We start from the raw sequence: 144,179 nt of genomic DNA, 5'->3' as shown, positions 1-144,179 counted from the left end.
GTTCGAATATCCACCAGGTCTGTATGGCTCAGCAGGCAGAAATGTACAGAGTTCGAATATCCACCAGGTCTGTATGGCTCAGCAGGCAGAATGTACAGAGTTCGAATATCCACCAGGTCTGTATGGCTCAGCAGGCAGAATGTACAGTGTTCGAATATCCACCAGGTCTGTATGGCTCAGCAGGCAGAATGTACAGTGTTCGAATATCCACCAGGTCTGTATGGCTCAGCAGGCAGAATGTACAGTGTTCGAATATCCACCAGGTCTGTATGGCTCAGCAGCCGCAGAATGTACAGTGTTCGAATATCCACCAGGTCTGTATGGCTCAGCAGGCAGAATGTACAGTGTTCGAATATCCACCAGGTCTGTATGGCTCAGCAGGCAGAATGTACAGTGTTCGAATATCCACCAGGTCTGTATGGCTCAGCAGGCAGAATGTACATTGTTCGAATATCCACCAGGTCTGTATGGCTCAGCAGGCAGAATGTACAGTGTTCGAATATCCACCAGGTCTGTATGGCTCAGCAGGCAGAATGTACAGTGTTCGAATATCCACCAGGTCTGTATGGCTCAGCAGGCAGAATGTACAGTGTTTGAATATCCACCAGGTCTGTATGGCTCAGCAGGCAGAATGTACAGTGTTCGAATATCCACCAGGTCTGTATGGCTCAGCAGGCAGAATGTACAGTGTTCGAATATCCACCAGGTCTGTATGGCTCAGCAGGCAGAATGTACATTGTTCGAATATCCACCAGGTCTGTATGGCTCAGCAGGCAGAATGTACAGTGTTCGAATATCCACCAGGTCTGTATGGCTCAGCAGGCAGAATGTACATTGTTCGAATATCCACCAGGTCTGTATGGCTCAGCAGGCAGAATGTACAGTGTTCGAATATCCACCAGGTCTGTATGGCTCAGCAGGCAGAATGTACAGTGTTCGAATATCCACCAGGTCTGTATGGCTCAGCAGGCAGAATGTACATTGTTCGAATATCCACCAGGTCTGTATGGCTCAGCAGGCAGAATGTACAGTGTTCGAATATCCACCAGGTCTGTATGGCTCAGCAGGCAGAATGTACAGTGTTCGAATATCCACCAGGTCTGTATGGCTCAGCAGGCAGAATGTACAGTGTTCGAATATCCACCAGGTCTGTATGGCTCAGCAGGCAGAATGTACAGTGTTCGAATATCCACCAGGTCTGTATGGCTCAGCAGGCAGAATGTACAGTGTTCGAATATCCACCAGGTCTGTATGGCTCAGCAGGCAGAATGTACAGTGTTCGAATATCCACCAGGTCTGTATGGCTCAGCAGGCAGAATGTACAGTATTCGAATATCCACCAGGTCTGTATGGCTCAGCAGGCAGAATGTACAGAGTTTCGAATATCCACCAGGTCTGTATGGCTCAGCAGGCAGAATGTACAGTGTTCGAATATCCACCAGGTCTGTATGGCTCAGCAGGCAGAATGTACAGTGTTCGAATATCCACCAGGTCTGTATGGCTCAGCAGGCAGAATGTACAGTGTTCGAATATCCACCAGGTCTGTATGGCTCAGCAGGCAGAATGTACAGTGTTTCGAATATCCACCAGGTCTGTATGGCTCAGCAGGCAGAATGTACAGTGTTCGAATATCCACCAGGTCTGTATGGCTCAGCAGGCAGAATGTACATTGTTCGAATATCCACCAGGTCTGTATGGCTCAGCAGGCAGAATGTAAGGTATTCGAATATCCACCAGGTCTGTATGGCTCAGCAGGCAGAATGTACAGAGTTCGAATATCCACCAGGTCTGTATGGCTCAGCAGGCAGAATGTACAGAGTTCGAATATCCACCAGGTCTGTATGGCTCAGCAGGCAGAATGTACAGTGTTCGAATATCCACCAGGTCTGTATGGCTCAGCAGGCAGAATGTACAGTGTTCGAATATCCACCAGGTCTGTATGGCTCAGCAGGCAGAATGTACATTGTTCGAATATCCACCAGGTCTGTATGGCTCAGCAGGCAGAATGTATGTACATTGTTCGAATACCCACCAGGTCTGTATCGCTCAGCAGGCAGAATGTACAGTGTTCGAATATCCACCAGGTCTGTATGGCTCAGCAGGCAGAATGTACAGTGTTCGAATATCCACCAGGTCTGTATGGCTCAGCAGGCAGAATGTACAGAGTTCGAATATCCACCAGGTCTGTATGGCTCAGCAGGCAGAATGTACAGAGTTCGAATATCCACCAGGTCTGTATGGCTCAGCAGGCAGAATGTACAGAGTTCGAATATCCACCAGGTCTGTATGGCTCAGCAGGCAGAATGTACAGTGTTCGAATATCCACCAGGTCTGTATGGCTCAGCAGGCAGAATGTACAGTGTTCGAATATCCACCAGGTCTGTATGGCTCAGCAGGCAGAATGTACAGTGTTCGAATATCCACCAGGTCTGTATGGCTCAGCAGGCAGAATGTACAGTGTTTGAATATCCACCAGGTCTGTATGGCTCAGCAGGCAGAATGTACATTGTTCGAATATCCACCAGGTCTGTATGGCTCAGCAGGCAGAATGTACAGTGTTCGAATATCCACCAGGTCTGTATGGCTCAGCAGGCAGAATGTACAGTGTTTCGAATATCCACCAGGTCTGTATGGCTCAGCAGGCAGAATGTACAGTGTTCGAATATCCACCAGGTCTGTATGGCTCAGCAGGCAGAATGTACAGTGTTTGAATATCCACCAGGTCTGTATGGCTCAGCAGGCAGAATGTACAGTGTTCGAATATCCACCAGGTCTGTATGGCTCAGCAGGCAGAATGTACAGTGTTCGAATATCCACCAGGTCTGTATGGCTCAGCAGGCAGAATGTACAGTGTTCGAATATCCACCAGGTCTGTATGGCTCAGCAGGCAGAATGTACAGTGTTCGAATATCCACCAGGTCTGTATGGCTCAGCAGGCAGAATGTACAGTGTTCGAATATCCACCAGGTCTGTATGGCTCAGCAGGCAGAATGTACATTGTTCGAATATCCACCAGGTCGAATATCCACCAGGTCTGTATGGCTCAGCAGGCAGAATGTACAGTGTTCGAATATCCACCAGGTCTGTATGGCTCAGCAGGCAGAATGTACAGTGTTCGAATATCCACCAGGTCTGTATGGCTCAGCAGGCAGAATGTACAGTGTTCGAATATCCACCAGGTCTGTATGGCTCAGCAGGCAGAATGTACAGTGTTCGAATATCCACCAGGTCTGTATGGCTCAGCAGGCAGAATGTACAGGTTTCGAATATCCACCAGGTCTGTATGGCTCAGCAGGCAGAATGTACAGTGTTCGAATATCCACCAGGTCTGTATGGCTCAGCAGGCAGAATGTACAGTGTTCGAATATCCACCAGGTCTGTATGGCTCAGCAGGCAGAATGTACAGTGTTCGAATATCCACCAGGTCTGTATGGCTCAGCAGGCAGAATGTACAGTGTTCGAATATCCACCAGGTCTGTATGGCTCAGCAGGCAGAATGTACAGTGTTCGAATATCCACCAGGTCTGTATGGCTCAGCAGGCAGAATGTACATTGTTCGAATATCCACCAGGTCTGTATGGCTCAGCAGGCAGAATGTACAGTTGTTCGAATATCCACCAGGTCTGTATGGCTCAGCAGGCAGAATGTAAGGTATTCGAATATCCACCAGGTCTGTATGGCTCAGCAGGCAGAATGTACATTGTTCGAATATCCACCAGGTCTGTATGTCTCAGCAGGCAGAATGTACATTGTTCGAATATCCACCAGGTCTGTATGGCTCAGCAGGCAGAATGTACATTGTTCGAATATCCACCAGGTCTGTATGGCTCAGCAGGCAGAATGTACAGTGTTCGAATATCCACCAGGTCTGTATGGCTCAGCAGGCAGAATGTACACAGTGTTCGAATATCCACCAGGTCTGTATGGCTCAGCAGGCAGAATGTACAGTGTTCGAATATCCACCAGGTCTGTATGGCTCAGCAGGCAGAATGTACAGTGTTCGAATATCCACCAGGTCTGTATGGCTCAGCAGGCAGAATGTACAGTGTTCGAATATCCACCAGGTCTGTATGGCTCAGCAGGCAGAATGTACAGTGTTCGAATATCCACCAGGTCTGTATGGCTCAGCAGGCAGAATGTACAGTGTTCGAATATCCACCAGGTCTGTATGGCTCAGCAGGCAGAATGTACAGTGTTCGAATATCCACCAGGTCTGTATGGCTCAGCAGGCAGAATGTACAGTGTTCGAATATCCACCAGGTCTGTATGGCTCAGCAGGCAGAATGTACAGTGTTCGAATATCCACCAGGTCTGTATGGCTCAGCAGGCAGAATGTACATTGTTCGAATATCCACCAGGTCTGTATGGCTCAGCAGGCAGAATGTAAGGTATTCGAATATCCACCAGGTCTGTATGGCTCAGCAGGCAGAATGTACATTGTTCGAATATCCACCAGGTCTGTATGGCTCAGCAGGCAGAATGTACATTGTTCGAATATCCACCAGGTCTGTATGGCTCAGCAGGCAGAATGTACATTGTTCGAATATCCACCAGGTCTGTATGGCTCAGCAGGCAGAATGTACAGTGTTCGAATATCCACCAGGTCTGTATGGCTCAGCAGGCAGAATGTACATTGTTCGAATATCCACCAGGTCGAATATCCACCAGGTCTGTATGGCTCAGCAGGCAGAATGTACAGTGTTCGAATATCCACCAGGTCTGTATGGCTCAGCAGGCAGAATGTACATTGTTCGAATATCCACCAGGTCTGTATGGCTCAGCAGGCAGAATGTACAGTGTTCGAATATCCACCAGGTCTGTATGGCTCAGCAGGCAGAATGTACAGTGTTCGAATATCCACCAGGTCTGTATGGCTCAGCAGGCAGAATGTACATTGTTCGAATATCCACCAGGTCTGTATGGCTCAGCAGGCAGAATGTACAGTGTTCGAATATCCACCAGGTCTGTATGGCTCAGCAGGCAGAATGTACATGTTTCGAATATCCACCAGGTCTGTATGGCTCAGCAGGCAGAATGTACAGTGTTCGAATATCCACCAGGTCTGTATGGCTCAGCAGGCAGAATGTACAGTGTTCGAATATCCACCAGGTCTGTATGGCTCAGCAGGCAGAATGTACAGTGTTCGAATATCCACCAGGTCTGTATGGCTCAGCAGGCAGAATGTACAGTGTTCGAATATCCACCAGGTCTGTATGGCTCAGCAGGCAGAATGTACAGTGTTCGAATATCCACCAGGTCTGTATGGCTCAGCAGGCAGAATGTACAGTGTTCGAATATCCACCAGGTCTGTATGGCTCAGCAGGCAGAAGGTTACACAGTGTTCGAATATCCACTAGGTCTGTATGGCTCAGCAGGCAGAATGTACAGTGTTCGAATATCCACCAGGTCTGTATGGCTCAGCAGGCAGAATGTACAGTGTTCGAATATCCACCAGGTCTGTATGGCTCAGCAGGCAGAATGTACATTGTTCGAATATCCACCAGGTCTGTATGGCTCAGCAGGCAGAATGTACAGTGTTCGAATATCCACCAGGTCTGTATGGCTCAGCAGGCAGAATGTACAGTGTTCGAATATCCACCAGGTCTGTATGGCTCAGCAGGCAGAATGTACAGTGTTCGAATATCCACCAGGTCTGTATGGCTCAGCAGGCAGAATGTACAGTGTTCGAATATCCACCAGGTCTGTATGGCTCAGCAGGCAGAATGTACAGTTGTTCGAATATCCACCAGGTCTGTATGGCTCAGCAGGCAGAATGTACAGTGTTCGAATATCCACCAGGTCTGTATGGCTCAGCAGGCAGAATGTACATTGTTCGAATATCCACCAGGTCTGTATGGCTCAGCAGGCAGAATGTACATTGTTCGAATATCCACCAGGTCTGTATGGCTCAGCAGGCAGAATGTACAGTGTTCGAATATCCACCAGGTCTGTATGGCTCAGCAGGCAGAATGTACAGTGTTCGAATATCCACCAGGTCTGTATGGCTCAGCAGGCAGAATGTACAGTGTTCGAATATCCACCAGGTCTGTATGGCTCAGCAGGCACAATGTACAGTGTTCGAATATCCACCAGGTCTGTATGGCTCAGCAGGCAGAATGTACAGTGTTCGAATATCCACCAGGTCTGTATGGCTCAGCAGGCAGAATGTACAGTGTTCGAATATCCACCAGGTCTGTATGGCTCAGCAGGCAGAATGTACAGTGTTCGAATATCCACCAGGTCTGTATGGCTCAGCAGGCAGAATGTACATTGTTCGAATATCCACCAGGTCTGTATGGCTCAGCAGGCAGAATGTACAGTGTTCGAATATCCACCAGGTCTGTATGGCTCAGCAGGCAGAATGTACAGTGTTCGAATATCCACCAGGTCTGTATGGCTCAGCAGGCAGAATGTACAGTGTTCGAATATCCACCAGGTCTGTATGGCTCAGCAGGCAGAATGTACAGTGTTCGAATATCCACCAGGTCTGTATGGCTCAGCAGGCAGAATGTACAGTGTTCGAATATCCACCAGGTCTGTATGGCTCAGCAGGCAGAATGTACAGTGTTCGAATATCCACCAGGTCTGTATGGCTCAGCAGGCAGAATGTACAGTGTTCGAATATCCACCAGGTCTGTATGGCTCAGCAGGCAGAATGTACAGTGTTCGAATATCCACCAGGTCTGTATGGCTCAGCAGGCAGAATGTACAGTGTTCGAATATCCACCAGGTCTGTATGGCTCAGCAGGCAGAATGTACAGTGTTCGAATATCCACCAGGTCTGTATGGCTCAGCAGGCAGAATGTACAGTGTTCGAATATCCACCAGGTCTGTATGGCTCAGCAGGCAGAATGTACAGTGTTCGAATATCCACCAGGTCTGTATGGCTCAGCAGGCACAATGTACAGTGTTCGAATATCCACCAGGTCTGTATGGCTCAGCAGGCACAATGTACAGTGTTCGAATATCCACCAGGTCTGTATGGCTCAGCAGGCAGAATGTACAGTGTTCGAATATCCACCAGGTCTGTATGGCTCAGCAGGCAGAATGTACAGTGTTCGAATATCCACCAGGTCTGTATGGCTCAGCAGGCAGAATGTACAGTGTTCGAATATCCACCAGGTCTGTATGGCTCAGCAGGCAGAATGTACAGTGTTCGAATATCCACCAGGTCTGTATGGCTCAGCAGGCAGAATGTACAGTGTTCGAATATCCACCAGGTCTGTATGGCTCAGCAGGCAGAATGTACATTGTTCGAATATCCACCAGGTCTGTATGGCTCAGCAGGCAGAATGTATGTACATTGTTCGAATACCCACCAGGTCTGTATGGCTCAGCAGGCAGAATGTACAGTGTTCGAATATCCACCAGGTCTGTATGGCTCAGCAGGCAGAATGTACAGAGTTTGAATATCCACCAGGTCTGTATGGCTCAGCAGGCAGAATGTACAGTGTTCGAATATCCACCAGGTCTGTATGGCTCAGCAGGCAGAAGGTTACACAGTGTTCGAATATCCACTAGGTCTGTATGGCTCAGCAGGCAGAATGTACAGTGTTCGAATATCCACCAGGTCTGTATGGCTCAGCAGGCAGAATGTACAGTGTTCGAATATCCACCAGGTCTGTATGGCTCAGCAGGCACAATGTACAGTGTTCGAATATCCACCAGGTCTGTATGGCTCAGCAGGCAGAATGTACATTGTTCGAATATCCACCAGGTCTGTATGGCTCAGCAGGCAGAATGTATGTACATTGTTCGAATACCCACCAGGTCTGTATCGCTCAGCAGGCACAATGTACAGTGTTCGAATATCCACCAGGTCTGTATGGCTCAGCAGGCACAATGTACAGTGTTCGAATATCCACCAGGTCTGTATGGCTCAGCAGGCAGAATGTACAGTGTTCGAATATCCACCAGGTCTGTATGGCTCAGCAGGCAGAATGTACAGTGTTCGAATATCCACCAGGTCTGTATGGCTCAGCAGGCAGAATGTACAGTGTTCGAATATCCACCAGGTCTGTATGGCTCAGCAGGCAGAATGTATGTACATTGTTCGAATACCCACCAGGTCTGTATGGCTCAGCAGGCAGAATGTACAGTGTTCGAATATCCACCAGGTCTGTATGGCTCAGCAGGCAGAATGTACAGTGTTCGAATATCCACCAGGTCTGTATGGCTCAGCAGGCACAATGTACAGTGTTCGAATATCCACCAGGTCTGTATGGCTCAGCAGGCACAATGTACAGTGTTCGAATATCCACCAGGTCTGTATGGCTCAGCAGGCACAATGTACAGTGTTCGAATATCCACCAGGTCTGTATGGCTCAGCAGGCAGAATGTACATTGTTCGAATATCCACCAGGTCTGTATGGCTCAGCAGGCAGAATGTATGTACATTGTTCGAATACCCACCAGGTCTGTATCGCTCAGCAGGCAGAATGTACAGTATTCGAATATCCACCAGGTCTGTATGGCTCAGCAGGCAAAATGTACAGTGTTCGAATATCCACCAGGTCTGTATGGCTCAGCAGGCAGAATGTACAGTGTTCGAATATCCACCAGGTCTGTATGGCTCAGCAGGCAGAATGTACATTGTTCGAATATCCACCAGGTCTGTATGGCTCAGCAGGCAGAATGTACATTGTTCGAATATCCACCAGGTCTGTATGGCTCAGCAGGCAGAATGTACATTGTTCGAATATCCACCAGGTCTGTATGGCTCAGCAGGCAGAATGTACATTGTTCGAATATCCACCAGGTCTGTATGGCTCAGCAGGCAGAATGTACAGTGTTCGAATATCCACCAGGTCTGTATGGCTCAGCAGGCAGAATGTACAGTGTTCGAATATCCACCAGGTCTGTATGGCTCAACAGGCAGAATGTACAGTGTTCGAATATCCACCAGGTCTGTATGGCTCAGCAGGCAGAATGTACAGTGTTCGAATATCCACCAGGTCTGTATGGCTCAACAGGCAGAATGTACAGTGTTCGAATATCCACCAGGTCTGTATGGCTCAGCAGGCACAATGTACAGTGTTCGAATATCCACCAGGTCTGTATGGCTCAGCAGGCAGAATGTACAGTGTTCGAATATCCACCAGGTCTGTATGGCTCAGCAGGCAGAATGTACAGTGTTCGAATATCCACCAGGTCTGTATGGCTCAGCAGGCAGAATGTACAGTGTTCGAATATCCACCAGGTCTGTATGGCTCAGCAGGCAGAATGTACAGTGTTCGAATATCCACCAGGTCTGTATGGCTCAGCAGGCAGAATGTACAGTGTTCGAATATCCACCAGGTCTGTATGGCTCAGCAGGCAGAATGTACAGTGTTCGAATATCCACCAGGTCTGTATGGCTCAGCAGGCAGAATGTACAGTGTTCGAATATCCACCAGGTCTGTATGGCTCAGCAGGCACAATGTACAGTGTTCGAATATCCACCAGGTCTGTATTGCTCAGCAGGCACAATGTACAGTGTTCGAATATCCACCAGGTCTGTATGGCTCAGCAGGCACAATGTACAGTGTTCGAATATCCACCAGGTCTGTATGGCTCAGCAGGCAGAATGTACAGTGTTCGAATATCCACCAGGTCTGTATGGCTCAGCAGGCAGAATGTATGTACATTGTTCGAATACCCACCAGGTCTGTATCGCTCAGCAGGCAGAATGTAAGGTATTCGAATATCCACCAGGTCTGTATGGCTCAGCAGGCAGAATGTACAGTGTTCGAATATCCACCAGGTCTGTATGGCTCAGCAGGCAGAATGTATATTGTTCGAATATCCACCAGGTCTGTATGGCTCAGCAGGCAGAATGTACATTGTTCGAATATCCACCAGGTCTGTATGGCTCAGCAGGCAGAATGTATGTACATTGTTCGAATACCCACCAGGTCTGTATCGCTCAGCAGGCAGAATGTAAGGTATTCGAATATCCACCAGGTCTGTATGGCTCAGCAGGCAGAATGTACAGTGTTCGAATATCCACCAGGTCTGTATGGCTCAGCAGGCAGAATGTACAGTGTTCGAATATCCACCAGGTCTGTATGGCTCAGCAGGCAGAATGTACAGTGTTTGGATATCCACCAGGTAGGTCTGTATGGCTCAGTAGGCAGAATGTACAGTGTTCGAATATCCACCAGGTCTGTATGGCTCAGCAGGCAGAATGTACAGTGTTCGAATATCCACCAGGTTTCCTTATTGTTTGTATTTTGACAAGTAACATAAACTATATGAAAACAATGTCCATATACATTTTTTTTTATCTCTCACAATATAAAATGTAAGTATTTGTCATGTTGACCCTAGTAGAGAAAGATGTATATGCATAATGTTTGCACTTGGATATCTAACTGAATGTTTCATTGATACATAAATAGCATAATGATGTTGCCGTTTGATATGCGAACAATTGAAAAACTAGTAAACAATGGCATTTTACTTTGGACCTGTGAGATCAATAACGCGTCAAGTGATATGTAACTTGTACAGTGGTGTATTTTTAGCTCGAACGACATAGGTCGTGGCAGGCGGAAATTGAGCATACCTCTTTGAAGTTGAAATATTTTTAAACGCATTAACGCTGATATTTAATAAACAGATTGCCTGAGTCTGTACGATGGAGGAGAAAGGAATGATGGAGTTTACGTGATCAGGCCAGATGGACAAACTTCTGTGAATGCTTTCTGTGATATGTCAAATGGCGGATGGACAGTGTTTCAAAGCCACGCCAACGGTGATGTGGATTTGGCAACGGCCAGCTGGTCCGAAATGCTGGCTGGCCTTGGCAGTCCAACAGGTGACCACTGGCTCGGACTTACTTATATCCACCTATTAACTTGGAGAGACAGTCTGATCTATTTCGATCTGGTCCTGCTGAATGGTAGCCAAATCTATTTCCAATACTCTAATTTTAGTGTGGGGAACTCGAGTACCATGTTCAAAATGACTGTCGGGGAAGGATACCAGTCGAATGCATATTCATACGTAGAATATGAGGGATTTTATCAGCATGATTTAATGAAATTCACAGCTGTGGATAAAGATAACGATATGTACTATGCTAACTGCGCCTTGTCATATGGTCCATGGTGGCACCGCAATTGTGGTATCTTTGGTTCATTCAACGGCAACTTTCATGACATGAACTTCTGGAACGTGCCCGGGGAAGGTCGTGTATACGTGAAAAAAACAATGATTAAACTTCGTAGACGATAACATTGTATCTAACGTATCATTTTCTACAGCGTGTATGACTTAACATAAACTTCATAATAACATTTATTGAAAGTAATGTCATGTTAGAATAAGTTTATATGTTTTATTTGATCACATGTATTAAGGCTTTTCACCATTTGTGAAAAGACGTATTGTTTTCGTTAAGTTTCTTATTCTTATTAGGGCTTTTCACCATTTGTAAAAAGACCTATTGTTTTCGTTAAGTTTCTTATTCTTATTATTATTCTTCTACCTGATTTTGTGAACGCTCTATCAGTCTAACGGTAAGACGTAGGATAAAAATTATTTCAGCATGTTAAAATAATATATCTAATTACTTTTTGTTCTGAAATGGCAAAAACCTGGAACTGGACGTGTAGGACGTTGACTCAAAGTGCTACCAAGTTTGTTGACCGGGATATTTTTAGGTGAAAAGCCCGTCAAATTGTCCCGGTGACAATTTCTATTTTTTTTTTTTTTTTTTTTTTTTGGAGGGTGGTCAATTCATGTATTTTGTTCAAAAACAAACAATAAGTGTGCATAAGAAAATGAATAGTTATTGTAATTACTATAGCCGTCTTTTAAAAATAGAAATTGAATATAACCTTTCCTACCCCAAGACCGACAGACTTGAATTAATAGTATCCAATGTAAGTTGCTGTATCAATGAATCTGACCTACTTATTGACCTTTAATATATATATATATAAATAAAAAACTTGTTTTTGTCTACATACAGTACTTTTCACAACATGTTCATTTAGGGTCATATATTCAACTAAACATTATGTTGTGTCATCGATCAAAATCAGGTCAATGTGACCTATATTTTGAACATTGATCTACCTTAAAAATAAAGTTTCTTATATGCACTATTATCTACATCACTCGTTCGAAAATTTGTGTCATCATGGGCTTATGTGCCGTAATTTTCATACTGACAAATCAATAAAAGCGTTAAATAGATTATTTACATCTAAAGGTTATCGATAATTCGAGAATTACAATACTTACAAAGCCTTTTTTGGTTTTACAGATCAGAGTTCAAAAACAATTTAGGCAGTATTGTCAAACATCATTACATTCAAATGTAGTACAAATCAGTACATAGATCAGAGCATGTAGCCAAAGAGTGGTCTATAAGTGCAAGTTCACATTTTTTACAGAGTTATAAGTAATTGTAATGTGACTTCTGCAGATATACTTTCCAATCTTAACATACATAAAAGTATTAAAAATACGGCACATAAATTTTGTGTTGTATTTAATATTTATAAGGCACCGTGCAGGTTTTCTGTCCATGACTTTTACAGATCGGTGTAGACTATATTTCAACCTTATATATCCACCAAAATAGTATACTGTTGTTTTTATTCTACATTGTAAACCTGTGATCAGTAACTAGGATTGATTATTAAGCCGTGACCTAAAGTTGCGCTCTTTAAAGAAAACATAAATAAAAAAATAAAATAATATACCAAAACGAGAGGCCCATGGGCCTCAACTGTGTTATCTGACTATTGACACAATTAATCAATGTCTAAGTATACATTGGTGGGAAAAACTGGTATATTACAAAATATTGCAGTTGACTGAAAATACTTACCTTTTTGTCTAGAAGATAAGACATTGAAATTCTAAGACTCTAAAAATTCTTCTCTATCCGAAAAATATATTCTTATCGGCCTCAAAGTGCCCGATGTGATCATCGGGGCTTGCAACACTATCGGCAATGGGATGAAATTCATACCCTGCCGGGAATGGAGTCGAGGCAGGGTATGATTATTCGTTCTAGTTGGTATACCACTCGCCTAAAGACTCTTAGAATATCAAATTATTGAACTAGTTTGATAGATTTCATATCACTTAATCACTGATGTAAGATCCTCTATACCTTTTCCGCTAACATATCACCATAAATACCCTAGACAACTTTTCAGTATTCCTTAATTTAATCCAATATTTCAAAAATTTCAATTACCTGACTACTGTTCGTAATTCCTGATATATCATGTAATTGGTCGTACATGTTTTACTCCTAATAATCGTTTACAGAAACGCAAATGTGACTTTTCTATATGTGGCGCTTTATTAAAGCCCAACCATAATTCAAACTCCTAACAACATAAGTAACAAAAACATGTAGGCCCAAGTGCACTCGGTACACGTATGTATCAATTACATATATGTATCCCTGGTGTACATGGACACGTGCTATTGGATGAGAGTGTTGCACGGACTTCTCGTCCAGTCCCCTGCACAGTTCATATCACTCGCCCCATACCCCAAACCATTATCATATGTAACCATCAGAGTGAGCAGGTGTGCTCCATATATATAGCTCACCCTGGTAAGTCTGTCTCTTGTACAAATATGTATTGTTCGTGTTTTGTGTATTGACCGGTCTATCTCATTGTATAATAGTTCATGTCAGTGTGTTACGTCGTCTTTATGTCTGTTGTAGATTTTAGTGAAAATAAACATCATATTTATTAAAGAACAGAACTTGACTCGGTGTTGTCATTAGACTGAAAAACTTTATGTTTTACTCTGCTCAGTTTTCAGCTTGCAAACATTGTAAAAAAACAGTTTTCATTATCTTTATATCGTACAAAGTATTGTTGAATGCTCTATTCAAAAGTAATCGGTGGATAAAATGTCATATATATCCATGTAGATTATTGAAAAAATTAAATTGATTAATCAAATTAATGTCGATTCAACTATTATAGATATTGGTATCGGTAATACCCAATCAGCAATAGACGAAATAAATATACAAATGTGACATTGAATAAACGTCAAGGTCATTCGTTTGAACAAACATGGAATCTCATCACCTCAGCATATTGCAGTGCCTATATCATATCAGTATTGGTCTCTCTCGTCTGCAGCATACAAATTTGAAACAACGTTATCTTCATTTAAGGTCGTAAAACTAAAGTGTCAATCACAAGAACGCCTAATATAACGACCAAATTTGATATTATATATGCATGATGGGATCAAAGACTTCAAAGTTTGTTCATATAAATGACATTGACATTAATTCAATGTCACAGGATCAATCAGGCTGATTTTTTAACGTGTCGATAACTATACATCTCGTTCAGACGAATGACCTTGATCAAATCCAACCACCCTATTCTGATTCAAAAACGCTTAAATTTCCCGACTCGAAAATATACCAATTTACGGTATTATACTGATAGATATACTACTAAACATAAAGCGATTGATACCAACGCGTTTGTTACAGTGCGTTGTGTCAGACATGTACATTGAAATCCCAAGGGAATTTCTTAGAAATAACCACCAAGGCAGGCTTGATTTAATTAAAGATTTAATATAAAATATACAGAATTAGGTAAAGTAATAACTGTCTAATCATAGACTGGCTAATCAAATGTCATGTATAATTTAACAGTTTTCATTTTAAAGTGGTAGGCAACGTATTTTTTGTTACTTCTGCAGGTCTTTTGTGCTCTTAGGTTCATATTACTTCATATCTATCTATACGGGTAAAATAGAAAACACAAGAAAATAAATTGATATGTGTTATAATAGTCTTTTGCAAGATGCAGGGAATTGTTTATTTTTTTCTGAATAAGTATATTCCACGTATGAATGTTAATGTAAACCGACATGGCCATTGACAGCCACCACATATCAGCGACCTTATGAAACAATTACCCTACCTTAGTCATTATCAATATAGAATTCGTTAATCACGATTGAACTGTTAATCGATGAATCCTTCTTTAACTACTACCCGTACATTGCAACACTTTAAACAATAACTATTGTTTGAGAATGGTTCTAAAAGGATTTCGCATCCCCAGCAACATTGTTGCGGGTAGTCCGGAGCCTCCACTTTCTTCTCTAGACCATAAACCCAGAACCTCGTCTTCACATCATTCCATTCGTAATGTGCTTCCGTTACAGGTACTGCTCTCAACTGCTGTCTCTATGAAAAATACATTGTTTTCAGTCAGTACATTCAGTATTTCTATTCATATGAATTATTAGTTATGAAGATTGGAATAGCAAATATCGTTACTGCAAATATACACAAAAATAATAAAGTGGCATGTCACACGCCAAACCACCCAATAGCCTGTGAACATTGAAGAAATAATTCGAAGAAAGGAGTAATATTGAGAGAACACGATGAGATGGATCCCTACACGTATTGATAGAAGTAGTCAATATGATACGGTGTGGACAGAAATTCTAGAGGATCTGCCAAAAATACAAATGCATGAACATCTTAATAACGGTCACTACATTGTCAAAATTCCACGTAAACCAAAACATATACATATACTACATATATAGATCATTGGTAAAATTATATGTATTTGTAACCTTGTGTATTTGTATTCATTTGGTTTGGCGTTTCAAAACCTAACACCTGCACCGGTACTATCGATATTTATCAGCGATATTGATCCTACTTTTTCAGGGATATTGTCCCTTCTTAATTAGCGATATTGTCCCTACTTTATCAGTGAATTTGGCCCTATTTTATCAGCGGTAATGGCCCTACTGAATCAGCGATATTGGCCCTACTTTATCAGTGAATTTGGCCCTATTTTATCAGCGGTAACCTACTTAATCAGCGATATTGGCCCTACTTAATCGGCGATATTGGCCCTACTTTATCGGTGAGATTGGCCCTACGTTATCAGCGACATTGCTTATACGTTTAAATGTTCAGAACGTATTGAACGTAGTTTTGATCTCTCATTCACTAAGGTGTATATTTTACCTGCTGAAGTTGGCGTTCATTAGGGAAAGCTCCCTTATGCTGATTGACTAAACGGACTGAGTTATCGATGATCTCCGGAACTGGATAGGTAGTGATGGGCCAAACCTAGTAAAAACAATAGTTGTTTGATATTTATTTCGTCTGATATTGTTTACTCAATTAATGGATGCAAACGCAAATATTTCGATGGTTCGTTTAGTATTATAGCTTTTCTGTATCCGATAAAGTGGATTGAATAGTAACATATTTGTCCATTAACATTTTTGAATCGTCCTTATGAAAACATGTTCGTAATTCCATAATCATACACATTAATCCTATATGAAATACACGAATAAAAGAAAAACAAAAGAAATAAATATGGCGTCGAGTTATACCTCTCGAACGTCATTTTAATGACAGTCATATTTCGAATATCCTAGAATTAGTGTTTTGACTGTAGCTCAGTACAAACCCTGTCACACTGTCAGTACTGCAGACTGAAATATGTGATTTAGCTATAGCTCAGTAAAACCGCATCACACTGTCAGTACTGTAGACTGAAATCTGTGATTTAGCTATAGCTCAGTAAAACCGCATCACACTAAGATTGAGCAATATGTAAACTGGTACGACTGAAGTCCACGTTAAAAAATACACACACCTGTGGTAGAACCTGTTCGAAAATGATGTCCCCGGATACATGTCTAACCAAATCATATGGTCTACTTTATGATTAGTACTGCAATAAAATACAAATCAAACGGATTATATCGATACAGGAATTACATATTAGGAGTAACCAGTTATAGGGGTAATGTTTTCATTTTGCAGTAATTGTGGTATATGCGTAAAGAATTTGGCTTATAATCAAGGGATCATTTTCGTATACAATCTTTATCGATCTCTAAAATAAAAATGATGATTTGATGTTGCTCATGAGGGGGTCCACAGTGTGTAACCAGATTACATAAGATAGTAAAAATATCCACGGGAGTGAGCAATCGACCAAAAATGTAATTTCAATTCACATTGTACACAGGTCTTGGTTTACAGCAAGGATTGATAAGTTTTACAGTTTATACCGCTTGTACATTACATCTTTGCTTAAAATAAATAAATCACGTTAAGGCTAAACGAATATTTATTACCGTATCCGAGCTTAGTAGACTAGAGATGTTCATTCCTTGTAATAGATAATTCTTTACTCGTCATTGTAAATGCGTAAATTAAAACTCTACGTTTTCTTTATATTTTTTTAATACCACCTCCCCCAACTTATGTTCAGTTCACTTTAAACCATTTGGTTTAATTAATATATTCATATAACCATATCAAAATTATAATTGAATATATATATACATGTAATTGTAAATTATCATAGCCCCATATTAGAAATACACTACACAATAAAACAGCTCACTGCCGGTGATGACGTCAGCGTGAGCGGCCGATTCCTTCATCGCATGAGTCGATATGCTAGGTTTACACTATGTTCCCGGCGGCCACGGCAGCCCCGTTTCAGACCACCGTGGACAAAACGTGGTGACCGCGAGACAACGTGAGACAGCGTAGAAGGACGTGATAGACAAACGTAAGCGGTCGTGAATACCGTGAATGCAGTGCCATATTTTTAAAATGTCAAAAAATTTGCCACGGCAGTCACGGTACAGATGGTGAACGCCACAGGACGTAATAAAACGAGATTGATGTAACAAAACGTAACAGTGCGTACGAGGCCGTAACAAAACTTCCAGACGGTCCGTGGTGGAACGGCCAGCAAGCACGTTCCCCAGAATCTCACGGTGATTTCAAGTTTTGTGACTTTCTTTTGAGTTTTGCCCACGTTTTATCACGGTTGATGCAGATTGGCTGCACGTTTTGTGCCGTTTTGTCCAGGTTTGTCAAGGTTTTGACGGCAAGCCAAGGTGTAAGATAGCCGTTTCGATGCGTTCTGTCAAGGCACATCACGGCTTATAGCGGTTGAAAGCCCGGCGTGATACGGCGTGTTGCGTCTTATTACGGTCTTACGTTGCTAGCAATATATGATGGAGTATCATTGCCTGGCCTGGTACATATTTGCTACTTCATGGAGTTATTTGTATTAATAAATAGAAATAGTCATTATCAAACACATTTAAACCATCAAATTATACCAAAGCTATTATTGCAAAAGGCAGATTAAGTGAGAACCATTACAGAAAAAAATTATTTTTGTAGAAACACTTGGATATAATAATTATAATTTTGTAATCAAAATGTGTTTGAAATGACATTTTCGGCAATAAATATTGTTTCATTTGCTCAAAAAAGCCCGGCATAAGACTTTCATCTCTAGTAAGCCTTGGCGGACCGTAAAAAACGTAACGGAGCTTGATCAAAACGTCTAAAACGTAGCAGACCTCATAAGATCGTAACAGGCCTAGAGAGAACGTAGCGGTATCCTTCATAAACCGTGCTAAAGTCGTAGTGTACCTGTAACCTCCGGGAAGAGCACTTTCCCCTATATCCACGGTCCACCACGTAATCCGTTAAAAACCGTGGCAAAACTTCACAAGACCTAGCTGAACTTGAATACAGAGACAAAAATAGCCAAACTGCCACGGCACACCACGTTCCGGGCACACGGGGCTACCGTGGTAGCCGGAAACATTGCAAACCTAGCAATAGCGAGTCAACATGAGCGCGGTACTTGGAGAGCGGTATCGTTACCCAGGATGTGCAGGAAGCAATGCGATTTTTATGACCTCACAGCTGATTGTTGTCATAGGTTTGCTGTTTTCTTATTTTATGTAAACAACACTTTAATTTCAGCTACCGACAGTCCGAATGAGAACTAGAGATACAGTGATGGTCGATATCTTTTAATTAACATTATAATTGAAGCAAGGATTTATACACTTATAAAATTCTTGATTTGAAATCTTCTGATCCATGTTACATGTTTTAGTGAATAAAAGGATAACTCTTATTTATTAATTTCGAATTTATATCCGGGATTGTGCACTATATATATATATCGTCTCCATGTCCAACAAGTAACTTTTTCTGCTTTAACGTAAAAATCTTTATTTTGAAGGATTTGTGCAGCCAAAATTTATTTTTGATAATACGTCAGGCCCTTAGATGAATGAAAAATCAAGTCCCACCCAACGAATCGTCTAGGTTTTAGCGCTATCGGTTGGTTTTGGTCGTGATTTACGGGTAGTGTCGACTACGGTTCAGAGATAATGAGCTAGGTCACGTGGTCTTGTGATGTCAGAGTAGTCCGCGGCTACACAAGGTAAGCCTATAGTACTATACATGTATACAGCATATATATGTATACGTTAGATATATGGTTATTTTAGCTTTATGATGTAGATATTTTCAGTTTCAAAACATTCCATTTACATCATTTCAAACATTCAAACAAGCATTTATCGAACTTTAGATTAGATAATCAGTCCAATTTGATAGATATCAAAATGATGTTCGGATCAGTCTGGACTGAGATCTATTTAGCATATTATGTAAATTTCTGTGTAATAAAAACAGTATAATGTAACACTATATTTTTACGAGTAAAATCACAAAAATAAGAATGAATATATCTAGAATGCGTGTTTTTATTTCAAACTTCTGCCATAACAATGCAAACACGGTACAGTTTATAATTAAAATAAAATGTGGACGGTTGTCAGTTATGTTATATTGGAGTAACAGTACCGAACTAAACCAAAAATAATATGTATATCTATATTGTTGCCTTTGAAACTTTATCCATAACGTTTACTAAAAAGCAGAAATACATCAATGATATTTCTGATATATGTTTCTAAATTACAGTACACATGTATAGGTTTAGATTTAAATTCATAACTTCAAAATTATATCAAATCCTTAAAATAGTATATTCATTGTCGATCCATTTTTCTTTCATACCTACACGAGTAATACTGGCTGGTCTAGGGCAATACACTCATGTCGCCTAAGGCTGTATTGCATGGCTACCCATGCAATAAAGCCTCGTGACGTCACGGCGTCAACAAAATCTCTATTTCCTCGGTAAAATTTTAACATTTTTTTCACAAAATTGACTGGTTTTACTATAAAAGATGCAAGCAACGGAATTTGTGTTGAAAATATCACGTAATTTTTCATGTATGGAAATTAACTTCCAGTCGTGGATTTCTTCGAATTTATTTCAAAATGGCGGGATATTATAGTTGTAAAATTGCAGTAAAACGTCGTGGTATGAAAGAAAAATACTCTTTCATAAGTGGATATGAAAGAGTCTTATAGTATATCATACCGAGATTTAATAGTATGATATATGAACATTTATCGTATAATCCAAAAAGTAACCACATTTAGTGTTCAAATGAAAAATGAAATTACTTGTATACCGGCATTAAAAATAGATATAATATCTTGTACCATTTCAAAAATACACTTAGTGATATTTTCATAAGTGTATTTAGTGTGGTAATACTGAAACCCTTCTTGTATTACTATACATGTAGATTCGAAATGGTGAAAATACATGCTTAAAATTTTTACTAATACCTTAGAAATTACGGGTGATTTCTAAATGCCACGATTCCGTAATTACAGTTCTAGACTGGAATAATTTTTAAGGTTAAATCTTTAGTTGAAATAGTTCTTAGAACCATTTTTGTTTCTGAATAAGTCAATTTCCATTATTGTTTTACCTGTATATGTAATATATATTACTAGGTATGATCAGGGATATTTTATTTCCATTTGCTTTTACATTTTCAATTTAAAAATGGAGGTGACAATAAAAAAAAAACCTAGAGCATAGATGTACGGGGTTTCCATAAATCAAATCACAATCCAATTAACGGATGTCCTAACCTGATTGACAGTAAGACAATAGCAAATACCCGATATAGTCCACCGAATAGCAAATTGCCCGCGGCCAGGTAATCACGGGTGAGTTCGATGAATGGCGTTGTGTACAGGTAAACAACATCCTGGTCCAGGTATTACATAACCATCAAACCAAAGGCATGGCTAAGTATATATCTATATCGGAGTATCTACTCGTACATATGTATATCGATTAAAAATTAAAAGCGACCGCACGGTCTGAAAAAATAGTTTGTTTTGCTTCATATCTCAATATTTTGATCTTTTATAATATCAAAAATAAATTCTATCTACCACATGTTGAAACGTTTACGATATTGTAATAAATGTATCACAATTTATTCGGTTAGCAACACACAACACAATGTTTGTAATGATCAATCATCGGTGTGTATGTACGTCAATACTTATCAAGGATTTCTTAAATTGTTACGTAAAATTTCATTTTCCAATCACAAGCTTTGTAATTCACAATGTATCAAAGATACAGACTATAGGAAAATATTATTTAATTAAAGCTTATTCGTTGCTGAACTCCTCGACAAAAAAAACGAAACTTTTATTTCTGTGTTGATTTCTTTCATAATTACACGAAGATACCTGCTATTTAAGCATAAATTAGAGTATTTGAAACATCGAATTTCACTCTTTTAGTTATTTACATTCAAGCTTTTTCTGTGACAGTCGATGTAAGTGATAAGCCACGGACTATTATGACGTCACACGGTTTAGAGCTAGAAAATATGCATAATCGGGCGGTCAGAATTTTGGACCTCGATATCGACGGCTTACAGGTTATTCCGGTCGCGCGCGGCACGGAGTGGTTTCTACACGTGCCCACAAAGCCATTTCCAACAACTAAAATTATCATTTTTGACTGCACAAATCATTTAAGCATAATCAATATGTTCATACGTTTCCTTTTAAATATTTCAATACAGGACGATACATATAATGAAATGACTGTGCATACTCCATTTTTTCGTAGTTAGTTGTGTAACTTACGAAAATATAAATTGTGAAAATTACAACCTGTGAACAAATCCCAGTACATGGTAGTTCGCCGTGTGACCAAGACAATGGGGTCATACCTCTCGTTAGCACCGGGAAATACCTACCGTGATTGATTGATAGTCGTTCAAATAAGAAGTGAAATTGTTGAACCTGGAATATTAAGCACGACATGATGGACGATTAAAAATATCTTTACGTTACATATTGTTGTTGATCACTAAAATGTTTGATTTTTTATTATCATGATAATGTATAACAATTTAAAGATGCTCCACCGCCGACAGAGCATAAATGACATTCATCATTTGAACAATAATTGGTGTCTTATCTTGTATATATATGCCTAATTAACACAAAAATAACATAAAATAATTTATTTCGCCTGTGGTGCATGCGCAATCATTACTTCATTCCATATAAGATATAGTGCCACGGAATTTTTTCGGGATGCAATTAATTATTTTTCATTTTTTTTTTTAACTTTTAGTAAAATTAAAAGCTCAAACTTTTCAATGGTGGTAATGGTGTAAAGTAAGTAACTTTTGTAACTGAAGAAAAACACTAAATCGTCTGCTCCTTTTTTTTTTATAGTGAAAAAAATACCATTTGTCAGCGGTGGAGCATCTTTAAACAAGATAATTTAAATAAGTAAAGATAATCACATAAAACACACACAAATGCACCAATAAATATATGCATCTTTTTCATTGTAGTCCATACCAGAAATAAAAGAAATCGAAACAATTCTACAAAATATTACAGCCTCGATAATCTGGATAATGCGTATTACAATAACCGTTCTAAAGTTTGATCTCATATCGAAAACCAATGTACTAAAACTGACTGCACACATATATTTTGACAAAAGTCTACAGGTAAACGCCCGCGGCTATGATCTGGGACAGCCAGATGTGAAGCATTATTGCGAGAATTTTATTAATGAAAACAAAATTCCGTATATGAAGAACGCCAGATACAGATCCTGCTGACGGCGTCTGGACAATATTCTATATAACTGTCAACAGAAGTATCTTATGACAAGGATTTATTCGTCCTTGCTTCCGAGGACCAGTTAGCCGACCGGACACAGGTAAATCTGTCTATCACAGTGTCGTCTGTGGATGAGGCTTGCATACATTTAGCTTAAAATAATCTTCATTAGACAATGAGTATGAAACTCATATTGAGAAACCGATAAAGTTCCTTTTTCAAACAAGAATTCCTGGAAAAATATTGGTATAGCTATATAGCGGTCGTAAGCTAAATTAGAGACGATACACTATACATGTACGTACACAAGACCGGTTTTATGAATACGTAAGTCATAACAAATTAGTTATTGACCACGTACAATTTTATTAAGACCTGGCTTTAGTTTTAGACAGGTAAGTTTAGATAAGGTCGTCATAATTCGGACGGTCAAATATATTTAAGACTGAACATGGATAATAAATGATGTTTTTCGAAAATGGTGTAAAAATTCAAATTAGTAGAGAAACGTTAAGGCGCGGGTTAAGGGAATTATGCGTCCATTGAATTATTTGTCATACACATAGTTGTTCGTCTCGTCGAGATCTAGTAATAGAGTCTACACTTGGTCCTTCAATGTTTGACTCGGACTCGGTCTCTTCATTTGACCGTCACTATAATATTAGACTGATTATTAAATCCCGTTGCTGAAAATTATACATTCACTATAAAATTAACTTAAAGAATCATCAATTGTTTAGCGGCTATATCTCGTACGTATACATTTGAGGACCCGGTTGTAAACATTCTTTGACCTCACGCTATCGGGCCGGTGATTGACAGCTCAACTCCGCAGTAGCACACTAGGTGTGATGCCCCCTGTGGCTAGGTAGGACTGACGCGGGGTCCCCGCTCTGCGCAAGTTTGATTGACACTAAACTCTGAATTTAAAAGAACACGCTGAATATAATCGGACACGCCGAGTTTTCGGTCTTCACTCTGAATATAACCGAACATGCTGAGTTTAATCTAACACGCTGAATTTAATCGGACATTCTGAGTTTTCGGTCTTCACTCTGAATATAACCGAACATGCTGAGTTTAATCTGACACGCTGAATATAATCGGACATACTGAGTTTTCGGTCTTCACTCTGAATATAACCGAACATGCTGAGTTTAATCCGACACGCTGAATATAATCGGACATGCTGAGTTTTCGGTCTTCACTCTGAATATAACCGAACATGCGGAGTTTAATCTGACACACTGAATATAATCGGACATGCTGAGTTTTCGGCTTCACTCTGAATATAATCGAACATGCTGAGTTTAATCTAACACGCTGAATCACAGGGACCTGGCACGAAAATTTTTAACCAATAGTATACATATATATATTATAGTATCAAGGGTATGAACTCGGCGGTCGAGAAAAACGGACCTATTTTTTTAAAACCGTGATTATTTTAATAAATGGGTTCTATACAACATTGACAGATATCTTACCTTAAAGAGAAATAATTTATCTTTCCATTGAGTGCTTGATGAACAAAATTGGCCAAGTATTGACGAAGTTATGGCTTGATGAATCAGGAAATTTACGAAAAATATGCCAGGTAGACATTTCCCTGTCCGGTCGAAATGTCGTCTCGGCTCTAATGGGTACCTCAAAAACCAAGCCAAAATCACAAAATTTACGCTTGTGGTGGTAAACAGTATCCATAACTGTGTTCATCCATAATCTCCTTTGGAGGTGTCATGACCCGTACTTTGTAGAAACTCCATTTAAACATCGTGTAGCTCACTTACTTTAACCGTCACCGCCATGTTCATTTTTCTCTCGGAACGCTTCTCGACTTTACATAAAGTGACTACATTATGCAAATTATGTTATGTTGTGCTTGTCGGTAAACTCGAGAAGCGTTCCGAAAAACAAATTAACATGGCGGTCACGGTTAAAGTAAGTGAGCTACACGATGTTTAAATGGGGTTTCTACAAAGTACGGGTCATGACACCTCTAAAGGAGATTGTGGATGAACACAGTTATGGATACTGTTTACCACCACAAGCGTAGATTTTGTGATTTTGGCTTGGTTTTTGAGGTGCCCATTAGAGCCGAGACGACATTTCGACCGGACAGGGAAATGTCTACCTAGCATATTTTTCGTAAATTTCCCGATTCATCAAGCCATAACTTCGTCAATACTTGGCCAATTTTGTTCATCAAACACTCAATGGAAAGATAAAAATATTTCTCTCTAAGGTAAGATATCCGTCAATGTTGTGTAGAACCCATTTATTAAAATAATCACGGTTTTAAAAAAATAGGTTCGTTTTTCTCGACCGCCGAGTTCATACCCTTGATACTATAATATATATATATGTATACTGTTAGTTTAAAAAAGTCGTGCCAGGTCCCTGTGCGCTGAATATAATCTTCCAGTCTGAGTTTTCGGTCTTCACTCTGAATATAACCGAACATGCTGAGTTTAATCCGACACGCTGAATATAATCGGACATACTGAGTTTTCGGTCTTCACTCTGAATATAACCGAACATGCTGAGTTTAATCTGACACGCTGAGTTTAATAGTACACTCTTGAGTTTTCGGTCTTCACTCTGAATATAATGTAACACGCTGAGTTTTCGGTTACAATTCTGAATATAACCTGACCACACTGAATATAATCGTGACACGCTGAAAAACTCAGAGTTGTTGCTTAAAACTACCCAAAAACGAGGAAATTCAGAGTTTTATATTCACCAGTGTACGGTGGCCGAAAACGGACTGACAGAATTCTGTTACTATTAACACGTTTTCGTCAGCAAAATATGTACGTGCAAATTTTTTGTCAAAACCTATTGTTATAAACATGCTTTAGTAGCACGTTTTCGTCAACAAAATATGTACGTTCATATTTTACTGACGAAAATATGTTACTTATTAGCACAGTTCTGTCAGTCCGTTTTCGGCCATCGTAGTTATGGCTGCCATGACGCCATGTAAACAATACGTCGCACGCATATGTTCCCGCATAGAATCTTATACACACGAGTGCGGCTCTTAAAATCATCAATACAATGTACATTTTACCAGGGATTGAATAAAGACTACAGTATTGATTATTGCTATATTTGCCTATTATAAAAGAAAGGATTAATGATCAGACCTGTCAGGCACTTTTTAACTCAATACATATGTAGTGTAAAAGTGATATACATGTACATGTGAACAAGTATATGGATAATAAAGTTACCAAAATCAAAATAAATTATTTTATATTATTATTTGTGTTAATAAGATATATACATACACGTTTAAACACCAATTATTGTTCAAATGATGAGAATCGTTCACGCTCTACAAAATATAATGTTATTCTGAAATTTATCCCTAGTTACACGTTTTAAAAATGAATTTCTCCAAGACCCAGGTAATTTGGATTGGCAGTATGAAATATGATAATAATACGTTTAATTCTAATTTTAAATTAAATGTGGAACCACGCTCTTTAATCTATTAGGAATTGAATATGATATAGATCTTAACATATCGATAAATGTCAAATTTATTTCAAATTGTAAAAAAGGTGTTCAAAATATATATACTGTTCAAATTAAAAATGAAATTTTACTGAGTTCTCAAAATAAATAGAATCAAAATTTTGAAATTGATCGAGATTATTTGGGAAATATTTATATGTGTGGAAGGATTCCATTTACTCCAAACAGGTCCGAAGGATCACAAGCTCGCGCCAGGCGGTTTTCTCCACGAGATCACCGAGATCTGCGATCCAATGGGAATCAGCGTCGCCCAGATGAGAGTCAACAAGGCGTGAACGGTTGGAGTACGGCGACGGAAACGGAAGTGAACGTAATAGGCCTAACGACGACGAAAGATTTGACAGAGGTCACGCGCACGGTAACAATCGAAATGTAACATAGGACAACAGGGAGAGTGTGACAGTTGTAGATCTCTAACTGTCAAACTGTGTGAGCATAGTTTTCTGGACATTATATGCAAATACGATATCATCTGTTTATATGAGTGTTGGATAAAAAAGATGATGTGATATAATTGCCTGGCTATACAACTCATGTCGTTGAGAGAACATATGTAAAAGCCGGGAGAATTTTCATTTATTTCATAAGAATGGTTTAAAAGATTATTGTACGTAATATTATTGAAAATGTAACAGATAGCATTGTCGTTTTTCAATATATCAAGAGAGCTTTCGGTTAATAACAAAAATAAATACTTATTTATTAATTATTTCCCTCAGACTAATAGTAACTACTATGAAAAGCATGATATAGACCTTTTTGTGAAGCTGGAAGAAAGCATCTTTGCATACTCAGGTAGTGGCACTTGTAATATAATAGCCATTGGTGATTTTGATAGCCGAACTGGCGAAGTTGATGATTTTATTACAACTGATCGGATTAGCAATATAACTTGTAATTTTCTTTCTAATTTTGTTTAAAAAATACTTACTTGATAAATATATGAAAAAAAAAACGTAAAAGTATGGATAAGACTATCAATACGTTTGGCAGGCACTTGGTATCATTATGTAAAACGACTGGTTTACGTATTTTAAATGGTAGACATGCAGATGATGAGATGGAAAATGTTACGTGATATAATGCCAGGCGCTCAAGCGTTATCGATTATGTATTAATTCATGAATCATGTTTTGACATTGTTAAAGGTCACAAAGCCGGTATATTTAACACAGTCTCTGATCACTGTCCAGTTACTTTTTCGCTTGGCGTACATAAACGTATCGTATCGAAAGGATCGAGTGAGAATTCTAGAAAACGAAATTGCAAAAGGAATAGCGTGAATGTGAAATGGAAGAATGAACACAGAGAGAAAGCTAAGATTATGTTGGAGAGTAATATTGATAATTTAATAGATATTTGTGAAGTGAATGTTCTTAGTAATAATAATGTTGACGCGAGCGTAAATACTCTTGCAGATGAAATAAACAAGGTTATGATGCCGTTTTGTTCACATGTTAAGAAAGTTACAGGTAACAGTATCAACAGTACAGGTAATAGAAAAGATTATGATGATAAACCGTGGCTTGTTACACTGTAACCATTGTTAAAGATTATAGAGACTACAATAAAACTCTTTACATATTTAATAACTGTAAAAATGACGAAAAACGTCGCAGTCTGTCAAACAAGGAAAAAAATGTAAAAAAATAGTTGAATATAGACTTAAGATTACAAAAGTCATCAGGGTATTATTATTTCATAAGCACCTTAGAAAACGAAAAACCAACATCATACAAAGTGAACTGAATGAAGGAGATTTTTCAATCATTTCCAAAAGTTAGCCGAGAACAATCCTACCATACACATTGATATTAACGACTTTTTACAAGAATATGGTATGAGATTGTCCAATATAACATTTGAAGAGTTATACGTTAATATAACAGAGGCTGAAATAATTCAAGCAATTAAGAAGTTAAATAAAAATAAGGCATGCGGTCCTGATGGCTTGTTAAATGAATATATGATTAATTTTAAGAATATTTTTACAATATACTTACATCCGGGCATTTTCCTGACTTGCGGTCTAAAGGTGTTGTATCCGTCTTTAAAGTTATATGTGCCGTAATTGGTCGAAAATTTTGACATGCTATTTTTTCTTCAATTATCGATTTAAAACCATAAGTTTTAATGAATAAAGCTGTGACAATCATTCAAATGGACAGACAATTATATATAATGCCTTAAAAACGTTAGTTAGAACACATTGGTTATGCACTGTGAAATTCTTTTTTTATGCCTTATACATGTTTAGATGGAAATTTACCTTCAGAAATCACTTTACAATTACTAAGAATACTGTAAAAATGTGCAATGAAATGATGGACACCAAGATGGCTTCATGGTCTGACCGTATGTACTCATTTCATTACACTGAAGATGTTAATATAATGATTTTTGGCAGTACTGCCAAAAATCATTTTCAGTCCTTTTTGTACTTGTAAAATTAAAACCTATACAATGAAAGTATTGTAATTCTCAAAATGTTGGTAACATTTGGAGTTGAATAACATATTAAAAGCTCTTCTTGATTCGTGACTATGAAAAATACGGCACATATAACTTTAAGAAGGGAGGCCCAAATAATGTTAATTATTACAGAGGCATTACTCTGATAAGTTGTTTAGGAAAATTATTTAAAACAATTATTAATAATAAACTTATGGCATTTGATAAGAAACATAATAAAATCAATGATGCCCAATTTGGTTTTAGAAGTAATCATTCAGCAGTAGACGCTATATTTGACCTACAATCTTTAATTAATAGGAGTTTAAAAAACAAGAAAAAATTATATTGTTGCTCTATATTTTATTCGAAAGCATTTGATTTTATAAACCGGCAAAATTTATGGTTCAAGCTAATAACAGATGGGATCGATGGAAAGTTATTAATATGAATTAGGTCATTATTATACAGTTGTTTCATGCCTTTTCAGTCAACAGTCAAAACTCTTTCCCGAGGTGTTGGGACCAACCCGATGAACTGTTTCCCGAGGAAAATAGGAGTTTATAGGATTGGTCCCAAAAATTAGTTATACTCTTCCGAATCTAGTACTGTCTACCTGTATCTTTGTATTATATGATTCATTTGAATGTCATGTATTAATGTAAGTTTATCCAACTGATGAGTCATCAGACTCAAAGTTAATTAAACTTGAACTTACAAAAAAAAAACCATCCTTTTAATACTACTACTAGCTCCAAGCGGCAATAGCTGCAATTTCGAATAAATCACAGAAAAAGAACTACAAAAATATTTTTGTCAGAAATAGTAAATAAAACAACAATCTGAACAGTCTAAACAAGCATATTAAATTTGAATTTGAAAATTCACTGATTTTAATGATAAGAAGACCTTTTCTTGTTGAATGTTACTATTACAACAATATTTTTTTAAGTTACGCATTCGAAAACGATGTAGCTGTACGCATATGGACCATTTAAAAAATATGAGTCAGCCGGTCGTGGGGAGCGCCAGCTCAGACTCACTGGAACTAATCACACTAACCGGGCTACGCTATTCACGATCTGAAAACGCTTTATATAACACTCACAGACTCACCGGAACTAATCACACTAACCGGGCTACGCTATTCACGATCTGAAAACGCTTTATATAACACTCACATACTCACTGGAACTAATCACACTAACCGAGCTACGCTATTCACGATCTGAAAACGCTTTATATAACACTCACAGACTCACTGGAACTAATCACACTAACCGAGCTACGCTATTCACGATCTGAAAACGCTTTATATAACACTCACAGACTCACTGGAACTAATCATAGAAACCGGGCTACGCTATTCATGATATGAAAACGCTTTATATAACACTCACAGACTCACTGGAACTAATCACACTAACCGAGCTACGCTATTCACGATCTGAAAACGCTTTATATAACACTCACAGACTCACTTGAACTAATCATACAAACCGGGCTACGCTATTCACGATCTGAAAACGCTTTATATAACACTCACAGACTCACTGGAACTAATCATACAAACCGGGCTACGCTATTCACGATCTGAAAACGCTTTATATAACACTCACAGACTCACTGGAACTAATCACACTAACCGAGCTACACTATTCACGATCTGAAAACGCTTTATATAACACTCACAGACTCACTGGAACTAATCATACAAACCGGGCTACGCTATTCACGATATGAAAACGCTTTAAATAACACTCACAGACTCACTGGAACTAATCACACTGACCGAGCTACGCTATTCACGATCTGAAAACGCTTTATATAACACTCACAGACTCACTGGAACTAATCATACAAACCGGGCTACGCTATTCACGATCTGAAAACGCTTTATATAACACTCACAGACTCACTGGAACTAATCACACTAACCGAGCTACGCTATTCACGGTCTGAAAACGCTTTATATAACACTCACAGACTCACTGGAACTAATCACACTAACCGGGCTACGCTATTCACGATCTGAAAACGCTTTATATAACACTCACAGACTCACTGGAACTAATCATACATACCGGGCTACGCTATTCACGATCTGAAAACGCTTTATATAACACTCACAGACTCACTGGAACTAATCATACAAACCGGGCTACGCTATTCACGATCTGAAAACGCTTTATATAATACTCACAGACTCACTGGAACTAATCATACATACCGGGCTACGCTATTCACGATCTGAAAACGCTTTATATAACACTCACAGACCCACTGGAACTAATCATATAAACCGGGCTACGCCATTCACGATCTGAAAACGCTTTATATAACACTCACAGACTCACTGGAACTAATCACACTAACCGAGCTTCGCTATTCACGATCTGAAAACGCTTTATATAACACTCACAGATTCACTGGAACTAATCACACTAACCGAGCTACGCTATTCACGATCTGAAAACGCTTTATATAACACTCACAGACCCACTGGAGCTAATCACACTAACCGAGCTACGCTATTCACGATCTGAAAACGCATTATATAACACTCACAGACTCACTGGAACTAATCACACTAACCGAGCTACGCTATTCACGATCTGAAAACGCTTTATATAACACTCACAGACACAGACTCACTGGAACTAATCACACTAACCGAGCTACGCTATTCACGATCTGAAAACGCTTTATATAACACTCACAGACTCACTGGAACTAATCATACAAACCGGGCTACGCTATTCACGATCTGAAAACGCTTTATATAACACTTGTATACAATTGAGCAATATATCATTGCCCAAGATATTTAGATGTACATTGTCTGTGTCTAATAATCAATCTATAAATATTTTGTTTGATTTGTTTTTCAGAAGAAAGCTAACCTGTCAAGGTACAAGTCAATCTATATAAGATTTGGCTTCACATACATTTATTTAAATTATTACAAGTAGGATAAACATTAACAATACATTGAGTGATGGTAAGTTGCATGTAACAGTTTTATTTCCAGAGCCTAGGGTGCCGAAAGAACACATGACAGATATTACAGCATATGCAAAAGATATATCACACTATGACTGCACAAATGTCATTGTTGTATTTTAGGTTTTTTGGAGGGAAGGGTGCTGTTTATATGGTAAAAAACATTAATCTTCATGTATATTCTTTCTTTGTCTAATCCAAAATACAGTAACCACAAACTAAGGCACAAATCTGTTCATATGTTTCAATAATGACACATACATTGTATTTCTATTTCAAATTACAAGAGTCCTATATTTTAATAGACACCACATATGAAGGGTATACACGGCGCGTTAACTACATGTTGTTTGGAATTTAGGCGTGACATGATAGTGAATGTATCCAGTTCTTTAAAAAAAAACTTCGATCTGTACACACACACAAACATATATATAGATGTAAGATGTATACAAAGATCTGTATACAGTGTATATTTCTGGTACATATATGATGGTTTTAGTGAGAAAATGTCGGAATAACAACATTCATTACCGTGATAAGTGGATATATTACCACATGCTAATTCACCATGCTTTAATAATTCTCGAGGAAGATGGAAGACGTACTATCGGACTTACAAAGTCGAATGAACCCTCCACTGAAACTTTTACTATCGGCCACGCCCACTCAGAAAATGAACGAAAATGTCGAGAAACTGTCCAATATTTACGATAAAAACACGCACATATATGGAAATATGTAATTCAAATAACATTCGCAGCAACACAACAAAGAAACGTGTAACAAATCGGGAAAATTCGTTTCAAAGTTACTCAAAAATGTAGGTAGTTGTAAGCTGTTACTATATTACGTAACGAAAACCGGAAGTGTCTTTACTCCGATCAAGGGGAGGATAATTCTAAACTAAAATTTCAAGATGGGGGGATTGATGCGGATAGGTCTATAGGATTTCTAAGCAGACAGATGACGACATCTGGATTTGGTTTCCAAAATCTTGTTTTTTAGCTATTTCCATCTCAAGACATCGTAAAGACTAAAAAATATAAACAAAGGTATTTTCATAAACTATAACTATGACGATGTAAACAAAGTCAATATAAACCTAACGACTGATTGTCTGTATATGTACATTTGTATGTCTAAACACTTCTACTGCCTATGATACTACCATGAATTTCAATGATCCTCATTAACAATACACGAATCAAATATCGATATGTATAATAACAACAAACCACGTGTTTAGAATGTTACAATACGAGGCGAGTCATGATTATAATGATTTACCATGTAACATAAAATGAATGCTGAATGAAGAGTTAATATATCGAAAAAACAATGAAACCTTACATACAAATGTAGGTGGTACTTCTAAGGTAGCTTATTTCTTGTGTTTACACGAGCATATTTCTTACGTCAAATATGGCGGCCATACTGTTATGGCATGGCGAGTGGCGCAACCTGATGATTCAAGGGGAGTAAATCTAACGTCACTGTCTTAACCGTACACAGGTATTAGGTATCGTACCCAAATATTGATGTTTGAAATCCCCGTGTATTGCTATATAACTCGCCAGTGAAAGTATGTATGTCAGTCGACTCCTGAATTATTCATTAAACGTATCGAACCTACAATTCTGCGTTTTGAGTTCTACAGTACACAACACCGAAACTATGACCTACAATCAAGAATTACCTACAAGACTTACAATATTACAAACTAACACTTATATATAGAGTTGTATGTAGAACTATACATGTATACAACGACGAGGACGTGTCCATTTGTATTTTATTTATGTTATATTAATGATGATAATGATATCAAGTCATGAAGGTAGATGGTGTATTCCCATTTGGGAGGGTTTCTGATTCGAATGTAATCAGTCGTGATTAAACACATGTAACAAAGCCATTGCTGGTGTCTGCTTGCTTTATTACTCTAAATGCGCATGCTGAGGGAGCATGTCATATTTAAAGTATACCGAGGGAGCAATTATGAATTATTATAAAATGATACAAACACTACATCCCTCCTTTTCAAGAAAATAACTTTACCCTTCACAATTCTCATATTGGTTATGAACCATTAAACTTGAATACTGAAAACTTCAAAACTTATTTTTAAACAGTCTTTGAAAACAAACTGAAAATATAACACTGCTTTTAGCAACACAATATTAATATACGTGTAAACGTATAGAGTAAAATTAATTACTTTTAACCAAGATTATGTAATGGTCACTTCGAAGTCTTTGAACCTCGACGGAAGTCTTTTAGACCTCACTGTGCGCTCATAGGGTGCTGCACTATCTTCGCGAGCTGTTGCACAATCATCGCGAGGCGTTGCACGATCATCGCGAGGTGTTACACAGTCTTGACACGGTGTTGCGCGATTCTCGATTTCAACTGGAGCGCGTATCTCTGCGTTATATTCCGCATGAATATTGGGCTGCTCTTGAATCTCACCAACATCCTTCTCGCGCTCATGGTACCCTTTTACTTTTGTAATGTGTCTATGGTATTGTACATCATCGTTCCCGACAAATACCATGTTACCTGACCTGGTAACAACTTTATATGGTTCCTCTTCAGATGTTGGCGTTAGTTTATTTTGTCTCTCCTGCTTTAGAATGACAGTGTCTCCAGTGTTAACATCACTTCTAACTTTGGCATTTCGCGTTCTGTCCGTATATATTTTTCTTTTTCCTTTTTGTTCATTGTCGCGATCGCGTACATTAATATCTTCTCCTGGATACTCCTTTATTCCTGGTTAACGCGTCCTCAACTTGCGTTTGAATAACAGTTCAGCCGGACTAGCACCAGTAACAGAATGAGGTGTTGTTCTGTAACACATCAAATATTTGTCAATCTCCTCTCTCAAATCTCTTTTCTCTATCTGGGCTGTCCTTACTCTTTTTAGTAGAGACTGATTTTGCCTCTCTACCTCCTCATTAGCTTGAGGCCAAAGGGGCGTAACTCTTCTGTGCTCAATACCCTGTTCCGCCAGGTAATCAGCAAACGATCCACTGATAACTTGTGGTCCGTTGTCTGTAGTTATAGAGACTGGTAATCCATGTATCATGAATATTTGTTTCAAACTCCGGATGATCCTTTCCGTAGATGTCGTCCTCATGGTGTGGACCTCATAATATCGACTGTAATAGTCTACAACCACAAATAGATAATCTCCAGATGGGAGCGACATGAGATCTGCTGATACGCGTTGCCATGGGCCAGTAGGTAGTTCTGTTGGTTTCATTGGTTCAGGTACTTTAGGCATACAACTACCTGACATGCATGACATGTTTTACAAAATCTTTCCACATCTTTGTCTATTCCTGGCCACCATACCTTAGTACGGAGAAGTCGTTTCATACAAACTACACCAGGGTGTACCCCATGCGCGATCTCTATTATCTTATTAGACAGACTGGTTGGAATTAAAATCCTGGTGCCGCGCAATACGAGTTTTCCTATAACACACAGCTCATCTTTGATAGGTAGATTGTGTTTGTTCTCCAACTTGTGCCACTGAATATTTTCTGTATACATTTCCTCACGTCGATCAATTCCGGATCTACTGCAGACACTTCTTCTATTTCATGAGTAGTCATAGCTCTAGGTGTTGCAGTTTGGGCTACAAATCTCACATATTCATCATCAGCACCTGCTATGAAACTATCCTTAAGGCAACCAGAGTTGTCTTCCTTACCCTTGTCGCTCACCAGCCTTGACAATTTATCTGCTATGTTTTTGGACCCAGGTATGTACTTTACAGTGTAATGGTAGGGTGTAGCAGAATAAACACATTCCAGTGGTTTATGGTCAGTGTGTAGTTCAAATCCTGTACCATACAAGTACATTTGTAGCCGCTCACATGCCGAAACTATTCCGAGAGCTTCTCGTTCCGTCTGAGAATATTTACGTTCTGTGTTGGTCAAACTGTTACTGATGTAGCATATAACGCGATGCTCGCCATTCATTTCCTGCACAAGGACAGCGCCCAATTCGACAGGACTGGCATCAGTGACTAAGATAGTCTTGGCTTTTCGGTCAAAGTACCCCCAAGGTCTTGGTATTAGCTAATCTAGATTTCAACTCTCTAATCGTAGTTTCCTGTGCGCTTTCCCATACAAATGGTTCACTGTTCTTGGTGCGCCTGCTAAGTGGTTCAGCCACTATAGACATATCAGGGATGCACCTTCCCACATAGTTCACTAGTCCGCGGAAACTTCTTACCACGGCAGGACTGTTTGGCTGTTTAGTCTCAATCACTGCCCGGACCTTTTCCTCTTCCGGACCAATTCCTCTGGCTGATAACAAATGTCCCATGAACATCAACTCTGTCATACGGAACTCAAATTTGTTTCTATTCAAGGTCAAACCTTTTTCTTGAATTGTCTCGAGTAGACCCTCTAATATGGCATCATGTTCCTCGATTGTAGGAGCGTGTACAATTATATCATCGAAACACAAGTCTCTTATAGCGATAAAGACTTGGTGAGTAACAAATGTAGTGGTCGACCTGGACGCTTCACTAAATTCAAGTTGATGGAATGCCCACTTAATGTCCAACTTACTGAACTCTGTACTTTGGTTCAAATCATACCTTACCTCTTCTACTGTAGGTATAGGGTGTCGTTCCCTGACGATCGCCTCATTTGCTCTTCTCATATCAACATACAGACGAATATCAGACTGCCCTTTTGGAACAACCACGACTGGAGAAACCCAGGGAGTGGGGCCTTCAGCTTTCTCGATCACATCAAGTTTCTTAAGTTCCTCAAGTTTGGCTTCCAGTTTATCTCTTAGTGCAAACGGTATCCTCCGCATATTCTGTGCTACTGGTTTAACTGTCTCATCAATAGGAATGTCTAGTTGAAAAGATTGCAGTTTCAAAATACCACTGAAGCACGATTTGTACTTCTGTACAAGTTCTTCAGGCCCTAATTGTTGTATCGTGTTTACATACAACGTTTAAACGTCAATATCAAAGGTAAAGAAAAAAGGACTGATATTTTTTAAATTAGACGAGAATGATTGGTTTAACATTTACACTTCTCCTTTTAAATTTTTTTTAAATCCATTTAAAATACTCAAGACTACAGAGGTAATCTACAATTTAGAATCTTGAAACATATCTGCACTACAAACTCCTTTCTGTTCCAAGCTAAATTGCTAAACAATTTTTTTTCTGTAATCTGTATTACTCAGAAAGAGAATCTATTGTACCTTTGTTTTGAGAATGTGATCAAGTTCAAAACGTTCTCGAACGATTTGACATATTGGCTTTAGCTTAATGAAATAATTCTATGTTTGTATTGCATATTTTTATCTCTCATCTTCTTCTTTTTCCTCTTCTCTTTCTTCTGCTTCGTATCTGTGTTGTTTATGTGTGTTTGGTGAAAGTGGGTGTGAGTGTATGTATGTGTCTTTGGAGGGATTCCTTTTTGTATATAGCCTTGTCCTCTAAATATATACTTTATATGTATATTACTGTATAAATACAACTCTTTATATTTTATTCTTTCTCTTTTCTCAAGTATTTTTCAAGTTTTTTTTATATACATGTCTCCTATAGTCTTTTTCTATTTTGTTTTTTTATCTTAAACCCAGTATGATTGAGAGAGAGAAAGTCATAGTGAGTAAATTGAATAAGTAATTATTACAGAATTGAAAATGTTGGTGAGAAAATATGTATGTTTGCGCGCATGTAATTATTATACTTTGTATATCTATTTACTGTATTGATGAAATGACACTTTGGAAAAATAAAACAATTACAAAAACAAACTTAGTCGATGACACCTTTGTAATTTCTCGAAGTGACTACCGCATTGAGGAGATGTGGGATGCGATTCGAGATGATGTATGACATTTTTTTATTCATTGTATTGCAAACAATCTCCCCGAAGATTCTGTCCCCATTATACATTGTAGGTTCAAGTAACTTGGTGAGAAGATTGGGTTTCCCAAAAGATAGAGATGGCCTTTTTAGACCTCATGCCACGTGTTGATTCATGTTTCGACGACGCCAGACGCCGATCATTATTCATCGCCAGCATCAAAAGCAAGGGTTAATTGGAACAGGTATAATTCGACTTTAAACTAATCATAAAAGTGCTCAGCTATATCCCGACAATATTCATTTTCAAATAGTGATAATCATTCTGAATAAGTCTTAGATTTAGTTAAGGGTAAAATGAGCGACGTTCCTGATTAGGCAGGAAATGTAAATAGTGCCGATGACCTGGGTGAGGTTATTGAGGAAGATATAGACAGTCAACAGGTAGATCAGGTAAATACATGTAGGCCTACTTCACAGAGATCGTTAGCATTGGCAGCTTTAAAGGATAATAAGGTAACACATGTCCCATCATCCGTAAGAACGTTTATAAGGCGCACAGGGTAGTAAGTATGTCGTTCAGCTACATCCAAAAGAAACATGTCAATATCAATCATCCGGTACTTGTTATCACATTATAGCCGCTAAGTTAAGTATAGGAAATGACGAGGACGCAGGTAAGAGAAAAAAATCATATGACCCAACTTAGACGTAATGCTAGAAAGAAACGCGATAAGAAAGCAGGTAGAAAAAGACCGCGACCATGTGATATTGAGAAAGATGATATCGTTCCGGTGTAACGTTGAAAATGGACCTCCGTTTAAAATTGACCTCGGGCCATTTTTGAACGTTGAAAACTGACCCTGAATGCTGTTGAAAAATTGGACATGCCGTTGAATCTTGACAGCTTCGAGGGTAAATTCTCAGCAGCAGGTCTGTTGAAAAATAACCGTTGAAAAATGACCGTGGCATCTCAACGGATAGTCTGTTGAGAAATGAGCAAAAACATAATTCACCTCTTATACCTGCCACGTCCTTAAATGACACTGGCTGTTATTTAATATGACGTAAAAAAATCAAACCAAACTAATAATTTCATCCTTCAGGTGTCGCCCCACTAGTCAATATCTAATTGCATGTCTAAGTGAGTGGAATGCTCTAATTAGCGGATTGCAAGCAACGATTATGTTAGTCTTGAGAAATTGTAAGGAATGATTGTTTTTCTATATAAATTTTTTTCTTTGCTTTCTTACTAAATCTTGCTTTCTGATTGGCCCATACGTTTTTGCATACCAATACGAAAAAACAAATATGAGAATGGCGCGAAACCCCGACGTTATAGTGACGTCACAATCGAGACACTGACGTTACGTATTCATTATTAAAACACACTTCATTCTATCAAATAGATTACAAAATTAATTATAAGCATTGATGTCATTATTTTTTAATTTCAAGGGGCATGAAAGAAATTTGGTTTGCAAACCTTTGTGAGAATCCGCTACGTGAAATTAAAAAATAATTATATTAACTCATATTAAACACGATATCATTCGTAACGCATCGGCATATTCCGTACCTTCATAAGCGAGGTCAGCCGAATGACATGTCGGTGCTAAATAACATATCTGGAATTGTGACGAAAAATGGCAGGAGGACTTGGAATATTCTTATTTGTCATTTTATTGTTACATAATTCCCTCTTGGCATGAAAGCTGTGTCCATACACAGAATCAACAAACACTTCAAAATATGGAATATACAACAAAGTGTGTAACATCCTACAGGAATTGACATGGAAGTCAAGCAACGTTGTTTAACTACTGTCATGCAAAAAATTGCAACATGCCATATGTCGGACAAACCAGCACTCCGCTCAACACCAGGATCAATGGTCATCGCTGTTCCAAAACCAAACCAGACTACCCGGTGACTAGACATTTCAATTTGCTGAGTCATAAGGGACATTCAGGTGATCGCCATTGATCACTGTTCCACAAAGAGTGGCTCAAGGGAAAGGTTATGGATCCCCAAACTGCAGACCCAATACCTCCGAGGCATGATCGAGCGATACAGGTTCTATCTTTTTTATAACGGCCTGCATCAAACTGACCATAACCTTTCTTCAACATTATTCAGTTAATGTTGAGTTTTTACTATCGTCTGATTGACATCGGGATGCTGGTGTTGTGCTGCCCTTTGGTAGCCACGTCATGGAGTCAGGCCATCTAAGCTGACTTAGTGAACTTTTCTTGTAATGTAATTTTAATGTTGTGTATTGACAAAGGGGCAGCTCGCCTAAAAATTCGACAATAATCTGTCCACACATGATTATAAGGATCCAGTTTTATCTGGAAAACAACCGTTGTTAACACTTCCTTGAAACATATTTTATATAGTATATTTATATATATTCACAACTAATACCATTCTGACACCGTTGCAAGATTGTAAAGCTCTTCAACTCATAAAATCAGACAAAAGTTTTAGCTCTTCAGTACTTTCAATACTTTGATCTGTTATCCATATTATACGTGTATACTATTTATAAATACAAACTAAAGACTGGTTTCTTGAAAAGGATATTCGTGCATTCATATCTCAAGGCTGTTCAATCTTATCACAATGTTCTCTTCGTCTAGACCACCTTCTTTCTCTACTACAAAATAGTACAGAACTTTGTCGACTGAATGGCCGGAGAATGGCAAAGTTTACTAGCTTTAGTGTGACATCTGGTATCCTTCGCAACGGCGTGAGTAATGGCGGAGGATATGTTGGCCATATTCCCTTCCCACACTGATGATGATAGCTGTGAGATATCTCGAACGGCAAGAACCTGTTCAACAAATCGCTGAGTGCGTTAGATATCATAAGAATTTAACTAACTGTGATCAAAGGCAAATATGATAGGCTAAGGAAAGACTTAACTAAATATCTTGTTTTAGCTTTATATTCAACGGTAACGCGATCATTTGCCTAAATCGAGCAAATACAATTTAAACATACAAGGTAGGAATCATAATGGTGGTTACATTCTAAATATTGGAAAACGTATTCCCAAAACCAATGACATAATATCTATATAATGTCCCTTTAATTACCTGCGCAGACGACCAAGTGTGGATGATGCTATTTTCCTCCTCCATATACCGCACCACACTGGCTGATAACACTGCCGCCGCCAGTGACGAGGCTACTCGTAACGCTGCATGTTCATCAAAAAGTTTATCTGCCTCCGAATTTGAAGTTGATGTCTGTTCTTTACGACACTTGCTGATTTTTTCTGATATTTTCCTAACAGGAAGTGAAGTGGTCTTATTTGAATGATATGGAGATTTATCGACTTCTTTAGAATTATTACCGCCACTGTCACTGTAATTGACACTGTCGTTGTTGTTTTTTGGTTCCGTATGCTTCGTGTCCATATCCCATGTTACTTTAGAGGTCTGTATGAATAAAACATATTACTTGATACATATTATGTGATTTATACTAGTGCAATGACCCGAGTAAAAAGAATACAAATCTACCTTTCTCCAATAAGGGTCCCGCACTGAGATATGGATAATCTATAGCAACAAACAATATCCCCTTGTCTGTTCGTCCGTCTGATCATTACATTTTGGATGTTACTATGTACAGTTACATTGCAGTATTCCTCTCAACAATTGGTAGGCTGATTCCCAATGTCATCTGCTGTGTAGAATTGTGGGATAATTGGATTCCATGTGACTGTTAAGTGGCCATCTTTGATTATAATAATGAGAAAACAAGCGCTGTTGGAGAACAAAGCTCGCCTATTCAGAAGAAGTTGATGTTCAAGTATTTACTGTTTAAACATGGAAATATGACAAATCAACAGACTCAAAAAAACCTAAAGGGCCCCAAATTGGTTGTATTATCACGTTCAGCATCCATACACACGAGGAAAATAAAATCATAAACATTTATGATGACTTATGCTTAAACAATTGACAAAATAGAAACTTGCTCAAAAACTTTAACATGGAAATACAATGTATGACAAATTAACAGACTCAAAAAACCCCTAAAGGGCCCCAAATTGGTTGTATTATCACGTTCAGCATCCATACACATTAGGAAAATAAAATCATAAACATTTGATGACTTCAGCTTAAACAATTGACGAAACAGAAACTTGCTCAAAAACTTTAACGTGAAATGGGACGCCAACGTTGACACCGACGCCGACGCCGGCGTGACAACATTAGCTCCCCTATTCTTCGAATAGGCGAGCTAAAAATGAAAGTTATGTATGGAAAAAGTGAGGTATTATTCTCAACTTTGGTATGAGTTATAATTCCATTTAGACCTGCTTTGTAACCTTTCTTGTGATATATTGATTGATAATTGCTTTTGATCGGCCATCTTGGTTTTCAATGACGAGAAAAATGCTTTTAGCCAAGGCCCGGTCCCACTGGCGTTTAGGAAGATTTGCGAATGTATTGCGCACAAAATTGGCTGATATTCGCTGAACATACGCAATAAATCGTACTTGTATCTGTCGCCCAACATCCGCACACGTCCGCAATTATCCGCAATGGCATGTTTTTCCGTTCCCAGGATTTTTGAACTACACAAAATTTTGATTGCGGAAATCATTCGCATTATATACGCTATTCGTACGCAATGCATACTCAATACATGCTTACTATATGCGCTGTATATCCGCTGTTATTCGTTGATATCCGCAACTGACTAGGTTTTGCGGCTTTATAGCGAACTGGGACAGTATATAAAACGAATGTATAGCGTACCTATCACGTTGACATCGCGAATTAAAATAATTTGTAGCGAATGCATATTGAGTTCAGCGTTTGTATTGCGTCTGTTTTGCATTTGATTTGAGAATAATTTGCGAATGTATAACAAACGTGTTGTGTAAACCAAAACTACTGTATATATATGGCAAAAATCGACATATTTGTCTATTATTTCCTGTCCGTCAGGAAGTACAGGTGTAATAATGGGTTATCGGCAATAATAGAGAGGAGGTAGGATGAAAGTTGCAGCTTGCTTATCTTTGTTGCAGTTGTGTTGTTGTGATAAGCGATACCGAAAAGCCCGAGCGCGCTTCTTTTACCTCCGTAATTCAGATGCCCTACATGCGCAACAAAACCGTTCTTTTCGCTACATCTGCCCAATGCATTATTAATAGATTCGTAATATTTCCGTAACAATCGCAATACTTCCGATCATGTTTCCTCAATATATGCGTTATATATTCGTAATTGTTTGTTACGTATCTGCATTGTTGGATAATCTTACCGATTGTGCACCTCACGGGAGAGCGTCCGTTATCGTATTCGCTTGTATTCGTGAAATATCCGCATTTGTTCGTAATAAAGTCGCAGAATGTTATTAATATATCCGTAATTTATACTTGGAAAATTTGTTATTTAAAGCCAATTTTGTTGCGGATGACAACGAACGGCCAAAATTTATAAACTAAATTCATCCGTAATTAATCCGCTCTTCAGTGGGACCGGGCCTTAAGTGATTTTATGATAATATTGTTAAGTTTTCCACAACCAAACAAGCCGTTTACTGAAAGGGTAAAGGTCATGCGTTCAAAGACCAGTGTTAAATATTGCTGTTTCTGATGAACATTATCTGATTAGAATAAAACAAAATTGTTTCAGTTTGCATATTGATAGTAACTTGCTTGTGGTAGACTAAAATATCCTAATGAGTCATCAAGCTGGTCCCTTCTTTGTTTGTCATTTATTCTAGTTTTCCTGACCTTTTTACACTTATGAAAACCATACCTTCTGTTTTGCTTTTCGATGGTTTTTGTCACCACGAACGATTCCTGGAAGTGCGTTGGAGGCTAGCGGGTACAACATTTCCGGGGCCAATATCTGCAGCACGTCCTTCCGGTTTGTCATAAGAAACTCCAGCCAGGTCTCGAATGTTTTCACAGTACTGTTCACTTATATAAAAAATGGAAAGAAATGCTAATTATGTCGACTAAACATGATATGTTTTCGTTTCATATATGTATTAAGTTTTTTGGGGGGAGTTTAGAACATTTTGTTAAGAAGTTTTGAAAGATACGTACATCAACGCCATATCTTACAGAAATGTTAGTAGTTAGTATCATAATCTTAGTGCTTAGTTATATAATCTTAGTGCTTAGTTATACAAGAGGCCCAGAGGGCCTATATCGCTCACCTGAGTTTTTTTAGTAATGATCACAAATACTTTTACAATTAGAAATATTAGCAAAATTGACTCTAAAAATTGTTCAATTTTGGATTACAACCATATAATGATGCTATATATACCATACAAATATGCTATCCAATACATAGGTTCAGAGAGGAAGTACTTTATACGAAAATAGTAGCCTAATTGACCTTTTGGCCCCGTGTCTACTGCCCTGGGGGGGTCAGTCCTATCGTTTGTACAATTTCAAATCCCCACCTTATCAGGATGCTACCATTGCATCATTATGAGTGATCTCCCATGCTTTTTTGCAGAGAAGAAATCGTTTAAATGGTAACAGCCAAATTGATCCCTTTTGACCCTGCCCCTCAACCCCCGGGGGGTCAGTTCCATCATTTGTACGATTTGAATCCCCACCCTATAAGGATGCTACCGTTGCATTATGAGCCTAATCCCATTCTTAGTTGCAGAGAAGAAGTCATTTATATGGAAATAGCCAAATTGACCCCTTTTGACCCCGCCCTTCAAGCCCCAAGGGGTCAGCCTCATCATTTGTACAATTTTGAATCCCCATCCTATAAGGAAGCTACCATTGCATTATGGGTGCTATCCCATGTTTAATTTCAGAGAAGTCGTTTATATGGAAATAACCAAATTGACCCCTTTTGACCCCACCCCTCAGGCCCCCAGGGGTCAGCCTCATCATTTGTACAATTTTGAATCCCCACCCTATAACGATGCTACCATTGCATTTTGAGTGCTATCCCATGCTTAGTTTTAGAGAAGAAGTCGTATATCTGGAAATAGCCAAATTGACCCCTTTTGACCCCGCCCCACAGGCCCCCAGGGGATCAGCCCCATCATTTGTACAATTTTGAATCCCCATCCTATAAGGATGCTACCATTGCATTATGGGTGCTATTCCATGCCTAGTTTCAGAGAAGAAGTCGTTCATATGGAAATAGCCAAATTGACCCCTTTTGACCCCTACCCTCAGGTAGTAGCCCATAAGGATGCTTCCACTCAAATTTTGTTGAAATCCGAGCAGCGGTTATGGAGAAGAAGTCGATTGTTGACTGACTATGGACGACAGACACCGGACGACGAACGACGGACGCCGGACGCCGCAGTATCCCATAAGCTCACCTCGGTCCTTCAGACCAGGTGAGCTAATGATCTTAGTGGTTAATAATATAATCTTAGTGGTTAAATATATAATATTAGAGGTTAGCTAAATAATCTTAGTGGTAAGTTATATAATATTAGTGGTTAGTTATATAAACTTAGTGGTTAGTTATGTAATCTTAGTGGTTAGTTATATAATCTTAGTTGTTAGTTATATCATATAATCTTAGTGGTTAGTTATATAATCTTAGTGGTTAGTTATGTAATCTTAGTGATTAGTTATATTATCTTAGTTGTTAGTTATATAATCTTATTGGTTAGATATATAATCTTAGAGGTTAGTTATATAATCTTAGTGGTTAGTTATGTAATCTTAGTGATTAGTTATATTATCTTAGTTGTTAGTTATATAATCTTAGTGGTTAGATATATAATCTTAGTGGTTAGATATATATAATCTTAGTGGTTAGATATATAATCTTAGTAGGTAGTTACATAATCTTAGTGGTTAGATATATAATCTTAGTGGTTAGATATATAATCTTAGTGGTTATTTATATAATCTTAGTGGTTAGTTATATAATCTTATTGGTTAGATATATAATCTTAGTTGTTAATTATATATTCTTCGTGGTTATTTATATAATCTTAGTTGTTAGTTATATAATCTTAGTAGTTAGATAAATAATCTTAGTGGTTAGTTATATAATCTTAGTTGTTAGTAATATAATCTTTGGTAAATTTTGGAACGAAATTTTGGACGAAGATTCTAAAGTGAATTCTTAGAGTATGTGTCTAACTTTAAGCAAAGGTTGGCAAGGGCATGTGAATTGGCAAAAGAAAATTTGGCCGTTACTCAAACCAAAATGAAAACATGGTATGATAAAGATGCCCGTGCAAGAAGTTTTGATCCAGGTGACAAAATTTTGGCTCTATTACCGATACCGGGTCAGCCTTTGCAAGCTAGATATTTTGGACCTTACATTGTTGAGAAAAAGGTCGATGATGTTAACTACATTGTACAAACTCCAGGCAGGCGCAAGAGAACTCAATTATGTCATGTTAATATGCTTAAGACATATGTAGATAGAGAAGAAAGCAAGACCTCTCAACCTATTGCTTCTTTGGCCTCTGTACCATCACAAAGTGAAAGTACAGCTGATATTTGTAAATCAGACTTAAATGGCGGTGTACAAGATGTAGGTTTAGACTGTGGTGTTAAGTTACGGAACTCAGATGTGCTCGCGAACTTGGACAAAAAACTGTGTCATCTATCGGAAAAGGAACGCAATGAACTGAAAGATTTGATACTTGAGTCTAAGCATTTGTTTCTGGACACACCAGGCAAAACAGATGTCATCTATCACGACGTGGATGTGGGCGATGCGCAACCTGTCAAGCAACATCCTTACCGTGTCAATCCTTTGAAAGAAGAACATTTAAAGAAAGAAATTCAATACATGTTGGACAATGATATTATTGAACCAAGCAAAAGTGAATGGAGCTCTCCATGTGTTCTTGTGCCAAAGCCAGACAAGACATACCGGTTCTGTACTGAAAAGTAAACTATGTCAGTAAAACAGACTCTTATCCAATTCCAAGGATTGACTCGTGTATTAACAAAGTTGGCAAAGCCAAGTTTGTTAGCAAGTTTGACCTGTTGAAAGGTTATTGGCAGGTGCCCTTAACAGAAAGAGCTAAAGAAGTGTCGGCATTTGTAACTTCACAAGGTTTGTACCAGTACAAAGTTATGCCCTTTGGTATGAAGAATGCCCCGGCAACATTTCAACGTCTTCTTGACAACGTGATATCAGACCTGGAAGGCTGCGATGGATAAATTGATGACGTCATCAACTACCGCGACACGTGGGAGGACCATCTACGCGGGATTCGCAAATTCTTCGAGAGACTTACTACCATGAAATTGACTGTAAACTTGCTAAAATGTGAATTTTGTCATGCAACTGTTGAATTTGTAGGCCATGTTGTAGGACAGGGGCAGGTAAAACCTGTTCAGGCCAAAGTAGAAGCAATTATAGATTTTCCAACTCCTGGAAGCAAGAGAGAGCTGATGAGATTTCTTGTTATGGCTGGATACTACAGAAAATTTTGTCAAAATATCTCTGTTATAGCAGCTCCACTTACTGCTTTGTTAAAGAAAAATGTTAAATTTGTCTGGTCAGACGAATGTAAGTCTGCCTATGAGAAATTGAAAGCCATACTATCAAACTCACCAGTTCTAACTGCTCCAGATTTTAATAAACAGTTTAAACTGTTTGTTGATGCCAGCGATGTACGTGTTGGTGCTGTTTTGATGCAAGAAGGTACTGAATAAATTGACCATCCAATTTGTTACTTCTCGGGAAAATTTGACAAACACCAGAGAAATTATTCCACCATTGAGAAAGAATGTTTAGCATTGATTATGGCTTTGAACCAATTTGATGTGTATCTCTGCACTACAGTTGTGCCTGTGTTGGTCTTCACCGACCATGTCCCTTTGACATTCATTGGGAAAATGAAAAACAAAAATCAAAGAATTCTCAGGTTGAGTTTGATTTTGCAAGAGTACAATCTTGACATCAAACATATAGAAGGGAAAGACAAGAGTCTGGCTAATACTTTATCAAGGATTTAAACGTTTCTTGATACATGTATTTCAAGAAAGTTTCCTTTTCAAGAAAACTTTCTTTTCTTTAAGGAGGGGTGTGTTATGTATGACACTAAATACATGCATTTATTAGATAAGGGAGGTAACTCCTATAGCTATATTATCAATACATCCTATAAAGTTCATTAATCATTAATTTAGGTTATAGAACTTTTTAGGATATTACCATGTGCAAACATACATGTTTGTAAACATGTTGATTATGAGTAGGTATCTAGAATGATCTATTTCCAGAAAGTTCTGTGTGTTTATTTGTTTACTGTTTCTAGTTAGATATTTCTAGAAGTATAAGGTTCTCCAATATTTTTTGAATTAGGGTTTAGCTATATATACTCCAGCTGCCCAAGGTTAATCAGAACTGTAATGAGACCTGTAATTATACATATCAAGAGTTGTACAGCGTCATATAAGATTCTATTGGGAGAGCTATTGTGACTTTATCTGTGGATTGTTACAACGCTTTGTGTGGATTTATTCGTATTGCTTGGAACTTTGCAAATTATCTGTGGACATTAATTTTCCTCGTGAATTTGTGGGAATTATTAATTCGGAAACTGGAAGGATTAAGGATTATACCAGGACATTCGCATACAGACATGTAATACTTTAAAGTCTTGTATTACTCTTGTACCACCACCAAATACTTTAGATATTGTAAACTATCTCTGTATTATTTTGTATATAGTTAAATTGTGTTTTGAATTTAGCTGCTGGTTTCTCATTTCTGTTATTCTTGGTCGTAACACGGTCACGTGATATAACTCGGGCTTCCGACATTACCCGAAAGTTTTAAACAGTGTGTTGATCTGTAGCAGCTCTTTCAAAATGCACGAAATTTCATTTCCCCTATTACAATGGTATGTTGGTGCTTTTATGTATTTAAACCATCGTAGATATACATTCATATTCACACATCGTATATTTACAATAGTTTGGTAGAGTGAAAATTGCATGAAATATAACTAACATGTCGATATTCAAACGACGACATGCTTGGTATAATGTTGCCGACGGAAGATAGGTCGGCAAAATGACATTTAACACAAGAAGTGAAGGTCCATATACGTTTCCGTAGACAGAACATGCATACCACAGTATTATTATTCTGAAATGACATACGCAGATGGATTTATTGTAGTTCTTTTGCGTTAGTATTTAGAGACCATACAAAAGCAAAAGGGAAAATAGGAGATTATTCATGTCACTTCATTACCCAGCAGTGCATATCATTTACGAGATCCGATATAGAAAATAATATGAAATTCTTTCCCATTCCTATTTCCTTTTGATCTTTAGGCGACGACGTAACGTTGAATTTGTCACAATGCGTCAAGACATTACCTTTAAATGGGACGAGCCACCTTGACGACATCAATTCTGTGCGTAAAATCTGCTTGGAAACTAGCTGATCAATGGTAAATCGACGATCTGAAGTGGATCTCAGAAACACCTCGTCAAAATTAGGATCTCCCCGGAAGCTCAGGTAAACCTACAATATGATGGCAGACTGTGTGGATAAAGATAAAGAATAAAATGGATATTTCAACAAAACGCATAGTCCATATATTTTGTTTTTCAGTAGAAGAAACTTGAATTTTATATTGGAGTCAGCAAACGGATATGCTCAATTCAAGATTTATCCGGCTTAAACTTACGCCAAACTCTGTCATGCAAATGATGTAATTCCTTACTGTTTAGTTAATCTGATGAGGGTTTATGACATACCTCTGTACTAAGACCAGGGAAGCATTTAAAAAATCTTAGCAATTTCACCAAGGATGGCGCGACGGTCATCCACAATACTTGTGTCGCTGTCTTTAAGTCGGAGTACGAATCTGTCACCACGCGGACAGTGAAGTCCAGTTCATTTGTAATGGCCTGTATATGTATCTTCACCTTACCAACAAAGGAAATAAAGTTGACATTGTCATTGTGCTTCGTGATACGTTTGAGTCAACATTTCCGAAGTTCTCGTGGACGTTTATGCAAATGACTGGATCGTGCACCTATAACCATCTTTCTGTTATCTCGTTATTAAATGAAATAAACATTTTCTACCTGGTATTTGATTGCGACTACCTTTCTTTTGAACGTTATTTTCTATTACTTGTTTGTAACTACCTGGAGGTCCGTATACGTTTCTGTGATGGCTTGATCTCATTGGTGCTAAAGAAATACTTTTAAAGTGTTCTCGGTATTTTTTCTGTCTCTAGATACAAACTTTAAACATTGCAATATTTTTAAATTATTGTAAATCAATTTGAAAATTAAAATGATAACGATATTTCATTAAAACGCATTTGTCATCTCGTTCAAACGGTTTACGTATCTCTTTTTATCGCGTTAATTATCTCGTTATAACGCTTATCTATCTCGTTTTAAGGCGATTTTTTTTATTATTATAACGCGATATTTCCCTTGTTGTAACGCATTAATTGTCTGATTTTAACATGTTATAGGTCGAGCAATGATCTAATCTTTAAAAGTAACTATTTCAGATACCCGTGTATCATTTGTGTTACGGGGTGGTAAATAGTCTCTCTGGAATCTTAATTCTATTTTCTAGAAAGAAAGTCAGAAAGGGACAAGCTAAACTAGTGACCCATCATTGTATCAGACTCAAGCAAGTGAAATGTTTTAATGTCGGTGGACCCCTTACTCAAATCAAAACAACTTCACTTTTTGAAGTCTGAAGAACTAATTCTGAAAATCTATTACAAAATTATATCACCTAGAAACAGCATTCACATTCAATGCTAAAAACAGAGATAGCGACCCAGGGATCTTGATATCTGACACAATGACCTTCACCTAGCTGTGACCCACTAACACTAGATACATTGTAACCGGATTCGACTTAACAAAAGCATACACATCGAGTCATTATTGACCTTGGCACGTAAATTATATCATGGTAATATGACATATAGGAAGGCATTTCAATTGTAGCAGGATTCGATTGTTTACGTTATATAATCGGTTGGTCGCCTGGTTGCGTTGACAGTTAGTGTACTTTCTACATGTACGTTCCTTGGCGCATGGGAACCGTTCTTTAGGATGGGGCGTTGGGATTGTATAAATTGGTTTGCACGGGATTTTCGTTCTTCTGGAGATTTGACCTGGGAACTGGTCAGGTAATCTCATCCGCCATTTCATCAGCGCAACACGCTTCGGTCAATAATTTAGATATTGAAATTATTCATTTTGCCAGGATCGTCCAAAGTAGAGGCAATTATGTGATGGATAATCTAGAGTATATAACTGTGATAACATCTTTTATGAGCTTAATTTCCTCCGATTTTATCCTTCATACTGGACAATGGTCGACTTTATATAAAAAACCCATTCCTCATACCTGGCAGCAGTTGGACTCCAAACTATCAAAAGGACAGTGCGTTCACTATAGATAGGTGACCTTTATTAACAAATAGTGAACTACGAGTGTTGACATTACTCTTTATTAAAACGAGAATTGTATAGTGGTAAAACGAGATCAGTAGCGGTAAAACGAGATCACTATAGCGGTAAAACGAAAACAAATATTTCTTTAAAGCGAGAAAAATTATCTCTTTATACAAAATAATTAATGAAACGAGAGAACATTTTAAAACGAATTAACAAGCGTTTTTTCGAGATAGTTATCGCGTTTTAACGAGAAAAAATATAATTTTTTAAATGACACTAACAGGCGTTCATAGAAAAAAAAGACTTCAACAGTTATGTAAATTGGACAGGGATGTCTCAAACCGATTGCCATCGCTTGGCTGGTCGACAATGGTTTTTGCATGTATTGATGACGTCAGGTCATTGTCTTTTCACTACCCTGGCAAAAGACGGTTATCTTTTCCCTAGCAACTGCAGGATAATCATGTTATGTACGAGAGAAATCGTTACCTCATGTCCCAGTTGTATAAGGACACCATGTCGCCAGATGTAACTGTACCGGGTAAAAGGTTTGTTCAGGTTAACACACAGGGCTAATATCCGTAATACCAAACCTATCGGCATTCCGCAAGGACAACAAAAGTGAACAGTGATCTGGAAGTCTCCTTTGTGAGGGTTCTCCGACCAATGTAGACTCTATAAAACAGTATATAATAATGACGTCACACAATTATCCTCTAGAATTAGATTAACAAAAAAGTTACTTGCAAAACCTACTCCTCTCGTGTGGCCTTTATGTAACGACTTGTTTCGCTACGACCGCAGTCATTAGCGTAGAGTAAGAATGATACAATTAATTTGTTTTGCTCTGGGTTCGACTGCCGCGTTAGCTTGCAGATTCCTATGTCTCCCTACAATATTCAAAGGTACTAGTGAGTATGGACAATGGACGACATCAAATTCATTTAACAGTTTATTGATATTTAACATGTGTAAAGGTGACAACAAGAAAATACCCGCGTGGCTCAGTGGGAAGTAGTGTGTAATGGACAGTTTTGCTGCTAATATTCTTACGTTTTCGCTATCAGAATTAACTCCTACCCATCAATGAAAGACCGAACACGTGGCGCTACACACCGGGCCGATTATCGACAGTTTAACCTCCAATTTCACAAACACCGTTCTCCAGCGAAGATTCTCAAAATATCTTCTTAACGGTTAACCCCGAAACTCAACACAGGAGGCTCCCACTCTTTTCCAGCCTACCGACGGCTCTCAACACAAGAGTGAAGACTTTTAATTACTATCGAAACCCGTCTAAAAGCGAGACATGCCAAGTCCGACATTGCACAATTTCACAAGTATTTCAAACTCAAAAATATAGCAAAAATATCGACTGATAGCGAAAAATACACACACAGTAATGTTAATGCATTTCCACACTATACGATAACAGCAAATTAGGGAAAGGATGGGCGACAAATATATAACAATACATAGGATTCAAAAACACAACCCTCACCTCTCAAGGCCCGGTAGAAAACTGAAAGCCTCGGCGCAGTCCCGAGATCTCGTGCCCAGCAAATTCCCGCCAAAGTCCCGGTTAATATAATTTCCGGAAAATATAGCAACGAAGCGCACCACAGCTTCGTTACATACCCCCCAACCACCTAGACAGGCTGCGACCCGTAGCCGTAAAACTGATCCAAGGGAGATAATTTGGAAAAAAAATAACCCAAAAAGTTCCTAACAAAAGTTGAAACATTTGAAGCCAAAAGTAAGATGCACAAATTTCGAATTTGGAAGTATCCAGTTCACGAACTCGAACTAGAATAAAAATAGAATTAAAAAAACACCTAAATTTTAAAGAATCTATCATGGGGAGGTAATTTAAGAAAAGAAAAACCTAAGTTCACAAAGTCAAACATCTCTTAATAAAGGGAGGTAATCCAAGGAAAAAAAATAAACCCCAAAATTTTGCACAAATACAAACATGCCTAATAAGGAAACGTCAGCTAAGGAAAAAGAAAAAGAAAAAACAAACTACCTATATTGTCCCCCCAACCATCTAGACAGGATGCGACCCGCAGCCACTAACAACTTACTGCACAAAAAAAAAATGTGAGAACTGCATCAACATACCGCGGCCATTCTAAACAGGAGATAGAACATGTCATTATCCTTCAATTGTTCCTCACTGGCCAAAATCTCCATCATAACATGTACAACAACAACAAAAAAACAAAACAAAACAATTGTACAACAAGGTACCAAAAAACAAAGGAGGTGGACTCTCTATATAACAGTTATCCTGAAGTGGAATTGGGATTTAAAAAGATAACAATCATCCCAATGCCAGTACACAATATTAATTATATCACATCACAAGTATAGAACATGTACAAGTATCACCGATTAATTATCCCTAAGATGTTCAACATTGATATTCTTGCTAAATAACCACAATGCTAGTGCATCAAAGGTTAAAACAATGAAAGCATTATATTTCATCAAGCAATCCTGTACAAATCTACGAATTTTCATTTTCAACCAATTACACAAGCATTTCCTTATCTTTTATTTATCTTTATGGGGTTTTTTTCCGGATATTTAATTATTACATCTTTATTTCGTAACACCACTGGTACGTACCCGAAAACCTCCACTTTAAACAACCCTGTTGTATTAAATGTAGTATTGTCAGAGACAAGCTATGAAACGTTAACCCCCAGACAGCTCAGAGAGTCACATGAGTTACGTGCCCTTGGTAGAGGTAGTAGCTGGTGGCTAGCAAAATTCAATACTCAGCTCACCTGTAATATCACTTATTTTCTCTTCGAGTACATCAATCACTTCTGTTTAGTAGTGATTACATATATATAGCTTAGGGCGTGGTTGTTTTTCATTCCTTTTCTTTTGTATTTCTTTCTCTTTGTATACTTGTTTTACAGCCCTGGCAATCAACTGCCTCGTATATATACATTGTACTACCACCTGACGTATGTACAATGCCAAGTGACCTCGGAGCAGACTGGAGAATTTCAGCGCAGAAATGGGTGCTAAAAGAATTCTAACAGGCACCCTTGCTTACTTTTGCAATAAATGTATATTAGAAGATGTTGTCGAGTACACCCATGTTATATCGGTCAATACTTCTTGTAAACTGTATACCTAGATATTTCAGATATGTTTTCTTTACCTGCGAGTCGCTTGCGTTGAATGGGTGTACAACCAATGAACAACTGTTTCCTGTTACAGTAAATTGTGCGCCAGTGTCAGGAAAGATCCCTGCCTTTAATGTTGATCTGCAATAAGTTAAGCAGTTTAGAGGGAAATTGATTAATTCAAATACAGCTAGAACAGCTATGATATTTCAATAGTATCGATATGACATCCAAATTGTAACCCTCATACTATTGGACATATAGGGACTATGAAGGGGCTATATAGGGACCATATAGGGATCATATAGGGGCACTATAGGGATCATATAGGGGCCATATAGGGAACAAATTGGGGCCATATAGGGATCAAGTTGTTCCCAAGATAATTAAGTTAATCATACATTAACAACGATTTTCAAATCCAAGTCAAATAGGTCAATTTTGAGAAAGGTATGGACAATACTTATAAATTTGTTTTCATACTACATGATAAAATACAATACGTTTAAATGTACTTTTCCTTTGATATTCCAATGGATTATATTTCTAAATTAATACACAACGTCGATGTCTCTTTTGTCACGATAACGTCGGGGTATTAGCACCATTCCCGGATTTTTTTCATACGGGTATAAAGGAAAGAACCGGCCAATCAGAAAGTCTAATTCATTATGAAATGAAAGAAAAATTATTATTTATCTTTGATAGGGAACAACTAATTAAGAGAAATATCTTCGAAATAACCGTGTTATTGTCTGTATACAAGGCCGAGCCCCAGATATGATTTTGCCCGGTGTAGCATGGTATTTTGAATCATGGTATATTGACACTGGGGTCAACCGGGGTCAAAATACCATTATGGTGAAATGACCCCCATCCCCATGGTAAAGTGATCCCCCTTCTGAAAGTTACTACAACACTTAAAAACGTGTTTTTCTCATTTATGATAATGGGATTCAGTTTGAAAACCTATGGCTAGCAGTGGAAGGTTTTGTTTTGATGTGTTATATTTTTTTGAGGGGGGGGGGGGGGTGGGGGCGGGGAGCAAAATATATGGCTATGGTGAAAATTATCCCTTCAATTATTTCTTTTCAATTGACATTTAACTGCCCTAAGATACAATAAAATCATATATATTATTAATTCATTTAATATTAAGTGTTATTTATAATAAATATGACTATTAGGGAAATCAGATTTAAAGGGGATAGGGGTCAAAATATCATGGCCATGGTGAAATGACCCACTCTCCCTCTACATTTAAATTATTTCTTTTCAACTGACATTTGACTGTCTTAAGATACAATAAATCAAACATATTATGAATTCAGTAAATATTAAGTGTTATTTACAAAACCTATGACTACTTCAGCTAAGAAGGGGAAGAGGGGGGGGGGGGTCAAAATGCCATAGCCATGGTGAAATGAATCCATCTCTACTCCAGTTTTATTTATAGTTTTTTTACATAGGGCCTGTATCGCTCACACAGTTTGTAATGCTAAGAAATGTTCTGAATGCAGGTGCATTGTGTCTTTCCTCAAGAAATCTTACCTCTAATATTCCTATTGGACACAACACGTTCTGCACCAGGAGGTCAGGGCCAACATTTATACAAATTCTGTTACTCTTCTCTACAGAATGCTTCTGGTCAAATTTGGTTACACTCCAAGCAGAACTCTAAGACTACTAGTGATTTAAAGTTTCATGTGCCGTAACCGGGCAAAAATTTTGACATCGTTTTTTTCCCTTCGGTAAAATATAAACAAACCATCTGATTTGATGGATAAAGCTGTGAAAATCATTCAAATGGACAGACACACATATATGCACCTTTAGTTAGAACACTGATGCTGTAAAATCCATGGTTTTATGCTTTATGTATATTTAGATGGAAAAATACTTACAAGAATCACTTTACAATAACTAGAAATACTGTAAAAATGTGAAATGAAATTGTAGACAACAATTTGGCTTCATGGTCTGACCGTGTGTACTAATTTCACTACACTGTAGACGTTAATGTAATGATTTTTGGCAGTACTACCAAAAATCGTATTCAGCCCTTACTTGTACTTAAAACCTGTGTATTGAACGTATTTAATTCTCAAAACGTTGGTAACTTTTGGTGGTAAATAACATATTAAAAGCTCTTCTTGATTCGTAAGTATGAAAAATACGGCACATATAACATAATGATTTACTGCTATTTCCCTGCTACCGGGGGGGGGGGGTCACCAAAATTTATATAAACTCTATTCCCCTTCTCCAAAGAATGCTTCTGGCCAAATTTGGTTACAATCCATGCAGAGCTCTACGACTAGTGTCTCTATTTTCCCTATAGGGCCCCGCCCCTCCTGCTCCGGGAGGCAGAGTCAAACATTGCTTGATAGTTTTCTATAATAAACTTCATTGATGCATGTCACTTCAGAGCAGTTGAAATAAAAAAAATATTTATCAAACCTTAAACCTCATCCATTCTATAATTTAATTGTATATTAATAAATAAAATATTTTTATATCATATATTCTAAAAAAACAAGAATTCCACGGACGTGTCGCCTGCATAGCATCACAAAAAATAGTTATTTACAGTTGAAAATATTGTTAATAATTAGGTGAAGTTATCTAGTCCCGTAACTCTTGCAATATTGATGGATTTTGACTATAGTATGAAACCTATCTAAGATCTCATTGATATAAAGCAATACACCAAATTTGGTTGAAATCGGACAATAACTACTAAAGTTTTCGAGTGGAAACCATGTTTTAAAGTCCCGTAACTCATGCAAATATTGACAGATTTTTACTAGTATCAAACCCATCTAATATCTCACAATCCACCAATCGGACATTAACTAGTAAAATTATTGAGCGGAAACCATGTTTTGACGTTTTTAAAGTCCCGTAACTCTTGCAAATATTGATGGATTTTCACCGTTATCAAACTCGTCCGAGATCTCATTGATATAAAGCAATAAACCAAATTTGGTTGAAATCGGACAATAAATATTTAAGCTATCGAACGGAAACCATGGATTTATCTGTTTTGACGATTTTAAAGTCCCGTAACTCTTGGAAATATTGCCGGATTTTGACCATTATCGAGCTCGTCCGAGATCCCATTGATATAAAGCAATATACCAAATTAGGTTAAAATCGGACAAAAAATACACGGAAACCGTTTCCCGGACGCCGACGACGCCGACACCGACGCCGACAAAGTGATACCTAAGTGTCGCCCTTGCTTTGCAGGCGACACAAAAATCATACATGTAATTTAGTTTTCTTTACAACAGGAGACCTTATGAATTAAGTAAAATTATTGTCATGTGGTTTCTTTAAAAATACAATTAGATATTCAAACTATTCGCAGAAATCTGGTGAGGTCTACATGTGTAGCTATTACTGTAATTTTATATTTTAGGATATAGACTTTACAATGTATACACATTTGGTTATTTGTTTTTTACTACACTAGATCTGTTTGGTAATAAAGAAATTTAATTTGATTGTTGGACTAGTATCTGTATACCTGTGTTAGGATGTTAGTTACTGTTAAAACAATGCATGGCCAGAGGGCAGAATTAGTGTCAGTGTGGTGAAAAACCACATAAAAACAGGTAGGTTTGTGGTGAGGATAATTAGGGATATCATGGTCGGGAATTATGTCTTATTTACACCTACTTTACAAGAACAAAACTGAACAAATATCAGGATGTAAAACAGTGTGTATAGATCTATATTTTGAAAAAAAAACCTTGTATATATATATATCCTTTTCTTCAAATGAAAGAACAAGTGCATTTTGATAAAATACATTAGGTTTGGTATTGTAACCCTATAGAGGTAGGCAGGCTAGTATCCTTGCTTAAGCCCCAATGAATATTATTGGTGATATATAATTTTAACCCTTTAAAGGTATAGGCAGGCTGGTAGTCTTGCTTAAGTCCCCATGAAAATCATTAGTGATAGATATGATATTTTGAATATTCCCGCTAGGTAAACAGGAAGTGGGGTACCTGTTGAACCATGACAGAAGTTGTCATGTAAATCGTGTATAATTGTGGATCGCGGGGCTGAGTTAAACTATAGTGTATTTTATTAGAGTACAGGTATTAGTTGTTTAATAACAACCATGTATATATTTCTTAGGCTGTGTTTAATTTCATAGTGTATTATTGTGGTGTATATAATGTTGCTTAGACCTAGTTCCGATGTGTAGTATATTTAAAGGTCAGTAACGCGGAAACATTTTCAAAACATTTCTATTTTGTTAAGCCTGCATCAGGCGCCGGTAAGGCTGTATTTTGAATTAAAATTAGTAAATTTTGTAGTAACCTTTGGGGCAAGCATGGTCCCAACGGCACGCGCACCAGTCACGTACCCAATCATTATAAATAGAGGGCCGCAATAGGCCCCAGTCAGACTGAAATCAGACTGAGACTGAGGTTTGAGACTTGACTGGGTACTTCCGCCTCACACACATTTAACATCTGCCTACGTCACCGCCTCCTCTAGGGCCACATGATAGAGAGGGAGAGATAACTCTTGTCTACACTTCAGCTTGAATAAATAAGCCGTCAACAAACTTCAACCCTACTCCTTGTCATCATTTCGACCGACACAGCCATTCATAGAACGACAGTATTATTATTAACTTGTTTTTGTCTGAAACGCATCCAGATGGTTACGTGAATAACATAAGTTAGGTGAACCTACATGGTGTCTTCCCACTCGGCTAACTTACTGCATACTTCAAACATCTGACAAAGGAAATAGGTGCCCAATAAATATCTTGCTACCACAGATGAGTGCACACATAATCCTCTTTCATGGTCAATCGGGATTATCAGTTATATTAATATGCATTGTGCCCATTGGCTCTGGAGTGGGGAAGGGTGATGGTAGGGAACCTATCAATCACTATTGCCTAACTATCACCCCAGACCAAATTAATTATTAATTATTCGGAAATTTTATATCATTCTTTTTTGTGGTGCATGAGTGTGAATTGGCCATTTGTATTTATATTGGTATGCGTTCCGTTGATTGGCCCTGGGGTGGGTGATGTGTCGGTAGGGGGCGCTCCAACCTCTCTTGCCCATCTATCACCCCATCCAAATTCATGAATATTCATTTGAACATTTTATATGACACTTTAAATAATCATATTGTGAATCGTAATAAATTTTTATTATGTTATTATTTTTATTTTACGTCTGTCTGAAACACAACCAGATGGGGATAAGTAGACTGGTAGGCTTATTAGTACCTGTTTAACAGGTACTGTGGCTGTCACAGCATGATGTCATTTGAATTGATGCTATAAATGCACCCCATGGTGTTAATACATGGTGTCTTCTCACTCAGCTAACATAATATATTTTAACATTGGAGGGAGGAACGATAGAGAACAAAGGGAGCTGATTACAGGTAAGTTATAGTCTGTTTTAGAAAATGACTTGTGTATATATGTGTCTAATTACCACAAAAATACATATAAGAGAATTTCTTTAGCTTTTTTGTAAATATGCAATCAGTACTTCATACTAGATATAGTCGAGGCTAATTTTCAATTCAAATTAATATGCTGAATAGGGTTTTGTTGCCGTTGTGTTGCTTGATACTTATAAAGTATGACAAATTTGTAATTTCACATAATATATAGCACTTATAGCTGTTACCAAAGTGAAAGTCCAGTTGCTATAAAATAACCCATCATCAGATGACTAGACTAGGTATTTTGAATGACTTTATTTTTTCATCGTTTTTAGATTTAAGTGGGACCGTTTTTTGGGGAATGGCTGTCCAAAGGGACCTCCAGTTTCACCGGCAGGGGACTAATTACTATTTAAAGGGATGATTCAGTCTAAACGTACATTAAAATTTGCACATATTTCGGAAATAAACAAATTCTAATAAAAATTAGATCAGTTGGTTTTTCAAGAAAAGACCACTGTAGTAAAATGTATGTGAAATGTTCAAACTCGCTTACTGTCCGCCATTACACAAAAAGAAGAAGCTCAAAATGTTAAGTGGTGGTAATGGTGTAAAAGTAAGTAATGTTTGTAACTGATGAAAAATGCTAATTCGTCTGCTCCTGTTTTTGATAGAGCAAAAATGGCAATCGTCAGAGGTGTAGTACAATGGTATCTTATGGAAAGTGAATGAGTCCATCCCTCGTTCCCCACTGATCCATTCCGGCATATAGACTTATATATACATATACTTCCTATTCATCAATTACTTTAAAAGTACTGCGAGGCATGTAGCCATGCACCACAAGCTTTTTACTGTAATTTACTTACTTGTCTCTCACACACTCACCTATTAACAATCTCCCGACGACATTTAATGGTGAACTCATTCCATTTGTCCTTTATCCGAAGACATAAGTCACCAATGTTGATATTCCTACATTTTGTTGAGTCTGTTTTAGTGAGTATGACGATGATATGTGGCTCATGAACCTGAGGAAAATGAAAGTGATAAGATCACCATCGATACATATGTATAGAAATATACCAATACTCAAATGCAGTTTATCCCAGGCTATGCATGTTTCCTAGCGTAAAAATAATGTGATAAATGAAATGTCCGGGTGTAGGCTTTCATTAGATGTTATTTCAGGAACAAACACGGCGCACATGTTTCACACTTTATTCCAATATGGCGGGCAGTCAGTAACAACCGCAATAGGCATGCGCAATACACATACAAAGTTAGTGGTACTAAATACCACTATGACTATATGTAATGACAATTACCGCCTGGATGATGACTAGTGCAATAATGTAAAGTATTCCAAATCTACAAACATTACACTTTTCCCCTCTTCAAAACAATAAACCAATATTATGATCTGTAATAATCGTTAGCTTATTTCAACTAATTTTGAGCACATCTCTTTGTAAGTAAGATAGAGCACAGTTCATGAATATCAGTCTTGTAAAACACTGAAAACAACCTAATTAACCTAATTATACTCCTTGCATAATCTTTAACTGTCAATATAACAATAACAAAAAGTAACACAAATTACAGTTTAATTTCAAATGGACTCGATTAACCTCTTAGGTTTGGAATGTTCGCGACGCGGAAAACGCGACTCTAGATCTGTGGTCATGGATTTATCACACAAAGGAATGGTTTCTACATGTACAGTTTTTTGTGTGCTTAACTGGGTGTTACCGTTCGTGACAGTCTTAGGTGTTGTTTCACATTGATGATTGGCTTTAGGACTTATCGCCATATCCGTTGGTTCAGTTCTTGGGACCCTCGATGGGACGAAATGCTGTGACAAGTCGTCGGTACACGCATTACTCGGTGAAGATGAATGTAATGGCTGTGACTCGCAATCCACCACACAATCGCGCATCTGATCAATGTGTCTCTTCCAGATTAAGTCCCCAACCTGCACTCTATAGGTTACTGGTCCCAGTTTCTGTATAATAACTCCACGAATCCATGATCGTTTTCGGTTGGTGCCTCGATAATCATGCACCATTACCAAGTCTCCAATCTCCATTTCGCGACTTTTCTTGGCCACGACATGTCGCTGATTACGTATTTGAACAGATTGTTCAAGATTTTTTTTTTTTTTTTTTTTTTTTTTTTTATATTTCTTTTATTTTTCCATTTTATCATACATGTATAATACACAACATTATATCAATCATACTTCCACAAACAAACAGAAAAAAAACCCACACACGCAAAGACACACATACTCCTCACACATATAGTCATATAGACAAAACACTGCACAAAAGACAACACTAAAACTACATTTTACAAAATATAACAATATACATTAGAAAAGCATTTAGATTAAATTATATAGTTTAAAAAAAAAGACTATGGTGGTCAACTACTTGGAAAAATATACCTGGTAAAGCATTAAGAAAGGTATGGTGACATTTTTTTTTTTTTTTTTTAAATAATCATGATAATTCTAGTAAACTTTGCCATTTTACCCATTTCCTGTCAAATTTAACTTTCAGTATATTATCACTAATTTGTATATTAAATTTCTGAATATTGTACTGATCTTTAATATGATTTATGAAAGCTGTGATGGATAATGGTGTTTTTAGACATCTGGACTTATATATATACCATTTAATCATAAGAACTATTTCATTATCATTTTCGCTATTTGTTACTCTATTATGAAATCCGAAAAGCAATGTTTCTTTATTAAATCTAAAGGGAATTAGCAGAGCATCAATAAAATATTCCAAAGTGTTGTAAAACTCTTGAATTTTGTAACAGTTCCAAAATGCGTGCTCAATAGTTTCTATTTCATCATTACATAGCGAACAAAAAGGGCTTTCTGTAATACCTAATCTAAAAAGATGAACATTTGTTGTAAGTATATGATGGTTTATTCTATACTGTAGCCACTGCAATTTTGTATTTTGAGACACAAGAAAAGGGGTTCTATAAATCATTTTCCATTTATCATTGTCAAAGTTAAAAAAGTCTTCCCATTTTTTCCGTCCTGTTGCAATAGTATCATTTGAACTGAGTATATTGTAAAAATCTTTTGCACCTTTTTTACTCTTAAAAAATAATCTAAGATATATTGGCATATAAGGGAAATTTAGAGTTACATTTGTCAGATCATGATTGGCAATATATCTTCTAACACTAGTAGCAATGCCTTCAAACTGGAGAAAGTTGATGTTTAAATCATACCGTTGACAAAATTCGTTGAAAGTATATAAAATATTATCTTTTTTTATAAAATCATTAACTACAGAAATCCCTTTTCTGTACCAATCGTGATAAAAAATACTTTTGTTTTCAATTTTGAATAAATTGTTATGCCAAATGGGTGTTTTCAATAGTGATTCAACACCTTTTTCCAGTGACGTATTTTTTTGTTCTAACATATACCAAGCTTTTAAAACATCTTTCCAAAAAAGATTTTTACATTTTTTTTCACAATAAAAAATATATTCATTTCCACAATATGCTAGTTTATTCAAATCAATAAATGTGTTAACAATGGTCTTATATTTACTATCTCCAGTGAGAAGTCTCCTTATCCATGTTAGTTTTAGAGAAGCAATGAAAGAATTAACATGAACCATATTAAGACCCCCTTCATAATATTTCTTAATTACCACATCTCTTTTGATTTTGTCAGTTTTACCATTCCAAAGGAAGTTGAAAAGTTCTGAATTTAGTTTTTTAATAAAATCATCACTAGGATTAGGTAAAGAGATGAACAGGTGATTGAATTGAGATATTAGTAGAGATTTAATAACATGTATTTTACCTATGGGTGTAAGGATTCTTCTTTTCCAAGACTGAATAAGAGATTTTAATTTAACAAGTTTTTTATCAAAATTTAGCTTTGGTATACGATGAAGGTCAACATGGAATTCTATGCCAAGGAGAGTAAACTTAGTATTTCCCCATTTTAAATTCCACTCAGGATAGAAAATTTCATCACTATATTTTTTATTGCCAATCCAAATTATTTGAGTTTTGCTAGAATTTATTTTCAAGCCAGATAATTTAGCATATTCTTTTAATTCTTTCATTGCTTCTTTAAGAGACAATTTTGATCCATCTAAAATAAGAGAGGTGTCATCTGCATATTGCGATATTAAAATTGGCTGATTTTCTACACTGATGCCTTTTATGTTATTATTATTTCGAATTCTGATGGCTAAGATTTCTACACAGAGAATAAATATATATGGAGAAATAGGATCTCCCTGACGGCAACCACGTTTGATTTCAAAAAAAGGTGAGAGATAGCCCCCTTGATTGACTGCTGAAATTGCACTATTATTTAAAATATTTACCCATTTTCTCAGACTATCTCCAAATTTAAAAAATTTCAATACATTGTCCATAAATTTCCAATCAACTGAATCAAATGCTTTTTCAAAGTCAATGATAAGTAACATACCCGATAAATCATTTTCGTCTGCAAATTGCATCAAATCATAAATTAATCTAGAATTTTCACCGATATATCGACCCGATATAAAAACCCGTTTGATCTTTATTAATCAACTTATCTAAAACAAGTTTTACTCTATTTGCTATTGAACCAGACCCAATTTTGTATATAACATTTAGAAGAGAGATAGGTCTCCAGTTTCTGAGAAATTGCTTGGGCTTATCTCCCTTAGGTATGCAAGTTATTATCCCTTGTCTCTGAGTTACCGATAATTTTCCATTACTATATCCAAAATTTAGTGATCTAACAATAAAATGACCTAAGAATTTCCAAAAACATTTAAAAAATTCAACAGTGAAGCCATCCGAACCAGGACTTTTCTTATTTTTCATGTTTTTTAAAGTTTTTGCTGCTTCACTGTATGTAATAGGACCTTCTAATTTATTAGATTCAGAGTTATCTAACCTGGGTACTTCACACTGAAATAAGAAATCATCTATGCTTTTTCTTCAATATCTGCATTATTACCAAATGAATAAATTTCTTCAAAAAAAGATCTAACTTCATTAAGTATTTCATCCTGTTTTGTAACTATTGTCCCATTATCTTTCTCTATTTTTGGAATGATTTTAGATGTAAAATTTCTATTTTCCAAATTCAAAAAGTAACTTGTTGGTTTTTCCCCCTCATCTAGCCATTTTGCTTTTGATCTTATAATACTCCCCTTGATTTTCTTTTCTCTTATTTTTTTTATTTCTTCTTTCTTTTCATTCAATCGCATAAAATCTATATTATCTTGGTCTTCCAAAAGCTTAATTTCATCATATAATAGTTTTTCTTTTTTATCCTGTTGTTTTTTCTTAAATGACGAATAAGAAATAGTTTTGCCTCTTATTTCAAGTAATAGAGTTTCTAAAAATAGTTGATCATTAATTTGAAATTGTATATGGTCATTGGAATTTGGTCAAGTTTATCTAAATTATATATTGGGACAGCATATTGTTTTTTATGTCTAAAATGAGTTTCTCTATTGTTTTAAGATATTCTAAGTCATGAAGAAGTAGATTGTTAAATTTCCATAATCCCTTTCCTTTTGTAAAATCATTAAACTTGAATGATATAACTGGACTAGAATGATCTGATCTGTACCCAGGCTCGATATCTGAGTGATTAATACTAGGTAATAAGCTTTCAGAGACTAGGAAGAAATCCAAACGTGCCTGCTTTCTAGGGTTCTTTTTTCTCCATGTATATCTACGAGTATGTGGATGACTGTCTCTATAAATATCTACTAAGTTAAGCTCCTCCATCAATTCTTTAACCCTCTCCCTAGCCCTTGGATTATTTACCTGTTTGTAGCTATCATCATAGTCTAGGTCCGAATCAAGTATTAAATTGAAGTCCCCACAAATTATATAATTACCATGGAATTCATTCAAAGTGTCTGATATATTGCTATAAAAACCTGGTCAATCTGTGTTTGGACCATAAAGTGTCAGCAAAGTTATTTTTGTGCCCTCTATTTCTAGCTCTAAATAAAGAAAATTACCAGTCATGTCTTTTTTCTCTCTCAAAATTTTAAAATCAAAATTATTATTGAACAGAATAACCACCCCTCTAGAATTTGACTTATAAGAGCTAAAACAACATTCAAAACCCCATTCTGATCTGATAATATTTTCAATGTCTGTAGTAAAAGCGTGTCTTGGAGACAGCATATATTGTACTGTTTACTTTTTAAAAATGTAAAAACATCTTTTCTTTTATTTTTATCCCCTAGCCCTTGACAGTTTGCAGAGATTATTTTGATACCTTCCATAGTACGGTTATATAGCATTTAGTAATAGCTGACCACATTGAATATATTGAAGAAAGAACTGCAAGAACATGAATATGAGACACAAACAAACACAAAAAAACACAGAGATTTAAAACAATACTTTTTGGCATAGAAATAGCCTGTATGAACATTCCATTACAAGTCTGGCCATCTCCTTAAACAAATATATTGAAGAAATATATGTTTTTTGTAATTCATAAATTTACCTCATGCACAAGAACAACGTTTACTTAATTTACAGCAATTTTTCTCACATCATAAAATTATACGTAAACATGCTAACTTTGTACACATGTAAAGTAAGTTTTCTGAATGTGTAGCAGAAGATAATGGAACTGAAGAAGAATAGCACACCAGTTATCTCCCTTTTGCAGTACCAGTATTATGGATATACATGTACAAATAAGAGTCAAATTTTATTACACTGTGTGCTTATCTTTTAAATATGAAAATTATCATTTTTGTAAAATGGATTACTAGCTATATAGATAGATACTGGAAATTAATGACACCAATTTCTCCAAGATTAAGTCTGATGTCTGTGACTTTATATAGCATAAACTTCCTTATTATATTGAAATTACCAGAAATGAAAATAATTTAAACACTGAAATCAGAGCTATTAGATTTCATTAAAAATGATATAATGGATGCAATCTATAACAAGTATATGTATATAAATCAATATTGTTTTATCAGTATCTATTTACAAAGAAGTATTGTACATTTACATTGTAACTACACATAACATAATTCATGCATATTATAACATATTAAAGAATATATACCTAGGTGAAGTAATTAATATAGTGTATGGTAAAATACACACTCTGCCTGAGTATACATACATTAAGGAAAAGAAAAAAAAATCATTCTTAACATATATACAAGTGAGAGAAAACTTAGCTATAAAAACACCATTAAATTATTACTCTGTCTGTTCTAAGATCACCAATAATCACCAATATTTGTGTAGGTAGTAGTGGTCTCCCCTTATTCAAATGATGTACATAATAGACTTTCACCATTACATTATTCTCTTGTTTGAATATAACATTTAAAATTGACAAGTAATGATTTATATCCTTTAAGTATACATAATCAGTACGTACAGAGATGGTAGGAATCTGTAAAATAATTTAATAAAGAAAATTCTGAACATTAAGAAAATCTCTTATTTCTTGTATATATATTTATTCTGATTTCAACAACTTTATATTTTAATGTATTATTGTTTAGAATACCAGAAGAAAAAATATCTTATATAGAAATTGGATATACACTATACACAAAAAAGCACAAAAAGAAGATCACTTAAGTTTCAATAGAAATTCATATATATATATACATGTATTCTGTGATAAATTTGATTGTGTAAAATCACAAAAATGTCAAAGATAACCTCAAAATATATACCTCAAATACCTCTTCCATATAATATACAGAAGCAAGATACTTGACAATGAAAATATTTATTTTTCTTCAACTTTTAAATGATTTCAGTTCTCATGGGATTGTCTCCCCTTATTCAAAGGATGGACTTCAGACACTTGTGATAATTATGATCATTACAACATTGATTAACTTTACTATGGAAATAATAAATAACTATAATCTGTACCCCATGAGCATACTAAAAAGCACTATTAACCAAATACCAGGTGGTGGGTGTTGTCATAATATCAATAGAGACTAAAATCATTTTAATGAGTATATAAATGAGTATATATCATCTCTAGTAATTAAGGACTCTCAGAAAGACCCCGATTAAAAGACTTTGTTGAAGAAGATATATATATATATATGATAATTATCAACTGGTGTCAACAGACAATAAGTTGTCTCCCTTTATTGGGGGTTGTATCATACACAATAAGAGTATATTAAGTATGATTGTACATTCGAAAAGTTAGTGAGTGGAATTAATTATTCAGATCTTATTTATTGTTCAAGATTTGGTCTGATAATGTCCAAACGAGTTCTGAGCTTCCTGCCCATGAATAACTCAGCTGGTGTGACTTTGGTAAGCGTATGAGGAGTTGTCCTATATGACAATAGGAATGACGCCAGCTTTTGGTTCAATGTTCCTTCCTCATCTTCCAAATTTTTCATACCAGTCTTAAATGTTCTCACCGCACGTTCAGCCTCACCATTTGAACTTGGATGATATGGCACTGATTTGATATGCTTGACGCCATTGATCTTTAGGAATTCTTCAAACTCAGCTGCCACAAACTGTGGTCCGTTGTCTGACACTATTTCTTTTGGTAGTCCGTACGCGGAGAACATATATCGAAGCGCGTTAATAGTGCTTTCAGCACTTGTTGACGACATTCTCACAACGTCCAACCATTTGGAGTGCGCGTCCATGACAACTAAGAACATACTATTCAGGAATGGTCCTGCGTAGTCGATATGTAAACGTTCCCATGCTTTGTTCGGCCATAACCATGGATTGGATCGCGACTGTGGCATGTTAGGTAGTTGTTTTCTACAACTTTCACACTTTGCCACCTTAGTTTCAATATCTGTGTCCAACATTGGCCACCACACGAACAATCTCGCCAACGCCTTCATTCTTACTATTCCTGGATGGTTACCATGTAACTCGCTCAAAATTTCATCCTGGAACCGATCTGGAACAATAACTCGGATTCCTCTCAGGAGACATCCTTCCTCCACTGTCAGTTCCTCTCTGACACGGTAAAAGGGAAGTAACTCATTTTCTGGCTTTTCATGCGACCATCCATTGGTCACAAAGTACATCACTCTAGACAATACAGCGTCCTTTTTCGTTGCTAAGGCAATCTGTGCGGCTGTGATCGGTAACTTGCTCAATTGGATTTTGTTCACCTTCATGGCTTCCTGGTCTATTTCAGCAACATCCTCGGTGTCAACAGGAAAACGCGATAAAGTATCAGCATTCCCGTTCTGAGTAGTTGACCTATACTTTATATCAAATTGATACGACGACAACTGGATAGCCCACCGTTGTAACCGTGAGGTTGCTAGTACAGGAATACCTTTCTTTGGTCCTAGAATCAGTGTCAGAGGTTTATGGTCAGTCAACAAAGTAAATTTTCGTCCGTAAAGATACTGATGAAATTTGCGGACACCATACATGATTGCCAAAGCCTCCTTCTCAATTTGGGAGTAGTTTTTTTCGGTCGCAGTGAGGGTACGCGACGCATACGCGATTGGTCGATCATCTTTGTCAATAGTGTGAGATAGCACGGCTCCTAAACCGTAAGAAGATGCATCTACTGCCAAGGTTACAGGCTTTTCGGGGTCATAATGAACCAATACATCTGATGACACTAAAAGTTCTTTGATTTTTTCACAGGCTGAGTGACAATCTGCTGTCCAATGCCAATCGACCTTGTCTGCCAGTAATGTCGTGAGGGGTTGTACAATTGTAGACATGTTTGGTATAAACTTCCTGTAGTAGTTTACAATGCCTAACCATGACTGAAGCTCTTTCTTATTTTGTGGATCCTTCAACTGTAGGATAGCTTCAACCTTGCGTGGTGATGGGTGGATACCATCTTTATTTACTACGAAAGCGAAATATTCCACCTCCTCCCTCATAAAATAACACGTGTCTTTCCTCAACTTGACACCATAGTCATCCAAACGGTTAAGTGTAGCATTCAGGTTTTGCTGATGAACTACATCATCTTTTCCGGTCACGAGAACATCATCCAAGATACAACCAACACTGTCCAATCCTTGTAGAACGGTTTCCATTGTCCGCTGGAAAATAGCAGGTGCAGACGCTACACCAAATGGAAGCCTGGTGTATCTATACAAACCAAGGTGAGTGTTGATAGTTACATATTTTCGCGACTCCTCATCCAGAAGAACCTGGTTGTAAGCTTGGGTCAAATCCAGCTTTGAAAATTTCTGTCCTCCGTTGAGCTTGGTGAATAGCTCCTCGCTGGTAGGCAGGGGATATTCAGGTACATCCAGCACAGGGTTTATGGTGATTTTGAAATCGCCACATATTCTCACTGAACCGTCCGGTTTCATGACAGGCACTATAGGTGTCGCCCAATCTGAACTTTCCACCTTTTCCACTATGCCAGCTGCCTCTAGTCGCTGAAGTTCTGCGTCTATCTGATCTTTAAGTGCATAAGGTACAGTTCTAGCTTTGAAAAACTTAGGCTGGGTATTGTCCTTCAGTTTGATAGATGCTGTGATTCCCTTAACTGTGCCTAATTTGTCCTCAAATACGGAATATTTCTGCTCGTTGATAGTCATCAGGTTGATCGTTTTCCAGTTAAGATGTAGCTGTCCTAACCAATTTCTACCAAATAAAGCAGGTCCATCACCTTCCACTACTAGCAATGGCAAAAGTTTGTTCTGTCCTTCGTATGACACCTGGACACTAGCCTCGCCCAACACTGGCAATACTTCACCGGTATATGTTTTTAACATAGTTGAGCTGTCTTGTAGTTTAACTTTATCCTTGAACATAGCCCTGTAATCTCTGTCTGATATCAGAGACACTGGTGATCCGGTGTCCAACTCCATCGTTTGAGGTGTCTTTTCAATTTCTAATGAAATACGGATCCCTTTTTGCCCTCTGGACTTGATTGAGAATATCGGCCATACTTCCGAGACCTCTTCTTGGTCAGAATCCTCCATGAAATGGATTTTCGAACTCTTTTTACTTTTCTTAGAGTTTCCCTTTGTCTGTCTGGTTGAATCAGAACTACTAGTACTTTGATTTTTTGAAGTCCAATGTTTATCTTTGGAAGTCTTTGATTTCGGGCACTTTTTATGTAAATGTCCTATCTCTTTGCATGTATGGCACTTACTACTTTTGTAGAAACATCTGTCTGCACTATGGTTCGTCTTACCGCAGCGAAAACATTCCTTGAATGCTTGAAATTTGTTGACATTTCCAGCTTTGTCTACGCTGTCTCCTTTCAATTTCCGTGCCTCATTTTCAGCCATCTCCATGCTCACCGCTATTTCCTTTGCCTTTGACATTGTTAGAGTTGCCTCTGTGAGAAGTTTACGTTGTGTAGGAATCGAGGACAAACCTGACACAAACCTGTCTCTCAATGCATCGTCTAGAAACGTGCCAAATTCACAATGTTCGCTTAGTCGTCTCAGTTCAGCTACATACTGACATACGGTTTCATTCGATTGCTGATTCCTTTGATGGAATTTAAATCTTTCGGCTATAATAAGCGGTTTTGGTTTTAAATGTTGAGATATGAGTTCCTTCAACTCATCGTATGTCTTATCAGAGGGTTTTTCGGGAGATGTGAGGTTCCGCACGAGACCATACATTTTCTGACCCATAACTGTCAACAATATCGAGCGTTGTTTATCAACATCATCAACTCCGTTAGCTATGAAATATTGTTCTACCCTTTCTACATACTCATCCCAGTTCATTTCAAAATCGAATGATTCTATTCTACCGTACACTGCCATGGTTGTGTTTACGTGGAATGGTAACACTGAGAAAAGTTCGGGAACATTCGCCACCTTGGCTGCCGGTGAATGGCTTTTACACTAATTTACAACGATTTTGGTTTACCATACTGCCGTTTCTTCAGCTTCGTTACACCAGAAATCCTCGTCGCCACTGAAATGTCCGGGTGTAGGCTTTCATTAGATGTTATTTCAGGAACAAACACGGCGCACATGTTTCACACTTTATTCCAATATGGCGGGCAGTCAGTAACAACCGCAATAGGCATGCGCAATACACATACAAAGTTAGTGGTACTAAATACCACTATGACTATATGTAATGACAATTACCGCCTGGATGATGACTAGTGCAATAATGTAAAGTATTCCAAATCTACAATAAAATTCCATAACAATTGAGTATCGTTTATGTTTACACACCCTAGTGTGTATTAACACCTATGGCTAATCTATTTGGTCATTTGCTTTTAAATTGCGTTTAAAGCATCTAGTCGCTTATTAAGTATATTTGAGTACTGTATTTTAAAGCGGAAAGATACTATGATGCGATATGTGTGGTTAGCTTCCCTGAATGTAGACTGATTCCCTTCCCTTAGTTCTCTACTCTCCGCCAGGCAGCGCTCCGCTCACTAGGGACCGGTAGCGGGTAACCATGATGATTTTCTGATTGGTCGATCTACATATCCGGTTCGCTGGCATCACTTTTTTTAGACGTGGGAAACCCCTTTATACACGAAGCGACGGATTTTAACGTAAATACTAAATATTTGATTTGAACGACAGATTAACAAAAGTAAATTAGGTTTCAAGTTTTGAAAATATTTCGTGCTAACAGAGCTTAGTATAACAAGTACTGATTGTAATGGACACCATTACATAGTCCCCCAAACGCACCCCCAATTGCAACAAATCTGAAAAAAGTGTGCACTATATGCGCAAAAATACGGTAATACCAGGCTATTTTCAGAGAAATTGATTTGGCAGTAATCATGACTGTATGGCATCCCTTAAAATTTTAAGTTAAAACCCCCATTTACCAATTTTCAATGAAATGCTGACGAAAATTTGAAAACAGGAAGTTTGCCCAGCGACAATCTTTTAAAATTTTCATCATATTGATAAGCATCCCTTAATACCCCTATATACTAATTTTTATTGAAATCAGAGACCAAAATATAAAAACAGGAAGTGAGCCCAGCGGCCATCTTGGAATACCAAAAATCTTTACGGAAATGTTTTTATGTTGTTCGCCATCCCTTAAAACCTCCTGTAGACCAAATTTCATGGAGATCGGAGATCGAAATCTTAAGAACAGGAAATAAGCCAGCGGCCATCTTGGAATACCAAAATCTTTACGAAAACCTTTGCATGTTGTTCGCCATCCCTTAAAACCCCTATATACCAATTTTCATTGAGATAGAAAACCGAAACCTGAAAACAGGAAGTGGGCCAGCAGCCATCTTGGAATACTTAAATCTTTACGAAAATGTTTGCATGTTGTTTGCAATCCCTTAAAACCCCTACATACCAATTTTCTTTGAGATCGGAGACCGAAACCTGAAAACAGGAAGTGGGCCAGCACCCATCTTGGAATACTTAAATCTTTACGAAAATGTTTGCATGATGTTCGCCATCACTTAAAACCCCCATAGACCAATTTTCAACGAGATCAGAGATCGAAACCTGAAAACAGGAAGTTGGCCAGCGGCCATCTTGGAATACCAAAATCTTTACGAAAACCTTTGCATGTTGTTCGCCATCCCTTAAAACCCCTATATACCAATTTTCATTGAGATAGAAGACCGAAACCTGAAAACAGGAAGTGGGCCAGCGGCCATCTTGGAATACTAAAATCTTTACGAAAACCTTTGCATGTTGTTCGCCATCCCTTAAAACCCCTATATACCAATTTTCTTTGAGATCGGAGACCGAAACCTGAAAACAGGAAGTGGGCCAGCAGCCATCTTGGAATACCAAAAATCTTCACGAAAATGTTTTCATGATGTTCGCCATCCCTTAAAACCCCCATAGACCAATTTTCAGCAAGATCGGAGACCGAAACCTGAAAACAGGAAATGGGCCCTGGCGGCCATCTTGGACTTCCGGTTGGAAAAAAAAACCTTTATGCACAATCCCATACCCTAATGAATATGTATGTGAAGTTTCGTGATAATCGGCCCAGTAGTTTCTGAGAAAAGCTGCGGAAACCCGCGCGGCGGAAGAAACCAGAAGAAATAAGAATAAAAATAATTACTTACATAATATATAATAATAATAATAAAAATACTGTTAGAGTATGTTTGACATTGTGTGTAAAAAATCTATTTTGGTCTTTCGCCGTCGAAAACCGATGAACCGCGGTACCACTGGGTTGCGAGCAGCTATCGTGATTTTTTCGTGTTTATTTTTTCTTATTCATTAAAAAAGCGATCTTTGACTATCTCTGAGTCCAAAAGGTTTCGGCTATAGCATTCATTTCTTTATATTTGAGTTGAATGCATCAAGGATTTATAAGTATCATATACGTCCTTGAATGCATCAAATCGGATCTGTTCTCGACATCGACTGTGCATTGTATAACATTAGGCCTACTATACCTGTACCTGCAGTTATCGTGATTTTTTTCATGCAACTTAGTAGAATTTTACGATGCATACGCAGTAGAAAGATATAATCTAAAAAAGATTGTATTGTACAATTTCTCAATGCATAATATAACTTTGATATTCCATGGCATAAAATGAAAACTGTCGTTTTCTCCGTATCAACGTAACACGAGCGTGTGCTTCGTCTCGGCGAAATCTAGCTCATTCCTCTCAGGGGGTGTCTTCAACGACGTTCGAGCATATCAGAAAAAATCAATAAAATAACAAAGATTATCGTGTACTAGTTGGGCGACACCTGAAGGAGTGTCGCGGATGAAATGAAGAGAAGAGAAAGGGAAGATAATTCTTGCTGTTACCCTTAAACGGGACCAATTCCATTAGGTTATGAACGAAAGGCCGATGGGCCTTAACGGTCATCTGACTATTGGCACAATACAACACCTCAAAGAATAAAGAAGTGGCACACAGTTATAAGGCAATCCAAAAAACTCATTTATTAGAAGAAGTGCAGGTCCTGATATATTTAATGAATTAGACCATGAATGAAGGTCCCTTGATCCCCACCATGCTGCAAATCCAATTTCCAGTCTCAAGGTAGTCATTCATGTTACAGGCTCAATATCAGGTCTCTATAGGCCTTTAAGTTATTCACACGAAGTCGTTAAAAAATTTTTAACCTATTTTACCTGATGAAGGTCAAGATAATTTATTTGAACAAACTATATAGCCCTTCATCCAAGCATGCCGCAGACCCTATATGAGTACCCTGGGACTTTTGGTTCTTGAGAAGAAGTCGTTTAAAGATTTTAGCATTTTTGACCCCTGTGACCTTGAGTGAAGGTCAAGGTCCTTCATTTGAACAAACTTGGTAGCCATTCATTCTAGCATGCGACAGACCCAATATCAGATCTCTAGGCCTCTTGGTTATTCACAAGAGGTCATTTAAAGATTTTACCCTATTTGACCCCTGTGACCTTGAATGAAGGTCATTGTCCTTCATTTGAACAAAGTTGGTAGCCATTCATCTGTGCATGTCACAGGCCCAATATCAGGTCTCTAGGCTACTTATTTATTCACATGAAGTCGTTTAAAGATTTTAGCCTATTTGACCCCTGTGATCTTGAATGAAAGTCAAGGTCATCTGTTTGAACAAATTTGGTAGCCATTTATTCTAGCATGCCAGAGACCCAATATCAGATCTCTAGGCCTCTTAGTTATTCACAAGAGGTCATTTAAAGATTTTACCCTATTTGACCCCTGTGACCTTGAATGAAGGTCATTGTCCTTCATTTGAACAAAGTTGGTAGCCATTCATCTGTGCATGTCACAGGCCCAATATCAGGTCTCTAGGCTACTTATTTATTCACATGAAGTCGTTTAAAGATTTTAGCCTATTTGACCCCTGTGATCTTGAATGAAAGTCAAGGTCATCTGTTTGAACAAATTTGGTAGCCATTTATTCTAGCATGCCAGAGACCCAATATCAGATCTCTAGGCCTCTTAGTTATTCACAAGAGGTCATTTAAAGATTTTACCCTATTTGACCCCTGTGACCTTGAATGAAGGTCATTGTCCTTCATTTGAACAAAGTTGGTAGCCATTCATCTCTGCATGTCACAGGCCCAATATCAGGTCTCTAGGCTACTTATTTATTCACATGAAGTCATTTAAAGATTTTAGCCTATTTGACCCCTGTGACCTTGAATGAAAGTCAAGGTCATCTGTTTGAACAAATTTGGTAGCCATTTATTCTAGCATGCCACAGACCCAATATCAGATCTCTAGGCCTCTTAGTTATTCACAAGAAGTTGTTTAAAATCTTTTAGCCTATTTGACCCCTGTGACCTTGAATGAAGGTCAAGGTCATTCATTTGAACAAACTTGGTAGCCCTTCATCCCAGCATGCTACAGGCCAAATATCAGTACCCTGGGCCTTTCATTTGAATGAAAAAGTTTCGCACTGCAGACTGCAGACGGCGCACGATGACGGACGATGCATGATGACAATAGATCTTCCTGACCCAAAAATATACCTGAGCTTGAAGTCATTTAAGGATTTTAGTCTATTTGACCCCTGTGACCTTGAATAAAGGTCAAGGTTATTTATTTAAACAACCTTGGTAGTTCATTGTATAATATATACTGGCAGTTAACCTGAAAGATACAATATAATTGATTGTCTATAAAAACACCAATAAAGGAATGTAATTAAAAAATGAAAAAATCCTTTTAAGTTACATCCTCAATACTAACTCCATGGGTAACTATCACTGACGTAATATCCACTCTTGGAATATCTCATAGTAACTTGGAGCCACTTCAGAAGAAACAAACTGACCAATCACAGGCTTGCAGAAATCATTTTTGGCTACATCCTCAATACTCCAGGGGTTACTATCACTGACGTAATATCCACCCATGGACTAATATCTCTTAGTAAAATTGGATGCAGTTCAGAAGAAAACAAGAGGCCCAAGAGGCCTTGATGGTCACCTGAGTGCTGATACAGAAAGAACATTGCAAAGTTGGTTCAAATCTTTAAAAAAGCATTTATGAATTAAAAGAAACCCCTTTTGGACCCAATCCTCAGGCCCCGGGGGGTCAGTCATGGAAAATTTGTTAATAGGATTCAATGGCCATATCATACTGATAATTCTGACAACATTTGACTCATTTTCTATTACAAATGACCAAATAATGTTCAAAAATGTGTTTTCCCTATAAAAACTATAGTAAACTTGACCCCTCCCTCCCCAAGGTTCATATATAATTCATAATTATTGTAAAGGACCTTAAGACCTTTCCATCTATGAAGAGTATTTGATTCTACCATTTCCACAATTTTAGATGAAGGTTTTTGAAGTTTAAGCCTATCCTATTTGACCCATTTTAGCCCCACCCCTCAGGCCCCTGGGGGTCAGTTATGGGAAATATGTTAATATGATTCATTGACCATTTCATACTGATAATTCTGATTCATTTTCTATTACAAATGACCAAATAATGCTCAAAAATGTGTTTTACCTAAATAAACTATAGTAAACTTGACCCCCTCCCCACGTGATTCCATCTATGAAGAGTATTTGATTCCACTATTTCTTGAATTTTAGAAGAAGATTGTTGAAGTTTTAGCCTAATTGACCCCTTTTGGCCCCAACCCTCAGGTTCCTAGGGGACCATATAATTCACAATTTTGATTGACCTTTGGCCTTGAAAGGTCTCTGCAAAATTAGATTAGGTCACTGGAGACTTCATCTCAGGTGACCTCAAAACTGAGTCCTGCATAGACTTCCTTTCAAGATTACAGAGAAAGTGACACCCAACTTCAAACCAACCCCTGAGTGATAGTAACCCCTGGCGTATGGAGAAGGATTAGGCTATTACTCTGCTATTTTCTTAAATAAAGGGAGACTTAAAACTTGAATGTGGTATTTTATAATTGTCCCTATGACATACAATTAAGCAAGGAGTTCATCATAATTGCTATTGCTGCCTGGAATATGCATTTTCATGAATAATCATGCAAAAGTCTCTGCTAGCTACCCCCATTTTATCGAGAAAAAAAAGTTAAAAAAATGGTAATAATAGACAATATCGCCTGGCTGGCACTCAATCTCTTACAAATACATACATTCTAGAGAACAAGAAATGTTAAACAGTTTTTTACAGAGAAAAAAAAAACAAAATAAAACTACTGCTATAATCAAGTTAAAATAACCAGAAAATGTATAAATCTATGCAATAGATGTATAAATGTATGTATGTACTTCATATGATTGCAATTACTATACATACATGTATAATGTATATGGTATGTCGGAGTGAATGTGTATATGCCTGTATTATGTAATGTACTATAAAATGTCTTGAAAAATAAAAAAAAAATATAAAAAAAATAAAATAACCAGAATTCATTTAATATGGATTTTATCGTTTCATAATGACACAGCATCAAAGATTTGAAAAATATCATGTAATTAATACATACATGTACATCACGAATAATCATGTAAAAGTCTCTGCTACCCCCGTTTTATCAATAAGAAACTGTTTTTCCACATGTAGATAAAAAAAAATGTCAAAATATAGACAATATTGGTCTGACCGAATACTCAATCCAAAACTAAACATACATTTCTCTGTTTTTGCAATTCTTTTAGTGATATTGAGCATTTTGCTAGAAAATATACCTTAAAAAATAATAAGCCAATTACCTCCCTTTATCCAATTCCAATGAAAACTGTTCATATGAACATTTAAAGAATATAAAGTTTTTAATTTAAAACCCACGTACCCTTTAACAAGTAAGTCAGTTGTTTGATGGTATACATGCATCTGATCATACATGTTCTTGCATAAGATATTTAACAATACAGTGCTTTAATCAAGAAATGCCTTGGAAATGTATAATGCTAATTCGAAAATCATGTTGGGCAATTAGGGTAATGAGTTATATTAGGTGCCAATTTTTCTAATTATCATAACATTTATGAGACCTTTTATGAGAACTCTATTCGTGGGGCCACGGTGACCAAGTGGTAAAGTTGTCCCAACATATTACCACAAGCCGTCCACCTCTGGGTCACAAGTTCGAATCCTATGTGGAGAATTTGCCAGGTACTGACAGTTGGTCGGTGATTTTTCTCCAGGTTCTCCGGCTTTCCTCCACCATCAAACCTGGCACGTCCTTAAATGACCCTGCATGGCTGTTAATAGGACGTTAAACTAATAAAAAAAGAGAACTCTATTCTATATCCGAATTGTACATCCTAATTGGAACACATATGGTACCAGGTAATTAAATTATTTTAAATCCTTGATACTGCTGAATGATATGAAAATCAGTTAAATAAATCATCACATTAAAGGATCTATTTGTAGCTTTTATTCATACGCAGAAATGAATTACTTAATTGGTACATCTTTCATACTTCAGTCTTTTGTTTTATTAATCATATTTAATTTTTATATTGAGGAAGATTACCTACATATACATATATATAGGTACTAGTATTTAAAATAGTTACCGTTTCCAAGTGTTATTCATCACAGATGAAAAAAAAGTCAACAGCAAGCAAATCATATATTTAAAAGTCTATACCTTAACCGAAATGGCTTTCAATGTATCAATTTTTTTTTTTAAATTGTTTTTTTGATTTAGAAACATTTTGAAAACCTTTCTCAAGCTGATGAGGCTGTTACAAGTTTGACATTCACTACTGTATAGTGAGTGTTATAACTAGGTCTCCTTTTACCTAGATACTGTATGATATTTTAAAAAACCCCAGAAAACTGTTGTTATTTTGGAAATAAAATGTCAAAATATCCTTAAAGGCTCGTGGTATTTCAAATTTTATAAATTTAAGTTTAATAAATTTCAAATGATGTAGCCATGAGTGTAAGATTCTATTTATCACATAACTAGTATTAATCAAAACATAGTCAAAACTTCAGTGATTCTGACAGTGGCGTAGGAAGATGAAACGTAGTGGGGGGGGGGGGCAAAGGTCCTCAATATTTCATAATTTCATAACACCCCCCACCCCCCACCCCCGCGCCCCGCACCCACAGGAGATACTTGATTTACTTTTTTCATATATCATTACATATTTATTGGGGGTCCGAGGGATTTGAACATACCGGATTCACACCATCGGCACATTGTTGTGTAACTCAAAATAATAATCAACTGATTGTCTTGCTAAGACATATAAACAAATAAATCTTTTAAGAAGCATTTTTTGTAATAGTATAATTCCTTGATGGACATTTTTAGTCTAGTTCGTGTGTATTGAATTTTCATTATTAAAGGTTTAAACATTACATGCTTGAATGTTTTAGGAAACACGCAGCGAAATATTTTCTAAAAAGTTCAAAAATGTGTAGGAGGACCCTTTTTTCTTTCAAATGTGAATTTTTAGAATATTTCACTCGGCAAAAATGGGGGGGGGGGGGGGCAAAAAGACATGTCCAGGGGCACCAAGAAGATATCAACAACTTCCTTTACAAGGAAAAATCTTACAAATTTTCTTGAACATTGTTTATTTAATTCTAGATCTATTGAATCCTTGAGAGAATAGCCAGGGCTTAAGCTCTGGGTCAAAATTGGGATTACTTTGTTTAGTTTCAATTCTGTTTTATGTAAGAGTGGCGAATCAGGCTTGGATTCGACGTGTCAACCGAGATAATCATACAACATCAGACGTCATTAATATCTACGACGCCACAATAACTATGACATGACTGTATATAACATTGCTAAATGGGTCAGAGTGATATTATACATGTATGCTAATTTTCACAACACGGGTCAATCTGATGATTCCTGTCGGCATCCTAATTATTACGCAGAAGTTGTCTATCACTATACACAACACAGCAAAATTGTAAAATGAATTTTCATTAATATATTATTGCCCTCACCCACCCAGTCTGTACAGTAACTTAAGCCTAAGCAATTATTATGTGTCATGTAAAACTGCAGTGCATACAAATGTCCATATCTACATGTAATAATGTTGATCATATCCATTGTCAAACTACATATACATTGTTACCATTTTTTTTTCTGGTTTGTTTTCTTTAGTTGTCTAAAATTCAGATTACTCAAAGACGTTTCGGTACCTTCTGAAAGTCATTTCGCCCTGTTCACTTTATGATACCGAAAAGACTTCCGCATGTAACGAAGCTAACGTTACGTACGTTACATGTGAGCCTACGCACTACCGAAACGATAGATATGTGCATGACTTTATGGTTTAACTACTAGCAATTTAATCATATGCTCAAACAATATATTAGGAGATACATATATTCAAACGGCATCTGCCTCAAAGTCGGTACAGTTGTCAGTTTACGTGCTGTTAAGCCACGATTTAGAACACATGCATGGTTCTGTTGTCAGACAGTCACTCGCGATGGTGATCATAAACAGACTGTAAACAGTACCTAACGTTATATTTGCAGGCCTACAAAAACAATCAAATATATCTGATAATGCTAATATCCACCGATAATGATATTGATGTCTATAACAAGTAAAATGAACAATTACTTACCTGATGATGCCGGATTTAACTTGAACATCAAGGCGGCTTCAACGTTTTTACTCAACCGGATACAAACAATACACATTCCTTATAGGGGGCGCGATAGTCTGCGCCATGATTTTGTGCGTTCGAGACAGTACAAATAGATTCATTTCACTGTTGCACTTGTTGGGCGCATTTTGTAACATAAATTTGATGATTAGTGCATACATTATTTACTCATTTTATAATGTTTAGTCACTTCTACAGAAAATTTCAAAAATATCACTCATTTTTAAATGGTACATTTGCCGGTCCAATCGTTCAGAATAGCTCAGAAGGAAGGCGCCTGGGACCCCGAAATATCTCGTCTGTTGTGGAAATTTACCGAGAACCTGCGAAATACCACCTTTATTCATGGCTGTATTGTGGCCGTTGTATATAACATTTCCAAAAGTAAGAACTACCGTTTTGTTCAGAATTACAAGGACTTTTTATATGTAGAGTTCTAGCTTCTCAGCTTTATAAATTTATTTACTAGGATAGATTAAACAGAAATCAGTGGTCAAAATGCCGATTTTGGGGGTTTTACACCAAAATATCTCGACGTTTTGAATTTTCACAGCTAAGGTGATTATATCAATCGATAGATCACGCCGTGATTAGCTTACATTCAAAATTTCAGCAAAATATATCGTTGGATTTCCTTATTACTCAAATCGCGGTTATAAGCGGGTTGATAGCTAAAAGTTGTCGTGTTAACATTTCGTTCCGAAGTGAACGATAACAGTTGTTATCGTACCTTACGTCTCTTCATTTCATATTAAAGAACAACAAAAAACTTTGTGATTTGTTATCACTGTGTTATTATCCTTTTTTTCACTTTTCTTCATGCTGAAACAACAGCTACATGCACATTACATTTACAATTTTTTTATTTTTCCTATAAGGAAATACTCTATCATACAACAATGTTATCTGCTTCTTATAAAGAAAATCACTGTATATAAAAAAGCAGAAATCTGGTTTAGTGTTAACGTGCAGATCTTCTGATCTTTCGATTCTCCACCGGCGGCAATTTTTTTCAATTTTTTTTTAATAAATCATGCAAACATGCCTATTCAATCTATTCACAATATCTGGCGAGGGCTACATGTACATGTAGCTCTATTACTACAGAATAAATAATTATATATCTGAGGATTTACATCGGATATATACATGGTCAGTATCTTACAGTAGCTAGGCCAAGGACGTGTCCTTGAACGGGCCTGTTTGTTTTATTTTGGTGTTGACACGGAAAGACGAGATGACTCCTGTCTCATGGACATTAAAACAAATCATTTATTTCATCTAGGCAAATAATAATTTGAAAATTCCATATACCGCCTGCAAGGAGACGTCCTAGGCCTATCTCTACCCACAATACACTTGATCGTGGTCTTATACACATATGTATTATGTAACTTTTCATCGATAATTTGATCCAGATATAGCTGTCTTCGACAGATGTATTTAGAATTATGAATATGTGGAAGGAACGTATGTACAAGATAAAAACAACCCATCTCAACTGCTATTCCGGGACCCTTAAATGTAATATTGGTCACCTCAGCCCAAGCACAGGGGCACGCAAATTATTCATTATGTAAAATAATTCCTATGTACGTCATGTCCACATGACTGAAAATTATATATTATGTAAATATCGGTTAGCTTGTAATAATAATAATAATAATAATAATAAGAAACGGAGCAAAAAAAATATGTCCCCCCACTTCGTTTGGGGGACATAATTATAGGAACGACGTTAATGACGTTATTTCTCTTAACGGAAGTAGCCGTCTCCATGATGACATATCATACTCAGAAATGATGCGCACTCTGGAGTTGGAATTCTCATTCAAGATGATTAGTCGCTACCAATCCTCAGTGTAGACTGGTTCCCTTCCCTTAGTTCTCTACTCTCCGCCAGGCTGCGCTCCGCTCACTTGAAGCGTACGCAAGGGAGGTAACTGAGGTGGGCACCAGTCTAGTCCTCAGTGAAGCGTATACAAGGGAGGTAACTGAGGCGGGAGCCAGTCTACCCTGAAAGTGACGAGAAACAACTGCTCACCATGGTATAAATATAGAGTTGAAGTTATGGGATAAATAAGTTCCCAACGCTTGACTGTTGTTTATCACGTTTTATGGTTCGTTACATATGTGCCGTAACTGGGCGAAAATTTTGATGTCATTTTTTCTTCAGTAATCTATTGAAAACCATAAGGTTTGATTAATTTAGCTGTGAAAATCATTCAAATGGCTTCAAATGCCTTATAAACGTTAGTTAAAAAAAGAAATTATGTACTGTAAAACTGTTGTTGTCTATGCCTTATGTATGCTTAGATCGAAACATACATGCAGAAATCACTTAACAATTACTAATAACACTGCAAAAATGTTAAATAAAATTGTAGACCACAATTCGCTTCCATGGTCTGGCAGTACTCCAATATAAATGTAAATGTGATGATTTTTGGCAGTACTTGTAAAATTAAAACCTATGCATTGAAAGTTTTGTAATTATCAAAATGTTAGTAAATTTTGGTGATGAATGGCATATTAAAAGCTCTTCGTGATTCATGAGACTGAAAAATACGGCACATATAACTTTAACTTTCAATTTTGAAATTACACCCGCTAAAATTTATGTCTTTTCATATTTTGAAAATGAACTAACTCGAGTTTGATAAACAACAGTAATTTGTTAAGGATCAACACCTCTGAGGTTTCAGTCTCGTTGAAGTCTAGTTTCGACCTAGATCAAAGAGGTCTTGAGATTTGTAATGTAAATAATTCCTTTTGTTTTCTGGGTATTTTTATATCTGTTTCGGCAGGGCTCGCGCTGTCAGTCGCCATAGGCGCCAATGGCGAATTTGAAATGCATTTGGCGATTTAAAAACAGCATTGGCGAAAGTAAAAAATTCTATGAACCCAAAGTTTTCCTCCCACTACAGACGTTTCCATACGGTGAAATTCGCCAATTCTAGCCATACACCACACAATGGGGCACTGGCTTGATAATTAGGTAAACAAAAGAGGTGTGAACACTCCCTGACCACCACCCAGATCCTAATTAGCTGCCTGGGGCTGTTTCCATCTGGGCTTAGTTAGTTAGTAGTGTCACACGTGTGTATTACACCTGAAGTTGATCGGCCGATTGCATTGGCCACCATTAGAAAAAAATTACCTGGCCTTTCAATACATTTTGTGATTACAGCTAGTGAGCATTACATCAAAAACAAACACTGCTTACAACTGTAAATGATTTACTCACGTTTTTACTGTTTAATAGGCCTAACTGTCCCCCAACTCACAAAGTTTGCAATCGTAATGGCCGCCATTTTGGATAATTGTAATAGTCGGCCCGGATCGGTACAATTTCAGGAATTCATAAAATCATGTTAAAAAAATAGGAAGGAATTTTTTCCCAAAATTTTTGTGTACATTTTTGAAAAAATTACATTATGAAAATATATTAATAGTAAATATAAATACTTTTTAATCAATCAAATTTCAAAGCAATTTTCACTTTTTCCTTCTCTCAAATTAGACATATTTTTTATAATTTCAACTGATACTGAACAGGTTTGACAATTTTTTTTTAATTTAGTACTTCTGTTGTGATGAAAATTAATTAAATATTTCCATTCAATTAAGCGCAGTATTTTATATATATATATATATATTTCAATAAAAGATATATAAAATATAAAGGTATTAGGATTGAAATACATGTTTAATTGGTATTGTTTCCCGTTCTTTTAATCAATATAAAAAATTGTCCCCGTGAAGAATACCCATGTAGATCAACACGCGACCGCTAATTTCAATTGGCGAATCCAATTTTTGACCCAGAGCTAGCCCTGTTCGGTAATATTACACTCTGAATTTCAAAAACATGAGTATTGGAATTGTTTACGAAGGAGCTTAAATATACCCACGGCAGTAAAAAAAGAAAACTCTCATTCAGGTTTTATGGATGAATTTCTTCCTACGCAAGTAGAGTCTCGCTTGAAGCCAAACCAAGTAAATAAATTTGGCCTTGATTCGTTTTCAATGTCGTTTATGAAACAATGGCTGCATGGTCACATGGTTAGTATCTTACAATACAAGGTTTATTTTGTTGATCGACACGGAAATATGAGATGACTCAGCAAATCCGCATCATCTCGACTTTCCTAAAATCCAAAATACCTTGTTCAATTAGGGACTGTTTTTTACTGGTGTGTAAACTGCAAAGTGGATCGAAAATTGTCACTCCTGCTAAATTACTGTGAAATCATTGATTTTCGTGGGGGTTTAATTTTCGTGGATTTCGTTTTTTGACCAAAATCAACGAATTTACATCCCCACGAAAATATATATACCTATACCAATGTCATGTTAGTTTATGCGTTCATACATTGTAGGATAATTATTACCTCAGTATAAATATTTGTGATATGACTGTTCTCAAAATTTGGTATATAGAATTAAATTCGCCAAATCACAGTAGGATTAAATGACAAACAAACCTAAAATGATGTTTTCTAATAATACTCTGAGTATCTGTCAAGGGGAATCATTGTGTGCATGTTTGGACATATTTCTTATTCGGATGGAAATCCCTATCGTTTTTGTTATGTTTTAGGTATTTCCATTTCGGGTTAGTTATTGTTCTGTTTTTTTCTTCTTATTATTAGGGATTTAATTTTACGGATTGAAATAGCTATTCTTCAATTTTTCTTGTTTTTCTTCTCATTATTTGTATTTCGGATTATTTCCACAAATCTTGTTAGCACTATGTCTGATTAACGGTACACTCTACGACGTTCAAATTTGCACATGATGTGAACGTGGACTGTAAGTTCTTGAAAAGCACGTTCGGTTGTGTATGATTGCTTTCAAGGTCAAGGTCACAAGCATAAAAAACTGATTTTTCATAATTTCATAACCGTACGCTGTACAACATGTGCGTTTAGTTATTCATGAAGATCGTAACAATGCACTTTATTTCTCATTACATGTTATCAGAGATGATGTCAGGGTCAGGAGTTCACTAGGGGGGTGAAATGAAGTCAAACAAAGGTCAAACATGAAATTGATGATAAAGATATTTTGAAGAGCATGCTCTCGGGCATATATAATGACCAATGTCAAGGTCATATAATTCAAATGGTGCAAATATAGGACATCAAAAATCGAAATTTTAAATTTGGTTTGTCCTTACAGCATTTTTTTCAATTCATTTAAACCTACATGTACATTTTTTTATTCTTTGCACGTGTATTATTTGAAGGTCATATGCAGATAAATAGCGGTATTAATATAGCCCTGCAAATATGCCGATTCGTTCGTTTTCAGTAAATTTTACCGTAATTTGTGATATTGCAGCGCCTTTATCATTTAATGCAGGGTGTTGATTTTTCGTAAAATTAGACTTTGGAATATTGTCTGTAATCTACATAAAGTTTTCATTATAATGTGAAACATCTAAAAATGGTGGAAATATAGCCCTGCGAATATGGTGATTCGTTCTTTTTCTGTAATTTTGCGGGATATCAGTGCCTTTACAATGTGGCGTAGAATAGTCGTTTTTCGCACACTCAAATGTGTATATGCTACAGAACAATGTCTACAGCAGTTGTGAGTTTCAACGTCATATCATTCATAAAATGGCAATTTGGTCTTCGGTCGCAGAGATCATCTCGAGTTGTGTCCCTTTGACCATGATTCATTTACTTACTATCAAGTGAAAGCCAAGGATATGTATTGCTTTTACAAGAATGCATAAGAACAAATAGAGTTGCGAACATGACGATGAAAATTTCAAAAAAAAAATGTTTATACCTATCAAAGACTGGACATTTGTTTGATAATGTGTGCCATTTTATTAATGTGTAGTTAATGTGTATTATTTTTATTTTTTTTTAATTTCAATTTTCTTGTTGTTTTTTAGTACTATATATGATTCATCAAATTAGATTAGGTGACAAACAACAAGAAAATTGAATTGTGGTACATGTCTATTATGTTACACGTTGCCATGATTCAATGGTGTCATTGACTCCTCTAATCTAGTGTTAATACCCCGGACGTCAAAAAGCAATCTTTGCTCTTATCCAAAAATCTCTGATATAGTTATTTGTTGAATTTTGCCGATTGGTATGTATATAATACAATCCTGGTAGACGTGGAGTTCTCACCCTTGAGGTTTTTTTTTAAAATATTCATGATGGCGTCCAAGATGGCCACCGAATATTGAATATTTGTCGTTCAGATCAATTTTCTGTATAGATTACTGTCCGTCAACAATTCTGCAAATAAACCAATTGACCTTTGACCATTATCACCTCCACATTGTCAAAATAATTGACATCCATATTTTTTTAAAAGATGGTCGATTATATATTATACTTTAGATATAAATTTAAGCACTTTTATAGGAGGTTTAGTGGATATAATTAGATTATTTTCAAACTTTGTAGGTAGTTAATTTTGCTTAACTGCCTATGAAATTACCATTATGAACTCACAAACAATTCTCCAGTGAATTAATTAAAGATGCTCCACCGCTGACAAATGGTATATTTTCACTATCAAAAACAGGAGCAGGCGATTTAGTATTTTTCTTCAGTAACAAAAGTTACTTACTTTACACCATTATAACCTTTGAAAAGTTTGAGCTTCTAATTTTACTTCAAGTTAAAATTACAAAAAAATAATTAATTGCATCCCGAAAAAATTCCGCGGCACTATATCCTATATGGAATGAAGTACTGATTGCGCATGCACCAAAAGCAAAATACATTATTTTATATTACTTTTTCTGTTAATTAGACATATATATACACTATTAAATACCCATTATTGTTCAAGTGATGAATATCATTTATGCTCTGTCGGCGGTGGAGCATCTTTAAGGATGTGACATACGAAATATTAAGTAAGTTCCTCTGAAAGCCCAATAACAATTAAATTAAAAGTGATTAGTACATTTTAAGCCAATAAATCACATGACCATTGCCTCATGACCTTGACCCCTTCACATGGTTATATAAAGTGACACCATCATTACTTTGAAAGAGGGTGGACTACTGATCATTTAGATATATGGTATCAACCGTCATCACGGAAAGGCCACGGAATAATTACATAGTACTATAAAGCAAATACAGCATTTTAATGTCGGTCAATATTTTATCTTGGGTCGATATAACCATGTATCGACCTCATCGAAATGCTATATTTGTATAATAACTACCAATAGGTAAATCATGCCTCCGGATCACTAGTAAATCATGCCTCCGGATCACTACCTTGAACATGATGTTCTGACACGTATCTATGACGTCTACATCCGGGTCATGGGTGTCAGCTGTCACAAGGACGAGGTAGATGGCAGGTTCAGTCAGCAACACGGGATAAAGTGACTTCAGTAACTGTGAATGAATACGGGATAAAGTGACTTCAGTAACTGTGAATGAATACGGGATAAAGTGACTTCAGTAACTGTGAATTAATACGGGATAAAGTGACTTCAGTAACTGTGAATTAATACGGGATAAAGTGACTTCAGTAACTGTGAATTAATACGTGATAAAGTGACTTCAGTAACTGTGAATGAATACGGGATAAAGTGACTTCAGTAACTGTGAATTAATACGGGATAAAGTGACTTCAGTAACTGTGAATTAATACGGGATAAAGTGACTTCAGTAACTGTGAATTAATACGTGATAAAGTGACTTCAGTAACTGTGAATTAATACGGGATAAAGTGACTTCAGTAACTGTGAATTAATACGGGATAAAAAAGTGACTTCAGTAACTGTGAATTAATACGGGATAAAGTGACTTCAGTAACTGTGAATTAATACGGGATAAAGTGACTTCAGTAACTGTGAATTAATACGGGATAAAGTGACTTCAGTAACTGTGAATTAATACGAATTAAAACGCGAGTCTTACATATTAGGTTTTAAACAGAAAAATATGTTCCGTTGTTCTATAACCTTTTTCATACAATGATATACAAAATTTCTCAAATAGAAAAGGTAACAGTACATACATGTATTGGCAATGATAAAAGTTAATGCAATATTTATAAAGAAAATATTTGACAAATAATTTATTTAATCATATTAATGTATATTATGAGAGCGTGTCTACGTGCTCTTACAATAAACATGTATGTATTTTGTATATTAAAAGAAGTGGTTCTTTTTTCATAAATTCGATTTATAAATCAGTACACGTATTATGCAAATATGTCATAAGTGTATCATTAAACAGTTAAAAGAGAGGTAGGATGAGGTTACAAAGGTTAATGAGTGGTAAACATATATATTTACAGTTTGCACTGACATGGACTCAATCACCATTCTTTCTAGTATTATCATTATCAGTGTATAATGATAGTACAACATGTGCGACGATTCTATTGTTACGGGAATAGTCGCTGGCGTAGCAACGTGGGGTCATGACTCCACTTTTAGTAGGAACATATATATAAATGACTCGATTCCAATCAGCTGTTCAATTAAATTCGTTGACGATGACGAGAGAGAACAAAATATGGGCATTTTAATAAAAAAAATATTCAAATGTCGCGAGAATAAATAATTTTCATTTACGTGAAAAACTGTAAATATAAGGAATAGATTTTTATTTTGTTGAGGTTAAGAGGGTATAATGATAATGGAGCACGTGTAAATTATATAACCCCGGCGTTACATAATTTACACGTGCTCCATTATCATTATACCCTCATAACCTCAACAAAATAAAAGTTTATTACTTAAATGAATGTCATTTAATTCAATTCGTAGCAACTAAAGCCATAATTCTAACATTGTTATCAAGAGATAAAATAATCATAAGGACAAGTATATAAATCATGATGCTATTTCCCATCTTTACCATTGATACCTCGTTATCAAAAACATATATTATCTATAACTGTATAGTTGATGGGAAAGGAAAGCATGGAAGACAAAAATTCAAAACTTGGAAACGCGCGTTCGATGATTTATAGATTCAGAACGTTGAATCTTGAAAGGAAAAAAATCGATATTAGGATATAAGTTTAAAAAAAAAAAAATATTAGTAATTTATAAGACCCAAGTTGCCTTCAATGGTTTATTTCAAGGTTTGGTCATGTTTCGTGCCGATGCTGCTAAAAATCTACTTGATTTAGTTTGATCCTCCATAAATAGCACGGCCGGATCAATATGTGTTCACAGATTGCTTGTCGATATCTTTATAACTGATTGTTTCTTTCTAGTTGTGATTACATTAACACATCAAACCAAACTATCAGGCCGTCGGTAAATATTACCACACACACATTACAGTAAGGATTTGTCCGGCAACTCAACAATGCCTTTATCGATTATATTCGACATGTATTGGCAAGATTGGACTATAAATATATTCCAGGTCAATACTTACCCTGCCCCCTGGAAGTTCCCACATGTCTAGGTAAACACCTTCTGCAAATATAATATCAAATATCTAACTTTTCTAATTATTGTGGGTCGGGAAAGAGCCGTTTAATTTATTAGATACGATGTTACATAAGACAAGTTACAAGACAGTTATAATTGTTTTAAGATACATGTAAATAACAGCGAGTTAATAAGAAATATATATGTTTTTTGTTATTTCTAGTAATATATTATAAATATGATACCGCTTCATCTCACCTTTTGTATTGTCCGCCACAACGTAGCCAGTGTATACCGAAATGTCCCCGCGGTTTGATGGAGGATTCATTTGATCAAGGAGTAAGTTGATGACAGTAGTTTTTCCGTGTCCTCGTCCACCCATCACGTAAACACGTGTCCTAAGAATAACATTGGTTCATAGTCATGTAAGGGCCGTTGCTCATTTGAAACTAATGGCATTATATTAAAGTTACTACAAAACATAATGCATGATATAATTACCAGTACATAGTATTTACATTGACAATTACACTCTGCCGTATTTAAACCGTCATCAGAGTTCAAGAAGTCATGGAATGACTTGAGTAAGCGCCAGTGTGATATTTTAGAGAAGAAAGATAGAGAAATAAGTTATATCATAATTAAAATTAATTAATCTTTGTATACCCGGTTAATCTATGGAACTAATTGATTTACTGTTATTATTTAATCGGTTGACCATGGCAACAGCCGTAACCCACAAGAAGTTCTCGGCAAATTATCGGCTGTTCCATAAAATTACATTTTTTTCACTATGGAGATGGAAGTTCTCTACCTCTATTGTTATATTTTTTCTTCTATTTATAATGTGAATATCAAGTTAAATGTAAATATAAGCATAAAATAACGAACACCAATTGATATGCCAGAACACGCAATGCATGCTATACACCAATGCATGCCAAAATATGACAACCAATGCTTAAATAGGCAAAATTACATTATATGATAAACATACTCCGTGTCCATCTAAAAAAAAGCATACAATTTCATTAGATTTCTTGATATATAGGTTTGAAACAGAAAAAAGCATTATTCAAGCCAATGAAGCTGTGTATAATCCTCTTATACCTTGTATAGAATGGTAAACTTAAAGTTACAATAGTTGCCATAGTGAGAAACATAATTAGAAGTGTTTCGAAAGTAATGCCTATTTAATCATTATTATCATGACCATACAATAAGCCTTATAATAAACACCTCTTAAACTCTTCTGTTTCCATCGATTGATTTGGGGATGATGGTTACCCAACATCTTGGTGGTTTCTTTGTAATGCACATGTTGCCATGGTTTTTGAAAACGAACTCAATGTGATCGTGGGATCAGGTAACTCAAGATGTTAACACAATTTGCTGGTCAGGAATAAGGAGGTGGTCACTTCAATCGCGACAATACAAATGGAAATGTCACTGATAAACCACTCGCCGGTATTAGTCAGTAATCATACACAAAGTTTGATCGGTCATAGATCAACGTCATACCAAAGTGAAGATAAAGCCTCTGTTTCGGCCTGGCACCGTGGTCTCATTCGGAATAACGTGGTTACAGATGCCATTATATCATTGTAACATCCTAAATAACATTAGTATTTACAGAAATCCATATCTTTTTATATATAATAATGTTTACTGTTTTCTGCTGCCATTGTGGACAACTGGTACTGGTAAAACATAATTCGGTGACACTCGTAAATCCGGTGTTAAGTATTTATTTATAGTAAGGAGACACTACTGTTGTTTAGTAACTCTCGATACTTCGATGATTTTCTTAATCCCTCATTTCGCACACCAAAGTGACACAGCTGTTTTATCACCTGTTAGTATGGTGATACAGTAAAGAACATTGTATAGTATTTTTTATTTCATAGTCACTCTTGAAACACCGTTCTTTAGTAAGTTTTCACAATATGGTAACACAATCGTAAAGCGTTGGTTTTAATATCCAGAAGGGTATCATCCATCCATAGCTTGTGGTATAGCATGGTAGCACTCGCCCTTGTTGTTATCATTTAAACGTGTTTTCATTAAAATTGTTTCCCTTTCAGAAAGTTAGTTCTTAATATCTGACATGATTAAAACCACAAAACATGCCCTACATTCCAATCAGGAATAATCTCTTGTTATTTCAGAGCATATCATCATTCAAAACGCTATGGTGTAGCACTGTTTAAACCACTATTTGCTAGAAAATCCATTCGATTGAGTGTAAATCTTGGTTCTGATTGATTTCATGTTATGTTTACAACTATTTTTAGTAGTGGTCGTTGTAATCTGAAATAACTGATACGCTGGTTTCCTGGTCGGTGCAATCACGTGTATAAATACAATTGCCTAGTAAGACGAATCGACGCCATGTGTATTCCCCTCCGGTCAGAGCCGACTTTCGTAACTGCCCTCGAAACCTGAAAACCTAGGAGCCTCCAGAGAAGATTTACTGCCAATCTTCCGATCTCAATGGTTCACATAGTACTGTAGTACCCAAAACTGGACATTTTTATAATGCAGCATCGGTAATTGATGTGAATGCACTGAATTACATAGTTGTGTTGTCCGGTTCTAAGGAGTACGTCACACTATCATCTGCCACCAACATTCTCTTATCGTTTATCAAATCATTATGCACCTGCTCCTTCGCAATATCGACTTAATCGATTGGGGGACCACGGGTTCGTACATATATTGTCTTTGACTACGTCACGCGATGTCTAATTAATCCTCAAACAGCTGTACCATCGTGTGATTGATGATGCTAATTCCATACACTCGTCTAGATAATGATGAATTTTCTCGGAATATGAATATCGTGGATGGATTTAACGATTCAAAATTCGTTTTTTCAAGAAGAGAACATTTATTTACAATAACTTTATATTTCGCGTCTTTTTATACAAGCAAACGTCACGCAGAATTACCAGCTATACAGAAACGAGTTGAATATCAAGTATTTTTATGAGAAGGTATATAAGATAATTACGTCTGTGTAGAAAACATCAGAATTCACTTGTATTTTAGTGATGCGTAAAAATCTAAAACAGTGCATTATCTATGTGAAAATAGTTATCAAAATGGGGGGTTTAGCGCACTTCCAGCTATTTTTCCCCGTTTAGATAACATTACGAAAAGTTAGCCTCCCATGTTAGACTCCCGGTTGCCTCTCACGCATTGATTAACGATTTGCGTAAGCCTCCCGAAGTGAAGCTAACGACATGTTTATTTATACAACAAAATCATTACATTAATAGAATTATAGCATCCCCGTCTTAATGACTGAATGTACAATATGTTCTATTCTATAATAAACAATATCTTTTACAACTATTTTACAGATCGGTTACATCAGACGTAAGTGTCCAAGAATTGACTTTCTCTGCCCAATGGAGTCATTTGACGTAATGTTGTTTGTTTTTCCCTCCATTTAACTTTCGATATTTCTTCGACTTTCCACATGTCGTCATCCCTCACGTCCACCATCTGAAGTTCAGACTGGTAAAAGGTACCTAGGATATCATCCCCGTCATAATCTTCGACTCTGTAGACTGGTAAGCCTCCGCGTAATATTTTCTGAGAAATCGCGAATATCAATCAGGTCCATCTCTCATCGTATTCGCGAGTGTATGCATTTCTTGCTTTATCACCAACCTTAAACTTGAACGGTTTACGAATTGTCTTCCTTTTTGGAATATCGAGTTGTTCTTATAATATATTCTCCACCTGATAGAAGTTTCCTTAAATTTAGTTACATTTACTGGACCCATGCCGATGGGGCTATGTTTATAACTCTTTGCAAACGATTGTTGGTTCTTAACGAACTCGTAATTCTGTTCGTGCGTAAACTGTCGTAGAGTATATGTACAATTTCGCGATTTGATGGTCGTGATGACACGCTCGGTTACTGAAGCTTTTGTTTTGTTTTGAGCATATAAATGTGTCATACCTTATCGATCCAGTAGAGATTTGACATATTTTACTTAAATTCCTCTGTTCGAATACGACTGGGTGTCTTTCCGACTAAGAATGTCCTCCAATGCTTTGGCCACCGATATTCTTTTCAACCACAAGTATTTAGAAAACACGTCTATGACGACGAGTACGTAGGAATAGCCGTCGTTCTCGCTCTTGTACTTAAGCATATCCATAAGGTTAGCAGATCACTGGTCGTCGATTCCAATTACTACTATCCTGTTTCTTGTCAGATGTCTTCGAAGTGATGTATGAAGACTGGAAGGTTCTTGTCTCTGTAACCACTTTCTTATCTTGTATTTGCTGATGACATATTTTTCTTCTTTTATGATAAATCTGTACAAATTATCTGGTCCAGAGAAACAGCAAATGTATTTCAAACAAGTTCCTGTCACAGACATCCTTCACTCTCAAGGATGAACATGATAAGGAAACTTGCATATAAATACGTTGATATTTATCCATCTTCCTCATTAGAATCCTCCTCTTCGTCTTCAGATTCTTCATCGTCCCACATCTCTTCTAAGACAGTGGCGGTTCTTTTTGAGAGCCATTCATTTTGCCTTTCTATCCAATAAATCATCCTCGATTAATTCTGTCACATCATCTATGACTGTCTGGTGTATTGAACCGTTTTGTAACTGAACTGCAGAATCATTTTATAACGAACCCATACTTTGCGTTAACTTCTTCATACCTACCGATTTCATTTTTAGCTCACATGGTCCAAAGGACCAAGGTGAGCTTATGTCATACCGTGTCGTCCGCTGTCAGGCGTCCGTCGTCCGTCCGTCCGTCAACAATCGACTTCTTCTCCATAACCGCTTGTCGGAATTCAGCAAAATTTGACTGGTAGCATCCTTATGGATTACTAACTGAAAATTGTACAAACGATAGGCCTGAACCCCAGGGGCCTGAGGGGCGGGACCAAAATGGGTCAATTTGGCTATTTCTATATTAACGACTTCTTCTCTGAAACTAAACATGGGATAGCACTCATAATGCAATGGTAGCATCCTTATAAGATGGGGATTCAAAATTGTACAAATGATGGGTCTGACCCACCAGGGGTCTGAAGGGCGGGGTCAAAAGGGGTCAATTTGGCTATTTTTTTCTTCATGTTTTTGCCCGTGCTCTATCTTATCCTCCGTCAATCCTTCACTGATATATTTCTCACACTTGCGTAACCATTCTTGCTCGCTTCTCTGACTCCTTTAATATGGTATCAAATCATTCGTGTTTGTTACTTTCTTCTTCTTCACTCAATTCGTTACGTGTTCTCCGTCTATTGGTTAATGGTTCGTCACTTTTCGAGTATTCTACATTTTTGGCCACAGGCTCGTCTTCTTCATCATCCGATACTCGTTTTCGTGTACGAGACTCGTTTTCCGGATATCATGTTTTCACATGTCTCTGTAAATCATGCATGTCCTGGAACATGACATCACAATCGTCACGGGCCGACACGGGCTTGATCTGGTAAGATCTGCTGCCCTCGAGTGACGAAGCGTTAATCCGAAATTATCGCCAGGTTGTTGGGAAAACGTCTGCTCGGTTAGAGTGTCAGCTTCGGAATGGTCTTTAGAGTGGTCTTTGTCCTTTTATAGTCCGTCAAGAAAAGATGTCACAGCGCATGCGTTATGATTCATGTGTGGTCAGATTTTAGTCAAGTAGAAGATATTCATAAGGTTTGTGAGTGGCTCCTTAGAAATATCCCATTAGATATTGAACACTTTAAGTGTACATCTGTCGTGTTAATGCCATGACTTGTTTCTTGTCGATGGGATTATTTAACAATACAAAATAGTGACTACGGTGGATCTTTGTAGTCAATGTTTTGGTTCATTGAAATATTGGATAAGTTTCTATGGTGGATGTCTTCCGTAAATAACTCGATGATACGTGGGTCCTTGTTAGTTGTAGACATGAGGTCATCCACTACAATTAAATTTCTGACGTTTGACTTTATGAATGAGTCTTGATCTAGATAAATCGGTATCACCGCGTATGAATTCAACTTCTGGTATGACCGTTACCTTGATGACGTCATAGAGAGGTTGCCATCGCTTAAATAACCATACGATCCGATCCTTTGTGGAGGTGGCGATATCTTTTTCAAATAGTTTTCTAAGAAGACAAAATAGGTCTTCCCGCAAGATGTAGGTCCATAGACTTTTGCGGTAAATGGATTTTTCAAAAATTTTTGCTGCTGCTGGGGAAATTAATCAGATGAAGGTTGATCCAAAACGTATATTTTGGATTTCTGCTGCTAGGTATTGAAATAGTTGAATTTCTCTCCGTCCGTATGTTTTACGTAACGTTTTAAATCATTCGGACACATATAATCTCTACAACAAAGACAATTTGATTGTTCATAACGATGTGTTCTCTTCCGCATCCAGGTATGAAATGAGACATGTGCAGGTATGTCAAATAGGTATACCCTCCCAGATTAATTCATTCACAAATTTTAGTTTCCGGATGATAACTTGAGAACACCTCAACGGAATTTGTTCAAACATCATACAATGGTAACATAGGAGATAACTTAGCTTTAGGATTAAATTTGGGGTCAAAAGGTCAACTACAAAGGTCACTTCTAGTAAAAATATATAGTTACATGTTTTATTGACATCGCCATTTTTGAAAATAGGTATTATATTACCACGTGACCACATCTCTGGGAAAAATCCAGAGTCATATATCTTTGTGAATAGATTTGTGATATGAGGAATGAGAATGTCCTCAAAGTCTAAGAAAAGTTCATTAATAATACCATCTTCCCCACAGCTTTTATTCCGATTCATATTTCAAATAGCGATGTGGACTTCGTCTTCTGTAATCGGTTTATCCAATTAGTCGAAGACAGTGGATTCTACGTCTTCGCCTAAGCGACCTTGGTTAACAATGCCATCGTTACCCCCTCCTAACATTTTAAAATGTTCCACAAAATCTTCCATATTGATATTTGACAGAGGTATTTGACTAGGCCATTTTGAAAAATACTTATAAAAATGTTTCGGGTTAGATTTTCTTAAAATTTCCATCATGTTACCTTCTGGAATTTGTATTGCCTTTTAAGTCTACATTCTAATTTCTCATATCGTTTTTTCTTATCAATAAGTGTTGAGTGATTTTCAATCGATTTACATTTATTATAATCTTTTAACGCGTTTTTGTATTCGATGTAGTTCTTTTTACATTGATCTGAAAACCAGGGTTTGTCTTCTTTATCATTTCTGTATTTCCTTTGCCCATCATTTGGCAAAACTTTTACAGATTTTACGTCACAATTTGGCAAGACGACTTCATTAATCATACCAGAAAAGATGTCAATACAGTTATCAACATCCTCTTTAGAGTTGAAAGACCTATTACTAACTTCATGTAAATTTGATACTATATCTGATAAACCATCTGCTATAACGTGATTATTTTCAATGTTCCATTTGATATTTCTGAAAACTTCCCCAGAATAGGGTTTAACATTATCTTTTGCAACAGTATCTTTACCAACTGAAAAACTGCAATCAATCTTAAAAGAGATTGGAGAATGATCTGACAGAGTATTAAATTCACCTGAGGTAAACGATCGTATGGACGACATACATCCACAATCTACTAGTAGATAACAGTGGCGTAGGAAGATGAAACGTAATGGGGGGCAAAGGTCCTCAATATTTCGTACCCCCCCCCCTCGAGCACCCCACACCCACAGGAGATACTTGATATACCTTTTTTATAAATCATTACATATAATTCTTATACACATCTATAGACAGTGGCGTCGCTAACAGGAAATTAATGAATACGCAAATAAGCGTGCGAATTTGGGGGTGTCCACTGGAAAAAATATTACGATTTAAAATGATTGTGATGAGTTTTATGATGCATTTTGATGATTTTGCGAGCGCCGAAGGCGGGAGATTTTGGTGTTCGGGGGACGGAAGGTCTCCCCCGGGAAAAATATGTACGATTTAGAATGGCAGAGATAAGTTTTACGATGCATTTTGTTGATTTTGAGAGATTCGCTGGCGCGAGAATTTGGTGTTTGGGGGGTCTGGGGGGGGGGGGTCTCCCCCGGGAAAAAAAATTACGCTTTAGAATGGCTGAGATGAATTTTACGATGCATTTTGTTGAATTTGCGAGCGCCGAAGGCGCGAGATTTTGGTGTTGGTGTTGGTGGTGTTTGGGAGGGGGGGTGTTAAGATTTAGAATGGCTGAGATGAGTTTTTTTGATGAATTTTTAAGGTGTGAGATTTTGTTTGAGGGGTCTTGTGTTCTTCCCCGGAAAAAAATTTCGATTTAGAATGGCTCAGATGAGTTTACGATGTATTTTGATGAATTTGCAAGCGCCGAAGGCGCGAGAATTTGTTTGGGAGGGGGGAGGGGGGGGGGGTCCGGGGGTCTCCCCCAAGAAAGAAATTACGATTTGGAATGGCTGAGATGAGTTTTACAATGTATTTTGATGATTTTAAAGCTTTTTACGGTAATTTTTCGATTTAAAGTTACCCGCATTAAGAAATGATACTTGTGTTTCGTCATACCACATTTTGTAACCCAGCTCGATCTGAACATACCGGATTCACACCATCGGCACATTGTTGTGTAACTCAAAATAATAATGAATTGAAGATATATAAACAAATTAATCTTTTTTTTAAGAAACATTTTTTGAAATAGTATAATCCATTGGTGGACATTTTTAGTGTAGTTCTTGTGTATTGAATTTTCATTATGAAAGGTTTGAACATTAAATGCTTGAACGTTTTAGGAAACGCGCCGCGCAGCGGAAAATTTTCTGAAATGAAGTGCAAATATGTACTGGAGGACCTTTTTTTTCTTTCAAATGTGCATTTTTAGGACATTTCACTCGGCGAAAATGGGGGGGGGGGGGGCAAAGCAAAAAGACATGTTTGCCCCCCCCCCGTCCTGGGGAACGGGGGGGACCCCCCGGGGGAACGGGGGGGCAATTGCCCCCCCCCCTGCCCCTCCGCTTCCTACGCCCCTTGATAATCAATTAGACTTGCTCCATTAGTGGTAAAAAATGTATTTCCTTGTTTATCATCCTGATGGCGGCCATTTACAATGCGCATGCCAGCAGACTTACATAAGGCGATCAGTTTTCTACCAAATGAGTTTATAGTTTTGTCCATATTGTTACGCTCTTCTTTATCATTATCATTATCGTAGTTCAAATTGTTTGTATTTCTAACCTACCTAATCCGTCATTAACAATATGATCTGTTCGCAAACCCGTTCGGGCGTTAATTAAGATCACCCATAACAAAAACGTTACCATTTGTTTTGTAACTCGCTATAGACTCTTCAAGTTGATGGAATAAATCTATTTCCCGATTCTGATAAAAAAAAACAATGTTTTCTTGAGGAAAGTAGCAAAAACATAGGTAAAATGGTTCATTCAATTTTTCGACAATCTGTATGTTTGGACAATATTATTGATTTTTAAAGAAAATAACCACACCGCCTCCTTTACCCGTGGTTCTTGGAAAAATATGAGAAAAATAACTAGGTAATGAGATGACATCATTGCTGGAAGTCCAGCATTCAGATAAACAAATAATATCATGCTTATACACAATTTTAAGAAAATCCTTATCTTTCAATTTGTAACTGAGTCCTTTACCAATGTTCCATGAAATGATTGATAACTCATCACTCTCCTCTGGATCCTATCTGTTGTCTTGTTGTCCGTGTGTGTGACGCCGTTGGTGCCATAGCCTTTGGTTTTCTCTGTCAATGTTTTGCTCCGGGTATGTTGCATGGTTATTATTCTGATGACTATGCAGTACATCTATGCTCTCGCCATACTCTCGTAAGTATGCATAAGGCTAGTGTAGAGGGATTATGCTAATATTTAACTTATAAAATGTTATTTCTTATTTTATTACTTAATTTAATATATTTTGCTAAATTTGACAACTCTTTTTGTTCTCTGTTTCTAAAAGTTGAATTAATTTGTACATACTCGGTCTAATGAAATAATATTTCTTAATAAAACGCTTTCTTAAAGCTAATTAACATTAACATTTTAGAATAAAATGAAACTCATCTTCAATGTCCTCACTGTTACAGTATCTGCATGTTCTTTCATTTCTTTCTAAATTGTTATACCTTCCCGTTTCAATGTTTAATTTGTGAGATGACAATCGTATTTTTGTTATTTCTTTTAAATTCATGACACCAATTGGTAAGCAGAAATTTTGACCAATAAACCTGTACAATGAACACTTTGAAGACGAATCAATGTTTTCTTTACATTCCTGCTTGGCCCTGCAGGTAGGGCGTAAGAATTGTACCTGCTGCCCCTATTGCATGATCGTAAAAGGCGTCTAAATTTAGGATCTTATCTTTTCTTTCTCCCTAAATTACTTTCTTCTTCCTAGAGTCTCCCTTGACATCACCTCACTTTTGGCCTTTGGTTGAGCGCTCGCCCCTGTGAGGAAGGCTCTGGGTTCTGTCCCCTGGCCGAGACACACCAAAGTCTATAAAAATGGTAGTTTCTGCTCCTGCTTAGCGCTCAGCATAACGGGAGTGGGACGAATGGTTTGCCCGTTGTCAGTATAATGTGACCGGGTGGGGTGTGTTGCCTGGTGTCTTCGGCGGCATGCTTCAGTGATATAGCACTATAAAAAGGGCAACAGTTCCACTATACAAGAAGACACAACACGAATATACCGCAGTCTCCCAAAACACGCACCTCGCACAACATACACGCAACACACCGCATACATGGGAGGCCGTCCTTACATGACCATAGCTGTTAATAGGACGTAAATTAATCAAACAAACAAACAAACAAACATTCCTGCTTGAATATATCACATAATTTACATTTTATAAGATTTATTATATAGTCAGATGTATATGCATCCCCAAACTGCCACAAATACCCTTCCCCTATCCTAAATAATTCATTTCTCACTCCATCCAACCATTCACTTCCATTTTATCAAGATTCAAGATTTATTTATTCACTCAGACACAGTAACTGTGTGACAAGAGGTCCAATTTATAAAATATTTTAGTGCATGACAGGCACGTGTATATAGAGATATAAACATACAAAATACAGTACATGAAATCTACACATTTACAATATAGAACATGGCATTTGTTTGCAATTATTATACATGTTTTGTATTAGAGACAAAAAAGAACAATGTAACATGCGTTTTAATAAGTGTAAAAACAGTTTTTAAATAAATGAACTGATTTATTAATTAATTGTAGCGAAAAACTGCGGGAGTTACGTGTATACGTATATTCCAAGCCCGCAGCCCTCGGTAGATGCCTTCTAGGGTAACGTCAGGCACCCGCCACAATACCCGAGTTTTGATTAAGATAGAGTGGGTCGTCGAGTAAAACACAATTCAACGCCGTAATAAAGTTCCACGTGTATTCAGCAACAATAGCATTTACAGGATACAGTTACAGTTCACAGGATAACCACTCCGCTCTCTCTAGCATAGAAACGTGCACTTGAACAATAGCCAAACCAGCTAACACTTGAACTCCGTTATTTAACCCAGCTAACACCTGAACTCCGTCATTCAAACCAGCTAACACCTGAACTCCCCGAGCTTCAGTTTCGTGCCCCTTTTATACCAAACATGCAGGAGCCCTGCAGGAGCGCTGCAGGAGCCCTGCAGGAGCCTGCAGGAGCGCTGCAGGAGCGCAGGAGCGCTGCAGGAGCACCCCGCTCCTTTGCAGGAGCGGTGGGCTCTGGTTACCAAAATTGACAATAACACTAAAACATAACACTTAGAAAAACGATTAGCCACAAGTAAATGTTGACCGTGTGTAATATAGATGTGGACACTGGCAGATTTTCCAGACCGATGTAGCCATTTGTTATAGATAATGGGGATGGGAGGCGATTAATACCTCTCAAATAGGGGGGCAATAAAATTGAGGGAGCCCCGCAGACGATAAGTGCCACGGCCGTGGATAATTAATTACTTCACGGATTAAGGGTCCAGCGTGTTCCCCATCTAATTACCAGCTGTCAACAGATAGATGCGCTATAGAAAAGCACTAAATAATGATGTACAGACAAATACTACAGAATATAGAGAAACACAATAAAAATATAGAAAAATAGTACACTTCCCTCTCCTTTGAAACACTGAACTTCCACTGTTCAGCTAAATGCTTGCCGTCTTAAAACTCCTTATCCTTATAAAGATGTTAACGTGATTATGAATGAATACAAAAAAAATCATTATTTACAACACATACCAAAACTAAACTAAATCTAAATAGCATCTAACAAATCTCACGCCTATTCGGCGTGATAATCATCGATGTCCGAAAACTACTGAGACATTACCTCGTCCCTACTATACTAACATTACACTTGGATATTACTGATACCAGTAAAATCAAATGTTAACTACAATCATTAGTTCCATGTATACTACTGTAGCAATACCAATACTATACTGGAATTACCCGTCTACGTTAACAATGTTAACTCATGATCATCTAATTAATCGGCCTGAATAATCGGGAGTTATCAACTTAACTTGTAACATCTCATAAAACAAACTCGTGAAACAAATAGTAACTCATGAAACAAATAGTAACTCATGAAACAAATAGTAACTCAAGAAACAAATACTAACTCGTCGACCAGAAGTTCAATTTTACATAATCAATCCAAAGCTTAAATTCTAAGAAATTCCTAGCACAAAATTTCGAATGATGACATAACGATACTCACACACTTTCAGTCACATAATTATATATCATACATGCATAATTATAATAGAGGCAACGTAATCTGACGAGGAGGACGTTCAAAACGTTTAGTATTAAAATTGATCAAAATAATCCAAATAGAATTTACAGTTCCGCGTTAATATGTAATCCAAAATGAATGTCACAATTCTATCTTTCGATTAATCCAAAAGAATGTCACAGTTCAGCTTTAGTAATAATCTAAAAGAATGTCACAGTTCAGCTTTAGTAATAATCCAAAAGAATGTCACAGTTCAGCTTCAGTAATAATTCACAGGAATGTCACAGTTCAGCTTCAGTAATAATTCACAGGAATGTCACAGTTCAGCTTCAGTAATAATCCACAGGAATGTCACAGTTCAGCTTCAGTAATAATCCACAGGAATGTCACAGTTCAGCTTCAGTAATAATCCACAAGAATGTCACAGTTCAGCTTCAGTAATAATTCACAGGAATGTCACAGTTCAGTATCAGTAATAATTCACAGGAATTTCACAGTTCAGCTTCAGGAATATGTTGACCGTTTCTGCTGGCAGTGAACGTCTGGCCCCTTTCTGTCGTCACCCTTTCACCTTCCCTGATGGTCCTTGTTGTTAGGCGTACAACAAAAGTTTCTTCTGAAACGATATATCTTACTCCATCGCTTTTTTTTTTCCTCGTCGTCATTCATATCCTCTGCTGTTTCAATGTTGGACTCTTTATCACTCCCGATGCTATCAGCATCTCTTATAGATTCAGAATCTGAATTGTCGTCGCTGATAACGATCGGGGTGCTGACAGGAGTAATGTCCTCAAAGATAGCCTCCGCGGCCTTCTGTGGACTTGGTTGAGGTTCAAATTCCTCCAGCAAATCAAATAGTGACTCGTTGTTGTTGAGACCGCCGTTAACCTCTCTTACTCGGCATTCGAAATCGGCTTCCCTTGCCAATATCCTAGCAGTCTCTATTGGGAAGTTATGTGCTCTTATTAAGTGAAATTTAAGATACTCCGTCCTACTGTATGACCGTTGACATCCTTCTATTTGACAGTGTTTAATTCGGAGAGTGCTGTTATGCTGTGAGTTTTTGTGGCGATTCAGGTTCCTCTTCCTAGTAAACTTCTTTCCGCATTCCTCGCAGACCCATTTACCTCCTGTTGCTTCCATGATCAAATTTTGTTTGAGTTAGTTTTAGCGATACCTAGATGGTACTTTTATTGCCCTTGTCCTTGTAAACAAAGGCCTCCCGGTAGTGACGTCGGGTGGGCGGACCAATTCGTCCCTTAATGGGCGTTCTGCTCCAATCGCCTTTGCCGGGGGTTGATCCTTTAATGATTTATTTTTGTTTTGTTCCTCACTCGTGCTTCTGTCCCAATTTCCATTGGCCCTTTCGCCAGTGTTAGGCGTAATATCCGTGAACATTTGGGTTTCGGTTGGCGTTGGCATCTCCATTTGTCCCGTATACCAAGATAATGTTTTTCCTCCCCTGTAGGGTTTCAGATTATCTCCGTGTATTACGACAGCAGGGGACGTCTCCTTACGCTGGATGCGAAACAGTACGTCCCCAAGTTTTTGTGTAATTACCCAGGGGCCCGTCCAGTGTCTTGTGATCTTCCGTTTTTTCCCTGGTAAATTATTTGGTTGGTACCGCCATACCAGTTGTCCTTCTTTGTAAGGGTGAACTTTTACATGAGTGTCGTATTGTTTCTTTTGTCTTTTAGCTTCTCGCTGTAGATGGTCTCGTGCAATTTTGTGAGTTTTCTGGAGGTTCCGTTGTAGATCAAATACATATTCTGTATCGCATTTGATCTCCGGGTCGCTTACAGGGGCCTCAGTCATAATGTCCAATGGTAAGGTCATTTCTCTCCCAAATACCATACGTCGAGGCGATATATTCGTTCGGCTGTGTGGGGTACTATTGTAGGCCATCGCAACAAATGGTAGATGATTGTCCCAGTCTTTCTGATTAGACTTTATGTACTTTGCCAGGATATCCTGTATTGACCTGTTCATTCGCTCCACCATGCCGTCTGACCTTGGGTGAAGTGGGGTTGTTCTTGATTTGTGTATTTGCAATAATTTACACATTTCTGTGAAGATTGCACTCTCATATTGTCTCCCTTGATCAGAATGTATCTCTAAGGGGCAGCCATATCATGTTATCCATGATTTTACTATGATTTCCGTGACGGTTTCCGCCTGCATGTCTGCCATTGAGTATATTTCTGTGTATTTGGTAAAGTAGTCCTTAACTACTAGAATGTACTTGTTGTTGTAGGCGGTTGTCGGAAAAGGTCCCGCTATGTCTGTTGCCAGCCTTTCGAAAGGTCCACCCATTACGTAAGATTGCATGGTGTGCCGTTTTGAGTATTGAGGATTTTTATATTTCCCGCATATGTCGCAGGATGTGACATAGTCGTGTACCGTAGCGCTGATGTTCCGCCAATAATATGGACTCATGTTTGCCTTTTCCATTGTTTTTGTAACTCCAAAATGGCCGCTTATAGGTGAGTCATGAAGATACCATACAATTTCCTTCACCATGTCGTCAGGAATACATATTCTCCATTTTATACCTCCCCCTTCTGTGTGCCATCGTACGCATAGGACGTTGTTCTGTATAATCAGCAGATCCCATTTGCCGATCCAGTACTTTAGCTCTGGGCATTTATGAGATATCTCTGTCCAGCTCGGTTTTTCTGTCCGCTCCATTTTTAGTTTATATATTTCTCCAATAATGTCATCTTCTTGTTGGCGTTTACTCAGCGCGTCTAGTGTGAGTATTGGAACGGGATGTTGTTTAGCGTGGGCCGTTTGGGGTCGGTTTGGCTTCCTCCCCCTCCTTAATACAACGCCTCCTGGCGTTTCGTCCTCGTCTCCACTTACTTCCGAGTCCTCCGACGTCTAATCGTTCTCTATTGCGTAAGTTGTGTGGACACCTGTTGGGACTTCATTCACGTTATGAAAATACCCGTTGAAAGTTTCTCTGATGATCTTGACCGTGTCGTGATCAATGTCCACTAAGTGTATTTCTTTTACTTTCTCTCTGTGCCTCTTAGCAAATAGTAAGAGTCCGTCTAAATAAGCTTTCGCACATAGTTCCTTTGGTATTCCAAACAGACCAGAGCTTACAGCAGGTATTGCAATGCGGAGAAAATCCTTTTGTTCAGATTCCCTCGCTACGTTTATTATTGTGGTTTCAAGATTCGCCACGCACGCGTCTTTCCTTTCTGTTTCGTAATCGCTCCATTTCGGTCCGACACAATGTATCACCCCGCGATAAGGCAGCCTCCCTGCAGTCGTTGTATATACACTTGTCTCTGGTAGTCTATTGTGGGTTTTAATGTAGTTTCCACACTCCCGTCTGAAGTTGGCTCCAGCTGCGTCGGCTATTACACGCGCAACCCCGGCTCCATTGCTTAAATACTCATTAGCTGCGTTAATGACCGCGTCCACACTAACATGTCTGATGTCTCCTTGGTATATGTGTATTACGAGGCCGGACTCTGTCTGATAGGTATTTGGAGTGTCAATATTTCCATCTATCCGATATGTCTCTCTCATGTCTGTATTGCATGTTCCCGTCTCTGATTCCTGAGGTACATAATCCCTCGGCATTTTGCACTGCTTGCAGATATCCTCATCTGTGTTACATAACCGAGACAGGGCGTCTGCATTTCCGTGCTTCCGTCCCGGCCTGTGTACAATTTTCATGTCGAATTGGCTAAGCTGCTGTAACCAACGATGAATTTGTCCGTCTGAATCCTTAAAACGATGTAGCCAAGTGAGAGAACCATGGTCTGTGCGCACTATACAGGGCTTTCCGATTAAGTAATGCTTGAAATATTTGGTGAAATACACAACCGCCAGCATTTCTTTTCTTGTAACGCAGTAGTTCCTTTCAGCCTTGTCCAAAATCCTGCTGCCATAAGAAATAACCCTTTCTTTCCCATCTTGAACCTGAGACAATATCCCTCCTATGGCGTATTGGCTAGCGTCCGTATCTAGGATAAATTCGGTTCCATTTATGTCAGGGTAGGCTAATACATCTGAGCCGGTCAATCTCCGTTTTAACTCGTTGAATGCTTTTTCTGCTTCCGTAGTCCAACAAAACTTTGTATTCTTCTTAGTGAGGTCGAATAATGGCTTAGCAATTATTGCATAATCCTTGATAAACTTCCTGTAGTAGGACGTAAGACCCAGAAAGCTTCTGACGTCTGTTACTGACTTAGGTGTAGGCAGGTTATCAACAGCTTTTGTCTTGTCCGGGTCCGTGTGTACTCCTTGTTTCGACACTACATGGCCTAGGAATTTAATTTCCTTCTGGAACAGATGGCACTTTCCCGATTTGAGTTTCAAGCCTGCTTTATTGATCCTATCCAATACTGCTTCGAGATTTGCGATATGTTCGTCAAATGTTCGCCCGTAAACAATTATGTCATCAAGGTACAGTACAGCTATCTGCCATTGTAATCCAGCTAAAGCCTTTTCCATCACGCGTTGGAATGTTCCAGGGCTGTTACATAATCCAAATGGCATCGTAACGAAGTGGTATAAACCTCCTCTAGGTGTCGCAAATGCTGTCTTCTCTTTGTCTCCTTCTTCCATTGGCACTTGGTGATATGCCATGTCAAGATCCAACGACGAGAACCAGTTTGCTCCGCTTAGTGCGTCAAGATTGTCGTCAATCCTAGTTATCGGGTACGCATCCTTAATAGTTCGTTCATTCAGTTTTCTATAATCGACACACATTCTCCAGCTTCCATCCTTTTTCTGGACGAGGACGAGTTGGGAGGACCAAGGACTAGTTGATTTCTCAATCAGTCCCTGTCTCTCTAGCTTTTCAATCTCATGGTCCAGGGCTTCCCTCTTGTGTAATGGGATACGTCGTGGGGGTTCTTTTATCGGCGTTTCGTCTGTTAGTTTTATCTTGTGTGTGCCCAAATTTGTCCGGCCAACCTCTCCTGGTCTTGCAAAGCTTCTTTTGTTCCTTACTAAAAACATTTTTAGTTCCGTACATTGTTCCTCATTTAATCCGGCACAAGCTTCTCTAAATACGGGCGTTAAGTGTTCCGGTAACTCTCCCCCTTCATCACATGTTGAGTGAATCTGTAGGACACTCTCTGTATCCGGGTAGATTTCTTTTATTCTGCTCACTGGGGTAAATAGTGCCATATGGGTGTGTTTGTATATGGTAACATCTGATTCGCCGAGATTAATCACTCTCGTCAGGATAATTGATTCAGAAGCATCTACCAGCGTCCGGGCAATTGCCACTGCATGATGTTCCATAAAACGTCTCTCCGGAGTAAGTATTCCAGGTATTGGTTTCCTATAATTCCGGAAGTGATTGTTGGTGATAGTTGATTTAATAACCGCCTCATAGCCCACGGGTACTACTACAGTCTCCAAGGCGATGACCCTTCCTGATTGTATTGTCTCGTCATCATTAAGCGGTACTTTGGCGCCATTGATAACAAATGATCCTTCATCATGGTCCCAGTTACATCGGAAATGTACAATAAAATCCTCTCCCAGAAGGTTAGTACGTATTTCTGCCACAATAACAAGGAATTCATATACCGAGTCGCCAAATGTGAGTTGCATTACGCTCTCTCCTAAGCAGGTAAGCGTGTTACCTCCAGCGGCACAAAATCTTGAATTTACCGGTGATAAGATGGGTTTTTCTCTTAGTCCGTTGTAGGTCTCAACAGAAATAAAAGTTCGCTTAGCTCCAGTATCAATTTTCCATATTACCGGGTTTCCGTCAACATCACCCTTTACTGTCATGGCTCCTAAGGTTTTAACCGACACAGCTTCCTTGTGTAATTGAGCACACTGCGTTGTGTAATTAACAGGCCGGTTATTATCTTCTGATTTATAAGAAGTTGTAGTTTGTACAGACACGTCAAATTTCTCCTTACCGATATCGGGCCATTTCAGGTACTGGTTCCGTTTACCGGCAGTGTCTGACCCGTCATGGGTTACGAGCTTTTCACGACTTGGGTGTTTTTGGAGTTTTCTGGTAAACCTTTCGTACCTGAGTTTATATCCCGTTTCCCTACAAGAGGGTCGGAATTTTTCCCTGGTACAATCGGCTACCCGACAATCCCCTTTCCCCTTGGTCGCTTTTGCCCGATATTTACTTTGAATGGGTCGTTTAACTACTTCGATCGGACCTAGACCCTCATGCCCGATCGGTTGTCGTTTAAATTTTCCTGAGTATACCTATTTCTCCGCTCAGTGCCATAATGACGATCTTTTTGGTGCTCATTCCTCGAACGAAAGCGTTGATTATTTTCTCTCTGGTCGACGCACATAACAGGTCTCAAAACAGGCTGTTTACAGTCTCTCCGCAATTCTTTTTCGCCAACACGTAAACATTCCTCCTGCATCGCATTTGTAACTGCTTCGGATATATTCCCCGGTTTTGTTCTTTTAACCGCCAGACGAAACTCCTCCGACTCACTGCATTTATCTAGGAAAGCCTGGAGAGTATTTTCGCCCACTAAATCCGGTTTGTCATGGTAAGCTCGCCGGTACAAATCTTCCAATGCTTGGCCAAAATCTCTAAGGGATTCTCCTTTATTCCGGCGTCGAAGTTTGGCCTCGGATATATATTTTTCCTTCATGGCAGTGTGTCCGAATCTTTGTTCCATTTTCTCTAACAAACGGTTAAAATTCCGTCTGTAAACCAGTGGGAGGCCGTATGCATAAGACTCAGCTTGGCCACGTAATGTACTCAGTAACAATCGCCTTTTCCGTTCATCGTCCCACATATTTAAATCTGCAAGGTTTTCGAAATACTCCATAAAATCGGACCAGGTTTCCTGACTTTGTCCACTGAAGTTTCTTCTTACTGGGTATTCTGTCTTCGTCTGTCCGATGTTCCGTAGCGGAATTTTATGGGATTTCTGGTACACTGCCCTCTCGCTCCCATCAGCATAAGATACGTCGTCAAGCCATCTCTCTACTTCAGAGTGCCGACTGTCCTTATCAGCCGTGACGGATTTCCTCGACAACCTTCTAATTCTGATAATTAGGAAGGCGATGATACACACTACTAGACACAATAATCCAATCTGTCCTGCCCGTTTAGCATGTCGCTGCAGGATACTGATACCAAATCCGATGTGTGTAGAGATGTAGTCGTAACTCCAATACACCAATAGTACAGCTAGTCCAAATACCAACACTGTTAAGGACAATGTGTACATCAATAACGAACACCATTCGCCTGTCGGATTCTCTGGATCAAAAGTGTGTGTTACGCTCAATCCATCATCTTGACGGCTCCTATTTAGGGGAGTTCTAGCCGCCATCCTACATCTGGGTGTGCTGGTGTCACGCGGACTAAACGGCGATACGTCGAGTCCTGAATCCACTAGAGGTGTTTTATCCTGCTCCATAACAAATTGACGTGAATAATCTCAGACTAATCCCAAAGCACTGCCACCAATTGTAGCGAAAAACTGCGAGAGATCCCACTGCTGCCACCAATTATAGCGAAAAACTGCGGGAGTTACGTGTATACGTATATTCCAAGCCCGCAGCCCTCGGTAGATGCCTTCTAGGGTAACGTCAGGCACCCGCCACAATACCCGAGTTTTGATTAAGATAGAGTGGGTCGTCGAGTAAAACACAATTCAACGCCGTAATAAAGTTCCACGTGTATTCAGCAACAATAGCATTTACAGGATACAGTTACAGTTCACAGGATAACCACTCCGCTCTCTCTAGCATAGAAACGTGCACTTGAACAATAGTCCAAACCAGCTAACACTTGAACTCCGTTATTTAACCCAGCTAACACCTGAACTCCGTCATTCAAACCAGCTAACACCTGAACTCCCCGAGCTTCAGTTTCGTGCCCCTTTTATACCAAACATGCAGGAGCCCTGCAGGAGCGCTGCAGGAGCCCTGCAGGAGCGCTGCAGGAGCGCTGCAGGAGCGCAGGAGGGCAGGAGCGCTGCAGGAGCACCCCGCTCCTTTGCAGGAGCGGTGGGCTCTGGTTACCAAAATTGACAATAACACTAAAACATAACACTTAGAAAAACGATTAGCCACAAGTAAATGTTGACCGTGTGTAATATAGATGTGGACACTGGCAGATTTTCCAGACCGATGTAGCCATTTGTTATAGATAATGGGGATGGGAGGCGATTAATACCTCTCAAATAGGGGGGCAATAAAATTGAGGGAGCCCCGCAGACGATAAGTGCCACGGCCGTGGATAATTAATTACTTCACGGATTAAGGGTCCAGCGTGTTCCCCATCTAATTACCAGCTGTCAACAGATAGATGCGCTATAGAAAAGCACTAAATAATGATGTATAGACAAATACTACAGAATATAGAGAAACACAATAGAAAATATAGAAAAATAGTACATAATAATGTAAATGGTAAAATGTACAATATTATATATAGGCCGGGATCTAGGGGGGGGGGGGGGGGGGGGTCCCCCCCCCCCCCCCCCCCCCCCCCCACAACTTAACGAACCAATGTTTTTCTGAAGCCTTATGACCCACTGATAACGAAATCGAGAGGTAACATTGTATAAACTGGGATGAACTTCCGGTTATGACGTCATCAAGATGGCCGCCATCTCGAATTTCACTAAAGATTGAAAAATAGTCATAACATTGACATTTTTCAACCGAAGAAGACAAATGAGGCATCAAAATGACCACAATAGAACAACAAATACATATCAGGACCATATAATCCAATATATGTAGTTATTTCTACGCAGGAAATGAAAAAATCGGATTTTAAGCTCAAAAATGGAAATTTTTTAGCAAATTTTTCATATTTGGCTTGACGCAGCAAAAATGTTTGCCAACAGCAAACTATTATTTCTAATCAGTTATTTGACATCTTATCAATCAGTAAAAACGACACCATCAAAAAAAACAATGTTAACATTGTATAAGCTCCGGTTATGACGTCATCATGATGGCCGCCATCTCGAATTTCACTAAAGATTGAAAAATAGTCATAACATTGACATTTTTCAACCGAAGAAGACAAATGAGGCATCAAAATGACCACAATAGAACAACAAATACATATCACGACCATATAATCCAATATATGTAGTTATTTCTACGCAGGAAATGAAAAAATCGGATTTTAAGCTCAAAAATGGTAATTTTTTAGCAAATTTTTCATATTTGGCTTGACGCAGCAAAAATGTTTGCCAACAGCAAACTATTATTTCTAATCAGTTATTTGACATCTTATCAATCAGTAAAAACGACACCAACAAAAAAAACAATGTTAACATTGTATAAGCTCCGGTTATGACGTCATCAAGATGGCCGCCATCTCGAATTTCACTAAAGATTGAAAAATAGTCATAACATTGACATTTTTCAACCGAAGAAGACAAATGAGGCATCAAAATGACCACAATAGAACAACAAATACATATCAGGACCATATAATCCAATATATGTAGTTATTTCTACGCAGGAAATGAAAAAATCGGATTTTAAGCTCAAAAATGGTAATTTTTTAGCAAATTTTTCATATTTGGCTTGACGCAGCAAAAATGTTTGCCAACAGCAAACTATTATTTCTAATCAGTTATTTGACATCTTATCAATCAGTAAAAACGACACCAACAAAAAAAACAATGTTAACATTGTATAAGCTCCGGTTATGACGTCATCAAGATGGCCGCCATCTCGAATTTCACTAACAATTGAAAAATAGTCATAACATTAACATTTTTCAATCGAAGTAGACAAATGAGGTATCAAAATGATCATAATAGAATATCAAATTCATATCGGGACCACATAATTCAATATATGTAGTGATTTCTAGGTAGGAAATGAAAAATTCGGATTTTAAGCTCAAAAATGATAATTTTTAGCAAATTTTTCATATTGGGCTTGACGCAGCAAAAATGTTTACCTACAGCAAACTATTATTCGTAAACAGTTATTTGACCTCTAATCACTCAGTAAAACAATAAAATATATAGAGATACAAAAAAGAATTATTGTTATACCATCATTAAGTTTACAAAACATCACCGGGTGGGTATACTGGGTATTTGCTATTTTTCCAACTCCAAACCGCTGACACTACAGTTTCCTGGTGTATTACAAGTTCCTTAAATAAGTTTGACTATTGGCGATTTATAAGTTGGAAACATGAATGTAAAGTTGACAGAAAATCTAGCCTCGGGTAGGACAAGTCACATTTTCGTTTATTTCCTATGCATATTATTAGCAAAATGTCAGATAGTTACCACAATGTCACATATTTCTTTCACTGGTTCTCAATTATAACCATTATCATTGTGCGTGCTTCACTGCACTATCCTCTGACATGACTCGGCATGTCTGGTAGCTGGTACATGCAGTCCAAATCAGAGTAATCGAGATATCAGTATCCAATTCGTCGAAAGCCAGGGCGTCGTCTTCGATGTCGATGAGATGATGTGACACTACATTACCAGTGGTGTTCTAGCCTGTTTCAGACTTCTCAGGAAATTACACCAGATCCAGATTCTTCGAATGGTGGAATGATTCAAGCACCATTCATTAACCTTGTGGACACTCGTGCGACTATAGATGGCACAGGTGATATCCTAGAGGTCTTTAATGAGGTCATAAATGTTAAATGTTTTTCATTGGTCAGACTTTCCCATGTCCCTTGAAGGTACTGATTGTGTCGCATCTGGTGTATGCGTGGATACACCATTGAAGACTCTCCAGAAAAAGTTTTCTACAGTGCTCTCCAGACTTGGCAAAGAGAGGAACTTCACTGTAGACCTCATTTATGACCTCAAATAATTCACCTGTGTCATCTATGGTCACTGAGGGTTCACAAGAATGAGGAATTGTGCTTCATACGAATTAAGGAGATGCAACTCAACCCTTCGCAGAATGTGGCTCTGGTGTCTTTTCCATCCTACCGGAGAGGTCTGGAACATCATATACGATATGTGAATCACTAGGTTGAAAACAGGATGAGCTCCCACATCCGCGAACCCGATGTTCTTGATGTTACCTCTGGCCATGGACGGTTGACAAGTTAGAACCACGATGGTAAACCGGTAATGTAATGTCACATCAGCTCATCAGCTCATCGACACTCTGGTGAGAAAGCACGCACAAAGATAATGCTTATCATTAAGAACTATTGAAAGAAATATGTGATACTGCAGTAACCATCTGACATTTCCTAACGCTATTTCTAAAAGAAACAAATTTCGGAAAGTGTCGTGGTATTAACGGAAACAAATGCTTTCTTCAGTTTTAATTTGATACCCTATTAGTTGGCGTTGTGCAGTAAAAAATCATTTTGAGACGCTACTAGTCTACAAACTTTCGAACATGAAAATGAATTTTGTTAGGAAATTGTCAAGTCCCACTTAGATATTAAGCCAACTTATAATTCAAATGTGTTAAGATATGGATCGTCAATTGCCAATGTTATCTTCAGGAAGTTCTAAGACATCCGGAAACTGTAGTGTCAGCGGTTTGGAAAAAACAGCAATCATATACCCTGTATACGCACCCGGTGATGTTTTGTATACCAAATGATGGTATAACAATAATTCTCTTTTGCATTTCTATATATTTTTGTTGTTGTTGTTTTTACTGATTGATAAGAGGTCAAATAACTGATTACGAATAATAGTTTCTTGTTGGGAAACAATTATAGCTGCGTCAAGCCAAATATGAAAAATTTGCTAAAAACAATTATCATTTTTGAGCTTAAAATCCGTTTTTTTCATTTCCTGCGTAGAAATCACTACATATATTGGATTATATGGTCCCGATATGAATTTTTTGTTATATTATGATCATTTTGATACCTCATTTGTCTACTTCGGTTGAAAAATGTTAATGCTATGACTATTTTTCAATTGTTAGTGAAATTCGAGATGGCAGCCATCTTGATGACGTCATAACCGGAGCTTATACAATGTTAACATTGTTTTTTTGTTGGTGACGTTTTTTATTAATTGATAAGAGGTCAAATAACTGATTAGAAATAATAGTTTGCTGTTGGCAAACATTTTTGCTGCGTCAAGCCAAATATGAAAAATTTGCTAAAAAATTACCATTTTTGAGCTTAAAATCCGATTTTTTCATTTCCTGCGTAGAAATAACTACATATATTGGATTTTATGGTCCTGATATGTATTTGTTGTTCTATCGTGGTCATTTTGATGCCTCATTTGTCTTCTTCGGTTGAAAAATGTCAATGTTATGACTATTTTTCAATCTTTAGTGAAATTCGAGATGGCGGCCATCTTGATGACGTCATAACCGGAAGTTCATCCCAATTTATACAATGTTACCTCTCGATTTCGTTATCAGTGGGTCATAAGGCTTCAGAAAAACATTGGTTCGTTAAGTTGTGGGGGGGGGGGGGGGGGGGGGCACGTAGACCCCCTCCCCCTAGATCCCGGCCTAATATATATCAAGGAATTAAGTCTAAAATTAACATAAATGGTCAAAATTCGAATTTTTTTCCTTGTGATATTGGTTTGAGACAAGGTGAAAATCTATCGCCTTTTCTCTTTAGTCTATATCTCAATGACGTAGAAAACTTTTTATCCTTAAACAATATTAAAGGAATTGAATGTCTCAGCAACAAGTTTGAAACGGAACTTCGTATATATATAGAGCTTTTTATTTTGTTATACGCAGATGACACAATTTTGTTCTCTGATAGCCAAACTGATTTACAAAACCAGCTTGATATATTTAGTGAATTTTGTAATCGATGGAAATTAAGAGTAAATAGTGACAAAACAAAGTGTATGGTGTTTTCTAAAGGAAGATTTGTAAATAGACATGTCTTTAAATTCGAAAATGATATTATTGAATGTGTGAATAATTTCACGTATTTAGGTACTGTTTTTTCAAGAACAGTCTCGTTTAAAGACGCTATTAATCAGAATATTAAAAAAGCATCAATTGCTATGTATGATGTTTTGAAAAAAGATAGAAAGTTAAATCTATCGACTAAGTGTATTTTTGATTTATTTGAAAAAATAGTGAAACCAATTCTGTTATATGGTTGTGAGATATGGGGTTTTTCAAATATGCAAACTATTGAACAATTTTATTTAAAATTTTGTAAACTACTTCTTGAAGAAAAGTACACCAAACTACATGGTTTATGGAGAATTGGGTACAAGACCACTTATAATTGATATAAAAATAAAGATGATTAACTATTGGTCGACTATGATGATATCTAAAGAAAGTAAAATGAATGTTATATTGAATCATATGCTATACCATGTATTTACAAACGAAAACAGAGCAGTTCCATACTTAACTTTTATACAAAACATTTTAAATGAGTGTGGTCTTATATATATATGGAACTTGCAGCAAAATAACTTAAATCCTCAATGGATAAAAGTGCAAGTTAAACAAATATTATATGACCAATTTTTACAAAAATGGAATCATGACGTTTTTCATTCTTCAATGTCAGTATGCTATAGAATATATAAAAAAGAGTGTAATTTTGAAAAATATCTTGAATTATTGAATGATAACGAAAGATTATTAATGTGTAGAATAAGAACAAGAAACCATAAATTTATTGTTGAAACTGGTAGGTGGAATGATATAGAATATCAAAACAGAATTTGTCCTTTTTGTGATACAAACGATATTGGTGATGAATTTCATTATTTACTAAAATGTCCATTTTTTACGCTGGAAAGAAGGTTATATATTAACAAGTACTACTATACGCAACCAAATATTCTAAAATTCTCACTACTTATGAATTCTGTTAATATTAAAACATTAAGAAATTTATGTAAATTTATCAAGGTTATTTTCCAAAAGAATTTATGATTTGTCCTTCCTTATATGTACATATTTTCTACTTGTCAAATTTTTGAAATTGATATTTATAAATAGGCATACAAAAAATGTATTATGTTTCTCTATACAATGTATTTGTCATAGAGAACTAATAAAGAAACTTGAAACTTGATTGACACGTGAAGAATTGAGCGTCATATTAAAATTGGCGGTAATTCCACATATAAAACAATATAAACAATTATGTAAGAACAATAAACGTACGAAATTTCGCTACTAGTGTGATAGATCTGTCTTATTTATACAGAATATGTAAAATGTTTGCATGTAAAACTGTTTGAAAATCATAAAAAGGGTAGGCCTACTGTGATGTTAGGTTTTATTTATCAAATTGTTTGTTTTCTGTAAGCTCTCCAATATTGGAGGAAATCACATAAATCAAGTTCCCTACAGCTATTAGTACTAGGCCTATATAATAATTCACCCCCGACAGAGCATAAATAATATTCATCATTTGAACAATAATTGGTGTTTAATCGTGTATATATATGTCTAATTAACATACACACAAATATAAAATTATTTAATTTGCCTTTGGTGCATGAGCAATCAGTACTTCATTCCTTTTTCGGGATGCAATTAATTATTTTTTAATTTGAAGTAAAATTAAAAGCTCAAACTTTTCAATGATGGTAATAGCGTAATTTAGATATCTTTTGTAACTGAAGAAAAATACTTAATCGTCTGCTCATGTTTTTAATAGTGAAAAATATCATTTGTCAGCTGTGGAGCATCTTTAACAGACACGTACTTGTAATCTGGGGGAGGTAACTCGAGAAACGTTTCGCTCCATGTTTAGTATTAGTGACTAACGTAAACCATCACCTGTAAATCTGCTATACAGAGACAATAACTGGCCTTTTAAGAACTTATTTTGACTTAGTGGTCTAATCAAGGATTAATAAGTGATACAGTACTTGGTCTAATGAATGGTAGTAATGGTAGGCCTACCGCTGCGTTTCGTTTATAATTATTCCCAATATTTTATTGTTCATATGCAACCTCAAATTTGATTGGCTGGTGTTTGAAAGAATGTGGCTGATTGGCGCTACCGAGAGGAAACTAAATGCTCGCCGCCATATTTGAAAGTTGTTATTATATTTGCCAACTATCACCACAAGATGCCTAGTAAGGACAACGAAAATTTATTCAGGTAAATGAAACTCGGAAACAAATACACATTTTCACATTCAATGTTGATCTCTTATCGCATCTATTCCAACCATCAACCGACGCATACTGCAATAGGCCTACTGTATTGCTAACCATTTGTTCTAACGTTAGGCCTACATTATTTTTTTAAATTCCATGTGTTGCTTGTAGGGTAGGAACCTAGTATGAAAGGAGTCTGACGTTCTATCATTTTTTATATACATGTAGTTATGCTGAACGTCAAACTCCTGTGGTAGTATTTAGGATGTAATACTTTCAGACAGTTTATTTTTTTAGAAGTACATGGATGGTTTTGTCCGATTGTTTAATAATTTAATAATAAAACCCAAGGACGAGTACTTTTTTAACTATGACACTGTTTTCCAGTCGTAGTAACAGAGTAAGGCGCCTACTAAGCCTGGTCTACATATTTAGTTTCATTCTTGATCCTCTTTTCTTACACACTGAGGTGACAAATTACATTCTGTATAGCTTTAAAAACACACTTTTCACGTTAAAATTATTATTAAGACACGGTTCTGGTAAGCAGCGATAACATTTCACTAGTTTACGCACGTCTGCTGGGATTTTTGAGTCCGATTTCTTCAATATGTTTGCATTGGCAATATTGTCTTACTAATTGCCCAGTTATACATATACGTATAGATACTGTAATATATTTTTTAACTTCTATGAGTGTATGTATACATATGATACTGCAACTGGTCAAATATCAACCTAAACTAGATTCTTGATAAGTATCTATAATAATAATAGTAATAAGTTTGTAATTGTACTCTATTATATTTCTTATCTTCTAGTATGCTGCAATAAGGTGTAGGATATGAAAAATTGTACATTCTGTTAAAACCGCACTATACATAACTATCATCAAAAAGTCAAGTTAGATTCAACCCTGATATTGTTAGTATTTGTAGATGTAGTTGAAACTAAGTTATATCAAAGAATATTTATAATGATTTCTTAATAACTTTGCGTACATGCGATACCTCCCGCCGTGAGACAAAACCTCCCATATTTTAAAGCCTTTTATTGTCTCCCAGGAGGAGGGTCTAAATTCCCATATTCCGTTAACCCCTCCATTTTATTTTCGACCGCCATATTTGTATACATGCTAGGTTAATTTTAGCATGAGAGTAACCACCCCCTGACAAACACCCAAGTGGCCCTAATTAGCAGCCTCGGGCTATTTCCACCTTGGCTTGTGGTGTCACTTTCACTCCTGTCTGTGTATTACGTAAACTGAAGTCAAGCACCCCATAGAAAACAATCAGCTGGCCTTTCAATAAATTTTATGAGTACAGCTGCTGCTAGTGAGCATTACTACAAAACAAATACTGTTTACAACTGTAAATGATTTACTCACGTTTTTAATGTCTTTGGTACAACAGTTGTTGAAAATCGATACTAGTTGTAAACATGACTTCATATTAAACTTGTTGCATTAAAGTTACGATTATTGCCGAATGGAAGTCAGAAAGTTCATGACCCTTTCTCAGAAGAGTTTGGACAGATGTTACATAGTTGCGGTAGTCACATGACATCGTACGTTCTCAGCAACGACATTACAATGTCAACTAACTTCAGCTTGTTTGGCTAAATGGGACCAGGACAGAAGTGATTTATAGTCATACAAAATATCACTAGTATATAAACAACATCTAAAACCTTAACATATAGATTACAGATCATGATGGAATCTTGCTTCCATTCAGTGTAGAAGCATCATCTTAGGCCATCAATATACATTTTCTTATGTTGTTGTTTTTAAGAAAAAAAAAATTGTTTCAGAAAGTTAGTGGGCCTATGTAATTATGTCCCCCAAACGAAGTGGGGGGACATATTGTTTTTGCTCCGTTTCTTATTATTATTATTATTACAAGCTAACCGATACTTACATTATATATATCATTGGCTTCTTAGGTAAAATATGTGTTCTCGTTTAAATATCACATACAGTATATATAACAATAATGACAATAAAAAAGCTAACCTAATTTTATAACAGATACGTATAATTCATTTTTCACAAAAAAATAATGCGGGCAGCCACTTGAAATATCATGATACACACGTGCATATCAAAAGTTATCCAATACTTTTAAATGACATACGTATCAAATTACTAATAAACGTTTCTGTCATAATTTGCGTGCCCCTGTGTTTTGGCTGAGGTGACCAAGATTGCATTTTACGGATTCGGAATAGCAGTTGAAACTGCTTGTTTTACACATGTTCAGAGAAATTTAATTGTCAAAAACAGATATATCTAGATTTAATATCCCATGAAAAGTTACATAATATAAGACCACGATCGAGAGCATCGTGGGTAGCGTTAGGCCAAGGACGTCTCCTTGTAGGCGGTGTATGGGATTTGCAAAATTATTTAGTCTAGATGAAATAAATGGTTATTCTAGGTACTGGTGTATGTAAATAATGAATGTACTTGCAATATTTCCAACGTTGGAATTTTTATTTTGCTATAATTAATATCGATGCCGCCACCGTTTGTGCGATGAGATGAGATGAGGAGTTGTTGCCGAGTCATCTTGGTTTTCACTGTCGACACCAAAATGAAACTTGTATTGTAAGATAGTGAACGTGTATTATGTTTATCCTGCAAATTTTTCATTATATATACAAAAGATGGTATTCAAAACGAAAGCAAATTGTCTGTTATTTACACGACTTCGCTCAAAGCGAAGTGCTTCTTTGACGACCAAGAAAAGATGCACTCACTCAACGGAATGAGTGTGTACTCCTTTTTACTACCTTGGGAAATATGTCAGCGATTGTTTGGCGGAACTTACCGCCGTTTCAGTCACTCCTACTAAAAGTGACGTCACTGGAATGTTCGGGATCAAGTCATTAAATTTAGAAATTGAATCAAACGAAAGAAATTAAACATTTATTTACTGATATCGTAATATTTTCCTGTTACAACTATTACAGGAATTTCTTATAATTCGGTATCGAGTTCTGTGTCCGACTTATGTCGATATTAGTGCTATAAGTGCATTGTTTCTTGATATTGTTCCGCTTGTTTTGTTGACTTTAAATTCGTAAAATGAACTTAACCCGCGAAGGGCGTCAGAACGCTTGTTTTCAACGGGAATAAACACCGTGGTGATAAAGACCTTTCAAGTATGGCAACAGTGAATAATTTCATCAGGGAAATAGGGACACAAAAAGTCGATTTTCTCCAAAAGTAAGTAAGTTACACTACATTAATTTTGCTGGAACACTTAAAAAGTCGTTCTGATTTTAGAACAATTGGAATTATGAAGATATCTCTTACAGTATTTTTATTATTATTATTATATATAATGTAAGTTAATTACAAGCTAACCGATACTTACATTATATGTATCATTGGCTTCTTAGGTAAAATCTGTGTTTTCGTTTAAATATCACATACAGTGTATATAACAATAAAGATAATAAAAAAGCTAACCGAATTTTATAACATATCTGTATAATTCATTTTTCACAAAAAATAATACGGGCAGCCACTTGAAACGTCATGATATACACGTGCATATGACATACGCATCAATTTACTAGTAAACGTTTCAGTCATAATTTGCATGCACCTGTGTTTTGGCTGAGGTGACCAAGATTGCATTTTACGGTCTCGGAATAGCAGTTGAGAGTGCTTGTTTTACGCATGTTCATCGAAATTTAACTGTCGAAAACAGATATATCTAGATTTTATATCCGATGAAAAGTTACATAATATAAGACAACGATCCAGAGTACATGTATCGTGGGTAGCGATAGGCCAAGGACACCTCCTTGCAGGTGGTGTATGGGATTTGCAAATTATTTAGTCTAGATGAAATAAACGATTATTCTAATTACTGGTTTATTTCATAATAATGAATGTACTTGCAATATTTCCAATGTTGGACATTTTTATATTGCTATAATTAATATTGATGCTGCTTTCGTTTGTGCGATGAAATGAGATGAGGAGGTTTTGCTGAGTCATTTCGGTTTTCCCTGTCGACACCACAAGTGACCGTGTATTCTGTTTTTCCTGCAACTTTGTCATTATACATACAGAAGATGGTATTCAAAACGAAAGCAAATTGCCTGTTATTTACACAATTTCGCTCAAAGCGAAACGCTTCTTTGATGATCAAGAAAAGAATGCATTCACTAAACCGAATGAGTGTACACCTTTTTACTACCGTGGAAATATGTAAGCGACGTCATTCCGGTGATTGTGACGTCAATGTTTGGCGGGACTGACTGCCGTTTCATTCACTCCTACTAAAAGTGACGTCATTGGAATGTTCGGGATCAAGTCATCAAATTTAGAAATTGAATCAAACGAAAGAAATTAAACAATTATTTACTGACATTGTAATATTTTCCTATTGCAACTATTACAGGAAATTATTATAGGCCGGTATCGAGTTCTGTGCCCGACTAATGTCGATATTAGTGTTGAAAATGCATTGTTTCTTGATATTGTTCCGCTTCCTTTGTTGACTTTAAATTCGTAAAATGAACTTAACCCGGGAAGGGCGTCAGAGCGCTTGTTTTCAACGGGAATAAACACCGTAGTGATAAAGACCTTCCAAGTATGGCAAAAGTGAATATCTGGATCGGGGAAATAGGGACACAAAAAGTCGATTTTCTCCAAAAGTAAGTAAGTTACATTACATTAATTTTGCTGGAACACTTAAAAAATCATTCTGATTTCAGAACGATTGGAATTATGAAGAAACCTCTTACAGTATTTTTATTATTATTATTATATATAATGTAAGTTAACAAGCTAACCGATACTTACATTATATATATAATTGGCTTCTTAGGTAAAATATGTGTTTTCGTTTAAAAATCACATACAGTGTATATAACAATAATGACAAAAAAAAGCTAACCGAGTTTTATAACATATATATATATAATATATATAATTCATTTTTCACAAAAAAATAATACAGGCAGCCACTTGAAACGTCATGATATATACACGTGCATATCAAAAGGTCTCCAATACTTCAAAATGACATACGTATCAAATTACTAGTAAACGTTTCTGTCATAATTTGCGTGCCCCTGTGTTTTGGCTGAGGTGATCAAGATTGCATTTTACGGCCCCGGAATAGCAGTTGAGACTGCTTGTTTTACACACGTTCATAGAAATTTAACTGTCGAAAACAGATATATCTAGATTTAATATCCCATGAAAAGTTACATAATATAAGACCACGATCGAGAGCATCGTGACTAGCGATAGGCCAAGGTCGTCTCCTTGCAGGCGGTGTATGGGATTCGCAAATTATTTAGTCTAGATGAAATAAATGATTATTCTAATTACTGGTTTATGTAAATAATGAATGTACTTGCAATATTTCCAACGTTGGACATTTTTATTTGCTATAATTAATATCGATGCTGCTATTGTTTTTGCGATGAGATGAGATGAGGAGGTTTTGCAGAGTTATCTCTGTTTTCCCTGTCGACACCAAAATAAAACTTGTATTGTAAGATAGTGACCAGGCATTCTGTTTATCCTGTAACTTTTTAGCCCACCATCATCAGATGGTGGGCTATTCAAATCGCCTTTCGTCCGTGGTCCGTCGTCCGTCCGTCCTTCCGTCCGTCCGTCCGTCCGTCCGTCCGTCCGTCCGTCCGTCCGTTAACAATTCTTGTTACCGCTATTTCTCTAAAAGTACTGAAGGGATCTTTCTCAAATTTCATATGTAGGTTCCCCTAGGACCCTAGTTGTGCATATTGTATTTTGGGACTGATCGGTCAACAAGATGGCCGCCAGGCAGCCATCTTGGATTTTGATAGTTAAAGTTTGTTACCGCTATTTCTCATAAAGCACTGAAGGGATCTTTCTCAAATTTCATATGTAGGTTCCCCTAGCACCCTAGTTGTGCATATTGCATTTTGGGACTGATCGGTCAACAAGATGGCCGACCAGCCGCCATCTTGGATTTTGATAGTTAAAGTTTGTTACGGCTGATTCTCAGAAAGTACTGAAGGGATCTTTCTCAAATTTCATATGTAGGTTCCCCTAGGACCCTAGAAGTGCGTATTGCATTTTGGGACTGATCGGTCAACAAGATGGCCGCCAGGTAGCCATCTTGGATTTTGATAGTTAAAGTTTGTTACCGCTATTTCTCAGAAAGCACTGAAGGGATCTTTCTCAAATTTCATATGTAGGTTCCCCTAGGACCCTAGTTGTGCATAATGCATTTTGGGACTGATCGGTCAACAAGATGGCCGACCAGCCGCCATCTTGGATTTTGATAGTTAAAGTTTGTTACGGCTAAATCTCAGAAAGTACTGAAGGGATCTTTCTCAAATTTCATATGTAGGTTCCCCTAGGACCCTAGTAGTGCATATTGCATTTTGGGACTGATCGGTCAACAAGATGGCCGCCAGGTAGCCATCTTGGATTTTGATAGTTAAAGTTTGTTACCGCTATTTCTCAGAAAGTATTGAAGGGATTGTTCTCAAATTTCATATGTAGGTTCCTCTTGGACCCTAGTTCTGCATATTACATTTTGGGACTGATCGGTCAACAAGATGGCCGACAAGCAGCCATCTTGGATTTTGATAGTTAAAGTTTGTTACGGCTATTTCTCAGAAAGTATTGAAGGGATTGTTCTCAAATTTCATATGTAGGTTCCCCTAGGACCCTAGTAGTGCATATTGCATTTTGGGACTGATCAGTCAACAAGATGGCCGCCAGGTAGCCATCTTGGATTTTGATAGTTAAAGTTTGTTACCGCTATTTCTCAAAAAGCACTAAAGGGATCTTTCTCAAATTTCATATGTAGGTTCCCCTAGGACCCCAGTTGTGCATATTGCATTTTGGGACTGATCGGTCAACAAGATGGCCGCCAGGTAGCCATCTTGGATTTTGATAGTTAAAGTTTGTTACCGCTATTTCTCAGAAAGCACTGAAGGGATCTTTCTCAAATTTCATATGTAGGTTCCCCTAGGACCCCAGTTGTGCATATTGCATTTTGGGACTGATCGGTCAACAAGATGGCCGACCGGTGGCCATCTTGGATTTTGATAGTTAAAGTTTGTTACCGCTATTTCTCAGAAAGTATTGAAGGGATTGTTCTCAAATATCATATGTATGTTCCTCTAGGACCCTAGTTCTGCCTATTGCATTTTGCGACCACCATCTTGGATTTTGATAGTTTAAAGTTTGAAAAGCAGAAAAAAGAATTGTAAGTTTGAAAAGCAGAGAAAAGATCCCTCTTTCATTTGTCAGACATAGATCAATCTTTGGTGGGCGCCAAGATCCCTCTGGGATCTCTTGTTCATTATACATACAGAAGATGGTATTCAAAACGAAAGCAAATTGTCTGTTATTTACACGATTTCGCTTAAAGCGGAACGCTTCTTTGATGATCAATAAAAGTTGCATTCACTAAACCGAATGAGTGTGTACTCCTTTTTACTACCGTGGGAAATATGTAAGCGACGTCATTCCGATGATTGTGACGTCACTGTTTGGCGGGACTGACTGCCGTTTCATTCACTTCTACTAAAAGTGACATCACTGGAATGTTGGGGATCAAGTCAACAAATTTAGAAATTGAATCAAACGAAAGAAATTGAACATTTATTTACTGACATCGTAATATTTTCCTATTGCAACTATAACAGGAAATTCTTAAGTTATTATCCGATATAGGGTTTTGTGCCCGACTAATGTCGATATTAGAGCTGAAAATGCATTGTTTCTTGATATTATTCCGCTCCTTTTGTTGATTTTAAATTCGTAAAATGAACTTAACCCGCGAAGGGCGTCAGAACACTTGTTTTCAATGTGAATAAACACCGTAGTGATAAAGACCTTCCAAGTGAAAATTTGCATCAGGGAAATTGGGACACAAAAAGACGATTTTCTCCAAAAGTAAGTAAGTTACACTACTTTAATTTTGCTGGAACACTTAAAAAATCGTTCTGATTTCATAACAATTGGAATTATGAAGATATCTCTTACAGTATTTTTAGCCCACCATCATTAGATGGTGGGCTATTCAAATCGCCTTTCGTCCGTGGTCCGTCGTCCTTCCGTCCTTCCGTCCGTCCGTTAACAATACTTGTTACCACTATTTCTCAGAAAGTACTGAAGGGATCTTTCTCAAATTTCATATGTAGGTTCCCCTAGGGCCCTAGCTGTGCATATTGCATTTTGGGACCAATCGTTCAACGACAGGCGGCCATCTTGGATTTTGATAGTTAAAGTTTGTTACCGCTATTTCTCAAAAAGTGCTGAAAGGATGTTTCTCAAATTTCATATACAGGTTCCCCTAGGACCCTAGTTGTGCATATTGCATTTTGGCTCCAATTAGTCAACAAGATGGCCGCCAGGCCGCCATCTTGGATTTTGATAGTTAAAGTTTGTTACCGCTATTTCTCAAAAAGTACTGAAGGGATCTTTCTCAAATTTCATATGTAGGTTCCCCTAGGGCCCTAGTTGTGCATATTGCATTTTGGGACCGATCGGTCAACAAGATGGCCGACAGGCAGCCATCTTGGATTTTGATAGTTAAAGTTTGTTACCGCTATTACTCAAAAAGTACTGAAAGGATCTTTCTCAAACTTCATATATAGGTTCTTCTAGGGCCCTAGTTGTGCATATTGCATTTTGGGACCGATCGAGCAACAAGATGGCCGACAGGCGGCAGCCATCTTGGATTTTGATAGTTAAAGTTTGTTACCGCAATTTCTCAAAAAGTGCTGAAGGGATCTTTCTCAAATTTCATATACAGGTTCCCCTAGGACCCTAGTTGTGCATATTGCATTTTAGGACCGATCGGTGAACAAGATGGCCGACAGGTGGCCATCTTGGATTTTGATAGTTAAAGTTTGTTACAGCTATTACTCAAAAAGTACTGAAGGGGTCTTTCTCAAATTTCATATACAGGTTCCCCTAGGACCCTAGTTGTGCATATTGCATTTTAGGACCGATCGGTGAACAAGGTGGCAGACAGGTGGCCATCTTGGATTTTGATTGTTAAAGTTTGTTACAGCTATTACTCAAAAAGTACTAAAGGTATCGTTCACAAATTTCATATGAAGGTTCCCCAAGGACCCTAGTTGTGCATATTGTTATTTGTGACCGATCGGTAAACAAGATGGCCAACCGACGGCCATCTTGGATTTTGATTGTTTAAGTTTGTTACCGCTATTTCTCAGAAAGTACTGAAGGGATCTCTCTCAAATTTTATGTGTAGGTTCCCCTTGTACCATAGTTGTGCATAGTACCTTTTAGGACTGATGCATAATGCCTTTCGGGACTGATCGGTAAACAAGATAGCCAACCGGCCGCCATCTTAGATTTCATTGTTGAAGTTTGTTACCACTATTTCTTAGAAAGTACTATAGCGATCTGTCTCAAATTTTATATGTCGTGTGTTTGAAAAAGTTTGAAAAGCAGGGAAAAGATCCCTCTTTCCATTGTCAGACATAGATCATTCTTTGGTGGGCGCCAAGATCCCTCTGGGATCTCTTGTTATTATTATTATTATATATAATGTAATTTAACAAGTTAACCGATATTTACATAATATATAATTCATTTTTCGCAATTTTCAGTCATGTGGACATGACGTACATGTACATAGGAATTATTTTACATGATGAATAATTTGCGTGCCCCTGTGCTTGGGCTGAGGTGACCAATATTACATTTCACGGTCCCGGAATAGCAGTTGAGATGGGTTGTTTTTATCTTGTACACACGTTCCTTCCGCATATTCATAATTCTAAATATAACTATCGAAGACAGATATATCTGGATCAAATTATCGATGAAAAGTTACATAATACATATGTATAAGACCACGATCGAGTGTATTGTGGGTAGCGATAGGCCTAGGACGTCTCCTTGCAGGCGGTATATGGAATTTTCAAATTATTATTTGCCTAGATGAATAAATGATTTGTTTTAATGTCCAGGAAACAGGAGTCATCTCGTCTTTCCGTGTCAACAACAAAATAAAACTAACAGGCCTATTCAAGGACACGTCCTTAACCTAGCTACTGTAAGATACTGACCGTGTATATATCCGATGAAAATCCTCAGATATATAATTATTCATTCTGTAGTAATAAAGCTACATGTACATTTAGCCCTTCCCAGATATTGTGAATAGTTTGAATAGGCATGTTTGCATGATATATTAAAAAAAAAAAATGCCGCCGGTGGTGAGAATGGAAAGATCAGAAGATCTGCACGTTAACACTAAGCCAGATTTCTGTTTTTTATATACAGTGGGTTTTTTTTTATAAGAAGCAGATAACATTGTTATTTTTGTGATGATGTATAATTGAGTATTTCCTAATAGGAAAAATAAAAATTTGTAAATGTAATGTGCATGTAGCTGTTGTTTCAGCATGAAGAAAAGTGAAAAAATGATAATAACACATTGGTCACAAATCACAAAGTTTTTTGTTGTTCTTTAATATACCTGGTATACGATAATCTTTGTTTGTTATTTTATTGATTTTTTTTTTCTGATATGCTCGAACGTCGGTGAAGACACCCCCTGAGAGGAATGAGTTTGATTTCTCCGAGACGAAGCACAGGGTCGTGTTACGTTGATACGGAGAAAACGACAGTTTTCATTTTATGCCAAGTTATATGCAATGAGAAATTGTGCAAAACAATCTTATTTAGATTATATCTTTCTACTGCGTATGCATCGTAAAATTCTACTAAGTTGCATGAAAAATCACGATAACTGCAGGTACAGGTAGGCCTAACATTTTACAATGCACAGTCGATGTCGGGAACAGATCCGATTTGATGCATTCAACTCAAATATATATATATAAAAAAATGAATGCTATTGCCGAGACCTTTTGGACTAGAGATAGTCTGAAGTCAAGTCTTCAAAGACCGCTATTTTAATGAATAGGAAAAAAAAACACCAAAAAATCACGATAGCTGCTCGCAACCCAGTGGTACCGCGGTTTCATCGGTTTTCGACGGCGAAAGACCAAAATAGATTTTTTACACACAATGTCAAACATATTCAATTCAAATCATTAATTATATGTTTCAGAAGCATGTTAATGATGTTTTTGTGCAATATTTCTTGAATTTCATCTACTAAACGAAACATTGTATCCACACCACAAACGCTGTAAGATTTACATAGAAGCCTACGTAGGCCTACTGTTTCTTTTTGTCAAAGTGACGTTTAAATAATGAAATGTTTCAAGATAAAGTAACACTATTATTTTAAACTATGTTAAGCTGTATATGAGTGCACATTGTCACCATAATACCACAAATGAATGCTTATTCAATCCTTCAAAACCTCAGCTTGCAAGGTCGAATCACCTGGGCTCATAAAGGGCTAAAAAGTGACGTCATTGGAATGTTCGGGATCAAATTGTCAAATTTAGAAATGGCAATCAGAATAAAGAAATTAATAATTTATTTACTCACATCGCAATATTTTCATATCGCAACTGTTACAGGAAATTTTTATTACCTGGTATCGAGTTCTATGCCTGATTAATCTCGATATTAGTACTGAAAATATCTGGTTTATTGATATTGTTCCGCTACTTTTGTTGAGTTTGAATTCGCAAATTCGAAGGGCGTCAGAACGCTTGTTTTCAACCGGAATCAACACCGTAGAGATCAAGACCTTCCAAGTGAATTTTTGCATCGGGGGAACAGGGACATAAAAAGTTGATTTTCTCAAAAAGTGAGAAAAATAAAATACATTAATTTTGCTGGAACACTATAAAAATCATTCTGATTTCGGAACAGTTGGAATCATGAAGATACCTCTAACAGTATTTTTATTATTATTAGTATATATTATGTAAGTAATTATTTTTATTCTTATTTCTTCTGGTTTCTTCCGCCGCGCGGGTTTCCGCAGCTTTTCTCAGAAACTACTGGGCCGATTATCACGAAACTTCACATACATATTCATTAGGGTGTGGGATTGTGCATAAAGGTTTTTTTTTCCCAACCGGAAGTCCAAGATGGCCGCCAGGGCCCATTTCCTGTTTTCAGGTTTCGGTCTCCGATCTCGATGAAAATTGGTCTATGGGGGTTTTAAGGGATGGCAAACATCATGAAAACATTTTCGTGAAGATTTTTGGTATTTCAAGATGGCTGCTGGACCACTTCCTGTTTTCAGGTTTCGGTCTCCGATCTCAAAGAAAATTGGTATATAGGGGTTTTAAGGGATGGCAAAAACAACATGCAAAGGTTTTCGTAAAGATTTTAGTATTCCAAGATGGCCACTGGCCCACTTCCTGTGTTCAGGTTTCGGTCTTTTATCTCAATGAAAATTGGTATATAGGGGTTTTAAGGGATGGCGAACAACATGCAAAGGTTTTCGTAAAGATTTTGGTATTCCAAGATGGCTGCTGGCCCACTTCCTGTTTTCAGGTTTCGATCTCCGATCTCAATGAAAATTGGTATATAGGGGTTTTAAGGGATGGCGAACAACATGCAAAGGTTTTCGTAAAGATTTTGCTATTCCAAGATGGCCGCTGGCTCATTTCCTGTTCTTCAGGTTTCGATCTCCGATCTCAATGAAAATTGGTCTACAGGGGGTTTTAAGGGAAGGCGAACAACATAAAAACATTTTCGTAAAGATTTTTGGTATTCCAAGATGGCCGCTGGGCTCACTTCCTGTTTTTATATTTTGGTCTCTGATTTCAATAAAAATTAGTATATAGGGGTATTAAGGGATGCTGATCAATATGATAAAAATTTTAAAAGATTGTCGCTGGGCAAACTTCCTGTTTTCAAATTTTCTTCAGCAATTCATTGAAAATTGGTAAATGGGGATTTTAACTTAAAATTTTAATGGATGCCATACAGTCATGATTACTGCCAAATCAATTTCTCTGAAAATAGCCTTGTATTACCATATTTTTGCGCGTATAGTGCACACTTTTTTCAGATTTGTTGCAATTGGGGGTGCGTTTGGGGGACTATGTAATGGTGTCCATTACAATGAGTACTTGTTAATTATTGTATTGATCTACCAAACTGTAAAAATACTGATAATGTTTATAGAGACATCAAAAGGCTGGATGGTGTGATTGGCAAACTTAATTATCAAATTTAAGATATTCTTATTAATACATATCAGATTAAAAGATCAAAGTGAAGTAGTGAAGAAAGTTTTGAAACATATTTATACACCTGTCCTTTGAAGTACAGTTTATGTAAACAACAGAAGTGACCAAGGGCTCTCGGTAGGTGTGAAACACTGAGTAATTAGTGGCTGACAGACCACCCATGGTGTTTAATTACTGTCAACACCTGACCTGGGTATACAGGTGACACCCATACACAATTTATCCTCAGTCATAATTAGAGTAGATAGCCTTCAGGACAGACACATATTCACCACTGGCTAGAATAATTTCTTGTTGTGTCATGGCTAGATCATTGAATCTTACTCCTATTCTGTAAGTTTATATTTATGATAATCATCTTGACAGTTCAGAATATATATATATATGTTGAGAGGGCCTCTATAACAAGACATAGATATTATTTCAATTCTGAGTGTCCTACAGAAAGCATGAACAAAACAATCTTGTGAATATATGATCCAGATATTTGTTTGGAGAAATTTCCAGGGAATTTATACAGTGTAATGGGTCCAGACGTAATGTATATATATATTATTTCTTGATTTCTTCTCCGCTTGATATTTTATAATTAAATATATGATAATAAATGTTAAAAAGTTCATACATAATATTACAGTATGTAAAATTTCTGATAGATTTAATTTGTATTTTTAACAAGGACTTACTGAAAACAAACAAAAATTTTTGTGTACAGAAAGTTATATGTTCAGTTAAGAAATACCAACTTTTACATGTTTTAACATAATCATTGTATGTTATTTAGCAATTATTTCTTAGTTTATCTGAAAAAATTCACAGTAGTATATACACAAATTATATATCAACAGTTCATCACTTACACATATATACATATGTCATGAACATGACTTCATATCACGTGCACATGTTGCTGAATTTCATCTGTCCATTTTAATTCCACTTTAGTGTTCTATTAATGATCATTTGATTCTCTCTATTTTAAAGATTACCTGAGATCAAAGATGAAAAAAGCTGTCGAAGACATTCTGTTATTGGTCTTGCAAATTTTGAGCTTCCCAGTCTGGTAAGTATATTCAAAATGATGATTGATATTAAAATTAGTATTATAGACTTTGAAGGTTTGACTTTGAAATAACACAATCAATAGTCTATAATGTTGACTTGAAAATTCATTTTAAAAATAATTAGTCTAAAGGCTTTGCATTTATAGTTTTTGCCTCATAATCATTTATAGTTTATTTCAATTAATCAGTAGACTTGCTACATAAACGGAGATTTTGCAGTTCATAAACATCTTTATACTCGCAGCATTATAGGTCAGCTGAGATGAAGTCTCATGATCAAATGACTTTTGTCCATCGTTGAGTCCGAAAACAATATTTACATTTTTCACTTCTCCAAAACTGCTGAAGCAAATTTCATGAAATTTTCAGTCAAAATTGTGAAATATAAGGCCCTTTATATATATATGCTCACATTACAGGATTAGTGGCTGACCACCTCAAGAGGCTGATGGGTGCAGTGGACCGATATATAAGTGTTATCTATTTGTTTTATTCTGTATGAGAACTCATGTGACTGTGAAGACCCATGTGCCTTTTTCTTTTTTTCAGAGAAAACGGAAGAGGAAGATAGAAGAAGATACACTCAGCATACAGAGCTTTGATGTGGAACACAAGGTAATTACACTACTATGATTATTTATTGGCAAAGTATCTTAATTAATACATCTTGGTTGTCTCAGCTGAACTTTTCAAATATTATTAATGCATAGGGCTGCCGCGGTTAACCGGTGTATTGGGGTACTATTGCAATGCACCAACAAAAAATATTGTACCGCGATACAGTTTACCTGTACCGTTTTTTTACGATATATTTTCTTAGTATCATAATTTCATTAATTTAATATAATTAAAACGTCCTGTCATTAAAACAAAACCAGCAAGTTGTATTTGTTTTCCTTTCCGATAATATTAAGCCATGTGGGTATCCCTTTCGTTTTCATTCGATTCAGATGTTGGTCAAATGTTTGTAACTAACGTGTACAATGTTCAAATGATTCAAACATTTGCATGACGTTGAATATAAACAATATGGCATTAGGCTAGTTTCTGAAATATTATCAAGCTGATTCGATCCATCAATCAACAATATCGGAATAATTCTCTAAATACATTTAAGGCCCGGTGAATATATGGCTGCAGGGATTTTGACAGCTATTTGAGGCTTCATCGTCCGCCGCCATTTTCGAATTCATACACGTGTCAAAACAACACTGCAAGCCGATCAGCCCTTTTAGAAGTTTAATGTAATCACGATTGTAAGCTTATTTTGCCAAGACAATTGTACGTAAATTTGTTCATTATTAAGGTTCAAAAGTGTAAATATTTGCAGACACTATCATGTTTAGTTATTGCATTATTAGGTTACGATCGTCTGTAGCCTAGCGTTTTCACAAACAGACTCGTATTTTTTAAAACAAGAACCTCACATTTGAACATTTTTGTTCAACAACATGGTTCAAATCGATGTAAAACTACATAATATAGCACTGTATGTTTGTATAATGTAAAGGCTGTTTTTATTATGGAATATATACAAAATAGACACCACATATGTTAAGGTCAAAATATTGCAATACATATCACAATGCAGTTGTTGTGTATCACAATATATCGTGGTATGCTTCTTCCGTATCGCGGCAACCCTATTAATGCATATCTTTTAATCCCCATGATGATTTTGTAAAAGCTTTCGTTAAAAAAACACCAAGTTCTGTCTACTGATGGAGTAAAGAACCTAATGACGATATCAGTTCAAAATATTGAATGGAGATTACAATAGATAATCAGGCTTGTAAAGTAATTAAGACAATCCCGGAAATCGTGAACTAGTGTTGCACATTCCATATATACATGTATATCATGAGTCATCTTAATTACTTAGTCCAGGTATTTGTTACAAGGGTTTTGAAGACTGACAATAACAAAAGCACTTTTTTTTTAAAATTACAAGTTATCAGCTTTGATTTGCTGCATGAAAATGAGCAACATGTGAAGAGATAATTGTATTGATATGTTAATATTTTCAGACACAATCATGTTTAGTTATTGCATTTGGTATTGATCATCAGACTTTTTCTCAAGCAGAATCCTGTGTCGATCTTACATAAACGAATCTAATTATTGGAACATTGCTTTGTTATTAAGCAATTAAAATCGATTTATAACTACGAAAATAATTACTTGTTGTTCGTTTTAAGAGTAAATAATTTACGTATTGATCAAATGAAGGAAACGATATTGCCTGTTCACATGCATATATGTATGTAGGGGGTCAACCGGAGGTGCAAAACGCCATCTCCGCCTATTCGAATACTCCTGTTATTCGAATAATTTCTTCTGGAAAATGCCTTATTCAAATAAGCGGAATCCTCTGTACTTATAAGTTTCTGTATTTATAGTAAACAAATTTATGCACATGACCTACAATGCACACATCACATACAGGTAATACAGCTAGTTGGTACACATATCTGTTTCAGGGGTGACTGAAGGGTATTTTGATTCTACGTATACTTACAAGCATATAAATGCATGCATATAGTTGTCATTATGGAGTACATAGCTCTGCTAGAGTAGCATTATTTGTGTTGAAAATTAAAATATGTATTATATATGACATGGTTCCAATGCAACCTTGAAAACTGGAAAAAGTGAGGGAAATTGAAATAAAAAATCAGAACAGAGAAAACAAGGAAAATTTGTTGAAATACCTTGATAAAGCCTTGAATTTTATTACTTGCTTTAACTTATTAAACTGTGTCCGATCAGCAACCAGCTTATTTATTACACTCTTAAAATGAGGCATGAAGAAAGATACACAAACAAACCAATGTTAATATATAGTTTATTCATTGTTTTCTTTCATAATGAAGTAGTTTTATGTTGGAATAGGTCCAGTCAGCATCATTGAAGTTGCATTCCTCTTAAAAAATTAAGATTACACAACTTGTGAAAGGTATCTGAAAGTGTGAAAACATGACTTGAATTTCACTTATTGGCCTTGAAAAAACCTTGAAAAAGCCTTGAATTCTGATCCAAAAAAATAGTGGGATCCCTGATATGAGGATGAACATTGGAAAGCATCAAATAAATCATGCTTGTGCAGGTTCTTGATTTCACCAGGCTGTCGGGTCATGTGAGGATGTACAATCACATATAATAGAATATTTTAAAATGAAGATAAATTTATAAGGAGGTACCGTATTCGACCCAATAAGCGCCCTCCCCCTTTTTGAGGCCTCAATTTCAATTGCCCAGGCATAAATAAGGACCAAAACTACATAAAACGGTATAAATTTGCAATAATTTTGACTTCTTAACACCTTTTCATTTTTATCAATTTTTTTAAGCGCCCTTGGCGCTTATTGGGTCGAATACAGTATTTAATTTGTAGAAGACATGACAAAATATTTGATATAGGTTTATTACTGGTGTTACATGTGTCATGTTTATAGGCATTCTGTACTTTTGAGTTTGTTATCACTACTGAGCTTTTACAAGAATGATCGAGGGAATGACTCATCACAGGTACATTCCACCTGAATTCTTTAACTTAGAAACACCCTGTCAGATAGGTGTTCTAGTCAAAACAGTGTCCTATCTTATATACTCTGACTACATAAACATGTGATATGGCAGTAGGTGTGATCTCCGACATTCAGGAAAGATTAGAGTTTTGTTCAGAAAGGGTAAGATTAATGGTTGTTTTTTATTTCAAATGTAAAGTGTTAAAATGTCAAATACTTTGTGATATTATCAATTTCATTTTAGATAATGTCCAATGAGAATTTTGTGGTTTAAATGTAGCCAACATTGGTATGGGTATCGCTGGCAGAGTTAGAATAGAGACATTTGTTTACATTTTGTGATGTATGTTATTTTGTTTTTAGAAGAAGAGCAGAAAGTCTTTGCTGAGAGTATCTTCACTTGCTAATCTCCTGTCTCCGAAAAGTCACAACAAACGAGGATCAGATGGATTTCAGGTAAATGTAAATAATCAATGGGTAATATATTGAATTTATTTTCATGTGTTCTTTCTTCGTATTCCATATTACAGAGTTAGCTCCCTTGTGAGTAGGTATCTGTTGTTACGTCGTCATTTTGTGAGCACAATTTATGCCGTTTTCTCTGAAAGGTATGACGATAGCAAATACATGAAGTCACAATCAATACCTATCTGCAAGGGCAGATAACTCTGTAATATGCAAATACAGAATATATATATCACAGCCCATTGATTGACTAAAAACATCATTTTTAGCTCACCTGTAATGGGGCGGTCTCCATTGTCTGTCCGTCAATGTTACTCCTTCCAGATCCATCCAAGATGTTTTTCCTGGCTATAACTCTTAAACTGTAGCTAGTACCTTAGTTGTGCTTTTTCAATTTTGGGTACCTTCTGCTTTTCAATAATTGTTCTGTTACTATGGAAATGTTAAAAACACCAAATTACTGTTTCTTTTCTGGGGGGTCTAACTTAAAAACCTTTCAAGTAGAAATTCACTTATCTCTGTATATATACTGTCTTCACCGTGATTAGAAAAGATAAAAAAAAATATATATCAGAAAGGGGGTTCTTAAAAAAGAAACAAAATGTAAGATGTGGATGTGAAAAACCTTTAAATTTTAACTCCTTCCGTTCACACGGCACATAAATCTGTCTCAGTAAACATGCATATATGCCTTCTTACTTTTTGAGATCCATTATTGGGTCATGATTCACATGTGAAAGATTCGCAAGTTCATGATACAAAGGCAATGTTATAAGCATCACATAATTTACCCTGGTTCCGTTTAACTTAAACGGAACTAGGACCCAGACCCGGGTTCTGTTTAAGCTCAAACAGAACTAGGAACCATATTCGAGTTCCGTTTATTTGATCGGAACTAGGAACCAGACTCGAGGTCAGTTTAGAGCGGGCGCTTGCATAGATGTGACTTTTTTAGATATATTTTTACAGGAATTGTCTTTGAAATTTCAGGACCATGTAATCAAAGTAAAAATCATTTCAGTGTAGATTTCTTTACACGAAGTCGACAACGAGACCTGTTCTGTTCTGTTTAATATTATGCGGATCTAGGAACCAGTTCCTAGTTCTGTTTAAGCCGATGTTGGCCTATACATTGCCTTTAAAGACTTTAATGAATATCCTGATGCTTAATAGTGCCCCGTATCGCAATACGGGTGCCTTATAGTAATCAGGTTGTCGGTCTATCTGTCCGTCCGTCTGTACGTCCGTCCGTCCGCCTGTCCTTTTTTAGTTCTTTTTTTTTGTTACCAAGAAGTCTTAAATTGCAGATGTAGGTTACCTTAGTGCCCTTGTTCTGCATATTACATTTTTGGGCCAATCGGTCAATATGATGGCCGACAGAGAAACACCTTTGATTTTGGTAGTTGAAGATATTTATCTCTATTAAGCACCAAAGGGATCTGTCTGAAATTTCAGAGGTTGGTTTCCCCTAGGTTCCTAGTTGCGTATAAGGCATTTTTGAACCGATCTATCAACAAGATAGCCCCAAATGGGCCATACAACTCAATCAAACAAAATCAACAAGATGGCCAAGAGGCAGTCATCTTGGATTTTAATATTTATTGTTTAAAAAGCAGAGAAAATATTCCTCTTTCGTCAGACATACATCATTCTTTGGTACGCGCCAAGAATCCTCTAAGATATCTTGTAATATATACTGTCATCAATCATTTCGAAATCAGAGCTTCAATTTGTACATTTCATTTGTCAAGATATTACTTTTCCTAGAATCGAAAAGAATCTTGAGACGGGGAACTATTTTGACGTGTCAGTGTTCTCAGTATTCTAACTGTTTTCGTCATTCGAAACTTTAGGGAATCTTTTATTCACAGAAACAACTCAATATAGAGTAGAATCGGAGTCGAAAAACCTTGCACGAGTTCCGTTTTAAGATCTTCCCCCCCCCCCCCCCCCCCCCCCTTACGTATCTAGGGATTAGACCGTGTTCCTTTTAAACCAACAGCAGTTCAAAATTTCCTTATCTCATGTCTCAAGTGCTTTTACTGACCATTGAGTTAGATTGATATCGATTCACCCGTGTTTTAAGATGATCTACTGGTCATTATCCCATTTGGACATTTTGTAGGCGTGTATTATCTTTACTATCGGAAATGTGGTCAACGGCATTTCATATCTTAAACTCGAGTTAATGAAGAGAATGTTTTCCTCAACTCGACCACTCTTAAGCTTAGCCCTGTTTGAACTCTAGTTTTGGTCAAAGGTTCATGCCCCAGGTCGTTATGCTTATACAACGATAGACCTGCCGTCCTCTTTGCCTGCGAATCTTGAGTGTTGAACCTCTGGTAAACTTGGTCCAATGATCCCACGTAGTGTTAGGGCTCAAAGGCAGCAACCACCACAGATGCAGAGAGGATTGTTGCGACTCTCCAATCCAGAAATGTTCAGCTTAAAGGTTTTAAATAACTTGACAAAAGAGCTTTCGTTGACCCACTGTAACCTGGAACATTCGTGAGGACTTGGTCTTCTTCGTTGAAGGTGTCCATTACTCTCCCAATGTGTACTAAGACGTGGCTCCACTTCTGCCCTTTTTGAGAGAGAAGTTCAGGACGTTGTAAGGGCCCATTTACCTCACAGAAGGTCGAGTACCACCAAAAAAAGAAAGTGCTAGAAATACTGTCTACACACTGTAAAATCATGCGAGCACAGAAAGTCAAAGCCTTGTTAATTTCAATGTAACAAGGGAGTCGCGAAAGTGTGAGCGTGTGCGCGTGAGTACAGCAAATCACTAGGGGAATCAAAGAACAGAAAAAGGTCCTGACTCTCGTCACACACGTCCAAGTTGATTCGGTTACCGATACGAAAAGGTCTGTTACATTGAGGAATATCTAGCCAGTCTCAGAATTCAAGTTACCTCCTTTCGTACTACCTATAGGGGGATTTGGAGTAAATGGCAACAATTCTACAATCTATGTGGGAAGGTACTACGATTTTCCTCGTTATTTTGAAATCTTACCTGGAACGGTAGGAAGATCGATCTGATCCAACCTTCTTTCTATGTAGATGTAATATTGAAGAGAGATATATCACCCAAGGATACCCCTTGATCCTTTTCCTGTTTGATGAAGGGATCTGTGTATGGTGACTCTTGATGACGCAATAATTGAGCTGTCATGTACAGCTTAACTTTGTGTCAAAAGTAATTTTTTATATTCCCCGACTAATTTTGGAGTGGTATCCATACTGGAGAGTGAGCAGTCTGTCCTTTCCGGGTGGTGATATTCTTATGGACACAAGCGTTCTAAAGGGACCTGCTGGTCTTAAGAAGTGTGACCCCTTATAATTTGTGGATAGACACACTCTGTTTTATAGATTCCAGAATAAGTATCTGATCCGCGATGGAGGTTTGTGCAGCTTGGCGAGGAATGTAACATGCTAGAATCTGATGCTGGTTGTAGTGTTCGATTTCTGCACTACCGTGAGTGGGAAGAATATTTTGTTTCAATATAAATTTGTCGTCGAAATTACTAGTAAAAAGATCCATTTAGTTCGGGAATCTTTGGATCAAACAGCCGTCTGGTCATGAAACTTTTGCTTAGAGTTGGCTTAGTTCCTTAAAGAGTATGAGGTTCCCCTTCTTAAAACATTGTCTTGTCCCAATGATTTGTACTCTTCCTACCCTTCCCAATGTTACCATTGAAATAAGGCTTTGGCTTCGGTCGCATATAACAGTGGGAGCAGAATTTCTAGTCCTTCTTTTTTGGTGGTGCTGACCTCTGTGAGGTAATGGCCTTCAACGTCTGAATTCTCTTCAAAAAAGGCAGAAGGGACCACGTCTGACATTGACGAGTAATGACACCTTCAAAGAAGCCAATCCTCTCAATGTCCTGTTCAGGGCAGAAGTTTTCAAGTTTATATATGACATTCTGGATGGAGAGACGCAACAGCCTCTCCATCGTGTGGTGCTCCTTGGAGCCGAACACTACCTGGTTCATTGACCAAGTTTCCAGAGTTCAACACTCAAGCTTAGCAGGCAAAGAGGACGGCAGTCTATCGTGTATTGCATAACCAGGGGCTTGAACCTTTGACCAAAACTGAGGTGCAACAGGGCTAACTTAAGCGTGCGAGATGAGGAAAAATTCTTCTTCATAACTCGAGTTAAGATATGAAAGCCATTGACCACTTTTCCTTGTTAGATAAACACCCGTCATATTGTCCAATGAAAATGTCCAGTTAAACATCTTATTACACGTGGGAATCATAATAAACGAACTCATTGGTCAGTAAAAGCACGTGAACTGAATATGGAATTTGATTGCGTTGGGTTAAAAGGAACTCGGGTCTAATTCCTAGATTCGTATGATCTTAAACGGAACTCGGGCATGGTTTTTTCGACTCCGTTTCTACGCTATATTGAGTTTTTCTGTGATTATATGTTCCTAAAGGTTCCGAAGACGATTACTGTTAAATACTAGAACACTGACACGTCAAAATAGGCCCCGCTCAAGGTGCTTTGCGATTAGGAAAAGTAATATCTTGACAATGAAATGTACAATTGAAGCTCTGATTTCGAAATGATTGATGACAGTATATATTACAAGATATCTTAGAGGATTCTTGGCGCGTACCAAAGAATGATGTATGTCTGACGAAAGAGGAATATTTTCTCTGCTTTTTAAACAATAAATATTAAAATCCAAGATGACTGCCTCTTGGCCATCTTGTTGATTTTGTTTGATTGAGTTGTATGGCCCATTTGGGGCTATCTTGTTGATAGATCGGTTCAAAAATGCCTTATACGCAACTAGGAACCTAGGGGAAACCAACCTCTGAAATTTCAGACAGATCCCTTTGGTGCTTAATAGAGATAAATATCTTCAACTACCAAAATCAAAGGTGTTTCTCTGTCGGCCATCATATTGACCGATTGGCCCAAAAATGTAATATGCAGAACAAGGGCACTAAGGTAACCTACATCTGCAATTTAAGACTTCTTGGTAACAAAAAAAAAAAGAACTAAAAAAGGACAGACGGACGGACGTACAGACGGATGGACAGATAGACCGACAACCTGATTACTATAAGGCACCCGTATTGCGATACGGGGCACTATTAAGCATCAGGATATTCATTAAAGTCTTTAAAGGCAATGTATAGGCCAACATCGGCTTAAACAGAACTAGGAACTGGTTCCTAGATCCGCATAATATTAAACAGAACAGAACAGGTCTCGTTGTCGACTTCGTGTAAAGAAATCTACACTGAAATGATTTTTACTTTGATTACATGGTCCTGAAATTTCAAAGACAATTCCTGTAAAAATATATCTAAAAAAGTCACATCTATGCAAGCGCCCGCTCTAAACTGACCTCGAGTCTGGTTCCTAGTTCCGATCAAATAAACGGAACTCGAATATGGTTCCTAGTTCTGTTTGAGCTTAAACAGAACCCGGGTCTGGGTCCTAGTTCCGTTTAAGTTAAACGGAACCAGGGTCTAGGTGTCAAACCCGTTGAAGAAATTCTATGTTGTATTATTCATGGAAGCTTAAAGTTCGCTTCCTGTATTACAATGGTAATTAAACATCTTATTAGAGGTAGAAATTCTAATAAATGGAACTCGGCTGGTTGACCAGTATTTGTGTTAATCGGAACTCGGGTCTGGTTCCTAGTTCCGATTTAGTTAAACGGAACTGGGGTCTAGGTGTCAAACCCGCTGGAGAAATTCTGTTATATAGAATAATTAAGTGTTGTATTATTCATGGAAGCTTTACGTTCGATTTCAGAATTATAATGGTAATTAAACATCTTATTACAGGTAGAAATTTTAATAAACGGAATCCGGCTGGTTGACCAGTATTTGTGTTAAACGGAGCTAGGGTCTGGTTCCTAGTTCCGTTTAAGTTAAACGGAACTGGAGTCTAGGTGTCAGATCCGTTTAAGGAAACTTGTGTTAAGGAGATTTATTCTGTGCTGTAGTATTCATAGAAGCTCTAAGTTCGATTCCTGTATATAATAGGCAATTGAACATGCAGTTAGATATGGGAATCCTAATAAACGGAACTCGGCTCGTTGGCCAGTACTTTTGTTAAACGGAACTCGGGTCTGGTTCCTAGTTCCGTATAAGCTTAAACGGAACTCGGGTCTGGTTCCTAGTTCCGTTTAAGTTAAACGGAACTGGAGTCTAGGTGTCAGATCCGTTTAAGGAAACTTGTGTTAAGGAGATAATTTATGTGCTGTATTATTCATGGAAGCTCTAAGTTCGATTCCTGTATATAATAGGTAATTGAACATGCAGTTAGAGATAGGAATCCTAATAAACGGAACTCCGCTCGTTGGCCAGTATGTATGTTAAACGGAACTCGGGTCTGGTTCCTAGTTCCGTATAAGCTTAAACGGAACTCGGGTCTGGTTCCTGGTTCCGTTTAAGTTAAACGGAACTGAGGTCTAGGTGTCAGATCCGTTTAAGGAAATCTGTGTTATAGAGATTAATTCTGTGTCGTATCGCTGCTGAAAGCTCAGAGTTCGATTCCGATATATAATATGTAATTGAACATTCAATTAGAGGTAGAAATCCTAATAAACGGAACTCGGCTCGTTGGCCAGTACTTTTGTTAAACGGAACTCGGGTCTGGTTCCTGGTTCCGTTTAAGTTAAACGGAACTGAGGTCTAGGTGTCAGATCCGTTTAAGAAAATCTGTGTTATAGAGATTAATTCTGTGTCGTATCGCTGCTGAAAGCTCAGAGTTCGATTCCGATATATAATATGTAATTGAACATTCAATTAGAGGTAGAAATCCTAATAAACGGAACTCGGCTCGTTGGCCAGTACTTTTGTTAAACGGAACTCGGGTCTGGTTCCTAGTTCCGTGTAAGCTTAAACGGAACTCGGGTCTGGTTCCTAGTTCCGTTTAAGTTAAACGGAACTGGAGTCTATGTGTCAGATCCGTTTAAGGAAACTTGTGTTAAGGAGATTAATTCTGTGTCGTATCGCTGCTGAAAGCTCAGAGTTCGATTCCCATATATAATATGTAATTGAACATTCAATTAGAGGTAGAAATCCTAATAAACGGAACTCGGCTCGTTGGCCAGTACTTTTGTTAAACGGAACTCGGGTCTGGTTCCTAGTTCCGTATAAGCTTAAACGGAACTCGGGTCTGGTTCCTAGTTCCGTTTAAGTTAAACGGAACTCGGGTCTGGTTCCTAGTTCCGTTTAAGTTAAACGGAACTCGGGTCTGGTTCCTAGTTCCGTTTATTAAACGGAACTAGGAACTAGGAACTCGCAACCAACTTCAGCCCTCCCATTTTCATAACCAAGAGGCCTAAAGAACCTATATTACCTGGGTCATGTCTCTTTTATCTTAATGCAGCAGGTGAGCAATTCTGGCCCATTCGGCTCTTGTATTTTATTCTCTGTGCTTTTTAGGCTCAGCTGCGAACATTTATACCTGAGATGCTGAAGTACTCGACAGGTCGTAGTAAGCCAGGCTGGGGTAAGATGGAGTGTATACCTGCCTGGTGGCCTAAAGATATACCCTGGGCAAATGTTCGCAGTGATGTCCGGTCTATGGAGGAAAAAAAAAAGGTAATATAACTACATCTAACTTGTATGATAAAAAGAGCGCAGGTGTGCTCCAGTAAGGACACATTAAAATGTCAATAAAGGTTATAT

General features: G+C 37.2%; 4 protein-coding genes and 1 long non-coding RNA gene across 5 annotated transcripts in view; 3 read left to right on the top strand and 2 right to left on the bottom strand.

Annotated features, from left to right (window-relative positions):
* The first annotated feature begins 10,046 nt into the window (after positions 1-10,046).
* On the top strand, positions 10,047-11,217 carry LOC138336518 (fibrinogen-like protein A). Its single transcript, XM_069286025.1, has 2 exons — positions 10,047-10,089; positions 10,601-11,217. Exons 1-2 carry the CDS (start codon positions 10,047-10,049, stop codon positions 11,215-11,217), a joined length of 660 nt encoding a protein of 219 aa, XP_069142126.1.
* A 3,380-nt stretch (positions 11,218-14,597) lies between these two features.
* LOC138336821 (uncharacterized) lies at positions 14,598-19,357 on the bottom strand. The gene is made up of 3 exons (XR_011210474.1): positions 16,632-19,357; positions 15,989-16,093; positions 14,598-15,184 (listed from the first exon to the last, which is right to left on the bottom strand). It is a non-coding gene; the product is annotated as an uncharacterized lncRNA (long non-coding RNA).
* Positions 19,358-39,362: 20,005 nt separating this feature from the next.
* LOC138336515 (uncharacterized) lies at positions 39,363-93,087 on the bottom strand. Its single transcript, XM_069286023.1, has 12 exons — positions 91,789-93,087; positions 90,808-90,947; positions 90,554-90,594; positions 88,421-88,543; positions 60,558-60,700; positions 54,266-54,371; positions 51,577-51,762; positions 49,408-49,578; positions 49,024-49,171; positions 43,487-43,650; positions 40,799-41,143; positions 39,363-40,533 (listed from the first exon to the last, which is right to left on the bottom strand). Exons 1-12 carry the CDS (start codon positions 91,809-91,811, stop codon positions 40,357-40,359), a joined length of 1,767 nt encoding a protein of 588 aa, XP_069142124.1. The 5' UTR covers positions 91,812-93,087; the 3' UTR covers positions 39,363-40,356.
* A 25,127-nt stretch (positions 93,088-118,214) lies between these two features.
* LOC138336981 (uncharacterized) lies at positions 118,215-136,553 on the top strand. Its single transcript, XM_069286630.1, has 4 exons — positions 118,215-118,322; positions 132,443-132,521; positions 133,072-133,137; positions 136,413-136,553. Exons 1-4 carry the CDS (start codon positions 118,291-118,293, stop codon positions 136,536-136,538), a joined length of 303 nt encoding a protein of 100 aa, XP_069142731.1. The 5' UTR covers positions 118,215-118,290; the 3' UTR covers positions 136,539-136,553.
* A 7,349-nt stretch (positions 136,554-143,902) lies between these two features.
* The window catches only part of LOC138336035 (nuclear respiratory factor 1-like), a 22,162-nt gene continuing 21,885 nt past the window's right edge, over positions 143,903-144,179 (top strand). The window contains exon 1 of the mRNA XM_069285300.1: positions 143,903-144,092. Coding sequence (XP_069141401.1) covers positions 143,961-144,092 — 132 coding nt within the window. The 5' untranslated portion in view covers positions 143,903-143,960. The remainder of the gene's footprint in view (positions 144,093-144,179) is intronic.

The sequence above is a fragment of the Argopecten irradians genome, chromosome 12 (assembly GCF_041381155.1).
Source record: "Argopecten irradians isolate NY chromosome 12, Ai_NY, whole genome shotgun sequence".
Lineage (NCBI taxonomy): Eukaryota > Metazoa > Mollusca > Bivalvia > Pectinida > Pectinidae > Argopecten > Argopecten irradians.
The sequence above is the reverse complement of the archived record's forward strand: the minus strand, read 5'-3'. Positions and strand labels throughout refer to the sequence as shown.

Bases quoted from the DNA above. Each gene is read 5' to 3' on its own strand.
- LOC138336981 (XM_069286630.1), top strand. From the start codon at position 118,291: ATGCCTAGTAAGGACAACGAAAATTTATTCAG. The intron at 118,323-132,442 runs GTAAATGAAACT...TCTATTTTAAAG, and splicing joins GACAACGAAAATTTATTCAG to ATTACCTGAGATCAAAGATG. The intron at 132,522-133,071 runs GTAAGTATATTC...TCTTTTTTTCAG, and splicing joins ATTTTGAGCTTCCCAGTCTG to AGAAAACGGAAGAGGAAGAT.
- LOC138336518 (XM_069286025.1), top strand. From the start codon at position 10,047: ATGGCTCAGCAGGCAGAATGTACAGTGTTTGGATATCCACCAG. The intron at 10,090-10,600 runs GTAGGTCTGTAT...TTTAATAAACAG, and splicing joins AGTGTTTGGATATCCACCAG to ATTGCCTGAGTCTGTACGAT.
- LOC138336515 (XM_069286023.1), bottom strand. From the start codon at position 91,811: ATGGAAACAGAAGAGTTTAAGAG. The intron at 60,701-88,420 runs GTAGTGATCCGG...CATTTTCCTCAG, and splicing joins GTCAGAACATCATGTTCAAG to GTTCATGAGCCACATATCAT. The intron at 41,144-43,486 runs GTATGGTTTTCA...TTATTCATACAG, and splicing joins ATCGAAAAGCAAAACAGAAG to ACCTCTAAAGTAACATGGGA.